This window comes from Manis pentadactyla, chromosome 13, assembly GCF_030020395.1.
Source record: "Manis pentadactyla isolate mManPen7 chromosome 13, mManPen7.hap1, whole genome shotgun sequence".
NCBI classification, from domain to species: Eukaryota; Metazoa; Chordata; class Mammalia; order Pholidota; family Manidae; genus Manis; species Manis pentadactyla.
Genome location: NC_080031.1, coordinates 69,170,908 through 69,297,702, shown reverse-complemented (window position 1 = coordinate 69,297,702; position 126,795 = coordinate 69,170,908). Strand labels below are relative to the sequence as shown.

The following is a 126,795-nucleotide window of genomic DNA, read 5'->3' as shown; positions in this document are numbered from 1 at the left end:
AAGTAGGCTCTGCTGAGGTGTCAGGGCTTCATAAATGGCAAGAAAGTAACATGGGAAGTATCAGATGGCGAGTTTATATAAATATCTTTGTGGGTGTATATAAATATTCTGGGGAGGTGATTCCAGCTCTGCTATGTTCACAAGCTCAACTCTATTTTCCTGAGCTCTATGTATGTTTACTTATACACAATTACACACTTTCTTCTGTTTATGTTCACTTGGGTATTCTGGGTCTGTAGAAGGAGACTTGTGTTCTTCACTCATTCTTCCTGCAGTTCATCTCATGCTAGTTAAAAAAAGTTTATATAACAAAAGTAATGCACGATTATTATAGAAGCCTTAGAAAATATAGGTACATGAAAAGTAAAGAAAAACATATAGTAGCTAACCATTGCTATTATTTGAGTGCTAAATCTTCCCATTACATATATATGTATATTAGAAATACAAAAATATTATAAAAATTGGTACATAGATTAGTTTTGTACAGGTTTTCACAATCCAGTTGAACACAATTTCTATTGCTGCACAATTCCCTTGTATTTTTTTTTTTTCAACATAAGCATATCCTCGTTTTCATATTTACCATTCTGAGACATGCTACCTAGCTTGGACCCCTGGGAAAGGAACCTTTAAATGATACTAATGTAGTCGGCCACCAGGTTAATTGAATGTACCCAGGAATTCCTAAAGAGGACCCAATCCCAGATGGCCTGATGTCAGCAGGGGATACTTTCAAAATTATATGTAGAGTTTAGGTCTAGATTTACCAGGCATAATTGCTGATATGTTCAGTCTCAGATGAACTCATGGTGGGAGAGAAAAAAGAAATAATAGCCCTGACAGCTTTTCTGATCTGTAGCACTCTGTATGTAAAGTACTGTTAAATTCTAGCCAGCAGTTTAGAAAGAAGAGCTTAAGTGGATGCACTACCGGGTTGGGTGAGGGGGTCTTTCAAGAGAGCCTTGCTTTCAATTTGCCTGTGGCCCAAAATACCAAATGCTCCCAGCACAGTGCTCTCTCCCTCTCTGGTGATGAAGGATGTCATGTACAACATGCCTATAAATACCAACCAGAAGTTACAGCCATAGAAGCAGTCTTCTCACCAATTCTTAGTGGAGTGTGTGTGTGTGTGTGTGTGTGTGTGTGTGTGTGCATGCACACATATGCATGTATGCACATGTTCATGCACACGTTCCATGCATGCTGAGTGTTTTGATTAGCATAGTTCAACCAAAGCCTAGCCACTGGAACCTGGGTCAGTGTCTGAGGGGTACCCACTGTGACTATAGTGAGGACCTCTCCATTTTGCTCAGCTGTGTTCATTGAAAGCAGAACAAAGGGTCTCAGAAAAGAAAGGGAAGCAGAGACTGAGCTGGTGGTTTAGAGCGCAGTGGGGTTGGAGAAACCATTGGACTAGTTGAGGAGCTCTCCCCTGCCCTAACATTTTGGGGATCTTCTTTCATTCTGAAACAAACTTAGATCTGGCAACTTTGCTTAATGAACTTGGGAAGGAAGCCCTGTAGCCATAAAACCACTTCTGGGTTTAGAAGAGTTGAGTTTGGTGTCAGACTTGTTTTTGTTTTATTTGTTGTTTTGCCATTTGCAAATGTTCCACCCCTATGAAATTTTTGTCTGTTCAATTAAAATAACCCAGAGAGTTGAAATTGGCATTGATTTTTAATTTATACAGAAGTTATTACAAATATATATCAGTGTCACTTAAAACAGTTTCATTGCCTATAACATATAGGAAATCAAATTTCATAATTGCATTTACCATGTGGGCAGTAGCAGTCATTTCAGAGTTTAAAGGTCATTGATGATTAGGTTCTGAGTTTAAATTAAATTGCATTACATGTTTTCCTCTCCCTCCTAGATTGCAAATGTGACAGACAGGAAATGCTTGGCACAAGTTAGCGTTTTTTAGCAAAAGAAATGTTGATGCCTGTTTTCTGTTTGCTTTCTTTCTTACATCCCATCTTCCGTAATTGCAAAGGTAACTCGCAGGTAAATATATCATTGTTTGAACAATCAGAACAAAACTACCGGTTTCAGTAATAAAATACAAGTGAGGTCTTTGGCCTTGACTTACAAAAATGACATGAATGAAAAAGTCAGTTTTTATTTATTATTATATAGTAAATTAAGTGGTGTTCTAAGATATTCATGTGTTCCCACTACAGTTTGTCGCACTCTTCCCTAAGGTCTGTTTCCCTCTGCACTCTCCACTGTCCATCCTCCCTTCATCACTACCCACTTTGTAGTTTCTTGGAATTTTGCTCTTTTTCTAGCATGTTCGAATAAGAAAAACAAATTCAGTTAAATCTCAGACTGTAGTCAATGAGGTGAGTTCTGCTTCTCATGTGTCATCTGGAATATGTCGGTTCTCCAGGCCAGGACTTCTTCAACTGTGAAAGGAGGGGGATGAACTCTTTGACATCTATGGTCACTTTTAATTTAAAAATCCTGTGGTACTTGGCTTCACTGCCCCTACAGAGAAACTCAGAAAGACTTCACTTAGCTTTCTATCTTTTTTTAAAAAGTAAGTACAGGGAGTTTTCGCACCACATCCATTTTTATCAATGGAAGTGGAGATGACGTTTTCATGTTCTTAGGGAACATGATTTATTTTATGGAAAATGCCATTCATCATGATGTGATAACTGCTGGAATAAAGCTGTTGCATGAGGAAGTCAGATGCTTTGAGTGTTCTAGTGGTTTGTTCATCATCACAGTGGTGATGCGGATGATTTAACAAAACTTGTACAGGACTTGTATGTTGAAAATTACATAATGCTGATGAAAGAAATTAAAGAAGGTCTATATAAATGGAGAGAAATCTGTGTTCATTTATTCGAAGACTCAACATAATAAAGATGTCCATTCTCCCAAAATTGATGAACAGGTTTAAGTTAAATCCTATCTAAAACCCAGCAATATTTTTTGTAGATTAGACAAGGTTATTTTAAAATTTTATGGAAAGAAAAAGAACTATAATAGCTAGAAGAAAAATAACAAAGTGGGAGGAATCCATCTTCCCAATTTCAAGAGTAATTATATAGCTACAATAATCACTACTATGAGGTATTGTGGAGGGATAGACATACAGATCATTGGAACAATAGAAAACCCAGAAATACAAACAAACATGCCTTACTGGTTTTTGATAAATGTATGAAAGCAATTTAATAGAGTTAAGGTATAATTTTCCAACAAATGGTGCTGGAATTATTGGACATCCATAGCCTAAGTAAAATAAACCATCAACCTAAGCCTCACACCTTATATAAAAGTTAAAAATGAATCACAGACTTAAATGTAAAACAAAAAACTATAAAACTTTTAGAAGAAAACATAAGAGAAAAATTTCAGGATATAGGACTAGACAGATGTTCTTAGATTTAACACTGAACCACAATCTATAAAGGAAAAATCAGTAAATTGGACTTCATCAAAATTTAAGAATTTGCTTTGTGAAAGCCCCTATTAAGAAGCCATATAATGAGAGAAAACTTACATACCTGACAAAGGACTAGCAACACACGCCAGACAAAGAATACTTCATCAGATATGTAAAGAGATCTCAAAACTCAACAGTAAAAAAGCAAACAATCTAATTAGCACCTGAGCAAAATGCATAGACATTTCACTGAAGATATACAAATGACAAAGTAAGCACATGAAAAGATGTAGACATCAGTAGACAGCAAGGGAATCCAAACTAAAACCACAGTGGTAATGTCATTACCCACTTATTGAAGTAACTAAAAGCAAAAATAGTGACAACACCAAATCCTGGTGAGAATGGAGAGAAACTAGATCATGCTGAATATGAGAATGTAAAATGGTACAGTTACTCTGGAAAAGAGTTTGGCAGTTTCTTTAAAAAACTAAACATGCAACTACAATGTGACACAGCAGTTACACTCTTGGATGTTTAAACCAGGTAAATGAAGAATTATTCTCATATAAAAATCTACGAAGGATTGTTTATGTACATTTTATTCATAATAGCCTGAAACTTGAAATAACAGGTAAATGGCTAAACAAACTGTAGAATATCGATATCGTAGAACACTCCTCTGCAGTAAAAAGGCAAGAGCTAGTATTACACAGCAACCTTGATGAATCTCCAAATAATTATGCTGAGTGAAAGCCAACCCCAATAGGTTACCTAGTGTAAGATTGCATTTATATAACATTCTTGAAATGACAGAATTATAGAAATGAAGAACAGGTCAGTGGTTGCTAGTAGTTGAGACAGGAGAGAAAAAGATGTGTTTATAAAAGTCAGCATGAGAGATCCTTAATGATGATGGAACTGTTCTGTATATGATTGTAGCAATGTCAATATCCTGGTTGTGATATTGCACTATAGTTTTACAAAATGTTTTCATTGAGGAAAACTGGGTAAAGGATTCATGGGATGTTGCTGTATCATGTCTTACAAATGCATGTTAATCCTAAATTATATCAAAACAAAGATCTTAATTAAAAATGCAATACAAAATGCAGGTGGGTCAAATAAAAAGAAACAAATGATGACTGTAGGTCAGATGGTAGATATGGGTACCATGTAGATAGGAGTAGCAAGGATACTTTTTTAGTATATGCCTTTCTCTTTACATACTTTAAAGAAAATACACAAATCACAAATTTGTGTCTTGATAATAAAATGGATGCCCTATGTCACCACTGCTCAGATTAAGAACTAAAATATGAGCAGATTCCAGAAATTCTCTTTTTGCCTCTTGCAGTCACTCTTCCCCATCACCCTTCTAAAAGTAACCACTGAGTTTCAGAGCCACAGATTAGTTTTGCATGTTTCCAAATTTTGTAAAAATGGAATCATACAGAAATTATTCTTTTGTGTCTGGCTATTGTAATTCAATGTTACATTTATGAGCCTCAACAAAGATCGCACATGTAGCAATAATTTTTTTCATTTTTATTGTTATATAGCATCCTATTATATAAACTGTAACTTATCCACTCTACTCTTTATGGACATTTGATTTTGTTCCTAAATTTTAATGACTGTGAGTAATGTTGCCATGAAAATAATTTTTTCTGTGACTTTTAGTGCACATAGGTACAAATTTGTCCATTGTGAGTAAATAAAAATGAAATTGCATCTCTCCTAAGGCAAGTCTAGTGATGACAAACTCCCTTAGCTTTATTTCTCCATTTTAAAGTACAGTTTTGCTGGATATAGTATGTTGGCTGGCATTTTTTTTCTTGGGCATTGAGTCAGAGTTTTGGATGCATGCTCCCCTCTCCTCTTTTCCTGAGGGAGAGGCATGGGGCAGCATAGCCTCTGCCTACTGTACTACAAGTCTTCTGGAACAGCAAGCCACCTAGCTCACTTTGGTTGTTCAGGATCTCTGGGATATCTAAACTGTATCGTGTCCCATCGGTGCTCTGAGGCAGGAGACAGATATCAGTCCCTCAGGCAACTCCAGAAAAGATAGAAGGTTGGACCTGCATTCCAACTCTTTCCCTCCCCAGGGAGAAGTCAGGAATTGCGGGTTTTCTTCTGTTGGCAAGTGACTGCTCCAAACTGATGACGGAACTGTTCTGTATATGATTGTAGCAATGTCAATATCCTGGTTGTGATATTGTGCTATAGTTTTACAAAATGTTTTCTTTGAGGAAAACTGGGTAAAGGATTCGTGGGATATTGCTGTATTGTCATTGGTCCCCATTCCAGTGCTCTTTCCTGTCAGTGCTTAGATTAAAGTAAGACAGAAAACAGTCCCTTAGTCAGCCCCCCAAAAAGTCTGAATGTTAGAAACATGTTTCAGTCTTTTCTTTCCCTCCCCAGGGAGGAAGCTAGGAGCTGGGAGTTTCCTCCCAGTTGTGCCACTCTAAGTAGGGGGAGGAATTGTGATAAGTGAGTACCATGAATTTCCTGCCGGCTTTGAAGTGGCTGGTTTTGTGCTCTCCTGGGGCATAGGAGTCTCTTACTGGGTTTCTAGGTTTCTCACAAAGGGAATGACTCCATTATTGTTGGTTAGTCATTGTCTGTGTGGGGAAAGAGGGTCCAAGCTTCCTAATTCTGCCACCTTGCTCTGGACTCCCTATTGTTACATTAGTTTCTTTGTCTATTTTTGTACTAATACAGTACTTTCTTAATTAAAGTAGCTTTATATCCAGTAGTGGAAATTTCCCAGTTTTTTCCCCAAGAGGTTGTGGCTATTACTGATCTTTCTTACTTCCATATAACATTTAAGTTAGCTAGTTTCCACATATATACCTGCCGAGATTTTGTTTGGAATGCCATTGCATCTATAGGACAGCCATGGAAATTGACTTCTTTAGAGTATTAACTCACAATGCAGGAACATACTACATCTCACTATGTACTTATGTCTTTTTAAATTTCTCTTAGTAACATTTTGTACTTTTTGCATAATTTTAATTAGATTTATTCCAAGCTGTTAGGTTTTTAAAAAATCTTGTTATAAATGTTCTTTAAATTAAAACATTTTTAATTTAAATTCTGTTTATGTGTTGGTAGTATTTAGGCATAAAAGAAGTTTTGAATGTTGTGTGATTGTTCTGAATTCATGTACTGATTCTAATAGTTTATATGTAGAGACTGGATTTTTTTACATACTTGTGTCATCTGGAAAAAGTAATGGTTTTAGTTTTTTCTTCCAATCTTTTTCTTCTTCTTCTGTTTTTTTTTTTTGTCTTGCCTTATTGCAATAGTTAGGACAGTGGTATTTAGAAGCTGTGACAACAAACATCCATATTTTATCTTCATCATCAGAGGTAAAGCTATCAATATTCTACTATTCGGTATAATTTGTGCAATAGGACTCAAAGATACCTTTTTATAGCTGTTCCTGTCTATTTCTAGTATAGCAGCAGTTTTTATCATGAATACATACTTAATTTAATAAAATCATTTTCCTGCATCTTCTGAGATGATCATGTGATTTTTCTGATTTAATCTTTTGATGTAGTGAACTACATTGATTTTCAAATGTTAAATCAGCAGCCTTGTATTACTAGAATAAATCAGATTTGATCTTGATACATTGTTCTTTTCATGTGTCTTTGTACTTTGCTTATATTTTACATAGGATTTTTATCTTAAGGTCTGCTTCTGGGAAAACCTACTATAAGACAGAGTATATTAATTTAGGATGATTTCAGTTTCGAGTCACAAAAAACACCATGCTTAAACAAATAGTGGTTTACTTTTCTCATATAAAAATTATAGTGCTTAAAGTTAATAGAATTGATTCATTTGCTTAGTGATGCCATCAGCAACCTAGTTTCTTTCTTCTCTCCCATCTTTATTGCTTTTTTATCTTCATGGTTTTTACCTCAGGCTGTAATTTAGAGCTTCATAATCTCAAATTTTTCAAAGAAAAGAAGAGGCAGGGTAAGGTTTTTTCAAGTGAGGCTATTTATATGTGAGGAAGGGAAGCTCCTGAGGATGTGCCCTGTTATGTCTCTTTGGCCAGAAATGGTTCACACACAGACACCCAGATAAATAAAGGGTAGAGGAGAGTGGAATTCCTGTGACTGGATCAAGTCAATCATGATTCATCTAGAGTCAGAGAGGGACCAGTTTCCTTTGAAATCAAGGGATCTATGTCTGCTATGAAGTATATGTTCTGTTGGTCAGGAAAAAATAAGAGAGTCATATCTGCTACAGATAAAGTTCAGGAAAGAATAATTTTGTGTGGCTCTCCCTCATGAATATAGAGGGAAAATTTCTTACCCAAAAGTTAGTAAGTTGAATCCAGCAAGTAAAGAAAAAAGAATTAATTAGTTGAGTTTATTTCAGAAAAATGTAAGTAAATCTTGAAACAGATGATTACTGCAAAGCCATGGAAATGAGATACTATGTACAGAAATATAAATAGATGAACAGAATTGATTGCACAAAACCAAGTCCATGTTTACATAGGAACTTGATATATGTAGAAATGAACTTAATAGAAAAGCATGGTTTCTTTATTAGGTGATAGTGGGAAAACAGGACACTTTATATATAAAAAAAAGTCAGTTCTCAAAAATACAATTTAGATGAATTATAGGCTTAAGAATAAAAGGTAAAGCTATAAGGTGAATAAAAATACATCAGAAAGTAACTGTGATTCTGAGTTGTGGAAGACTCATTAAATGAAAGCCCAAAAGTATAAGCCATAAAGGTAAAATACGGTGAATTTGAGTACATAAAAAAGTATAAATTTCTATTCAATGAAAGGCACCATTAAGAAAGCCAGTTGACAAGGAATTGCCTGGGAGAAGTTATCTGAGATGTCAAAAACTGATAAGGGATAATATCTAGAATATTTCAGAAACCCTAATGAGAAAGAAGCAGCCAACAGAACAATGGATAAAATAGAGAGTGTAGACTCAAAGAGCTAACCTGGAGAAAAATCTGGTGACATTTAGTTTAATTTAGGTTCCATGACCAATCCATTCCACTGCTGTGGAATTTGCGTTCCAGTCCCTAAGGGGGCGTGTGTAGGAGTATTTGACGCAGCATTTCCTTTAGAGCAGGGCACTGTAGACAGCCCAGGTGTCTGTCTCTGGGGGAGTAGCTGGGTGAAATACTGTGGACATTCACAGAGGTAACAAACAAGAGATAGAGGTATGTGGAGAAATCTTTCAAACAGTGTTGAAAGGAAAAAGTAAGATAAAAGAACTATAATGTGATTTACTTAGGCAAATTCAAAACATAAGCATACAACAAAAACTCATGTTTTTTTAGTATACTTGTGTTCAAGAAAAATGCTAAACACATTACAGTAATTTCCTACAGATGGAGACATGGATTGAGGATAAAGAAGAAAAATAAAAAAAACATAGGGGCCTTGTTTGGATGGTTGATGACTGTGTCATGAACGTGGGAGTACAAATAACTCAGTTCTCTGCAATTTAGGTTATATGTTTACTAGCTAAGTCCTCTTAAGATTCTAGCTTGCATACTAGCTCCTAGTTAAGCATGGTGACTATTTTAAATATCTGTTGCCGACAAAGTTTAAGTGGAGCTATTTAATTTTTAGAAGCTACTATTTACTAATATGAGTCCTAAAGTCACTGTAAACAAATAAGTATCTTCTGAAATCATGTGTTTAAATTATTGATGGGAATATGTTGTCTTTTCTATTTTTTCCTCAAAGGCTTTGGTTTCTGGAAAACCACAGTCAACTTCATCTGTAATTTTCTGCAATGTAAGTTACATTTTGCTCTTTGCCTTCTTAACCCCTCCTTAACAGCAACAACAAATGTTAAAATTTAAAAATTCTTCTGGGATATTGATCAAGTTTTCAATATTTTTCCATTTTTTATGAGACTGAAGTTCACAAAGAAGTTTGAAGAGCTGCCTTAGTCTGAAGACACTTTATAACTGAAGATTTGGCTGGTGAATTTAAACCATGGCTCAAAGCTGACTGTACTGCATTCGCTTGATAGAAAGCTGTGAAATTCATTCTGAAGCATAAGAAAGATTTCTCATGTAAACTCTCCTCTTGAATTTCTAGGTAAATTTCCTTGTCCTGTATATAAACAAAATTTATTCTCCTCTTGATTAAATTCATATTTAGTAACTTTTTTATCGATTGCTTATTGTATAGCAAGACATATATGTTATTTTATTAACAATAGATAAATTTGCCTGACCTGAGAAGTTCACTAAGATCCTAATGATGGTGAGACCAATTAGTTGATGCTAATTAGGACATTGCCACCCAAAATTTGGTGTGAGCCGGTAGAGTCACCTGGGAGATTTTTCAGTGTAGCAGCTCAGGCTCAATCATAAACACAGTAAATCTAAACTTGTAGTATAAGATCTCTAGGTCATTCTTAAGTACGTTAAAATTTGAGAAGCACTGGGAATCATTCTTTAGGTCTGGACAGCAATATCAGATTAAAGAAAAACTTTTTACATTATCTACTTTTACATGGTTATACTTACTTTTCTGATTAATTCTATTATTCATTCATTCAATTAGCATTTAGTGAGTAATTATCATATATCAGACTCTATTGGGAGTACACAAAAGCAAACAAGGTATGCTAAGGAATTCCTGTTTTTTTGAGTGCACAAATAAATGCAGAAAGAAGCACAGAAGAGGGAGTGGAGTAAATATGTGTTTGATTCCCTGGTAGGAGTCCCCAGCATTCTGACAGTGGCAGCACAATTTATGGGCCAACCATCCAGACCTATTCAGTGGCATTTACTGTGCCCTGGAAGCTCTTGGCAAAGCAGTCAGGCCCAAATCAGACATTGCTTGGCTGGAGGCGCTTGGATTGGGAGCTTCCAGTTGGGCCTGGGCCAAGTCCAGGCCTCTGACTCAGAGCTGACGGCTGGTACCCAGACCTGCCCCTCAGCTTCAGGGAGGGATTGACGGACAGAGAACGAGAGAATGGGATCTGGATGAGTGGGTGGGGCAGGACGGGCCCAGCACGGGGTGTCTTCTGTCAGCTGTATGGTCTGATTCAGGTGCTGTGAGCAGAGGTTTTCAAAACTGTGAAGATTGAAGAGTGGAGAAATGAGTGAGTGGATTCCAATGGAGAACATCAAAAAACAATGTCTAGTCCCAGTTGATAGCAGGAAAAGGAAATGCTGCAGGCAAGTTCTTTTCTGTTAAGTTTTATGGCACACCAAAATACATTGCTTTTGTAATTCTTGCTTCAGGACTGAGAGTTGAAGAATGTCTGATAGCCAGTCCTTTCTATGGGAATTAGCCACATAGTGCATTAGTCTAGGAAGGAACCATGTGAAATGTGCGATTTATAGCAAATACTGTCTCGCCCTGGTCCAAGCATCTTCCTTCCTTACCCCCTCCCTACCCCCTCCCTCCCTCCCTCCCATGTCTGTGTCTATGAGTTTAGAAATATTAAGAAAAAGACAAGGAAAGCATACTCTGCTTATGGGAGGAGAACCCCAGCTTTGGTGAGATAAATTTTCTTCTTCCCTTCTTACCCAGAGTGCAAACAGCAGTCCCTAGGCTCTATCTGTGTGATAACAGATGCCCAGATGGTTGAAGAAGGAAGAAAATATTTGAATAACTGATTATTCATTGGTGATAATTTGTAGAATAGTACTTGGCTATTAGATATGGCTATACCACATCTTTCTTTATATGGCTATATGGCTATATCACATCTTTCTCTCTCTATATATTTTATATATATCATATCATTCATGTATAATATTTATTTGTATATATTATATCTTTATTATATATATATATATATATATATATATATATATAATTTTGTTCATCCTTGGATAAGTTATTTAGTATTTGTGAGATTCAGCTTCCTTACCTGTAAAATGAAGGTAAGTGGACTACACCAAGATTCAATAAAGAATGTTACTTCATTTAATTAGGGCAGCGACAGGCACATGGCAAACACTCAATGCAGTCTAAGTATTACAGTAGGGTCAACATTTGCACTGATGTTTTTTTTTTTAATTAATTCTTACTTTGTCCTTGAGTCTCCCAGTCTACCTTGTCCAGACAACTTATTTTTACCTATTCAGGTATTTTTAGTCCCATCAGTGGCTTTTCAGCTAAATTCAAATATTATCATAATCACTATCCAGTTTCTACCATAGCTACATTTATGTACATTTTCAGTTTTTTGGGTTGTCTTTATGCCTCCTTTTTGTCCTTCTCTACCACTCAGGGGTGACCTGTTTTCACAGGAGAGCTTTTGTATGATTCTGGCATCAGAGAAGTAATATATGGTCCTGTTGGCCTCCACTTGAGGTTTCTCATCTCACCAGGGCTGTGGGCCTTGGTGTCGGTCCTGTGGTACCTGCAGCGATGTCTCTTGGTATGCCTGCCCCCTGAACTTCCTGACCTGGCACCCACTGGCGGGCAGGCCCGACTGGCCTGGGGTAGCATGTTCCCAATTGCCTTTGCTCCTCCTGCAGAAGCTCTTACCTTTGCAGCTTCCTCCTCTTGACAGACATTGTCGCTCACCTACCACCCTCCACCCCCATATCACTTCTCTGTCCCTTGCTGGGTGGGGACGGGCAAGAGCTCTTGACTGCTCCTTTGCGTCACCATAGGGTAGAACCCACATAGTTGTCCTTAACGCCCGCTGCCTCACCGATGCTGCTCTAGCTCTCTCATGCTGAATGTGGGACTCTTTTCTAAGAGGCTTGATGTCTTTGTAGGTTAGGAAAGGAGGGTGTCAGTCCTGATGTTCACGGAGACAGGCCGGAACTGTCTGGGTATTTCTCCTTTTCTTCACAGGTTTTGTTTGTTTTGTTTTACCTTCTAAGTAGTGAGTTAGAAACCTTGAGTCCAGACACCTTCTGTCTTGCCTGCTGCTCAATCCTCTTCTCCTGGTCTCAGGAAAGATTTCTTGGGTCCTGTGTAGCAGGAACTTCTTTACTTCATACTCCCATCCTCCCCATTCTATAGTTCATTATAAAAATTCTATGCTACAGCTGTTCATGCTTAGATCTTGATGTATAAAGCTTTGAGTTTCTTGGAAAAATCTTTTATCCCCCTTAACTTGCCTGACTGGCAAATCAAAGGAAGAATACAAGGAAAAAGTTGTGAAGAAGGGAAGTGTTTTAGTAGCTAGTTTAAGCAGAAAGTACTTAGGTGCTCACAGAATAGCTGGAGGGTCAGGAACAAGCTCCAGCAATACATCAAACACCACCAGGTCCAGGTAGCTGGTCACACCACTCTGGAGAATCTGCCATGCCGCTGTTTGTTTCAGGACTGTTCAGACACCAAATTGTGCAAATGGATGCTCTGGCAACAGTGTTAAGGACTGGATAGCAGGTCCTTTATTTTTTTTTAATTTTATTTAATTTTTAAATTTTTTATTAAGGTATGATTGATATACACTCTTATGAAGGTTTCACATGTAAAGACAATGTGGTTACTACATTTACCCATGTTATCAAGTCCCCACCCACACCCCAATGGAGTCACTGTCCATCAGTGCAGCAAGTAATAGCAGGTCCTTTATTACCCCTGCTACGGAAACTCAAAATCTTCCATGGCTGTGCTTGTCAACACAAGGAAGCAGCACGAACACAGACTCCGCCTCCATCTCTCTTCCAAACCCCATGCAGTGCATCTGCTTGGTGGAGAAGCAGGCTGCCCTGGGTCTGCTAATCCTTAGCTTTCCGGCCCCTGGGAGACCAGGAGGGTTGGGTTGGAGTTGTTTGTGAGGGCAGATGCACACTACTTGCCACAGGAAGGAAAGTGAAAAGTAACAACACGATTGGATAGAAGTTTTGTTGGAGGCTGTGGGTGTGGGAAAGGGTAAGTTCTCGAGAGTACCTGCCATCTGCTCTCTTTTATTTTTTTTTTGCCCCTGAATGGACACACTTATATTCATGAATGCAGCTGCTTTGGACTGCAGCAGGAGTATATCTCCTTCAAAGTCAAACTGTAGATGTGGTCTGGACCCTTTTGAAAGTATTTGCCTCAAACAGATGTGGATTAAGCAAAGTTCATTTCCATGAATATTTATGGAAGACGTTCTATATTTAAGGTACTTTGGTTAGTAATGAGGGGATTTATATTTCTTCAGTTATTCTTATCAAGACCTTAGATTTTACAGCCAGATGAGAAACTTAGAGGAAAGAAGCTGTTTACTTCTCAAAATTACAGGGTGGATAAAAAAATACCCTAAGCAAATAAGATTCATCTAAGATAAGAGCTAACATGAAGGATTTGGCGGATTAGAGAGCAGCCAGTACTCAATTCCAAGTCTCCATTGTTCTTGTTGTGTTGAGTGAACCGCATGGTGATGACTCGTGCTATCACCTCCACAATGACCCGCAGCAGAAAAGAAAATCTTTCCATTCTCTAACACTGACTTCATGAAATTGGAATTTTATTACCTTATTTGTGGCTCTCCTCCTCTGTCAGGGAGGAGTCAGTCAGGTTCTTTTGGCTCACATTTGTCTAAATCACTTGGTTTTCTAGCACTTAGGAAAAAGCATTCGTTTTCTTCCTGAACCCCTCACCCCATAATGCATTTACCCCACAGCATAGTGTCTCTTGGAGGAGGAAAAGACTCCATTTGATTCACTGAATGAAAAATGGCTTGGCTGCCCTGGGCATCTTGACAGGCAGAGGCACATACTCTAATCATGAAGGATTCAGCTTCCTGAAATGCAGCCATTGTTTTTGCTTGGACCTATTTGATCCTGCTTGTGTCAGCTCCTATGGCTTTGTTACACTTAATTTATTCACCATTGCAATGAGCGAAGGGGAAGTGGTAACCCTGATAGTCACTAGGAGAAGAACTAAAGACTATGCACAACAGGTTTTCTCCAAAGATACGGGCGTACCATTTTAGAGATACAATATGTATTTTCCAGTGGCATCCCTCTACCCCGTGGTGGAGGCCACTGTCTTTGTGAATGGATACCCTTCAGAGAGTCTGCTTTCCTACAACAAAGAGGTGTTCTATCTACTCCAAGGGTTAGTGTTAAAATTGATAAATATGGCACTTATAAGGAACATAGTGCTGTACTAAAGAGAGGAGAATAACAAATGACATTTATCAAAGAGCAGATTTACCAGTCCTAAGAACCTGTACATCTTAATAACACAGATGACACCCAATGGTTTCTTGCTTGTTACAGGATTTGTAACCAGATTCTATCCTGTTGATTGTCATGTGGGACATTTTGGTGTGTGAAAATTCCCTAGAGAACCACGTTTACTGCCTACTGATGATATGTTCTAGAAATCCAGGGAATGGATAACAAGTTTGGGGGTTTCTTTTTGCCTTTTTTTGACTCTTTTCTGCTTATTGCTTGTGATGCTGTCTTTCTGATGCCTGAATTTCTTGTTGGATGTCTCCCATTAATGCTGTGTAATTTAAGACCAAGTCTGGCAAAGTAATAATAACTGAAGAATTGGAGTTATGTCAGGAAGAAGAAAATTTGCTTCAGTCTTTTAAAGTAAAGACTTGGTTTCAAGGATACATGATTATTTCTGGCTAATTGTGTGTATTGCTTTTTGTCCCTTTTGCTTAAATCTCCATTCTAGGGCTTGATGTGCATTCAGTCTGGCTTTCTGGCATTGTACACACATCTAAGCCACTCTTAATGGTAAAATGTGCCAAGGCACAGAGTGAAATTAAACATTGGGAGTTAGAATAGCAGACGGAGTAATATGTAATCAGAATTCAGAGTATCTATTAATCTCCAAGTTGAAACAGTTTTACCTGGCATATGCATGAATTCAGTTTTCAGTACCTTCATGGAGTTAGTGTCACCTGGGTAAGAAATTTTGCTTGGAACCTTGGTTTTTCCACTCAAATACTGATACTCTGGACTATTTGATAATATTCTGAGGATTAGTCTTTAAGTGACATTTTACCTACCTAACATTCACATGCTGGTATTATATCTGAGAGCCAGATATAACCAAGAATTGGATAAATAACCAAAGTAATAGTACCTTGCATTTTTTTATGTAGGAGCAGCTTCTAGATTCACTTATGAGGCTGACACATAAGATGGCTTCTGGTTTTTTTTTTTTTTAAGATGGCTTCTGTTTTTAAGCTATGGTCACTTAGGAAGGTGCAGATTTCTGGCTGGTAAAAGAGTTCCTGCAATCAGACACAATGGCCACAGGGAGCTTCCTTACAAGATAAGCCTGCAGTGTTAGTGCTGTAGGGAAGGAAAGGGAAAAGTTCAGGACAGAAAGTAAATGTGAGCTCAGGAATTATCTGGGCTAAGTACAGAAATTGGTAGTTATCATGATTGTCCTGAATTTATCAAGATGGCCAATTATGTTTGATACCTTTTGATTAAAAACATGAAACCTTTTGATACACAAGGGTTACACTCTCCATTATCTGTAAAACTTCCTGAGCAACTCTTTCCTCTTAAAGAGGAGACTGGAAGTTGTAGTGCATTGGCCATATTTGATCAGTAGATGTGTGGAATGGAAACTTTCAGTATGTCACTCATTCCAGCTCCAGCCCAGACCTATGCCAAAAGGACAACAGCCTATTTTAGGATCACACCTGAAAATAAGAATAGGAATTTTCTAATATATTTACAAGCAAATGGTTAAATAAAAATCAAATTTTCCTATCCTTGCTTGATTAGCAGGATTTCATTTTTCTGTAAAAGCTAAGAAAAACTATTAGGTTTTACTTTGTTTTATTTAAGACATTTACTCCAAACTAAAATAGCTATGTATTCAAAAGTATAAAGTGAATGGAAAATAGGAAAAACAATTGAAAGCATTGTAGATTTGAAATAATACGAAGATCATTTTTTTTAAGGGATTGCTTTTCATAACTAGGAGGGATTAGAATTAAAAAGAAAATCCAGGTCCTCGATTCAACTGGTGTGAAGGAGATGTAATACTCAAAGTTCTTGACCAAAAAAGTTTCTTCTTTAGGGTCCTGTTCTCTTTGACCAGGGGTGCAGTGTGGGAAGAAGGTGAATGGCAAGAATGGGAGAGGGGCTGGTCCAGCCAGCTGCCTAGAACCTGCCATGCCAATCAAAGGGGTGGAAGGTATTGTGGTGTGTTCTGTTATGTGTTTGGAATAAGAAAGTGGGCAGATTTTTATTTAAAAACTAAATTTGTATGAACTGGAGGATATTCTGGTTTCATTAAGTGTATACTGAGTCCATAGCTTCATGTCCTAAGAAGGGATATTCTCTATCCAAGGGTCTGTGACCCCTGGCCTCCCTTTGCCTTCCACACCAATCTGCTTCCCACTGAGTTAGCTGATGCCTTCAGCACTCTCACCCCTTTCGGAAGTTAAACCTGCTGTCAGAAAGGGAATGGGAAGTCATTTTTGCTAAAGGCTAAAACCCAAGAAATGAATAGAAATTCAAGCACCAGACAGGAAGCAGAGGAAGGACCTGGGGCTTTCTAACCACCTCACCCTCATTCTATGTGATAGAGACTCAGATAGACCAGTTGTTTCCAAAGTGAGGGAGGGGAGCAGGAAATGCCCAAGATAATCTGTATTTATGCAGTCCACACACATATGTGCACACACACCCAAAGTCACATTTTAAATTTAGATTCCTGAGTGTGGTTTTATAATATACATAATATGCAAGCACTTAGTACATGTATATAATATATAAATAAACACATACAGAGGGTGGTGATGGTTACTTGTATGTGTCAACTTGACCGAGCTAAGAGATGCCCGGGTACCTGGTAAAACATTATTTCTGGATGTGTCTGTGAGGGTGTTTCTGGAGGAGTTAATACTTGAATTGATAGATTGAGTAAAGAAGATCCCTCTCACCAGTATAGATGGGCATCATCAATTCTCTAAGGGCTTGACTAGAACAAACTGGCAGAGGAAGGATGACTGTTCTCTGCTTGAGCTGGCAGATTGATCTTCTCCTCCTCTTGGACATCTGTGCTTCTGGTTCTTGGGCCTTCAAACTTGGACCAAGACTTAAACCACTGGCCTCCAGTTCTCAGGCCTTTGGGTTTAGACTAGAACCACACTGCCAGCTTTCCTGGGCTTCCAGTTTGCAGAGGGCAGATCATGGGACTTCTCAGCCTCCGTAGTTCTATGAACCAATCCCTTATAATAAATCTCTTTCTCTTTATATCTCTATATACATATTTTATTGGTTCCATTTGCCTGGAGAACTCTGAAAAATATAGGGGTCATTATCAACAATTGTTTTTTCCAGATCAAACTGTAATGCCAAATATTTTGGAGATTACTTATCTACATGATCATCTGTGCATTTGTCCATAAGGCTGTCCTTGATTTTCAAATATTAGGATAATACCTAACAAAATTTGTGATTCTTTGTTGGGCTTTGGCTTCTAGAGATGTCCCTTACTTATTTCATATCTCAACTATGTCTTTAAGAGGATGTTAGTTACATTTAGTCCAGTATGTTAAGGTGGTTTTAAAAAACATCATATATAATGTAATTCTAGAAATGGAGCATATTACATTCAGTCACGGTAAGTGCTTGTCAGCCTTCTGTTTTGTTTTACTATGTAACTGAGTAAATTCCTCTTTATGACTTTTTTCTTCTTAATTCTTTATTATTTTCTGTTCATCATCTAGGAAAATTTAGTACTAATTTTGTCAGGTTCAAAAATAATTACCATTGAGAATCTCATTATGTGTGGATTAGTACTATGATTGCTACATACTTTCAGATGTCCCCCAGCTATTTCCTCCCACCCCAGCTCATCTGTCTCTCATAAATAGAAATTTCAAAACATCGATTCTTCCATGTCTGACATATACATATGTATAAGATGGGGTTATTATGAGCATTTTCAAATTTTCAGAAAAGTTGAAAAAATTTGAGTTGAACAGTCATATACCTATTCCCTGTCTCTAACATTCTATACTTGCTTAATCACATCTGTCAATCCATATCTTTTGATGCATTTTAAGGTAAATTGCAGCTATCTGTATACTTCCTTATAAAAACTTTGGCGTACATATCATTAACTACAGTTCAATATTTGTTTACAGCTTTTATTAGTTAAAATTTAGATATTAAATACACAAACCCTATGTGTACATTTACTGAGTTTTGAAAAATGCATGCTTGAACCTCTATCAGGATACCAAATGTTACCACTCCTACCCAGATTTTGGACATTACCGTCACTCTAAATTTTGCCTATACTAGAGGGCACTGTTTTGTACACTATGTGACTGGTTTGCAGAATCATAGTGTACAAATGACTCTGTAAGTAATGGTTTTGTCTGCAAGTAACAGAAAACCTGACCTACAGTGAATATCAAGTAGAATTAAATTTTGTCACATGATAAGAATGGAGGGAGGCAGCTGTTGGAATTATTAGTGACACAGTGATGTCAAGGCTTACATCTCTGGAATTCATCTGATACTCAAGTTTCAAGTAGCTGCTGGAACTCCTGGCAGCATTCAATAATGTTTATTCAATAAATATTTATGTATATTGCAGGCATTTTCCAATGTTCGGGAGAGCTGCAAACAAAAAGTTCTCCAAGTAGACATAAAAAGGAAAGAAACAACTTAGGTCTGACTGTCCTTTTATCATGAAGGCATATACTTTCTAGGAATACCCTTTATCCTCTGGCAGAGTTCTTCTTGTTTCTCACTGGATGCTGGGAAAAAAAGAATATATATCTTTTCCTAACCTTTCTTCTGTGAGGGGATTTGGAGTAACTGTGGAGTCAGCCAGAGGAACAGTGGGAACTAAGTTATGGTCTACTCAGTATCCTTGCAACTGTGAATTGTATCAGTACTTACTCTAGCATTTCAGAGGACGGTGTGATAGGTCTTCACCACACTGGAGGGATTTGGCTCATTTTTGTTTTCTAGAGAGATGGGTTCTATGCTCCCTTCTCCCTAATGCTGACAGTAAGGAAGTTATTGAAGACCCTCAATCACTGGCATGTGTTCTTGTGTAGGGAAAGAGCCTTGAATTTGGAGTTGAGAGATTTGCTTTCTAAGTCTGTTTTGGGATCACTTCATGTGAAAATATAGGTGAATTATATCACCTCTTTGGGCTTCTGTTTCTTAATCTGTGAAATGAATGGCTTTTGTGATACAACTTTGGAGTCACATGGGGCAATTTTTGAAATAAAGTCAATAGGTTTAGCAACTCTTTGTAGAAATGCAGACACTCCTAAGGGTATTTCATTTGCAGAGTGGACCTCAGCCACACACTCATAGGGTAGAGGGATTGACTGTTAAGAAATAATGTACTTTAGTTGTAGAATGACCACGTGCCTGCCATTCCTTCCTTGAGAACAAATGGACTTGGGAAAATATTCTGCATGTTCCTTGGTTTTTGTCTAACCATTACCATCTCCCTTTCTGCAGTAGGCAGAAGAATGGCTGTCCTACAAGGTCCACGTCCTACTCCCTGGAATTTGTGAATAAGTTTTTTATGTGGCAAGGGGGGATTAAGGTTGCATGTGGAATGAAGGTTTCTCACCAGTTGACTTGGAGATGGGCAGGTTGTCTTGGTTTATGCTGATGGCCTGATGTAGTTACGGGGGTCCTTAGGAGTGGAAGGTGGAGGCAGGAGGGTCACTGTCAGAGTGATAGGAGGTGACATGGCCAGTCACTGACGACTGTGAAGATGGAGGAGCCAAATAAAGCAGGTAGCCTCTAGAAGCCGGAAGAGATAAGAGGTAAGGAGCAGTTCTTCCCGAGAGCCTTCAGAAGGAATTCAGCCCTGCTGGCACCTTCCTCTCAGCTGAGGAGACCGATTCAGACTTCTGGCACTCAGAACGATAAGGTAATAAGTCTATGTTGCTTTAAGCCACCGAATCTGTGGTGATTTGTCACACTAGCAGGAGGACACTAATACACTTTCTCATATTATTATGTCGGTTAAACTAAGCTGAACAAAGTTGAACGGAAGTTAGCACAAGTGGGACCACGTAAGCCGTGGCAAACCATGCTGCATGCATTTCAGGGTAGATAATGTCATATTAGAATGTATGTTTTTATACATCCAGATGGAAAGGCAAGTTAAGCCATCACCTCTGGAGAATCAAATAGGATTTTTCCTCCTCAAAGAGAGACTATGTTTTGGAGTAAATTCATTGTAAGACCAGGGTTTCAGGAGGAAAAATAGTACTTTTCCTAAGTGCTAGAGAACAAGTGATTTAGACATACAAGAATAGCTCAAAAGAACTTGGCTGACTCTTCCTTCACGGAAGAGGAGAGTCACAAATAAGGTAATAAGATTCCAAATTCATGAAGTCAGAATGGAAATGTGTCCCCTTTTCATTCTGGGTCATTGTGGGATGGCTTCAAACTGAGTTTACACATCACTGAAAGGGCAACAGATGCAGACTTAGAGTCATAATATTTTCATTTTCTAGTCTTTCAACCTCATTATGTATGCTGTTATATCCCTGCTCTTTGCTTTGGAACCCCCTCCACCCCACCGCAGCCTGCTTTGCTTGCCTCCATGCAATCTTGAGAAATAAATTATTCCTGACAACAAGTTTTCTTTTAGGTTGTTGAATATTTGTTTTGATAAGAATAATTGAAGACATGAGAAACCCTTCATTACATTGCAGAGTGCCTTAAATAGAGTGCACACTCCATAAATATTTGCTGAATTGAGATATGTTTAACAACATCTGTTTAAGGCAAATGAATGGAAAATTTTTCATTGGTGTCCAAGCCACTTCTTTTGTTTGTCTTTGAATGAAAGAAACTCCTGTTGCCGTCCAAGGAAGAAATTGTGTTCAAGAATAATATTAGCTTGTACATCTTAACCTTATGGGAAAGAAAATTTCTGAAAAGAGATAATTATTTAAATAAATTCAACATTTCCAAACATTAAAACAAATGCTTAATTATCACATGTATTTGGATTATAAAGGCATCCTTTACTTTGTGTTGAGTTTGAAGCTGTGAACTATAGGGTTCAGGCTGCATGATTCCAGAAGTGTGCTGCAGCCAGCTCACACCGGCTGGTGAGAGTCAAATGTGCACCTCTCTTCCAAAATCTGTGTCCAGTGATGTCACACTGGTAGCTTGAAATTGGTCATGGTGGGAGGACATGCACAATAGAAATAAGCTCATGCTATAAATCAGAGTTTTTTTTTCTCTCCTAGAGCTGGTAAAATATTTAGCTGCATTGGCTGGAGATGGACCATACCAAAACAGACCATGGGCTAAAACATGAACCCCCCAAAATTATTTATTTATTTTTGGAAGAGAGATGAGTGTAGCAAGTCATTTTGATCTTATAAATGTTTGTTAGGTACTCAAGCTTTTCTTTTTAATTCTGAAATGTAAACCTTAGACCTTGGGTACAGCTCTCTGACTGCACAGGAACTCCAGCCCTTCTCACTTGGCTAGGGCCTTGAACTCCAGACCCTGTCTCCCCAGCACCACAAAGCTGCTCACTTCTGTGCTTAGCTTTCTAGCCTCCCAGTTGCTGTTTTGTGCTGTGTGTGTGTGTGTGTCTGTGTGTTTGTGTGTGTACTATACTTCCATGCACATACAGCCTAGCTGTCAGATGATTGCAAAAGAGGAATTTCTTGGCAAATTTTCAGGTTTTCTTCTCTGTAGCTCCCTACTCTGAAACTTTGTCATTACATTTTAGCTTCTTTAGCTGCCAAAACTTGGACCTCTGCCTTGTCAGCCCAGCAAGTGCACTATTTTTGCTTTGCCTCCATTCATTTCTCAGTTCTGTAAACTGGGAAATGTCCTTAGGGGAAAAAAAAAAGCCAGAATGTCTGTGGAGTTCATTTACTTTTGTTTCCCTTTTCTCAAGGAAAACAAAGTCCCTTAAATACTGCCTGCAGTGGCTGTCTATAATTGCCTTCAAACAATTTTTCAATATGTTGTCCAGCTTTCATAGCTATATTCAGTAGGAGGGTTAGTCTGATAGCATCTACATTGTCACACAGAAGATAGAAATTTAAAGGAAAGTTTATGTCTAGAAACATTATCAAGGCTTCAGCAAAACTGTTTTCAAAAGCCATTCAGTGTTGGATAATCATCGTTGAGGGTGGTTCTTCTCATTCAGAAACATTTCAGACTTGGCCTGGAGCTCAGAAAGATAGCGATACAACAGTATCTTTGCTAAGCTGTAGAACTGCTCTGTGGCATGACAAGTAACAATATTCAGCTTCCATTCTGACAAAATGCACAGAACCAGCAGTGGTTTCATATAATTTTCATGTATCATGAAGTATTCTTTGGATTTTTTAAACCACTTTGAAATTTAAAAGCCATTCTTAGCTCTTGGGCCATGCAAAAAAAGGGCCATGGGCTGAGGTTTACCCAGTTCTGGTATGTACTATGAATTTTAAACATCCCTATTGAAACTCAGAGCCAAGAATTGCATCTTTTCTCTGATGTGATCCTCAGTTGAACTCAGATACCAGACTTCTTATGTTTCATTCCCTATCCCTCAGTTACAAGCTGTGTGATTTTGGGCAAATTACCGGTCTTCCCTGTGCTTTAATTCCTTTACTGGTAAATTGAAGATAATAATAGCACTTACAGCTTAAGGTTATTATGATAATTAAATATTTAATGAGGATAAAGTAATGAATTCAGAATGACCAGCTTACCTTGAGGAATGGCTGGTGGTGAGACAGGGACTGTAGGTTTAGGCAGAGTAGGGTGAGTAGGGTGAGGGCCTCCGGAAAAAAGCAAAGCAAGATAATTACAGTCAGAACAATGTAACAATGTACAAAGAAGCCCCTACCAAAACTCCGTGTTAAGCATTACTCAAAGTCAGAGTCAGTCTAATTCTCTAGGGTAAAGATACCATACTAGGAATATAGGCATTCTTCAGTGAAATCAGTTAAAACTCAAAAGACCAGGAGCAACTTGGCCTGGAATGTTTGAGTGTTCCCCAGATAAAGAAAAGTATCTCAGCATAACCCATGCTTTCACTGTGTCAATTAGATCATGACATTGTAAAATTTACCTTAGCCTGCTAAAAGGCTCAGCTTATTTTTAACTATACCTATATGCTGTTTTTCCTTCTCTAATCCTAATGAAGTAATCTGCAACCTGGGCAAAAAATTAATTTGGTAAGCAAGCCCAACTATCAACAGCCCAAGAAGTTAAGAAGGAAGATTCTTAACACTTAGCAAACGGACAACAACCCAGCCCACCTTATGGGCAGGGCAGGCGGTCTTAATTGATATTGTTCCAGAGGGAAGTTATTATCCTGAGGAAGAATCAGAGCAGTAAATTTCTTCTGTTACTCATCAAAAATGAGCATTCTGGGACCACTCAACATGTCTGCACCCCTAGCCCTTTACCTCCATTCCTGAAAATCCTTAACCGCACATAAAACCCCTAGAGAAAGGCACAACTATGGGCTCTCTTATCCCCTCTGTCCTCTCACTTTATCTTTAAATAAAAGCCTCTCCCTTACTCTCCTACCTTGAGTGTTTGAGAAGTTCATTCTTCGACTCTGTGAACAAGAATCCTGGTATCAGTGGAAATCCAAGGAGAAAGTAAAAACTAGGAAGAGCCCAAGAATTAATATTTTGTAAATATTAATGTAGTTACTCCTTTTCAAAGTAAACATTTATGGTTATTTATTTATATCTAAGCACTGTTTTAGCTGCATCCTATAAATTCTGGTGTGTCATGTTTTTGTTTTCATCCATCTCAGAATATTTTGCAATATCCCTTGTGATTTCTTCTTTAATCCATTGGTTATTTATATTATTTATTTCAATGTATTTGTGAAGTCCCCAATTTTCTTCTGTTAAGGGTTCTATTCCATTTTGATCAGAAAATATTCTTGTCTAATTTCACTCCTTTTAAGATTGCTTTATGACCTAGCATTGTGCTCTATCCTAGAGAATGTTCCCCATGCACTTGAGAATATGCATTCTGCTGTTTTGAGTGGAATTTTCTAGAGAGGTCTGTCAGGTCTAGTTGGCTTATAATGTTTTCAAGTATTCAATAGCCTTGTGGATCTCTGCTCACTTGTTCTTTATATTATTGGAAATGGGGTGTGAAGTCTCCAGCAGTTAATCTTGACCTGTTTGTCCCTTCAATTCTGACAGTTTTGCTTCATGTATGTTGGGCTTCTCTTGTAAGGTGCATATGTGTTTATTATTATGTCTTACTGATGGATTGACCATTTTATCAGTGTAAAATATTTGTCTTTATCTCTACTAACAATTTTTGTCTTCAAGTATATTTTGTCTGATGTTAGTATAGCCACTCTTGTTCCCTTTTGGTTCCTGTTTGCATGGTATTGTTTCCCATGCACTTATTTTGGGTCTTTAAGTCTGAAGTGTGTTTCATTTACTTGGATCATATTTTTAAAAAATTCATCCTACCCAACTCTGCCTTTGTCATTTCTTTTACTATATATTTTTGAGTTATTTTATTAAGGTTTGTCCTGGGACTAAAATTAACATCCTAACTGGAAACGATCTATTTTGCATTAGTACCATCTTATCTGCAAGTTTACTTTAGTATGATTCCCTTCTCCATTCTCTTTTTACCCCTTTGTGACATTAATTATATATTTGCATATTATAAGCCAATCAAACACAGTTTTGTAAGTATTACTTTATGAAGTTGTCTTATAAATTAGATGGGAGAAGAAAAGTGTTACAAAAAATTTATTTATATTTCTTATATTTACCTATGTGTAACTCCGGGGAAAGGAAATCCCAGGGCAAAATACCTCTAAAACCAAAATCAGTCAGAAGGAGAAATAAAGTTTAAAACCCGTTTATTGCTTACAAACCGCGGTCTGGGGCTGTTTCTCCTGCTCAGGCAGAAGCAAACAAGACATTCCCCCAATGTCTCAAATTCAGATAAGCCCTCCAACACCAATTATTGGGTAATTAATGGGTAATTACCCATTGATATGGAGATGAACCACTTCTCTCCACCCCCTAGGAATACCTGTTGATATGTAGATGAATTAAAGTCAGGTGAGATATTCTGGAAATACTACAGTTTTACCAACACTATGTAATTGCCTTTACCATTGCTCTTTATTTCTGTGGATTCAAGCTATTCCCCCATGTCCTTTCATTTAAACTGAAGGAATCCCTTTAATTGTTCTTGTAAGAAATTTTTGATGATATTGATGAATTCTTTCAGTTTTTATTTACTTGGAAATGGCTAAATTTCTCCTTAATTTTTGAAGGGTAGTCTTTCTGGATAAGAATTCTTTTAGATACAAACAATATTTTACTTTCACCACATTGATTACAACAACCTACTGTCTTGAGGCCCCCATGGTTTCTGGTGAGAAATCAACTGTTAATCTTATTGAAGAGCCCTTGTATATCTTACTGTTTTTCTTCTGCTGCTTTCAGAATTTTTCTCTTTCGGCAATTTAATTATGATATGTCTAGGTGTGGATATTCTTGAGTTTATTCTAGTTGTGGAGTTCTTGGATTATAGATTGATTTTTACTCATTTTGGGGGCTATCAGCCATTATTTCCTCATATGTTATTTCTGCCCCATTCTCTCTTTCCTGTCCATCTGAGATTCCCTTTAGGCACATGTTAATATGCTTGATAGCTTCCTATTTCTGGAGCTCCATTCATTTTCTTCATTCTTTTTATTTTCTGTTCTTCAGACTAGATAACCTCAACTGGTATGTCCACTATTACAGTATCATGTATGGTTTTGCTGGTCTGAAAACCCTGTGCTCCACCTGTTTAATCCTTTCTCCCTCCATACCCCTGGCCAAACCTGATCCTTTTACTGTTTTGACAGTTTTGCCTTTTCCAGAGTGTCATTGGTTGGAATTATACAATATGCAGTCTTTTCATATTGCGTTCTTTCACTTAGTAATATGTGTTTAAGTTTCATTCATGTTTTTTAATGGCCTGATAGCTCATTTCTTTTCAATTTGGATAATATTCCATTGTCTGGGTGTACCACAGTTTATCTACACATTCACCTACTTAAAGACATCTTGGTTGCTTCCAAATGTTGGCAATTATGACTAAACATATACTATAAACATCTGTGTGCAGGAGTTTGTGTGGACATAAGTTTTCAGCTCCTTTGGGTAAATGCCAAGGAATATAACTGGGATTGTATGGTCAAAGTATGCTTAATTTTATATGAAACCCCAAAATTTTTCCAGGGTGCTATGTTAAATACTTCTTTTTAAAAACATTTTGCATTCCCACTGGCAATGAATGAGAGTTCCTGTTGTTCCATGTTCTTACCAGTGTTTGGTGTTTCTGCATTTTGAATTTCTACCATTCTATTAGGTGTGTAGTGGTATTTTGTTTCGATTTGCAATTTCCTAATGACATAACATGTTGAGCATCTTTTCATTTGCATATTTGCCATCTGTATATCTTCTTTGATAAGGTATCCATTTAGATCTTTTGCCCACTTTTCAACTGGCTTGTTCATTTTCTTATTGTTGAGTTTTAAATGTTTCTTGTATATTTTGGATAGCAGACCTTTATCAGATCTTTTGCAAATATTTTCTCCCAGTCTATGATTTGACTTTTCATTCTCTTGATCCTCTAATTCTTATATGTGGTTTTATTTATTTCTTTGAAGATATTAATAAAAACTGAAGTTTTATTGAATAAGTCTAACATTTGGGCCCCTTTAAATCAGTTTCTGATGACTGCTATTTTTCTTGTGTATGGGCTATAATTTTCTGTTTCTTTGTGTGGGGAAAAAGGAGGGGACTAGGTCAAGTTAAAATTCTAGAAAGCTCTCTGTTCTTATGGAGATTTTGCAATATTTCTTGAATAAACATTCTTGAGATTATCACAAGCATTTTGTTAAAATTTAGATTTTTTAAAAATTAATTTTGACAATTTTTGTTAGGGTTTTCATTGCTTTTATAGAAGACCAGATTTATAGTAGTCGTTACTTCATCATTTCCTTACCTTTTTCTGAGTTTTGTCTTCACTTAGTAGGAGGTGGTTCTGTGATTGAACTTTTTAACATTTGATTATGATTATGATAATAAGATAAAAACAATCTATTATCTATTTAAGAAATAGAACATTTAATAATTTTAAATATATTGTGTATTCATTTATCCCAGAAGTGGACAGTGTACTGAACTCTGTTGTGTTTTTTTTCTTATCTACTTACTATTTATTAAAGATTTACTTATTTACTGTCTATCTTTTCTCATCTACTTGTCTAATTTTCTTATTATCTACTTTTAAACTTATGTGTTTATTTTACTTATCTATTTATATAAACATATTATTTAATTTTGATTGTTTGTATGAAAATAATATTATAATGAAGGTATTCTTTTAAGAAGTGCCTTCCCCTACTGGTTACCTTGTTTCTAAGATTCTCTGATATGACAAGTATAGTCATAGATCTTTTTTTTCATTGTTCTAATATATTCCATTGTAAGAGTGTATAGCATTCCATTGTATAAAAGTCAGTCACAACAGCTTGGTTTATAATGTTCAAGTTGTTCTATTCTTACTATCTTTCTGTCTAATTCTATCAGTTACTGAAAGTGGAGTATTAAAACCTCCAATTATAGTTGATGGTATGGAGAATAAAGGAGATGATACAACTGAAGGAAAATAAGAATGCTTGACACATAAATAAGAAAAAAACAGGGCATATCATGATCAGAGATGGAAAAAAAGAATTTTTTCATAAACTTGAAAAAAGTTCTTAATTTCAAATTAAACTGCTTACTACGTTCTTCACCAAATCAAACCAAAGTAGAAACACATCTAGATTTATTCTGGCAGAATTTTGAATTTGTGTGATGTAGAAAACCTTTTGCAAGCTTCCTGGTGGGGAAGAAAAAACTGGTACTCTAGTTCAACGTGCTCAAATAAGGTAAGCCTCAATATTCCCTGCAATGCAGAGTGCTGGAGGATAATAGAGCATCTATCAAAGAGACTTGCGAGAATAGACTGTGTTTCAAGTATTCTGTGCCTAGTGAAGATGTTATTTGTGTATATAGACAACAGAATGACAATCTCAAGTATGCAAAGACACAGAAAATGCACTACTTATACATCATTGAAAAGTTTGCTTGAGCTTCTTGCTGATCAAAGGTGATGCAGCCTCATCGCCTGGGAGCTTGTTAGTGATGCAGACTCTCAAGTCCCTCCCCACACTGAGCAAAATTAAGAGTCTGCATTTTAACAAGATCCCTATGTGATTCATATGCACATTAAAGTTTGGAAAGCACAGCTCCTAATGATCAAAAGTCAAAAGTAAGAATTAAAAAATGAGGAAGCCTGACTATAAAAAGATTGTATTATCCATTGGTACAAGTTGAACATATAGAACTGTCTAGATAATCCTTAAGCATTAAAAATTGTCCTTGAAAGATATGATATAGAGCATAAAAATGTAATAAAAATGTAATTTGTGTTTAAACCATTAGGTTATATTGGCCAAGAGTAGTATAATATGGGAAATAAGATTGTGACAAATTCCTTGTGTTTATAAGGGTGGGATCATTTCACAAAGGTGGTGGTGTGAAGTGCCTAAGACAAGATGACACGTGAACTTATTAGCTATGGAAATTAAAGGGAATGACTTAAACATTGTTTTTTAAAAAAAACTTTAAGATGGGAATAAAAACCACCTCTGGAGGAAGAAGGTGGGGAAGCAATGATTTAATATTACTTTGTGTTCCTATTCTATGGTCTTCCAAAGTTGGTGATTTCTGTTCTCTCAGGACAAGAACATCCTGTGATTCCTGTTTTGTTTTTTAAAATTGCAACAAGGTGGGGATTAAAAAGATACTGAAAGACAGATAATGGTCAGTGAATTTTGTCAGTTTAATCCCTATTGATTGCTAGGCCAAGTACTGGTAGATCATCTCCTGTCTTCTTTCAGAGCCTTCCTGAAGGTGGGCTCCTCCACAAGTCTAGGCATTGGGCTAATGGGGCAACAGCACAGGGTTTCTGTGTGTAATTGGGCAGCCAGCAGCCACTCACCACAGGGACAACCAGTTGGATGTGGTACTCGAGTATGGGGGCAGGGGAAACAGAAAGTGTTTGGAAAAGCATGGCCTGATTCTTTTAAATTAAATTTCTTTCTTCAGCACGGGTGGTATGAGCTCTTAGTCTAATATTCATTGTGCCTTATTTTAGGTACAAAGGAACAAATTACATCTTATTTTATTTTATTTTCCCTTTAATTTAAAAATCTATTATTATGAAATGTTTCACATTTATAGATGTAGAGGCTACAGTGGTGAGCATCTACATATCTACCTGTCAGATGTATTAAATCTGAATATTTTTACCATCTTCATGAAATATCTTTAAAGAAACAAAATGTTATAGTTAGAGATGAGGATGGTGGCATAGTCACCCCTAACTATGCCCCTGTCCCTACTCCAGAGAGAACCCCCATCGTGAACTCCCATCCTGCACAAATCTAAATCTCCATAAATGTTTAGCATATTTTTGTAGATTTTGAAACCGTATGTGATTATACCATAAGTCTCTTCCGGTAACTCACTTTTTCTTTGAACATTATGCTCCTGAGGGCTCTTCATGTTCATTATATGCAATACTAGTTTATCCATTTTAACAGCTGCAGTTTTCCATTGTTGAAGATGCCACAGTTGATCCAGTTTGCCGATTATGGGGCATTTTATTTGTTTCCCAGCTTTTGCTCTTACACACAGTGGTATGAAGAACATTCTTGTGCAGGTGTCCTTGTGCACACGTGCAAGTTAAGTTTCCTAGGTATTCCGAATTGGTCTATAATGTATCTGTACCAATCTCCTCTCGCCTCAGCTGTGAATGAGAAGTCCTGTTGTTCCACATCTTCATCGATACTAAGTATTGTCTGACTTCTAAATGTTTGCCAATTTAATGGGTGCAAAATTGTATCTCATTGCTGTTTTAATTTGCATTATACATATTGTATATTGTTTGTGTGTGTATATTATATATATAGTATATATTGTAACTTTGGGGGCTGAACACTTTTTCATAAGTTTATTGGCTATTCAAATTTTCTCTCCTATGAATGGCTGCCCATATTCTTTGCCCATTAAAAAAAAATTAGGCTTTTAATCTTCGTTTCCCATCAATTTGTCGGAATGCTCTATGAATTCTGGATACAAATTCTTTCCTGATTGTGTGCCATCTCTCAATCTGAGGCTTGATTTTTGTTGCTGCTATTGTTTGCAGAAACTTTTCATTATAATGTAATGAAATAGAACAATATGGGTTTTGCCTTGAGTCCTGCTTAAGAAATTCTTTCCTACAGATATTCTTTTACATTTTATCATAAAAATTTGTTTTTGATTTTTGTGTCTATAATGAGGTAGGGATCTCATTTTACTTTATTCCAAATGGATAAACAATAGTCGCAACACATTTATTGACTGGTTCATCCTTTCTTCTTGTAATGCCACTTCTGTCCTCAACCCAGTATTATTTTGCTTAAGTATAAGTTCTGTGATGGCAGAGACCTTGGTTGTTTTATTCACTCAGGTATCCCCAGTGTCTGGGACAGTGCCTGACACAGTAGCCATTTAAATTTACTGATGAATGAATGATAATGTGAATGGTGTTTCATAAGCAAGCATGATATTGATATTTAAACACAGAGCCTATCATCAGGGGATTTATGGGTTTTCATTGTTCTCCTCTCCTCTTTCTGAGAAGCAGCCCATGTCTCGGAAGGGTCACAGATACCTTATAATGCCTCATGTGAGAATAGTAACTACACATATCCCATTTTTTTAAAAAAGGAAAAGTTGCTACATTTCAGTAGTAGATATCACAGAACACATTATATAGGCCTTTAAAAATCAATCTTATATAATAATATTCAGGTGTAACTGGGAGAGGGTAAAGGATGAAATTTGGTTTGTTATCTCAAGATACTTTAAAAAAAAATCGAAGTATCATTGATACACAATCTTACATTGGTTTCAAGTGTACAACACAGTGGTTCAACAGTTACCTACATTATTCAGTCACTCAGTGCAGTTGCTATCTGTCAACATAGGAAGATGTTACAGAATCATTGACTATATTCTCCATGCTGTACTACTATCCCCGTGACCAACTTGTATTACGATTGAGAACTTTTGTTCTCCTTTGGGTGGGGAAGGAGGAGGGAGATGTCAAGTGACTTTTACCCCCATCTCCTGTTTCTTTTCTAGGGGATATAATCAAGCATATTATTACAGCAGTTGTCTTGAAAGGAAGAGAAGAATAGGGTAATGAGTGTGTTCCATGACAGCAGTCACAATCCTATAGGAAATTGCTGTATCTTTCATGACATATCTGCCAATCCTTAATGACTTCATTCAGGTCTGAAATTGAAGGTTTTTTAAAGTTTAAACTCTATTTCCTGTGACTTGATAAAGGCTTCCTTTTTGATGTAAAATTGTAGGAAGAAAAAAAAGCAGTGATGGGTTCATATAATGCAATTCATGAGGGAAATCAGAAAGAGAGGTTTGGCATAAATACATTAAACGAAAACTTTAGAAAGAGTTGCTTTATTTGAACATTTCTACCATGTTCTACAATGATGTCTGAGAAATCAGCATCTCACAAGGAGCTGGGGTCTAACCTCTTCAGCATCACATTTTAAATGGCATTTTGGTGTTGGCCAATGCAATCCCTCTATTTCCCCTGGGTCCACATTGATGTACAGCCCTTCATGCACATTGTACCATGAAAGAAGGCACCTGGCTGTGCTGTGGCAAACCTGATGGTGCCTTATTTGAGGGGCCACCTGTGGAAAGAGGACGGATAGGGAGTGAAGAGCCCTGGGCTCCCACCCTGTTCCCAGGCAATCTGACCCTGTCACATGTTCACAGGTTTTAAGTCAATAATGAGCAGTTTGCCCATCGTTTGCAGCAAATGACATACTTTGATCCCCTTATCAATTTTCTGAGGCAGGAATCTTCACTTACAGGATGATGTAAGACTTGTGCTTAAGCCCTGCTTAAATCTTAGCCTTTCCAGTGTCCTCTGCAGGAAGGGTCAGGTTTTCCTCCTCTCTCCTAACTGCTCAGATGGTGCTATCTTAATACTCTTATTATGAGTCTTATAAATGTTTGTGCTTTATCTCCTCTGTTAGCTAACTGAGGAGTTTTTGAGAGTAAGTTGGTGTTACTCATTTTTTTATCCATGGGTTTCAGACAGTGTCTGAAGTCTAAAAGGAGCAAAGTGTATAAAGTGAAATGAGGTAAAACCTTGCCTCAGTCTTCCAAATCTTTCATCTGGGCAACACTAAGGTTTCTTGTGATCCAAACTGGTGTTTTATGATGAATCAGCTTCCTTTCAATTTGTATGTGTAGTTTTTCATTTTTGTTTCTATCTGCTTCAAAATTTTAAATGTTTATAGAAATGTGTAGAGTCTGTATGTATTTAAGTTTTATAGAGTAACAATTTATTTAAGGCTCCTTTTAACTCTAGCCTGGTCTGACTCATTGGCTAAGAATGTCAGGGCAATTTATAGCACAAAAAACAAGTGTTAAATTCCAAGTGATAATATCAAATGACACGGTGAAAATTGTAAATTTAGCAATATATCAGAACTTATAACCAGAGCTAAAATCCATCTGAACAACGTGTATTTTTATGACCATCTCTTGCACGTGTCTTAGATCAGTTTTCCAAACACAAATTGTCCAGGGGTGAATTCTACTGTGAAGCTGGTTATCAGAATTGGTAGAGTTTGAGATCCCGACTCAGCAACACTTTACTGAGTCATTCATTGTGACGGGCAAGAATAGTCCCGTGGAGTAATGGTTTTTTTTTTTTAGAGGGGCAGCTGGATTAGACGTATATCAGTATATAGGACAGTGAAAGGGAAACAGTAAGTAGGATGACATTTAATTTTTCTCTCTCTTTTTTTTTTCTGATATAATATTTTTGTTGATGGATTATATTTCTGGGGAGAAAGGAGGTTTCTAGATAAGTAGTACTATTCTTTCAAATTGAAAAATATGAAATGTGTAAAGAGTTCCTGGGGACTTGACTGAATAATCAGTTCTAGGAGCTTTGTCTGTCTATAAGACCCACATTTGCTTCCCTGCAAGCATGTATTGGTCCTTGGGGCCTACAGGAAGCAAATGTTGACAGCAGCACTTAAATCAGTGTGCCATTCTTTACTGCGGGCATTTTCGCCTTGTAGAGACATCACAGTCATGCTATCGTGCACTTTTTTCCCTCCTTGTAGATTACATTTTCCAGGTGAATAGAACTTGAAGCCCTCAGATGATATAGCATCCCTGTGAGAAATTATCTAGCTAGTACAGAGACCTATTCCCAAACAATTACCAAATAAAGCAGCCTTCAGAGCCTGCCATCATACCACTGTTACACTCCGTCAGGCTCGGCCATTCCCTGCCATTTCCTAGGCAGGAAGTGCATCATTTTCAGTAGCATGCCATGGCCCCTTGTGTCAGACAGACTCTGGGTGTCAGGCCTGGAAAGGTCTTATTTCTATGTCGACAGTGACTCATCTTTCCGATGCCAAACTGCTTTTAATGAGGGGGTGTGAGTGGTTAATACGTGCTGTCTCCCCTTTCTTTCAGAATTTATGAAGCCAAGAACCCTGTAATAGTTTGCTTTGTGGGCACTCACTGAAATACATATTTTGGTAAGTGCTGACACATTTTTTTTTTAGAGGAATCAGCTGTCTCTTTTTTGCTTACCTAGCCATACTTTCATTTTTAATACTCCGATCACTCTTTCAAATGCCTCAGGGAAGTAAGTTGGTTCAATGGAAACAGGGAGAGGAACGGATTTATAGAAATGTTTTCTGGGTTGTATTATTTATGAATTTATTGGTGGTATTATTATCTTCCCAATATATGGAGAGTGTCAATATTTTAACTGTCATTTTGGTATTTTGTTCTAAGCAGCAAACTAAAATCAGTTTTGTAAGGAAGGAATGCTTGAAAAAATATCTTAAAAAATAGAACATTAGGGAGTCTAGCACTAATTCACTGATATGTATATTACCACATCAATCATAAAGAAAAACCATAAAAACTTAGCTCATTTGATCAAAATCATATTTTGCTTACTAGCCATTTCTTTTCTCTCAATCTTCCCTGACAATTTACCAAATTAGTTACTTACTTAGATGCGATGAATGTTAATTTGGTCTCAAAGACTGGAGTCCTCACTCAGTGAATGACCTTGTACACCTCTTTGGTAATTCAGAGACACAGCTCAAGTTAGTAAACTGAGATGTTGCTTAATACTTGTGAAACTTTCTCAGCATGGCAGACACTAGTGGGGCCCTTACTGTGAAGAAACTCTGCCATGTTCAGGAAAGACACAGTCAAACAAAAGGGAAACAGTGAGAAGAAGTAGTCCTTCCAAGCAGCCTCATGTAAAATGTCCTCAAATGTTGTGAGGTAGTATTATTACCATTGTACAGATGAGGAAATTGAGACTCAACGTATGCAAATAATTGGCTGAAGAATAGGAAGACGAAAAGCATGATTTCTGATACAGAGCCAACATCTGTACTCATTCTTTGCCACATCATGCTTCCAGAGCGAATTCCGTACATGGAGGGGTAGAACTGCCCTGCAAGAAGCATGGTATTTTACATTCAGAATTTGTTTCTGGTGATATTCTAGATGTCATTCCTTACTCCTCAAGATTTATGTTGAGGTTTCTGTGGGGAAGGAAAGGAGGAAGAAACTTTTCAAAATGTTTTCTGGGATGTATTATTTATGAACCTATTTGTTGAATTTATTATCTTCTCAATGAGTGGAAAGCTTCAATATCTCAACTGTGTTTTGCATTTTCTTGAGAAAAAGACACTTGACACAATCTTCAATCTTAAACTAGGACTCTAGCCTTTGTTTAATATTCTCCTATAAAACAGTATTCAACCAAAACATGGCTGTGTTAGGCTTTTATTTGATGATATTAGTATGAGTTTCTCCAGTTTGTGAACTAATCTGGCACTTACTTTTGGTATGATTCCTCTGTATTTCGTTGTTAATAACACTTGAAAGTCAAAAATCTTGAAAGTCCTTGATCTGTGGACTGCAGAATGGGTGTTATGTTAGAGGTATGAAAACAGCATGAATCTCATTGTCCATTCCGAACCCCTGGGTGACCAGGTGCGTTGTCAGTATTTTGAAAGGAATTCTTATCTGAGGACTAGGTTTCAACAGTGGACTTAAAATGACCAGTAAACCATGTTGTCAACAGATAATGTAGTCATTCAGGCATTGTTCCATTTGTAGAGCACAGGCACAGTCGATTTAGCATAATTCTTAAAGTCTCCAGGATTTTTGGAATGGGAAATGAGCACTGGCTTCTACTTAAATTACCAGCTCTCTAACAGGAGAGTCAGCTTATCCTTTGAAGCTTTGAAGCCAGGCATTGACTTCTCCTCTCTAGCTATGAAAGTCCTAGGTGGCATCTTCTTCCTGTAGAATGCTGTTTCATTTACACTGAAAATTTGTTATTTAGTGTGGCCACCTTCATGAATTATCTTAGCTAGATGTTCTGGATGACTTGATTTCTTTCCTTAAACCTCAAAACCAGCTTCTGCTACCTTCTGTCTTTTCTTCTGCAGCTTCCTTATCCTTCTCTGCCTTCATAGGATTGAAGAGAGTTAGGACCTTGCTATGGATTAAGCTTTGGCTTAAGGGAATGTCGTGGCTGGTCTGGTCTTGCGTCCAGACCACTAAAACTTTCTCCATATTTGCACTAAGGCTGTTTAGCTTCCTTACCATTCATGTGTTCCTTGGGAAGCAATTTCCTTCAGGAGCTTTTCCTTTGCATGCACAAGTTGGCTATTTGGCACAAGTGGGCTAGCTGTTGGCCTGTCTCAGCTTTTTATGTGTATTCCTCACTAAGCATAGTTATTTCTAGCTTTTGATTTGAAGTGTGACTCTTCCTTCCACTTGAACACTTAGAGGCCTTTGTAGGCTTATTAATTGGCCTAATTTAAATATTATTGTGCTGCAAGAAATAGGGAGGCCCAAGGAGAGGGAGGAGTAGTCAGAGCACATATGACATTTATTGATTTAACTTTGCTGTTTTATATGGGTGCTGTTCATGGTGCCCCCAGACAATTCCAATAGTACCCACTGATCACATCTCACCGTAACAAATATAATAATAATGAAAACATTTGAAATATTGCAAGAATTACCAAAATGTGACACAGAGACACCAAGCAAATGCTGTTAGAAAAATCATACTGATAGACTTGCTCCATGCAAGTGGGCCACAAAACCAATTTGTAAAAAAAATGCAGTATCTGTGAAGTGCAGTAAAGCAAAGCACAACAAAATGAGGTATGTCTGTACTATATAAGATACAATATATCTATCCACATATCTGTCTTATATACATTATTGTACAATTTGCTTTTTCGACTTGTTAGTATGCATTAGAGATCTTCTCATGTTAGCGTGTGTGTGTGTGTTTCTTATCATTCTTTTGAAAAATTTACAAACATGGGTGTATCATAATTTAAACTTTCATTAATGTTTCCATTTTTTTCGATCACAAACAGCATTGCATTGAAAATCCTTGGAATAAACTCATTCCTTTATTCACTTCATATTTATTGAGTGATTACTAGGTGTGGCAAAAACTAACAAAAAACAAAACAAACAATAACAGAAATATATTGTTCCTGCCAGAATTGGGACCAGGATGAGATGAGTGAGGCACCTTGTTAGGCACAAAATTTCAGGAGGCACCAAAAAAATCGTAGTTATCCAGATAAATATTTTAATGCAGTATTGGAAAAAATTAAAAATTCCATAATAAAATATGAAAGATTTAAACAAAGGAGAATCTGTATTTAGCTTGCAGTCTAGTTAAGATATTAAATTATTGCAAAATTACTATTATTACTATTCACAAGTGATAATGAAGGAAAGCAACAGGGTATTATAAGAGAGGTTCTTTTGCTAATTTAGACTTAGATGTTAGAGACTTGACTGCCACACTTTGGGTTTCCCAAGGAACAGAATCTGAGATTAGCATGTAGGGGATTTGCTAGGGCTTGTGCTTGGGGTCAGCATTGGGGAGGGAAGGAAAAGGAGCAGGATGTAGCGGAGTGAGAGGTCGAGCTGCAATGCTGCCTCAATGCAAGCCCAGGTGATCCTCTGGGGAGTCTGGGTGTGTGCGATGACTCCTCATCTACTAAATTAGGACAGGAGATCTGGGCTTTTAAGTCCTCACATCAATAAGTCACTTGGTATGGATTGCCCTTGGACTGGGGTGTTCCTTTGAACCGGGTGGCTCTCTTCAGTTAAGATGATTTCAGTTAAGGCTGTTCTACAGTGGACCGTCAGCTGTTGTCTGCACTCCCGACAGCTGGGGTAATACAGCCCTCCTTCTCAAAGGGAAGCCCGAGTGACACAGTGGAGAGATGACAGCATCCACTACAGAGATTATTTCCCACAGGAAGTGAGGCCTGCAGAAGAAATAATAATATGAGATTCACTGGACAAATATTTACAAAACTCCTGTTATATGGTAGGCACTGTTTTAAGTTCTGGGAAATGTAGCAGAGAGTGAAGAGAAGTTTTTTTTTTTTAATTGAAGACTTATGAGGTGTCACATCTTGTGTTAAGCCCTGCGTATGAATTCGTGGATTCTTTCATCCCAGTGAACTTGTAAACTAGGTCCTTTAATCCCATTTTACAGGTGAGAAAACTAAGGTCAGAGATTTTGCAGGTTTTCCGGGGTCCCACAGCTAACAAGAGTTGGAAGTAGGACCTGAAGCTAAGTTTTCATACTACAGAGTCCTCAATTTAATATTGCTCTGTGATTGTGTGCATGTTAGACTAGTTCAGTATTACAGATTCCTAGAAGTACAATTGCTGGATTAAAGTGCATATGCATTTTCAAATGTTGGTAATACTACCAAACTGATCTTCAAACAGCATCGATTTAGATGTTCACGCAGGATCTGTGGAAATGCCCATTTGCTCATACACCTGCCAAGTGTGGATATTAGTAATTCTTTTAAAACTAATGGGTGAAAATAGAATGTAACTGTTACTTTAATTTGATTCCTCAGCTAATCCATAAGGTTAAGCTTTTTTCATGTTTATTGGCAACTTTAGTTGTTTTTTCCTGTGAATTGCCTATTTTTAAGTTTTGCACACTTTTAGTGAGTTATCCTATTCTCAGTAGTTTATAGAAGTTCTTTACTTATATAAATGTTACAAGTAGATAAATGTTACTCAGTGTCTTTCTTGTCTTTTAAATTCATCTATCCACCTTTCATTAGCTAAGCTTTCATAAAAAATTAAGTAGTTAAAGCTGTCTGTCTTTCCTATAAGTTTTCTATTTTTTATGTCTTGCTTAGGGAAGCATTTTCTGCCACAAGAATTTTAAAATTATTTTATATTTTCATATATATAAATTCATGTTATATTTGAATTCATAATATAACTTATTATAAATATTTATAACATATTTTGTAAATATATATTTATATAAAACATTTCATATTACATATTAATATATATGTAATTCATAGTTAAATGATCTATTTGGAATTTATTTTCATGAATGATGTAAGGTAGAAATTAAGCTTAATTCTTTTTCAAATGGATAGCTAAAACTGTTCTTACTGATTTTAAATGCCATTATATATTATGTATACCATTATTTATTTTATTTCATTCATATTCCCGTTAATACTAGCTCTGTCTAAACTCTATTTAGTTTCATTATTGTCCTATTCTAGAGCCAATTTCATACTGTTTTAATCACTGTAATATTGCCATTATTATAGTATCTGGTAGGGCAAGTCTTCCTATTGCTCTTCTTGATAAACTTTAGGGTTGATGTATCAAGCCCTGTAAAATGTCCTATTAGGATTTTGATCGGGTTGCACTGAACTGTAGATTAATTTGGATGAAAGTCAGCACCTTTTTAAGGTTGAGACTTGAGATCTAAAACATGGTTACCAATTTATCTCATTTTTATTTCATGTCCTTCCATAAAATGTTACAGATTTCCTGATACATTTTATAGTTTTCTTCACATTCAATGTTCTACCATGTGTACCATTCAGAGTTAAATTGTGGTACAATATTTGACGGTCTTGTGAGTTAGTACCTTTATGCTAACATCTTTCGAGTTATTGATTGCTTAGGCATAAAAAAACAGCAAATGCTTAAATAGACTTTACTATATTCTAGGCTTAGTATATTATGTATATCAAAATTGTTTAATCTTCAAACCAACTCAAGGAGGTGGATGCCATTATTAACTGCCTATTATAGGTAGAAACTGAGGCACAGATTCATGACTAGAAGACCATGACTGTAGCAGATCTAGGAGGAAGGGGAACCTTTGTAAAACACGCTAAAACTTCCTCCACAGTCTTCAACCACTGTGCTGCTGCTAATCTGCACCTCCTTCATGTATCTATCTATCCACTCAATCCTTTCATTACTTTTTTCAAAATTGTTTATCTTAGATTAAGTAGGCAGAGATTACATCATCTGCTAATCATAGGAGGTTTTTAAATTCTGTCCAAATATTTCTTCTGCTTATGTCATTTGTTTTTGGTGTTGCTTCAGGGCATGGCACTTGCTGACCTGCATCATCCGGGACACTTATGGCCCTCCCCCACCCCCTGCCCTTCTCTGAGTCTCTCCTCATCCTTTTTAGCTCACCTCACACTTCACTTCCTCAGAAAGGCTTTGGTCGGTTATCATGAGGGACGCAGCCCTGCGCTTCATCATCCCCACTCTCACCCTGTTAATCTCCTAACTTTGTTTCCCTCGGGCTACTTATTACTTAGCATAATGATTCTGTATTTCATACATGCTATTATTATTCCCATGATGAATCCCACTTCTTATTTTTTTTTATATTGTTAGATTCAACTGATTACGCTTTTTTAAATATTTGTTTCTATGTTCAAGAGGGGAGGTACTGTAGAGCTTTCCTTTCTTTTAATATTTTTGTTTGGTTTTAATAATAGAGTATTGCTGGACTCATAGAATGAGTTGGAAAGTGTTACCTCTTATGTTTTCTGAAAGAGTTTGCAAAAACTTGATGTCATTTCTTCTTTAGAAGTTTGGTAAAATGCATCAATGAAGCCATCTAGCCATGGAACTTCCTTTGTGAGAGGTTCTAAACTACAAATTAACTTTTAAAAGAATTAGATATAGGGCTGTTTGAGTTATCTATTCTTTTTGAGTGAGCTTTCATAATTTTTGTTTTTCAATGAATTTGTTCATTTCATCTAGGTTTTCAAACTTAGTGACATGAAGTTCTTCATAATATTTCTTTATTACCTTTTCAATGTCTGTGCTTATGTCCTCTCTTTATCTGCTATTGGCAATTTTTTGCTTTCTCTTTTTTTCCTGATCAGTTTGGCTAAAGGTTTAATTTTGATCTCAGAGAAATGGCTCTTTGTTTCATACACTTTTCTCTATTATTTTTTTCTGTTTTATATTTCACTGATTTTTGCTTTTATTTTTGCAATTTCCCTTTTCCTACTTTGTGTTTGATTTATTCTTTTTTATTTTCTTAAGGTAGACACTCAGGTTACATTCTTTATTTTTAATAAAGGTATTTACATGTATAAACTACTTTTTCAGCACTGCTTCAGTTTTGGCATACAAATTTTGATATGTTATATTTTATTTTCATTCAGTTAAAGATAATTTCCAATTTCTTTTGTGATTTCTTCTTTGACTCATGCTTTATTTAGCAATGTGTAATTATTATATTTCCCACTATTTGGGGATTTCTTATCAATTTCTAATATAATTCCATATTGTCAGAAAACACACTTTGTATAACTTGAATCCTTTTAAATTTGAGATGTGTATTGTGGCCTAGAATATGGTAGGTGTCTTAATAAATATTCTGTTTGTAACCCAATAAAATGTGTATTCTGCTGTTAATAGGTATACTATTCCTTAGATATGTTAGCTTTAGTTTATTGATGGTAGCATTTAAGTCTCCTATGTACTTATTGATTTTCTGTCTTTTATTAATTATTGAAAAAAGTATTGAAGTATCTGACTATAGTTGTGGATTTGTCTATTTCTCTTTTCAATTCTATGGGTGTTTATTTCATGTATTTTGAATCTCTGTTATCAGGGACATAAAATTTAAGATTGTTCTTCCTCTTGATTTTTGTCTGTCATTTTGAAATGGTCTTATTTATCTCTGTTAATATCCTTTGCTCTGAAACTTATTTTGTTTAATATTAATATACTACTCCAGTTTTGTTTTTTAACAGTATAAGTTTGATATATTTATTTCCATTTTTTCATTTTTAATCTCTTTGAAATTTTATTTAAAGTCATTTCCTGTAGACAGTATATAATTGACTCTGGCCTTTGTGCTTCAGTTTGAATAATTAATAATGTGATGCTTTCAAGTTCACTGATCTTTTCTCTTATAGAGTCTAAACTGCTGGTAATCCTATCTACTGGATTTTTCATTTCTGATATACCTTTTCCTATGTAAGTTTCATGTAGTCATTTTATAGATTCCATTTTTGTTCTCAAACTTTCTTATATGCTAAATCTTTGAACATGTGTATTCCAGCTGTTTTAAAATTCTTGTCTGATAATTCTATAATGTCTGCTACTTTTGCTTCAATTTCTATTGAATGCCTTTTTTCCTGGTTATTTGTCAGATTTTTCTGCTTCTTGTGTACAGTAATTGTTTTATTGGATGTTGGACATTTTGTTGAGGATCTTAGTTTCTTGTTTTCCGTTAAAAAGTATGGAATTTGTCTGCCTCTTGATCTTTTCCAGGCTTACTAAGTTTTGATACAATGGGCCTCATAGCTATTTCAAGTATAACCCTTTTGGGATCTTTTCTCCATCTGATGGGCTCTCAATGAGGTCTCTTCACTATGACATACCAGAAGTGGACATCTCTCAGCTCCTTGTGAATCTGGGGATTGTTAGATTAGAACTCTCCTATATTTCTTTGTTGCCTGGTTTTGTAGAGATTCACATTACTCATTAAGTGTGATTTGCTTGGATGTCCACTCTGAATTATGGTCCAGAAAGTGCCTGAAGGCAGCAAGACCAAGTGACCATAGTTGTTACCTCAGTTTTTTCCCTGTCTTTGGGGATCATAATTATATGCTGTCTGGTACCCAATATCTGGAAAAGGTTATTTCTTGTAATGTGTACAGTTTTCTATTTATTTATGGTGGGGAGAGCAGGTCTAGTACCAGTTAGTCCTTCATTGCAGAAATAGAAATTTTCTTCCTAATTTTCAATTCTGTTAATACGCCCAATTTCATTGCTAATAATTACATTGATATTTGAAATCTTACTTTTTGTGATATGTTAATATGTTTAATACATTTTTGCATAACTTTGCTAATACTTTTCAAAATTTATGCCCTAACATTTTTTTTGAGTTATAGTCAATAAACTACACAAAACTACAGCACAGTGAATTTTGACATGTATATATACACTCACTTAATTAAGTATATATACACTTCTTTTTCTTCTTCATCTATTTCATCCACCTCCTCCCGCTATGGCAACTACTAGTCTGTTCTTTGAATTTTACTAATATTTTAATTAGGATTTTTGTATTTGCATGCACAAGGACGTTGGTTTAGAGTATTTTTTAATCTTATTTTTCTTTGACTTTAATATCAATTCTGGTAATTTGTAAATTTATTTATGACATTTAAAATTTTTGTACATGCTCTGGAATAGTTTTAACAGCATAGAACTTGTGCATTGTGTCTTGAGTTTCCCATGAAAATATCCACATCAGATGCCTTTTTTTAGGATGTAGAGGGAGGGGTTTGATATTTTAGACTGCCTTTCAAATATCTCACATTATTACTTATATATTTAGGTTTTCTATCTCTTCCTTTTAAATTTTTATTTTGCTAAATTTGTTTTTATTTAATCTATGTCTTAAAATTTCATTATATATATTTATGTCCCTAATTTCCTTTTTATTTAGAAAATTTTCACTACTTCTTGCATATGATTCTTTCTCATTTCTAACATTTAAAACATTTAACTCTTTTTTCTTTCTTGCACTTGCCAAACGTCTGCCTGTTTGTCTCTTCAAATAATACATTTGATATTTTCACAAGAAGTGTTTTCAGTGAAATTTAGGAAAATGAGAAGGCTAAAGAGAGAAGAAACATAATGTGGAGAGAAGGGCAACACATGAAATACACACAAGAATGGGAGGTTATGTGGGATAGTGAGATTGGAGAAAGGAGTGGGGGGTGAAGCATTTTGAGAAAGGGTAGGCAAGAGATTCTGGGTTGAAACAGTAGGTAACGAGAAATAATGCAATGTTTATAAGCTTCAGAGGCAAGTAGTGGAACCGAACTTTGGAGAAAATTATTTAAGCAGCTTTCAGGGTATATTGGCCTACACAGATATTGAAGACAAAGATGTCTTCTTGAAGTAATGTTGCAGGAGGTCAAGTGAGAACACATGCTGATGTAGATAAACTGTTTTGAAAATAGAAAAACAAACTCAAAATACATTACTGAGGAACATCTGTATATACTGACTCTGAATATATGTGTGTGGTTTTAGTGGTGGGGAAAGGGAAATTTATAAAAGGAGCACACTGCAAAGTGGTAAGATTTTGAGAACTGAAAAACAGTGTAATTAATATTGATGAAAGATTTGGGTAGAGGAGCCTAATGGTGGGTGTGAGGGGCTCACATGAGAAGGTTCAAGATGCATAGTCGATATGAGATATGAAAGTGCAGAAGTTCTACAGATATTCTAGATACATGAATAAAACACTAGGCCATGACCAAGGTCACCAAGGACCTCAAGGCTCTGAAGTCTAAGCTTCAGAAAGCACTTTTGGGGGATAGTTTCTTTTTTCCTTCGCTTCTTTTAACCCTGAAGTTAGAGTGAGCCCTCATGTTTGCAGCTGACTTATACCATGTGAGCAGGAGAAAGGTCAGGTATATTAATCTTTTTTAAGAATACAGAGGATTACAGAAGCCTTCACTGGAAATATTTGGGAATAAAAGAGATTTTTATAGGGGAAACAAGGGGCAAGAGAATACATGATGTCGTTCTTGAATTCCTTTTTGGCTTTTGATGATTAATGGGAGTGCTCAGTTTTAAACGGTGGTCATCATGCTATGCTGGTCCTTTCTTGTATTGGCTGCACTTGCTCTTGCAAGGAAGGCCAGAGACTATCACTGAAGCAGCTGTAAACATAAGCACTAAGGACCAGACCAAAATTGTGCCATAGTAATATTGTGACCTTTCTGTTTTAGATCTACTAATAGCTGTTGTTTTAAAACACAGCATTTAACAGCAGCTGTTTTCCAAATAATGTAGCATGTTTTCCCCTACCCTAATGGCTTATGCAAAGAGCTATTTTCCCAAGTTACCCATGGATGTTGGAAATAATTTCTACATTTCCCCTGACTTGTATTCTGGTTGTCAAAAAGTCAAAACACAAACACTAGCTGAACAGACTCACTTACAGCTCAACATGGTAATTGCTATATCACTCAGTAGGAGGAAAACCAAAAAAAATATACATATATAGTCACACAAGGAGTTATTATTATGCATATGCATTTTTAATGTCTGATTCTCTGTATAACCTTAAATTACAATTCAGGTTAAATTTCCCTTGCTGATTTATAAGCATAATGCAAACTCTAGACACAGTTAATGACATTGCAATATAAAACTGTTCTGTTGCAAACTAAAGACCTTGCTTAGCACTGCAAAAACTCCGGGTTCATTTCAATGTGATCATTGAGGCACTATGCAGAGATTATGCATTTATTGTATTTTTTTCATGAATACATGAATGAATAATAAGTTCAACAAACAAGAGTTTCCTACTGGGAATGTCAAACAAATCATTCTGCGAAGTGCTCTGAATTTCAATCAATCACTCTCCACAGCACTTGTCCCGCTGAGGTCTGCAGCTTCAGCAGAGTCAGCACTTGGAAAACCCAGAAACAGTCTTGGTAGGAGACACAAGAGTCCACGAGTGCAGAAGACGGGGCACCATTAGGCGGTCCTGTGCTGTTTGCCCTTGCAGGGCTTCCTTGCCAAGTTCCCTCCTGGTTGTTTCTGCATTGGTGGAGACATAGGGCATTGGTGAATCATCTTCCTGTAGTCTTGCTTCAGCGACACCCCTGCTGTTACCCATACAGTGGAATCTAGAAGCTTCGGAGGATGGCTCAGTGAGGAAACGTGTCCACAAGGTGAATGGACAGGACAGAGCAACACCAGGGAACGGACTGCCCAGTCCTGACACCGTGAAGACCTGGATGAATGGTGAGATTGGGTTGCTGAGTGTGAAGACACTTATGTGAGGTTGGTTCAGAGAACATGGAGTCTTTATTTTAGGAAGTATCATCACTTCAGGTTCTGAAGTTGGATTTTGGTGCCTTTGTCTTGGAGAACCCTAATTTTCATTTTAGGTCATTGCTGCTGTTATGGGGCCTTTATTTGCCAGTGTACCAAGGAAGCTTGCTATCCATCACCTACCAAGTAATGAATACTAGCTACCCCCTTAGCTACTCCCCCGACCCAGCCAATTAAATGTTACTTAACCATAAAATTGCTTATGTTTTAATTATAACCTCTGAAATAATCTTATTCTTACTAATTCTTATGAGACCCTTCTGGCCATAGAACCCATCCCGTATCTGTTATAGATAAGATGCTGCTTGTAGGTTTTCACAGTGCATTGAGTGCCAAGCACAGTGATTTCTTAATAAAAAAGTTGATTCCCTTCCTCTCTTTGTGTTCTTTTGTATTCACTCCAAAAGCAAATACCAGCAGTTGCAAATTTATCAAAGTTCTGTTGCTAAGATGCATTTCCCACAAAGAATCTGCTATGAATAAATAATGTGAGTCATAGCATTTTCTGTAGAGGAAAATGACTGGATAAATTGTGACAAGCATTTCAACCTCCAGGGCAGGCCCTGGAGTATTTGTATGGGATTGGGGAGTATTTCCAATAGAAATAGGCTCTACAATGGGCAGATTGTCCTGATTGGCTGTGTGATGTAAAATAAATGACATCACCATTGTGAGCCTCAGTGTTCTCATCTGTAAAATGCATAAGGTGAACAGATTTGCTCCAAGGCCCCTTATGATGATATAGTGCAGTTGTACAGCCCAGACTTTGGAGCCTAACTGTTCGAGGTTCAAATTGTTGGAAATGTCACTTAACCTCTCTGTGCCCCAGAGTCCTCACCGTGGAGAGGCTGTAAGGACCAAATGAGTTGGTCTGTATAAAGTCTCTGCCCCTCCCAGAGGAAGTTCTATAAGTGAAAGCTCTTATTATTCTGATCCTGACTTCCTTGGCTTTAATAATAATAACACAATAGTATCTATTGTATATTGAGTCATTTAAATGCTGCTACTATAAATGGGCTAAATATTATGTACCTTATCTTGTGAAAATATCATAAACCTCCCGTGAGTATACCCTAAGTATTTCCATTTTACAAATGAGGAAAATGAGGCTGGGTGCTAAGCTGGACACCAAAGGTCCCAGCATTAGTTAGGAAGAGAACAGAACAGGACCCCCAAGTCCAGCTCTGCACGCCCACTCCTTCCAACACTGATTGTGGCTCTCCCCTCTCTCTTGCACTCTTTGGAGCCAGATCAGTCCCCCAAGTTTGCTGGAAGACAAAGGCAGGAGTGAGGAGGAAGTCTTCTTTGCTGCCTCTGTTTAGCTTGAGGTCAGCCTCTGAAAAATCCTCTCTGTTGAACTGATTTCCACCAGGTTCATTGCTGACTTTGGCACTTTGTTTCACATTTCATCAGTGTTTATATAAACAAGCGTAAAGCTACTTTCTCCTTCCACGCTAATCTGTAACGACTCTTGCTTCTGAATTAATTGCAGGTTCAGTGTGCTGGTATTACTGCAAGACTGCCTCTCCCCTAGTTGTCTTCATGGTACTGTTAGGTTTTCAATCTGCTGTTCTTCTCTATGCCCTCCTCCTCACTGTCTCTGTTCCTTCGCAGGAATGGAAAGCAGAAGCTGCTAATTCTGGCTGACAGTGCACCCTCAATTTCTCTGGTTCCAATTCCTCTCCTCTCTCCCTCTTTTTCATTGTGTGTGTATGTGAGAGAGAGAGGCTGCAGTATCATTTTTTTATATCACCCACCAGAAATACATCCAATGCTTGTGACAAAATATCCATTTCTTACCTAGGAGTTTAAGCAGGGCCAGAATGCTGATATGAGAAAGCTGAGACATATTTCTCTAAGTCCACTTAAACCATTTATTTCCACCAAGTCTTTGAAGTCAGAATTTGATGTCCCCGGTGAGTTGCCTTACATTCTCTGAGAACAGAGTCCAGCACTGCTTCAACCGGAGGAAAGCTTATTTAGGGAGTTGATTTACAAAGGCAGACACACTCAATTACTGATTATAGTGCTAATTTTAAGTAAAATTCTGCATTTAATGCTTAGTCATTTGATCCTCTGATCCTCTGCCATACTTGTAATTATTGACCATAAGCTTGTGAATAGGGAAGCGGTTAGCAGCTGTAAAGAATTTCAGATGATCTAAACTGGGTTAACCTGTGAATCTCTCAATCAAACAGGCAAAGGATTCTAATATTCTACTCTCCTGTCCTCGCTACACAGGGAGAAATCCATTTCTGCACCAGAGCTTGGAACAGATTATCTCACTTTGCAGTTCTCTCTCCCATTTTTTCTTTAGTAATTGATATTCAGTGAGGTCCGTATATGTTTAATATTGATATTAAGATCAAATATTTGGGGTGCTAACAGACAGGGCATTTTCTTGGGAAGTGGGGGTTTGGGGCATTTTGAATGGGTTCTATCATCTATAAAGAGAGGAAAACATCTTAACACTTTGTGACCCCACACAATTGTAAAGGTGAGACATACTGTGATTATTATCCCTTAAGTCTAGAAATTACAAAACAGGGCATTATCGAACAGAATATAGGTACAAGAAAAACTTTCTGTAGCCCTCTTTATGGCATGTGCTTTTGTTCTGTTGCACTTTGTTGAGAAGTTACTTGTCTTAAAGGTCCAAAATAATCCCCACTAATTTCACTTCTTAATGTGCTTTCTGAAGTGCCTGTGCACATATACTATCAGAAGTCTTTCCTTCTATATCGATAGCCTTCAAAATGTCAGCACATTCCATCCTGATACTCAGGCTTTACTAGCTTGTCCTTAGTCTGTCATCTTGTCTGAGGAAGAGATCCTCATTCCTTCCTGTCTATTGGTGTCACCACTTAAGTATCCTTGGGCTTCTCGAACCCAGCGTCCTCAAAATAAAATTCATTATTTCTTTCCTTTCCTTGCTTTAAGACCCACTCTTCCTACCATGTCCTCTCGCTCACTTAACAGCCTTATCATTTTATTCAGTTGCTACTAGAAATTTCTCCTAGAAACTTTGGAGCTATATATACAACTATCTTTGCTTCTCCTCAGTACCACCCCATTCCCCACTTCCCTGAGTTTTGGAGTCCTACCAGTTGTATCTGCGCCATTTCTACCACTTCAGGTTTTTAGCATCTTTTTACCAGAGAATTCCTAACTGGATACCTGGTATTCAGCCTCTTCTTTCTTAAATACATCCTTCCAATCAATGCCAGACAAATAGTTCTAGAATTCAGTTCTTATGTCCTTCCCATTCCCAAACACTTGTGATGACTCCCCTTTGCCTGAGACCAAACTTTTAGGCAAAGCATACAACTCCTCCCATGCCCGGGTATCTTTCCAGCATACCCACCATATACCCTATACTGCATAGACCAAACTGCTTATTGTTCTGTAAAATTACCATGAAATTTTATGTATCTGTGCTAATTTTGTCTAAAATGCTCTTTCACTCATGCATAGGAAACTGAAGCAAAGAGACCCTGTCTGTTTTGTCCAGTGTGAAATCCCAAGAACCTAGCACAATGTCGGGCACAGAATGAACACAGAAGAGGTAAGCTGACTTACCCAAGAACACACAGATCCTGGCAAGAAAGACCTTGTGTTTGGATCTGTTGACTCTCACTCAGCGTTGTATTTTCTGTTCCAAATATTTGAAGATTTAGGGATTTGAGAAAACATGTTTCCCAACTGGTGTCAAGAAGATCTATTGGCTTTTACTTGTTTAGCCCTGAGGCCTTATACAATATATATCAAATGCAAGTTGACATTTTCCATGGGTACAGGAAAAAAATACAGGTAATACATTGGGTTTGATTCTTCTCTTTGGTTCTAACATCATAAACGTAACTACATCAGTGCTTCTCAAAATTTAATGTCCATATAAATCAGTGGGGATCTTGTTAAAAAATGGGTTCTGCTTCAAGAGGTTCAGTGGCATCCAAAAGTCTGCACTTCCAACATGTTTCCAGATGATGGCCACAGTGCTGATCCCTGGACACATTTCAGGTAGCAAGGAACTGGATAATTACATACAGACCCCTCAGGTTAACTAGTATTCTTCTCTCTCATCAAGAAATTTGGTAAATTTAAAATATTCTTTTCTCTAGGTCGCATGATAATCTACAGAAATAAAAAGTGTGTCTTCAGTGCCTGAATCCAAGTATTAACACCAACATAATTGATGTCATCTATCGCTACTCAGCCTCCTGTATTCGAAGTGGCTAAATCTTGACTTATAATCTCACTGCTGCCTTGTGGATTTTGATTTTTAAAGAATCCAGAGTGTGACTAACCACATGCCATGTTAAAAACAGACATAACAGATATCACTGGTCAGTGAAAACTCTGGCCTAGATGGCAGTGCTTAGATGATATAATCTGATCAGTGTCTCATTACTGATGAGTAATATTAAATTTGGTCTGTGTAACTATTACATTGTATTAGTGGATAAGGTGGGTACATACTTTAGTCAAATAATGCTATACTCGCAGGTTTATAGATTTTTTTTGGAAACTGACAAAGACAACATGGGTAGTATGTACATAGCTTGGTTCATATAGATATTTCTATGTACAATATTTAATCTATTAAAAATATCTTACTGAAAGAATAACAGAGGGTAATTTCCATTGTAATTGGATCAATGAAAGAGTGGGGGTTTACTGAGCAAGGGAAGGAATTAGGGTGATTAATCTGGGAGCAGAGTCCTTTTATATGTCTCGTTAATGATAATGCTCAGAACTTTATGAACAATGTTGGATAATGAATTGTTAAATTTGATGTTTGGGGGATGATTTTAAAACTTAATAACAAGTCCTCTTAAGCTTTCTAAGAAATGCCCAATTTTTTCAATCTGCAGAAGATAAAGTAGTCTTGTGATTGACATAAAAATGGTCTGTTTGGATAATATTTTAAAAATTCACTTTCTCCCTCCCCAAATCCAAATTGGAGGCTTTCTGCTATGATTGTTCAAGTGTATTCAGTTGCAACACACTGAATTCCTGCTGTAATCCTGGTTTTGAGGGAATAGTCTAAGCTGGAGCGGTGTGTGCCTTGAAATGAAAAATGATAATTTTCAGGAGGAAATAGTTATTGCACTGTCTTAATTTACTAAGAATCTGTCTGGATGTTTGACATTTTGGTGTTAAGAAAGTTCCCAAGGTTCTGTTGGGAAAAAAATGTGCATGTTGAGTGATTGGCCAGATTTACTTAAAGTTGATATTTTGATTCTGGTTCTATGTCTGGCAGTTCACTTCAGTGATTTGGTTTTACACTTTTCAGGGGTGCTGGAAAGCCCTTCCCTCTTATGCTAGGAGGAGATGGGCTACAGAAAGAGGAGGGGTGGAAAGTTATGCAGTGGTGAAGTGTGTAGTTGAGATACACATATTCTGCTCTAATTTTCAGGCTTCTTCTCTTTGCTCTCCAGTTATGGTTGATGGCTGAGGGAAAGAAGCTTTGGCACAGGCTCACTGTGTTTCTTAACTCTCTCTGGAGGAAGAACAAAACATCCTCTTCACGGCATTCTCTGTAGATCCCATTTCAGGATTAAACACTTTTAGGCTCTATATGACTTTCATGGAGCCATGTCTGGTTTTCTATTGAGGTCAAATTCCTGTGGTCCCCAGTGAAGCCAAGGGAAGTGTGAGTCATCACCAATGAAATCACACTGGGGATGGGCCAGTGTTACCACACAGTCAGAGCCCAGATTTGGGTGTGTCCACAGACAACGTGCTGGATAACAGATGAGCTTATGAAGATTTAAAAATATGTATGTGTTTGAAGTAAATATGAGCTAAGTAGGGTAGATTTAATTTGGGGCCTGGCCTGATAACCAGAAGACCTGGAACTCTGCCGTTAATGGACTTTGTAATCATGGGTGAGCGACTTAATATTTTGAGGTTTCGGGTTTTCCATTTAAAAATAAAACTACCCAATCTCTAAGGTCCCTTTTGGCAGGATGGCTCTGTGATTTTCCTTTAATTTACCACAGAGTACTGGGCCAGGAAATTCTCTGAAAACTTGTTTTGAACATAAGATCAATCTGATAAACATCACCAATGTAAAAAATAAGTCATTAACAGGTGCATATGGTATTTGTAGTGTTACTTGTTTCTTAAATGCTAATCTTCAGTAAATTTCTTGATCATTTGGTATGCAACATCCTGTAAATGTATTACATGCTGTATTTATATTTTATATTTGGAAGTGCCATTGAACATTGCATATGGTTGTTCTGAATTTGTCAATAATATTCCCTGTGCATTCCATATGGGAACAGTCATATGATCCTTATATACAATATCCCTTTGCTTTCATGTAAAGTGTAATTAATGTTTTGTAAAATCAATGCACATGTACTTCATAATCTTGCATGTTTCCAAATTATACTTTTAAGATGGAAATGGTGATCAAAGCAGTTTTGTATAATAAAAGGGCCAACTTTATTTATTTACTTATAACTAGTAGACACTAAGGAATACTATTTTCTAGAAGAAAGCCTGTCATAATATTGTTAATTTTCAGGAATGTTTTGGGCTAGGAAAATCATATGTATTTAACCTATATATTATTATATCTTAAATATGTTAAATATGACTCTTCAGATCTTATTTCAACTCCTCCATTCTCATATTTTGCTAAGGACAAATTTTTATGATTATGAATATAGGTCTTTACATATGTCATTGTCATTGTGAAGGCTTAAAAATCATTAAAGGTCATATGATAATTATTCATGTCATTTTGATTTAAACTTCTGTGCCTCAGTTTAGTGGAGTGTACTAGGAAGTGCTCTGTTTTGTGTGAGAAAGCATTAATTTTTACTGTTATGAATTAGCAATGAAGTGGCTTCATTTTCAAAGAGATATGCAGGACATATGCTTACACATTCTGTTCACAGCTAGGGATCCAAATGGAGAAAATTTCCATGAGAAAAGCAAGTTGTATCATGCAAAGGACCCTAATAATCCAAAGGAGGCTATTAAAAACATTCCAGATCATCCACACTGATGATGTGCATTTTGAAATGTTTTCAGTGAGAAGTTTTCTTGGTTGCCCATCACTGTAGTTAGCTAATGACCGAACAAGTTTATCCAGGTTATTTTCTGTTCTTACAAGCATTTTTATTTAAGACAAAGAGGTTCTTCACCATTGCTGTTGGTGAGAGCATGTACCGTGTGTGCCCTGCTGTTCCATTCATTTTTCTGGACTCATCTTCAGGTTGAAAAAATTGCATATTTGTTTGGCTGTTTGAAAAAAAAAAACCTTCCAGTATTTTTTTTCTCATGTCTGAAATGGTTCATATTAAAGCTTTCATAATACCCTTCAGTTTCTGTGTTAAATTGATGTTTAAATTGGAAAGAAAGTGGGGACTTTGGCAGTTCAGATAATTCACTTCATCTGGTGGCCAGCTATGTTAACAATCTCATCGTATGCCAGCACTTAGAAAGGAGCCCTTGGGGCACTGAAGCTACATTTTTTTTGGAGCAGAGGGAAAATACAGTTAGAGTTCTTTGTTTCATCATTTTATTCTGTAAAATGGTAAATTATTTTGACCGGAATTTTTAAAGTGTTAAAAGAACAATTTAAAGGTTATGTGGTGGTTTAGCTGTGAAAGCTGAATGCAGACTCTCGGATCAGTATGCTGGATGGTACGTCTTGAGCCCCATGTCAGCAAATGATGTCTTTTATTCTCTGTGTATTGAGTGCTGTGAGGAAATGGAGATACTGTTAGCATATGAATAACATCAAAGCCCTACACTGGAAGATAAACTTCCATCTTCTGAAATCCAGTGCACAGCCTCCCCTCATGTATTAAAGTGCCTCTCTCTTTCTAACCATGTGCTCTGTCCAAGCCCAGAGCGGTTTCTTGCAGAATCGGCAAGTTGATATTCAGCTCCAAGTCGCTGGTGCATGACTGCACATTCCATCACTTAGGAGAAAACATTTTTACATCAGATTGCCTTTCTACATGAAGGATAAGGAGGCTATTACTTGTGGGTTTTTTGTTGTTGTTTTTTTAAGTTTGTTGGGAGGAAGGACATGGCATTTTCTTTAGAGGTCTCACAAGATGCTCACGATTTTTATTATTTTTTGTCCTAAAAATGAGAGCCTGACCTAACCAGTTGACAAGAAATAGAGTGGATAACTGCCTCTTCATCTCTGAATGCAGACACAACTCTTTTCTCTGCTGCTGGATTCTTCAATCAGTACTGACATGCTGGCCAGACACAATTTAAAAATAACGCATTGGTCTTGTTCTTCTCTCTTCTGTGCATATTACTGGAGCGTGATAAGTAGTTCTCTTCAAGCCCCTTCTCTTTCCACCTGTCCTGATGAACAACAAATGGTGCTGCTACTCCAAATGGAATTTTAGTTCAGCAACAGAATTACTGGGGCTTTTAAGAGCACCAGCCACATCAAATAGGTCCTGGGATGATAAATGGTATGACAGCCCATAACAGAGCAAGTAATTCCAGATGCCTTGGATGTTTAGTCTGTTAGCTCATGGGGACATGTAAGGAATAGTCAGTTTCCATTAATGCTCAATTTATTATTGGCCAAGATGCTTAGAATATGATGCTGCTAGTCATTTGCTATAACCACTTTATTTATAGAGGAAGTCTTTTCTGAAAGGTACATGGCTGGAACTTCATTTCTGAGCTCATATGTTATGGAGACCAAAAACGTCTGTCAAAACTTAATGTCATGGGCTATATTTTCATTTTCATTACTTTTGGAGGGCATCCCCCCTTTTTTTAAATCCATGTTGCCAGCTGTTATATTAACATTTGGTAAAGTTTAGGTTAGCTGAAATTCCAACCTATGGTTTACAGATAAGCAAAGCATAATGTTGACATGATTGATTTCCAGTTCCTCTGTGTGGTTCCTCTTGCATGTTTAAAGATGTATCTGTGTACAAAAGCAAAGGCAATGTGTTTGTTTTATAAAGAGCTGCGAGTACTCTTGACGGAGAGCTGTTTTACAGTCATTGTAACAGAATGCCTTTTCTTACTTTTTGTCTTTCCTCCAGGACACCAGGTTACTGTTCTCACATGCTCACTGAGTGATACACGTTGAGAAAGTGAATCTTGGTGAATCGAGCTTGTCTGACTACTAGGTTCTGGACTGCTTCCAAATGGGATGCTGGAATTGAAAGAACTAACACAAAGGCTTCCGGGACATGTTGGGAATACCAAGTACTATCTCCAGATTTTCTAATTAGTTTTCAAGACAAATGCTTAGGAAATTACAACAATGTACCTGATTCAGCTCAAATTTTGAACATAGTGGATTTTAATAAGAATGAGTATTCCTACTTTTAGGGGATTCCACTTTAGGCTTCAGCTTAATTTAGTTCTTATATTTTTAAGTCTCAGATCCTTTCTTTATTTTTATTTTTTTTAAGGCTACATATTGATCAGCAAAGGTTATTGTTCTGAACTGGATTTTCCTCTCTGAAGAAGAGGCAGCTTCCCATCAGGCTCTTCAAGGAAGGTGAAGAGACACGATCCTTAATTCAGTAATGGCTGGGTTCATCTACATGGCAGAACATCAGAGCCTGACATTACTCTTCTAATTATTTTTTCATAATATCCCTTGGTAATAATTTACACATATTAAAGAATACTTTATGCAGAACTTGGGAGGGCAGAGTTTGCAAGGAACCAAGAGATTTCACTAGTACAAAGAATAGTCTTAATGATGCCAGAGTTGGATGAACTGATGTTTTCATATGTCAGAGATTTCAAGGCATCTAAATTATTCTAAAGTTATTGCCAACTATCCTGACTGTTTGGGTTAGTTATTAAATATCACATACAATCATTAATCCTTAAAATGGCATCAAATATGATTAGAATGCCCTGTAAAAATAAGAAATACCATTCTAACTTGTTAAAAAAAAATCACTGGCCCAGTGTTGTTTTGACACTAAATAGAGTTTGGAAAAACTTTCCACCACTGCATGTTAAGGCATCTGAACCCTTTTTCTGTGAATAATGATTGAATAAGGTTATATTTCTGTCCTGGAATCAGGACTGTGATAATTTTCCAGCAAGCCTAGTGACTAAAAATTTTGGAGCCTGATTAAGCTTTGAGAGTCCCTCTGTATGTTTCATCCTATGAATATTACTAAAGATCTCAAACCCACCATTCTCATTAGCAATGCAAGAATTCTTTAAGGTCATAGAGATATTTCAAATTTCAAATTATGAACCTCAAAAAGTTAGAGAAAGAGAGGGAAAGAGACTGTATGTATGATATGTGGTGTGTGTACCAGCAGTGATGGTAGGATATAGTTGATAAATAATTTCTAAGCTACCTACAAAGTGTATTTTTATTAAAAAATCTGCTGAGTTACTTCAAGTTCTCTTATAAAGTATTTCCTTTCTATTCCTAGGAAGCATTACTATTTAGCAAGGACTTAAGGATAATTTTATAACAAAACAAGATAGCAGCCTATGAGGTAGCATACTGTAATTCTTCAGGACCAGCTCTTCTATTTATCTTAAGATTTAAAAAATTAGATGGGTATATCTTTCCCTTTATTCAAATTATATATTTACTGGTCAAATGAATTATTTTGGAGACTTAATGATCAAGAAAAGAGTACAGAAATATCTATGTACTTAAGTGAAATTTTAATGCCGTGTATATGGCTCAAAAATATACTAACATAATTTAAAATATGTATATCATCAATTAAGTAGAAATCTCTTATGTACCAGGGAAACAAAGTTTCATGTACTACAGAAATGCTTTATAATGAAAATTATTTTTCTTTATTGAATAAACTAGGAGTGTCATGAGCATGGAGAATCTCAAATAGATTTAGTGAATCAAAATCAGCAGTCATTCATTTATTTTAAAATAAACATTTATCAAGGGTGGCAGGTATAGGGCTGAAGACAAGGCATGAAATAACAAACAGCCATTGATTAAGGTAAGAAATGACAAAGGTTGGAATATAAGGGCAGAGGAGATAAGAAGCAGAGGGCTTTCAGAACTTCCTAGAAGGAAGAGTAGAATGCAACTCAAACTACACAAGTGCCAATCCTGATCAACATGGATGTTCGGAACATTATCTGAGATGCATCCCCTAGTTGTTACTGAGGATGTCACTCCGTCTGTTAAGCACAGAGGCTCTTTGGGTCTGTGCATGGCCTTACTCATGTGATCACATTGCCTCCCTGTAAGCGGTATCCTTGAGAATCACCCAAGTGTCCACTGCTACCACCATCTTTCTGGTATGGAAGAAGTGGCACCGTATGGGCACCGATATTTCCCCAATTCCCAGTAGTACAATAGTCATAATTAAATGTTAATGCACATCTTGAAGCACAAGAAAAATTCCACCTGTAGAGCCCCCATCCCTGCCCCCCTCAGCAGTTGTGCTTCCAGAATCAGCCACTGAGGCTCAGGAAAACATGTAAGATTTGAAAGAGTAGTTTAATGCACAAGGAGGTTATATTTTGAAATTTATTCATATTCTCTCCTTTTTTGCCATTCTGTGTACATGACCTTTACTCTGATTAACTTGAGGCTGTGATAGGAGCTATCAGAGAAAAAGAATATATCCCTCTGCTTCCAGAACTTCTATTGAATTTTTAATTTTGATATTAGTATTTTTAAGTTTGAAGAATATTTTCTTGTTTTTCAATAGTTCCTGTCATAGCAGCTTCTGCTTTGCTGTTATTTGTTTCTCTGCTGTATTTTATTTGAAATGGTTATAATATTCTTTCAAATCCCTGATGATGCCAGTGGGTGTTTTTAAATCATTCTCCTTTGCACTGTGGGTTATTTTAGGTTCTCCTGAGGTCACTTGTATGTTCATCCTGGCCCTTCTCTCTTTTGATGTATATAGACACACAGAAGACATTAACAACCTAGCCTAGATTTGGCTTCTGAAGCTCCACTTGGGCCCTTTTATTAACTCCTCAGCAAAGGTTAAAGAGTCTTTCGTCCAACTCAACCATGGTCATGTTCTTACAGTTAGATGTGAAGAAGTTAAACATGGGAAAGAAGGGACTCAATGGTCATACTCCTGTTTGCACTGATTTTATATATTCTCATGATTTCCAAAATTATATTTCAGTATAAATATCTCTCCTGAGATTCTTACGCACATGTCCAGTTGCCCACTGTACATTTTCACTTGGGTGGAGAAACCTTGAACTTAACACACCCAGGCTTAATTAATCATTAGCCCATCTCTCTCAGCCCCTTCTTCCTCCTTCCATATTTGTTATCTCAGTGAATGGCCTGACCACCTGCTTGGTTACCCTGGCCAGAAACCTGTGTGATTCTCATATCTTTTCATTCCGTTAGCCACCCAGTTGTGTCATTTCCTCTTCCAGCATATCTCTTGAGTCTGTCCACTTCTTTTCTCTCCATTTCCCATGGGATGTGTGACCCTCCCGATCATAATTACCTATTTGACTTATTGCAACATCTTGTTCCTTGGGCTTCCTGCTTCTGGTCTTTGCACACTGAGTACTTTCTTCCAGAGTGATCTGGAGAAATGAAATAAAAACTCTTATTTTATCATTCCAAACTTATCATTGCCCATTTCAGTGGCTGCCCACTGATGAGGGTGAAACCTGAGCTTCTTATTAGGTTTGTGATCTAACCCTTGGTAACCGTTCCAGCTGACCTTCCAGTATGCCCCATCTCACCTCCTATAACCTAGTCATGCTTAGTCTCTTGTAGGACTCAGAAAGCACTTTGTTGTCCTTGACCCTGATACCATTAGAGCTACACAGAGGAAGAAGGGCCCACGAAGTTGAAAACAAGAAGCCAAAATTATAAAAGAAAGTTGGATTGAGTTGCAAAATAGGATAGAGAGCTCATGAGTGTCAAATACACCAAGAAAGCAAGAAGAATAAGGATGAAAAAGTGCCCACATTTACAAAAAGAAACCCAATATGTAAGTAAGAAATTGTCTTGTTAAATTGGGACCATTGATCAGTAACATTTTTTCAAAATTAATTTTCAGAGCCTCTGTCTTTATGTGAAATTAAACAATAAATAAATGGTATTCACTGACTATAGAATTTAAAAGGTGACAATTTTGTGAACTTACTGAAGTCAGTTTCAGGGAGACAATGATAATGAGAGCTGATTGCTCTGGATCGAGAAGAAGTGAGGTGAAGAAGTGGAGGTAGCTTTTGTAGACAACACTTCTAAAATAGAGGACTCCGATGAGAAGGAGCAAAAAGCACGGTGATCGAAGTCCTGATAGAGTGCAGTGTGTGTGTGTGTTTAAGGCAGTAGACGTGTGAGCGTATTTATTGCTTACAAGAAGCCAAAGGCACGCTGCTACCGCAGACAGTCGTTTGTTTCATGCCTGCATTCCCAGTTTTCCAAAATACCCCCAGACATTTCTTAACACCAGAGGAAGGCATAGTTTAGGTTCTTGTTGGGACCTTCTTCTCCCCAAACTTAACTTCCGTGCCTGTTGCCTAAATGGAACTGTGCTCTGGATGGCAGATGCAGCCCATCCCTCCCCTGCTGGCACACTGCGGGAATCAGCTTCCTGTCATCCCCCGGGATGGGGTGGGCGATTCTCTCCCACTTCTTCTGCAGTTGCTTTACTCCGTTGCCTTCTCCACTCTCCCCTGGATCCATCACTTCAGCTCCTTGGGCCTCAGCTCGCTTTGCCAGTGTCCCAACTTAAAATAGGCTGTTGCTAAGGTTTAGGGTATGGTAGAGTCCGTATCACCTGGATAGGAAACATCTTCCCATTGTAACATTGTTCATGTTACAGTTCCTGCACGATCATGCCCTTCCACGTAAGCTGGCTCTCTGCCACCTTGTGGGGTTCCCTCCTTCTTGACACTTCAACAGTGTCCTCTTTCAGGGTCCCAATTCCTTTCTCAAAGTACTGGTGGACAACTCCAAATTCTCTATTACTTTGTGACACAGAATAATTTAAATCTTCCTTTTCTAAACTTCCTCCACCTGTATAGTGAGACCATATTTCAGATGCTAACAGTCTAAGGTAGTTTCCTAGCAAAAAACATCATCTCTCCTACAGGAATACTGTAGTCTTTCTCACCAATTGATTCAAATGGTAGCTATAGTTTATAATACATTTATCCATCTATCTGTCTTAAAAATATTAGGTAAGGATACCAAAGAAGAAAACCATCCTTGCCATAGACTCGCTATTAAAATTTACATTATTAGTCCAGATGATCTGTGACATTATAATTAGCAATTTTAAAAGCAGATGCATATCATATCAAGATTTAATTTTAGAATTATTACATAATTACCTGAATTCCTCAAATTAGAAAAATTCCAAATATGGCTCCTTATTATTTTCTCCTATATATTTTCCAAATGAAAAGGTAAACTAGCTTTTCTCCCTGTAGTTCCACATTAAAGTTGAAGAAATAAGAGACTTAATATGGTCAAAGTCTGAAATTTCACTTCAGGAGAAAAGCTTGTTGGAAGTTCACTGAGTTAGAAAATCCTCAGTTGTCAGTAAGTATCCAACCACAATCTATAGGATTATTTTAGGAAAGTCGAATATAGAAATTGGTTGTAGAAAACAGGAATGGTAAGGTGGAAAAGGTTGTGATAACTTAAGTCATGTCACAGTGAATATTTTTATGTGGCAAACATGATATGGGCCCTCTTGCAAATGTTTCCAATAATAGAAAATGTGGAATCAGAGGGTTAGAATTCCAGCTTTTCTTCCCTGTAGTGTTCTCATGACCTTGTAAGCATCTCTTTTGCCTGACAAAGCAGATGGGAAAATGAGCTCAAGTGTATTTGATCAAATAACTGGTGTGGGTAAAATTGAAACATTTCCAGAATCTCTCACCTGGCCTTAGTGCATCTCCATATCAATAGGTAATTACAAGGGTTAGCCAGGGCGTATCTGGACCTGAGAGGTTGGGTGGGGTCCCATTTTCTGCAGCCAGGTCATGAGAGACACGGGCGAGCAGAAGTGGATGACTGCTTGTTAGCAATAAACAGCTTTCTCCCACTTTATTTCTCTCTTTGGCTGATTTCCCTTCAAAGGGACTTTGCCGCGGGCTGGGAAAATATCCCCGCCCCCCAGCCCAGAGTTACAACTGGGCTATCTTTTTTTTTTTTGGAAAGGGGAACCATGGAAAAATTGTGGACGTCAAGGAAAACATTGAAGAGCCTATAAATTTAATAACTTACAGGATGTCTGAAAACTATTTTAAAATAACTTATTGAAAGCACAGAATAAATGTATGCCAAAGTTCAAAAATATCACATGCTTGGAAAACAAAGTCCTGCATGGCTGGACTGTTTCTGAGAGACTGCCAGTGTTTTATTTATTTATTTGTTTATTTTTATTTTGGTATCATTAATATACAATCACATAAGCAACATTGTGGTTACTAGATTCCCCCCATTATCAATCCCCACCACATACCCCATTACATTCACTGTCCATCAGCATAGTAAGATGCTATAGAGTCACTAATTGTCTTCTCTGTCCTATATTGCCTTCCCTGTGTCCCCCCTATGTTATGTGTGCTAATTGCAATGCCCCTTATTCCCCTTATCCCTCGCTTCCCACCCATCCTCCCCAGTCCCTTTCCCCTTGGTAACCGTTAGTCCATTCTTGGGTTCTGTGATTCTGCTGCTATTTTGTTCCTTCAGTTTTTTCTTTGTTCTTATGCTCTACAGATGAGTGAAATCATTTGGTACTTGTCTTTCTCCACCTGGCTTATTTCACTGAGCATAATACCCTCTAGCTCCATCCATGTTGTTGCAAATGGTAGGATTTGTTTTCTTCTTATCGCTGAATAATATTCCATTGTGTCTATGTTCCACATCTTCTTTATCTATTCATCTACTGATGGACACTTAGGTTGCTACCATTTCTTGGCTATTGTAAATAGTGCTGCGATAAACATAGGGTGTATATATCTTTTTGAATCTGGGATCCTGCATTCTTAGGGTAAATTCCTAAGAGTGTAATTCCTGGGCCAAATGGTATTTCTATTTTTAGTTTTTTGAGGAACCTCCATATTGCTTTCCAGAAAGGTTGAACTAATTTACATTCCCACCAGCAGTGTAGGAGGGCTCCCCTTTTTCTGCATCCTCACCAGCATTTGTTATTTGTCTTTTCAATGTTGGCCATCTTAACTGGTGTGAGGTGATACCTCATTGCAGTTTTAATTTGCATTTCCCTGATGATTAGTGATGTGGAGCATCTTTTCATATGCCTGTTGGCATTCTGAATTTCTTCTTTGGAGAAGTGTCTGTTCAGATCCTCTGCCCATTTTTTAATTGGATTATTTGCTTTTTGTTTGATGAGGCACATGAGCTCTTTATATATTTTGGATGTCAACCCCTTATCAGATATGTCATTTATGAATATATTCTCCCACACTGTAGTTTGCCTTTTTGTACTACTAATGTTGTCCTTTGCTGTACAGAAGCTTTTTAGTTTGATGTAGTCCCACTTGTTCATTTTTGCTTTTGTTTTCCTTGCCCGGGGAGATATGTTCATGAAAAGTGGCTTATGTTTATATTCAAGAGAGTTTTGCCTATGTTTTCTTCTAAGAGTTTTATGGTTTCATGACTTACATTCACGTCTTTGATCCATTTAGAGTTTACTTTTGTGTATGGAGTTAGGCAGTAATCCAGTTTCATTCTCTTACATGTAGCTGTCCAGTTTTGCCAACACCAGCTACTAAAGAGGCTGTCATTTTCCCACTGTATATCCATGGCTCCTTTATCATATATTAATTGACCATATATGCTTGGGTTAACATCTGGACACTATTCTGTTCTACTGGTCTATGGGTCTGTTCTTGTGCCAGTACCAAATTGTCTTGATTACTGTGGGTTTGTAGTAGAGCTTGAAGTTGGAAAGCGAGATCCCCCCTGCTTTATTCTTCCTTTTCAGGATTGCTTGTTATTCGGGGTCTTTTGTGGTTCCATATGAATTTTAGAATTTCTAGTTTGTTGAAGAATGCTCTCAGTATTTTGATAGGGATTGCATTGAATCTGTAGATTGCTTTAGGCAGGATGGACATTTTAACAACATTAATTCTTCCTACCCAAGAGCATGGTATGAATTTCCATTTATTAGTGTCCTCTTTAAATTCTCTCAAGAGTGTCTTGTAGTTTTCAGGGTATAGGTCTTTCACTTCCTTTGTTAGGTTTATTTCTAGGTGTTTTATTCTTTTAGATGCAATTGTGAATGGAATTGTTTTCCTGATTTCTCTTTCTGCTAATTTATCATTAGTGTGTAGGAAGGCAATAGATTTCTGTGTATTAATTTTGTATCCTGAAGCTTTGCTGAATTCAGATATTAGTTCTAGTAGTTTTGGAGTGGATTCTTTAGGGTTTTATATTTTCAATATCATGTCATCTGCAAACAGTGATAGTTTGACTTCTTCCTTACCAATCTGGATGCCTTTTATTTCTTTGTGTTGTCTGATTGCTGTGGCTAGGACCTCCAGTACTATGTTGAATAAAAACGGGAGAGTTGGCATCCTTGTCTTGTTCCTGATCTTAGAGGAAAAGCTTTTAGCTTTGCACTGTTAAGTATGATGTTGGCTGTGGGTTTGTCATATATGGCCTTTATTATGTTGAGGTACTTGCCCTCTTTACCCATTTTACAACTGACTATATTTATGGGAGTAAATTTCAGTTTGATTATGCTCCTGGTTGAATGATGTTTTTAAACAAACTCAAAACAGTCTTATAAACAATGAAAATAACACTGTGTGTAAATTAACCATATTTATGTTTTACAGATCTGGTCAAGGAGAAACATACAGTTTCTGCAGCTTCTCTTATTCAAAATCTGAGGCTTCCCTTTCAATCCAATTGCTTGGTATTAGGAATTGAATGAACCATGAGACATTTCGGTGAAGCAGAACAATTTTGACTTAATAATGTAAATGATTTGGTTCAAAGAGTATCAAAGTAAATGCTGGCATTGGTCCCATCATTTTTAAGCAACTTACTAGCAATACTTATTTTTAAAGGGGCATGTCTTTGGTAATTTTCTTCGGTTATAATAAAATTGTTCACATGGGTGGAAGTTACATAGAAATATTGTTTAAACTGAGTGTCTTCTAAGGTTCCCTCAACTGTTTATTGCCTAAATTTTTAATTTTTTGATCATGTGTTGTCATTTTATTCTCAGTATGCTTGTAACCCTTTTATTTTCTAGGTTTGACTCATTTTGTTATTCGAGCCTGGGAACTTAGAGAGGAAAGTACAGGAGTTAAAGTTAATGTACTATAAGCCATGTGTGTATTCATACACTGCCTGACTCACCCTGCAACCATGCCTCTCACAAGAGGAATTTATTGCTATTACAGCCAGTACTAAAGATAAGTTGGGATATCAGATGTTTTGGCATCCACATTGTCTAACTAATAGTAATTATTTTGCTTCTGGCTTTCTCTAATGTTATTTGGTGTTGAGAGCTAATGGTATTTCTATTTTAGTCCACAGTAAATATCACTTTCAGTAAATCATCAGGGTTGGGTTCTACAGTTATAAGAGTATTGATTTTTATGTAAACCAGCAGAAAATGCTAACAGATCATAAAAAAATGTTTAATAGTTTACTGGGTATCTTCTGATAGCTACTTTACTTTCAGTCAGGCAACATAAAGATTACAGATATTGGGTTAAGGGTAGGTTGGAGGAAGAAGTCCAGAGGGCAGGGCTTATATAATTAATGCTTTGACATTCACTCACACTAAATAAGAAGTTATGTCATATTCACAGTTCTGAAGAGTGAAAATATTGTGCAGCTTAAACAATTAGTTGCAGGCTGTGTTCCTAGACTATGATTTAGTGCTCTGCATTGGTATTTATTACACACAATGTACTTTGAAAAGTCAACCAGTAAGAAGTAAACATAGAATAACTCACACTGGCAGCGATGGCTTCTATTTCATTATGCCCAGTAACTTAAAAAATCCAGAAGCACAAGTGTTAAAATGAACGAATTAATATATATGGGGAACCCTGAAATAGTCCCACTATTTTGGAAAATTAAGTTCAGAATAGCTACTGTGGGAATTCAATAAAACTTTTGGCCTTCAATATAAGATAGACCATAAATCAATGAAGTTTAAATAGTTCTGCTCTCTTGAACACCTGCTTATCTGTCTTGAGAAAATTCTGTAGTGTTTTAACCATCATTTTATGACATTAAAAAGTAATGCTCACTATTGCAGTACTTGGAAAGGCTATTAAAGTTAAGGATCTGTCAGCCATTCCATTATAAACCCTGATTTCCAGGAGTTTAATATAGCCCAGACATTGCATGTAATAAAACCTAATGCAGGAATCTGAAACTTAGATCATTATTTTCTCTATTTAAAGGCCAATTGCCCTGCAAAGACTGTCTCTAGCCATAGCAAATATCTTTAGAATAAGTTATAATTTTAAAAATTTACCAAATGCTATTTTTTCCTTCCTGTGATATTTTATTTCTAAATTAAGATAAGCCCTCTGAAAGGAAGGCTATGTCTAAATTAGCTTTGGAATGGAGTTAATCTACATATTTGCAGAAGAGAGCCCCCACCGCAACAGAATTGAACCTTTCTCTCCACAGAGAAGAACGTTTGGGTCCATAAATATGGCGTGTTCATTTTCTATTAGTATTAGTTTTGCTGCTGTAATAAATTACCACAAGCTCAGTGGCTTACAACACCATAAATTTTTTCTTTTAAGGTTCTGGAAGTCTAAAGTCTGAAGTCAGTCTCACTGGGCTAAGGTCCAAGGTGGCGGCAGGGCTGATTCCTTTTGGAGGCTCTGGGGGGAGAACAGGTTTCCTCTCCTTTTTAATCTGCCAGTGGCTGCCTCTATTCCGTGGCTTAAGGGCCTTTCTCCACCTTCAAAACACGCCACTCTAATCTCTGCTTCCATTGGAGGAAAATGGAGTAACAAGTGTTCGTTAGGTAGATAGCATGAAAAATATAATTAATGAATGAGGATGTGAACTCTCAGCAGTGCTGAGGGCTGATGCTCCAGTGGAATGAAAGGGAGACTCCAGAAGCCAGCATTTCTATGGTTTTCTAGAGCTTTAGACATATATGCATCAGAAGCTGGACATGGACTTCGTAGTACTGTGACTTAATCACAAGAAAAGCCTTCAGAAGGAATTTATGTGAATTATATATTTTGAATTAAGTGTAGCGTGAGATGCAGGTCAGTGTAAATCTGAGTTTCAAATATCTGACCTGCACATAGAATCACTATGCATAAAAATGACTGAGCAATGCCCATGAACTGGGAAGAGAAGAGTATGTTTTGGAGGCATGAGAGGAGGAAAGATGTGGAGAAGTTCTGTTTCTTGTTCACTAATCATCCTTGCTCTGATGTAGGGGTCAGCAGCCTTGGTGGTTGGCATCGCTGCACTTCTCTAAAAGCAAATTCATTCCTCTGTAATGGGTGCTGGATGGCTAGCAGTCACTAGATTTGTAGGGCAAGGAGGTGTGAGGTAAGAGTTTCTCGACCTGCTGTATTCCTTTCTGTCGTTACAGAATGTATTTTCCAATATACATAAATGAGTCATAAATAAGATTCAAAAAAGAAGCTTAGGGTCCCAGACCAGTTTTCCTACATTGCTTTGTTAATCCCTGGTGCAGCCAAAATATTTCTTTAGGGAACAAAGTGTAAGAAGTGCAAGAACATGAGCAGTTAAGCAACACTAATAGGCAAGTGGGTCATTAAAAAAAATAAGTATGCACTAAGCTAATTTCTACTTCATGATGATTGAAAGGGAGGTGTTTTTCAGCTACCAAAAACTAACCACTGGGTATCATTGTTTCTCTGAGTGAAGTATTTCCTAAAGAATGAATAACCATTAAAGAGCAAACTTTGGGAGGGCCGTACGGTTGAAATAAGGAGATATACTTATTTCCTTCTGTCAGGGGTCTCAGGACCAGCCTCAGGTTTGTGACTCACAAGAAGGACTCACAGGATTCAGAAAGGCTGTTATACTCATAGTTCGGGTATATTACGGATCAAAATCAGCAAAGGGAAAGAGCGCACGGACGAAGTTCAGGAGAAACCAGGCACCGGCTTCCTGATGTCGTTCCCTGTGAAGCTGTACAGGGACACACTTACTGCTTTCGGCAATGATGTATGACAGCATGGTGTGAAGTGCTGCCAACCAGGGAAGCTTGCCTGAGCCTTGGTGTCCATGTGTTTTACTAGGAGTGACTTTAGCTACTCAGTCTCCTGCCCTCAAGAGGTCAAACTGATATCGTATGGTTGAGGCCCCAGGCACACAAAAATGGGCATTTGCCATATGCCACATTTTAGCAAAACTATCTGGTCCTTCTGATACAGTAGGGCCAAGGCCTCAGACATACAGGAACACTCTTATCAGGCAGGATATTCCAGGGCTCAGCAGTGACCTCCCAGGAGGCAGCCATGGGCCAGTCCTGAAGATGAGCCTTGTTTTGGGATGTGCAGGGCTTGGCCATCCTGAGTCTGCTCAGTTAACCTTTTGCTGCACCATCCCTTTGACATACAGTGTAATGGAGGCAGCAAAAGCAATCGCATTTTTAGCAAAGAAACTTCTGCCAAAACCTTCACCTTGAGATGTTAGAATATACAAGGAAGGTTTGTTTTGTTTTTTCAAATGCCAACAATGGATGATCTCTGGTGGTGGAGCTGCCTTGATGTCAGAGCTAAGAGAAAGGGATCCACTGCAGAGTGCTTACAGGTGTTGAATGGAATGTTTCCTACTTCAATATTCATTTCAGATCCTCAAAGAGCATAAATGTGATAAAATGTCCCTCAACAACCCCTAAACAAAAGACACCTTCATTAATTTTTCCAGAGTTTAAGCCATGGTTCTCAACCCTGGCTGCATGTCCAACTCACCTAGAGAAGGAGATTGACTTAGGAAAGCACTGACTCCCATTCTCTCCTCCCAGAGATTCTTATTCAGTTGGTCAGGGGGGGATCCTGCATCTAATATGTAGTCAAGGTTGATGATAACTGCTCTAAGCAACTCACGTTCCTACAGGCTCCCTCAAACCTGTTCCCTTGAACACGGTATCATGCAATCCAGCTATAGAAAACAGGTTGTAATCTCTAAGAATCTCAGGAAAAAGTATGCTGCACACATTAGGTTTGCACATTCTCTGTGTAGGTGACATTTGATCTGAGATATAAAGGATAAGGTGAAGACAGTTATAGGAAGACCTAGGAGAATGTCACACTGTGCAGAAGGCCTGGCAGATGTGAAGTGGGTGAGAGAGGTTGTTGCAATCAACGAATAGACAGGATATGTGGTTCATGTGTGGCCAGGCAGGTAAGAGATGGCAGAAGCTCAAGCTGGAAAGGAAATTAGTAATTAGATCAGTTACTAGGCCATCCGTTAAAGTGCAGGCCACTTTAAGGATTTCAGAATTTATGCTAATGCTAATAATGAGAAGCACTGAAAGATTTTGGTTTGAAGTACCATGATCTGTATTTGTAAATGGTCTTTCTATTTGCAATGTGCATAGCAGAAGATAGGAGAGGGCAGGAGCTAAAGCTGGGAGACAAGTCAGAAAGCCTTCGTAACCATCTGGGCCAGAAGGAGCACGGCTAGGACCAGGATGGGGCAGTGGGTGGGTGGGGGGGAAGGAAGCAGATGGATTCTAGGCATATTCTGGAAATATAAATGAAAGCAATAAAAGAAATGGTGAACACAGAGCCTGTCAAAAGGAAGACTTTAGGATACTTAGGCAGTTTTGGGGATTGTGGTACCATTTTTCGACTGGAGATAACTAGGGGAGAGTAGAGTTTGGGGTAAGGGAATCAAGAACGTCTCTCTTCAACATGTTAAGTAGATATGAAGTGAAAGCGTACAGTTTACCATTTCATATAAATCTAGAGAAGAGAGGTTTTTACTGAAGAAAAGATGTGGCATTATGAGCATATTGGTGATGTTTAATATATTGGACTGAATGAGACCTGCTAAAGAGGAGCTAGCTGGGGAGGGCTGGGTAAGCTAGAGAGAGAGAAGTGTTCACTGAGGTTCGCCACTCAGCATTCTGGCGGCAGGTTCAGGATGGAGTTGCTGGAGGTGTGGATGAGTCAACAGTGGGGAGGGGGAGTAGAGACGGTGAGCTCAGAAAAGCTTAAAAAAAAAAGTTTTGAAGGGAAATAGAGAAATGGGGCATTTGCCACAGGCCCATTGGAGTCAAGGGAGGATTTCTGAAGGGGAGCTACAGCGTATGTGTGGGTTGATGAACATGATCCTGTGCAGGGTGTGAGCGATTAACAGGGAAGGAAAGAGGAGAGGCTGAAGGAGAAAGTTCCTTGAGAAGCTGAAAAGGAGGGAACCCTAAGCACAAATGTGCAGAGACATCTTTGATAGGCAGGAAGTGTAGGAATATGCTTGTCAATACCTTGTTTAAGCCAGATATTTTATATTTTTTCTGCCTTCATATCTGTAAAAAATTCCATACTTTCTGCCTACATTAGAATCATGCTTTGGCTGTAGATCTAAACTATTCTTAAAACACAATTAAGCAGCTTCATGAATTTTTGTCCCAGAATTATTCTGAGAGTTCTCTTTCTTTTTTGCCTTTATAATTTGCCTTATCTGTATTTTTCTTTTGGGAATTTTTCTACATGGAAGGGTATAAACAAACACATATCATAAAACCAAGAATTAACTAGTGACATTCTCACCCTCTTTTTTTAAGAAATAAAACATCACAGATAGAGCTCAGGGGCTCTTAGCCAACACTTGTCTTTTCCAGACTGTCCTAACGCATCCCCACTCATGAATTAGGTCCTTTTCTCATCTATTGCTTTTGCTTTTACATACATGCCTATCATTCTTCAACAGTATATGGGGGGATTTTTGTGGTTTTAAGTTTACCTGAATGATATCATACCTTATGTAGCATGACGTTAGTCATAAGATAAATAGGTGGCTCAGAGATGAGAGCCCAATGAGTGATTTCCATGAGTGATTTTATTTCAAACTCATGCTGTGTTTTTAAAAAATCCAACCTTATTGGTGTATGTAGATCTTATTCTATTCTTTTCACTGCTACCTTGAATTCAATCATATGATTATGCAACACATTTTATTTATATATTTAGTTATTGGTGCATGTTTATATAGTTTCCTGTTTTCCAGTATTGCAAATGACACTGCAAGGTACATCCTTGTACAAGCCTTGCATATGACTAAGAAGTGCTGTCTCCAGACTGCATCGTTCTACATCTCTGGTAACATATGGGAGAGTTTCTCTCAGGTGTATATTAGTAAATGGAATCTCTGAATTATGGAATGTGGGTATTTGCCCTCTCGCTGGATTCTGCCAATGGCAGTCTGGTGTGGATGCACTATTTACATCTCACCCACCAAATATATATGAGAAGACCCCTCTCTCTGCTTCCTCACCAGTACTTGATATTGCCAATACTTTAAAATATTTGCCTATCTGACAAGTGAAAAACAAAATATTGTTTGTTTTGATTTCGTTGTCATGGAGTTGAGCATGTGTTTTAGTCTTGGAACTTTCCGTCTGGAGGTGAGTGTGTGGGGATAGGCATCATTTTCCATTCCTTAGATACCTTTCTGTATCTTAACCTAATCTGAGCATTCAAGACTTTCAAAGGATGTTAATTTATTAAATTATTTTAATTTCTGAACTATTCTAACTCATTCCTGCCATTTTTTCCCCTTTTCCTTAATCGGAAATTCTATTCAGGGTTCATAGTCACATTTGCCTCATCTTTTCTTGGCTGGTTTTAACCTGTTGGCTTTAAAACTTAACCTTCTTTGACTCACAGATTTTCCAGAACTCTCATGTCCTCCTTGACTTTCCCCACCATCACTGTTTTCCAGGACTTCCCTTCCACTTCTTTGGAAATCACTCATTGGGCTCTCACCTCTGAGCCACCTATTTATCTTATGACTAACGAATGTCATCATTTTCCTCTTAATAATTAGATGACTCTGGCACATGTCTAATTGCACTACTTCAGTGGTTACCAAGAGACCTTAATTTCATCACTGGGTAACTTTTTCTTAGCTTTTTAATTTGATTCAAACAAATATTTGTTGATATCTTTCTATGTGCCACACATTGTGTTGGCAATGGATCACATCTTTATCATAACAGCAAATCTTGACTTCCTTTAAACGTAATTATTTTCATCTTTACTTTCTCTCCTTGACTTTTGGACTTTATTATTTGAATACTAGAGTCTGATGTTTCATAGTTTGTCTAGTGTTCTACTTGTTTCAGGTGGGAGGGTCAAAAAGCCATAAAAAGCAAAATTAAAACCATCAAATCAATGAATAGTATTTAATATGTTTATTGTGCATGTAAGAACAGGTCTTAAACTGGGAGCCTTCAAATTAAAAAATGAATATGAAGCTCAGGGGCATGAAGCTACAGGGCAGCTTATAAAGTGGAAATGAGGAAGGGGTTTATCTTTTGCAGTGTTTGGTTATCACAACGGGGGTTTCCAGAGGGCAGGGGATCGGTTGAAAGTGATTATCTGCCATCATTTTTAGGAAGATGACTTCCGTTTGTCTCATGATTGTCAGAGGTATTTACAAGAAATAACCTAAGTTAAGTTTCGTTTATGTTCATGAAATATGATAGATTTTGTTGTGCTTACATGGCTTCAGTGGGTTTTTTCTGCTCATGGGATTCTCAAGTCCAGTCTCCCATTTCCTATTGAATTTTAATAGTGTAATTCTGCTCCCTGTTACTCCATTTTGGCCCGAAGCACAAGCGTCTGATAATGTTTAAAAGCATGGAAATGCTTCCACTTGATCGGTTATCGCATATAATTCAGTAGCTTATTTAGCATTTACCCCAATTTATTCTTTTTCATAATTTACACTCTCTTACCGAGTGTCCTAGTAATTCTATCTGAGAAGATGTTTTGTGAACTTTCCTTTTCATTGGGAAAACAAGCACCCGGGGAGGAGAGACAGAGAAAGTAGAACATTCCGTACGTGTTAAAAAGAAAGTGACTCAGAAGACCATTGAGGGGATACTAACTAACGTCCTTTAACACAGGCTGCGGATAGTCTGGTCTTGGGGAACTGTAGAAGGGCAGGAGGCGGGAAGCCTTCACAGGGCAGCCAATAAAGGACAAGGAAGGACACATGGGCCATCTCTGATTGGCTGGGTCCTGCAGCTGTCTGACTGCGGGTGCGCAGGCACACAGGTCCGGCCCTGGGGCTGGACTGGTGGGCGCTGTCCGCCTTTGGCCCAGCCTGGTGGCTGCAGGGACAGGAAAGTTCTCTGAGTGCGTGTTTGCTGATGCGGCAGCCGGGCAGGAGTGGCTCCATCTTGGGCCTAGAAAGTTACTTAAACGACAAAAAGGATTTGCTCGTTGTCTCCTTCATACCTCCTGCCTCTCCTTTCCCTCTTCTCATCTGGTCCTTTACTGACTCAAAAAGCAAGGATATGAACAGCCAATTGAGCCCTGTCTGCGTGACTAGTGGAAAGACCATCCTCAGCCCTGTCTCAGAACATGGAGAAACAGTATATGAAACTTTAAGAGTATATTTATCAGGCATGTGAATTGCTCTGTCTTGGATTGGTAAGGAAGTAAGTGGATTAAACTTTGTTGCCCCAAAAGTAGGCTCTCAGATCTGCTCTTAACTTGAAGCTGGCTTGCTCGGGTGGGTAATTCAATCCCTCTCTGGCTTATGTGATTATTGCAGGATTGAGTGAGTGTGTTACAGGGTAAGCCTAAGGGGTTAGGCATGTGATTGTGCCATAATGTCATGAGTTCAGAGTTGCTTGAAGTTCACTGCTTATTTTATGAGAAAAATACCTGAGCTTTTTGCGGGGAAGGCCAGCATTTCTCAAGTTTCATTTGTTATTGTAATGGTGGCATTTTCTCCCTTGTAAATAAAAGCAGCAGAGATTTCGTTGGTATTCACCACATTTTCCATCCAGTGCGCCCTAAATTCAGCGCAGATGTCTGGGTCTTATCAGTTGTTGCGGGAATGTACCCAGGGAGACTGCGTGAGCCTTTAATACCTTGACCAGAAAGGGAACTTTAGTCCCACACCCTAAGCGTCTCACAGCTACTGCATTTGGCCCTCTTTCAGTCCTGTGGGCGGTTTCCTCCTCGTCGCCAGGGAATTTGGCACTGAAATCGTTTCCATTCCATGCAAGACAGGAAAATACATCATTTTGGCTCAAAATAACCTGTTTTCAAGGATTTTTTAAAAATCACAAACATCTGTCAGCAACATGAAACCTGCAGGATATAAAAAAGGCATTTCCTTAAGAAGTGTTGTATGTGATGACTTCTTATTGCTCTGACAGAATTGAACCTCAGGGTCTTTCTGTGTTTATTTACTTTTAAGTTTCAATATATTGTTTATAGGCTATTTGTGGAGCCACTGTGAGGAAACTACCCATATGTAATGCATTTCTTAGGAAGACCATGTGTTCTCAGTGATGAATCAAAGGCTTGCCCGTGATGCTAATGGGGGAGAATCTGTCTCTTTTCCTCTCTGTCTCCACTCCTTGTATCCTGAGCCAGGGAGGCAGCTGTTTTCTCCTACACACGGAGAAGAGACTGAATGCTAAACTGGTATCTGTCTGCCTGTCAGAATAATAGTAAACTGCACACCTCTCGGCGCTTGGCAAGCAGGAATGGTAAAATGACTAACTTTTTTCCAGCTTTCTTTTCTTGACAAGCACACCACTGGCTACATTTCTCTCTCTTTCAGTTCACAAAGGCTTCGATTTCTCCCTTGAGGCACGGAGGGAATTAAGCGGTTTTACTACTGCTTCTAATAAACAGCTTCCTTTAGGGAAGGTGGGTTTTCTTGTAGGACATGGTTTATTGCCGCCTCCTTTCCCACACTGATTCCCTCACCCTCCCCTGAACACGGATACACGGTTCCTGTCTTTGCATCTTTGCATCTGTAAGCATTTCTTTTCTGTAGCCACTCTAGCTTCCTAGAGGCAATCTGAAAGCCCCTTTAGCTAATGACTCATTTAGCGATCAATTTGTCAAATAATGTTCACAGATGTTTTTCTGATAGGGCAGCATGCGGTGCGGGTAATGACCAAGTGAATGATCACTTATAATAGGTGATATAGGTATTTGTTGCTGGGTGGGCAGCTGAGACGTTGGGGGTTACTGGTCAACCCAAGAGAGGATATGCTTTTTATTTTTAAAACATGAAAACAGCTGTGTGATTCCATTACAGTTGAGTCAAGGGCTTGCAGCTTAAGTAGTTCCTTATATCCACGCTGGAAGGTATGACACTGAGGGAATGTAAAATTTGTGTCTAACTCTGTACTTCTGGGTTTTGAGCTTTGACTATCTATAATGCTGAGACAGGGTACATAAACATATTACACATGTAATAATATCATAGTGGCTTGAAAGTGACTCCATAGTATTAACACCGTGCAACTCAGAATCAGTCAAAAGGAACACTGATTTTACAAGAAATGTGGAAAACTTTGTAGCCATTCATCTGGAATGTTCTGTCAAAGAGCTAGAAAGACTGGAATCCAACTGAACTTTTAATGACCAAAGCCAGGACAGGACTGCTAAGCTGAGAGTCTGAGATGCCCACAGCTGCACTAGATAGCTTTCTTTCATGGTCCTGAATTGTTTCCATTACCCTGAAAAGGGTTATAAAACTTCCAATCAATCTAGTTTCTGGGGCATTGTGTTTTGAATACCGTTTAATAGGGTGTGACAAAAACACATAATTTCTCGGCATGTTCTTACATTGCAAGCAGATCTTAGGTGGTGCCTGGCAGTGCACCAAATAATGTGAATAGGACCGGAAGCTTTGGAATTGCAAATAAAGAGAGAGCAGCAGCTAGAATGTTCAGGGTATGAGGAGAGTTTTAAATTTACTAGTTGACCACAAAGCGGTAACCAAAAATCTTTATCCACCGCCTTCAGTTCAGCCTGGCATTAGCTGGAGATAAACAAATTTAATTATTTTGTACATGAAAAGTAGCATCATGGTTCAGAATGGACAAGATGAGCTTGAACACAGAGGGACAGAACACATTTAATCAGAACTTGAATAAAGAGATGCGTTTGATCTCATCTGCGGCTGTGGTTGTTACAAGATAAGGATTTCTGCTCCTTTTGATGAGCGGGAATTGAACTGCTCTTCCAACTCCATGTCCCAAACCGTTTCATTTTTTCTCAAATGAGCAGCCTCATTTATTTTAATGAGAGTTTTTGACTGAGGAGAGAGACCAGGGCAACTGCTCCTAACCCGTTTAGGCACAGTCCGAGTCTGTCTTAGGGTTATCTTGACTCCTAGCCCTGCATCAGGTTACTAAGGATGAGGACCTGCTGGTGCTGGTTCAAACTGCCAAATTTGCAAACTCTGGAAATTGTGTTATTTGGCACACTTGTGATGTGGTTATTTTAGGTGACTTAACAGCATGCAGGAACCCAGATGGCTCAGCTGTTAGAAAACATGGCAACAGGTGAGCCACATCATTGTCAACGTGCTGCTTGGTGACACCGACCCCACACTGCTCTCTTTCAGAGCAGGCATGATTTACCTTCTTTTTGTGTATCCTGGTCTACATGTGGACCAATAAATCGCTGATCTCCTTTCTTTGACTTTAGTGTGCAGGATTCCCAGATATTGGAAGTTTCCAGACTTATCTGTTCTTATTTGGTAATGAGACTAGAATGTATGGAAAATGTTTCCAGGTAAAATGATTGAGAATTTACTGAACACATTCCTTGAACCCTGTGTTTGCACTTTATAGATAGTATCTAATTTATGCCTCAGAATGTCTGTGTTAGGTGTTGTTATGTCTAATTTATAAGTGAAGAATCAGAGGGCTAGAGAAGTTAAAAAAAAACTTGGCAACATACACTATGATATGAACAGAAATCTTACCCCCAAATCCATGCCTGTATAACTTTACTTAAAAATCTGTTGCAAAAATTTCAAACAACCTACAACTTAAAAAAATATATAATCACCTGTATTCATTCTAATATAACTGTGGTGAATATATTTTTGAACATCTCACTATGCACTATATCCCTTTACCATATGTCTGAAATTTTATGTAAATGAGATCATAATAAACTTCCTTTGTAACTTATTTTGTAAAGCAATAATATATTACGGATACATTTTTCGATAAATATCCTATCATTTAAAAAAGCTATCATATTGCAATGCATACATCAAACAAATCTACTTAATCCCATATTGATGAACATGTAAGTTGTTTTCAAGTTGCCCTAATATACATAATATGTTAATCAACACATCTTTGTGCATATCTCTTCCCTTTTTCAGTTATGCTTTAATCTCTTTTTAAGAATTGTTATTGGATTAAAGACTACATTCATTTAAGTGTTGAGGTAGGTAGGGTATAAGCATATAATTAATGAAGATCGCAGCCTCTGCAATCAGTCTGTCCGGGTTTGAATTTCAGTCCTTTTGCTTAATCTGTGTTAATTTAGTACATGTTTCTTAACTGTTGTCTGATTTTTATCATTTTAAAAATAGAGATGATAAAACTGATACTGTCAGTTTGTTGTGAGGCCAGAATGAGATGATAGATGCAGGGCACTTAATTCAGTGCCCAGTGTCTGATGCATAATAAGTGATCTTGATAGCTATATTAATATTATCATTGTTATTACTGGATGTATTTTGAAAAACCATTTCCTGGAAAAGGAATTTATATTCCCATCAACAGTCCAATACCTCTTCACACATCTTGTCTGGTATGTGAATCAGCTGGACTTGGTAGCTTTTTCAAACTTTTATTTTGATTATCTCACCTTCCCCCATAAATGACAAATCGCTTTATTATTATTTATTCCATTATTGGTAAGGTTGGTTATTTTTTAAAGTGTTGGTCATTTAAAAAATACCACATTCTTGGTCATTTTACAAGATAAAATATTTTTACTCTGTTTTGTTTTTTGATTTGAAGAATTCCTTACTGATTGCAAAACCATTGCAAATGTTTCCCTGTGTTCATGTGTGTTGCTCAACTTTTGTCCATGATTTTGTCTATCTGTGCTATTCAAGACTTTGACATGTTTATGTAATTGAATTGATGGATTATTTGGTAGGAGTTCTGCTTTTCATTTAATCCTTAGAAAGGCCTTTTCACACATTTTTTATTCACCCACATCTGATTTCAATATTTTTAATGATTTTACTCTTAAAACGATTTTAAATCTGTAATTGTTGTAGTACAAATGCTTGAATTTTAAAATATAGCTGAGGAATTTTTTTGTATTTTTATTCACTGATAACATGGAGGAAAGCATTTAGTTTTTCCCCAATAAATGTGGCGTTAGTATGCATTTTTTGCAGGTTCTTTATACCAGGTTGAGGATTCTTTCCTTCACTTCCTGTTTACAGGTTCTTTATACCAGGTTGAGGATTCTTTCCTTCACTTCCTGTTTACTGAGAATTTTTATCATGAGTGATGTTGGATTTTGTCAAATGCTCTTTCTGTATCTACTAAGAATCTAATATAGTTTTTCTCTCTTGCTCTCTTAGGTGATTGGACTGCACTGGTATTTTAAAAGTTAAGCCAAAGTTGTATTCCTGACATAAATCTCACTAACTAATGGTATATTATCTTTCTGTGTATTGCTGAACCAAATTTGCTAACATTAAGGATTTTTACATCTATGTTCATGAGCTAGTGTGGTCTGTAATTTCTTTTTCCTTGAGATGTCTTGGTCTGATTTTGATATCAAGCTAATGTGCGTATCATAAATATTAGTAGGTATATTCTTGCCTTTTTCTAAAAGACTGTGTAAGATTGGTTTTTATTTCTTCATTAAATGTTTGATAGAAATCACTAGTGAAGCCATCTTAGGGGGTTTTCTTTGTAGGAAGGTTTTGATTTAGTAGATAATGGAGCTCATATTTCAATTCTGTGTCAGTTGTTTTTATAAGGAATTAGTTCAATTCATAAATTGGCATTAATTTATGATTTTTTTCCTTTTGATATATGCTGGATCTGGAGTGGTGGGTCTTTTTCACTCTGAATGTTGGTGTTTTGTGTTTTCTTTTTTCTTCACTGGTCTTTCTAGAAGACTATCATTTTTATTAATATTTCAAAGTACGAGTATTGTTTTCTATTTCATTAATTTCTGCTCTTTATTTTTTTCTTCTACTTACATTAGATTTTTATTTAATTGAAGTGTAGTTAATTTATAATTCTATATTAGCTTCAAGTGTACAACACAGTGGTTCAGTAGTTAACCACATCATTAAATCTTTACCCCAACTACTGTAAAGATTTGTCAGCATTGACAAATGTTACAGAATCACTGGCTATATTCTCCATGCTGTACTACTATCTCTGTGACCAACTTATATTATAACTGAGAATTTTTGTGCCCCATTAACCCCTCATAGTCCCTACCCACTCATCCCAATGCCTCCCCCATGGTAACTACCAGTCACTTCTCTGTGTCTATGAGTCTACTGCTCTTTTGTTCTTGTTTTGTTTTGTTTTTAGATTCCACAAATCAATGAAATCAAATGGCGTTTATCTTTCTCCACCTGGCTTATTTCACTTAGTATAATACTCTCTGTCTAGGTCCATCCATGTCATTGGAAATGGCAGAATATTTCTTTTTTATGGCTGAATAATATTCCATTGTGTATATGTACCATTTCTTCTTTATCCATTCATCCATTGATGGACACTTTGGTTGTTTCCATATTTTGGCTATTGTAAATAATGTGGCAGTCAACATAGGGGTTCATATGTCTTTTCCCATCAGGAATTTTGTTCGTGTAAATTCCTAGAAATGGAATGGCTGGGTCATATTTTTGAGGAACCTCTATGCTGCTTTCCATAAGGGCTATGCCAATTTACATTTCCACCAACAGTGTACAAGGGTTCCCTTTTCTTCACATCCTCACCAACATTTCTTATTTCTTGTCTTTTGGATAGTGGCCATTCTGACTGGTGTGAGATGATATCTCGTAGTTTTGATTTACATTTCCTCAATAACTAATGATGTGCTGTTAGAATGCATTCAAACAACCTTAAGTGACCATCAGCTAAGGGGACTTCTATAGTGTGGATGTTAGGATGTCTGATTTTGCCCCAGAGCTCTGTTACCCTGTCCTTATTTCTTTCAACTCTTTCTTTCTTCTTTTCTGCTTCAGTGCTTTCCATTACTCTGTCTTCCAAGTCACTGATCCATTCTTCTGCCTCCTCTAGTCTGCTGTTCTTTCCTTCCAAAATACTTTTTTATTTCCATTCTTGAATTTTTTCATCTTTGATTGGTTCTTTTTCAGACTTTCTCTTTGTTGAGGTCCACCTTGAGCTCTGCTGTTTCCTCAGGTCTGGTAAGTATCTTTATAATTATTTCTTTAAACTTTTTATCAAATAGGTTGGTTAACTGATCAAAAAAACTTGTTTCAAAAAAACTTTTTTTTCCCTTGTTCTAGCATTTGGAGCATATTCGTCTGTCTCCTCATTGGATATGACTTTCTGTGCTTGGTTCTTTGAAGATTTTGAAAGGTCTCCCTCTCCCAATCTTGAAGGATTGGCCTTGTGTAGGACAGTGCCTGGTGTAGTATGTGTCTTGTGGTTTGGCAAACTGGAGTCCCAGTGAGTGTGAGACTGGCTTTTACTGGTGCTGAGGCTCCCAGAGCATAGTCCTGGGAGTACAGCCTTGGGCTCCTATTGGAGGAGCTCCAGGGTGCATGCCTTTGGGTTCTGTGCTAGCAGGGGGATGGTGGTGGGCCAGCAGCAGGTCAGGGGTGCACTCCAGGTAATTCCTGGATTGGCAACAGCTGAGTACCCTGTTTCTCCGTTAGTGCTTTCTGGGCTGCTTGGGACCGGTCCAGAGAATTCTCATATCAGGCACCCACTGGGTCCTGCTTTTGGCATGGAGTCAGGCTCAGTGAAGGTTCCCTGGGTCCCCTGTGCATTCTGGGCTGCTCCAGCAAATTCCCGTGTCAGCCTGCCCAGTCCCACTGGTGACCAGGGGTCAGTGCACATTCTCCCATGGTTCTCTGGAGAGTTGCCTTGATGGCACCAGCTCTGTTTCTAGCACCCTTCCTGTGAGCCAGAGAACTTCCTGGTTTTGCTGATGGGGGTGGGCTGGTGGATGACAGCAGGCAACAAGGCAGAACTGCTGGATTTCCTGCACATACACCTGGGTGAAGGCAGGGTGCTGGGGGCTGCCTGTACTGAATCTGAGGTTGCTGTGTGCACCCAGATCCTGCTCTCAGCCACACTAAGATGTGCAGAAGGAGCACAAACAGTGGCACTGGTTCCTCCAATCCCAGGCTGCCTCCAACCATTTCCTTGCCAAACAGTGGATGTTTAATGCCAAAGCTTAGGTTGTTCACTTACGGTCTAGTTGCACTATAAACCGCTAGGCCTGTTTCCTGCACCTCCGGGCTGGGAGTCTGAGCCAGGCTCTCTCAGCAGTCGCTCCCCCGCTTCCCTCATTGTGCTAGGGGTTGGGTTCCTGCAGTTACTTTGCCTCTGTCTTTCCTGCCATTTTGGGTTTTTAAAAATGTGATCTTTCCCTTGTTGTATAGAAGGCATTCACTTCAGAATATGTTCTTCAGCAGGGTGAAATGCTCTGTATGTAAGTGTAAATTTGGTTTGTAGGTAGGGGAAGGTGGATTCAGACTCTCTACTGTGCCATTTCCCAGAATCTACCTGTGTCTTTATATTTAAACAATGTCTCTCATAGAGAGGATATAGGTGGGTCTTGTTTGTTTTTTATCCATTTGGACAATCTTTGTCTTTAATTGGAATGTTTAGTTGGTTATAATTAATGTAATTATTGATAGACCCCCCCCCCCCACCCTGAAGGGTCAGATGGTTGCCCTGCCCTCCAGGAGCCTGTGTGTCCTTGATTTTAAATCTGTCACCTTGTTTGATTCCTACTTGTTACATCTTTGTTCTTTATTCCTCTGCCTCTCTTTTTCTGTCTTACTGGTTAATTGACAACATTTCATTTGCTCTCTTAGCTTTTCTTGCTCTTTGGTGTTAAGTTTTTATTGGTTGTTCTCAGGACTGACACAATTATTACAATCTACTTAGAATTAATATTATACTAGAATTTATATTAAGTATAAAAATCTTACAATAGTAGAATTGTGTTTATATCTATCCATTGTACAGTTGATGACATATATTTTAATTGTGCATCTGTCATGACTTCTCATAATATATTGTTATTTTTGATTCAAACAGTTGCCTTTAATATAATTAAAAGAGGGGAAAAATAATTTTATATATATTTCTATATATTTAACATTTCCAGTGCTCTTCATTCTTGCTTATGGATCTGAATTTCAACCTGGCATCACTTCCCTTCAGCCTAAACAGCTTCCTTCAGCTTTTCTTGTAGGTTAGGTCTACTGATGACAAATTCCCTCTGTTTTTATTTTAAAGTGTTTTGTCTTTATTATTTTTGAAGATCATTTTTGCCACCTAAACATTTCTGAGCTCACAGATTTCTTTTTTTTTTCCCAGCAATTCAAGGTCATCATTATACTCTTTTCAGTTCCCATCATTTTGATGACAAATAGCATTCATTTGTGTATTTAAACTGTTGCAAGTAATGTGTCTTTAATCTTTTTTTTTCAGATTTTATTATATTATCTTAAAAGGCAAAATGTGTACCTATGTCTTATTTTTATTCTGTTTGGGACTTGATTAGATTCTTGACTCTGAAGTTTGATATATTTCATTAGATTTTGTATATTCTCAGTTATAATATTTTTCAATTTTTTCCTCATTATTTCATGTTTGTCTTTCTGGGACTCCAGTTAAACATATACCAAACTGCTTGTTATTGTCCCACAGGCCACAGAGTCTTTGTTACTGCTGTCCATCTTTTTTCACTTTTCTTCATATTGGATAATTTTTTAGCAATCAAATTTTAGTATTCAATTTTATTGACTCTTTAATACTAGTTTCTAATCTTTTTAAAACCACTTAGTTAATTTTCACATCCTTTATATCTTTTTTATAGTTTCCATTTCTCTGACAATATTTCACATCTATTCACGTGTGTGTTGTTTACTTTAACTGTTTGACAGTCATAGCTATTAAGCCCTTCTCTACTAATTCCAACCTCTGGGTCATCTTGGAGTCTTTTTTATTGACATTTTTCCTCTCTTTAATACAGACTTAATTTTTTTAGAGCTCTTTTATGATCTCAGAAAGTACAGAGTGTTTCCATAGGACCCATGTCCCCCCACATTCACAGCTTCCCCCACTATGAACATCTTGCATGAAAGTAGTATGTTTGCCAAAGTCAGTGAACTTGTGTGGACACATCACTATCAAAGTTCACAGTTTACATTGGGTTTTTTTCCTGGTGTTCTACATTATTTGAGTTTGGACAAATGTATAATAACATCTACCCATTAACAGTATCACAAAGGGCAGTTTCAGTGCCATAAAAATCTCCTCTCCTCCACCTGTTCATCCTTTCCCCAGCCCGCAACCCCTGGCAGCCACTGAACATTGGACTGTCTCCATAGTTCAGCCTTTCAAGAATGTCATATAGCTAGAATTATACAATCTGTAGCCTTTTCAGATTGGCTTCTTTCATGTAGTAATCATGTAAGGTTCCTCTGTGTTTTCATGGCTGGATAGCTCATTTCTCTCTAGAGCTGAATGATATCCCATTGTTTGGATGTACCATAGTTTATCCATTTCCTGACTAAAGAGCATCTTGGTCATTTCTACTTTTTGAAAATTATGAATAAGTCATTTCCACTTTTTTGAAAATTATAAATAAACCTTTTATAAAACATTCATGGGCAGGCTTTGGGGTGGACATGTTTTCATCTCATTTGTGTAAATACCAAGGGGCATGATTGCTGTATTGTATGGTATGAGAAATGGTCAGTTTTGTAAGAAGCTGCCAGAGTGTCTTCCAAAGTGTCTGTACCATTTTGCAGTCCCTCCTGCAATAAATGAAAGTTCCCTTTGCTCCAAATCCTTGCCAGCAGTTGCTTGTGTTACTATTCTGGATTTTGGTCATTCTAATAGATATGCAATGTTTTAATGTCCATTTTCCTGATGACTTATGATGTGGAGAATCTTTTCATATGCTTATTTTCTATCTTCATATGTTCTTTGATGAGGCATCTTTAATGAGGTTTTGGATTTTTGTTTCCTTATTGTTTAGTTTTAAGAATGCTTTATATATTTTGGATAACAGTCCTTTACAAATATTTTCTTCTAGTATGTGGCTTCACTTCTCATTCTCTTGATGTTGTCTTTTGCAGAGTGGAAGTTTTTAGTTTTAATGGTATCAGGTTTATTAATTATTTCTTTTCTGGATCATAACTTTGGTGTTATATATATATAAAAAGTATTGCCATAGCCAAGATCATATAGATTTTCTCCTATTTTATCTCCTAGGAGTTTTATAGTTTTACATTTTACATTTAGTCTGTGATCCATATTGAGTTCATTTTTGTGAAATGTGTAAAGTCTGTGTCTAGACTGATTTTTTTTTTTTTTTGCGTGTAGATGTCCAGTTGACCCGGCATCATTTGTTAAAGTATCTTTGCTCCATTGTACTGCCTTTGCTCCATTGTCAAAGAACAGTTTACACTTCCAGAATATTGGTATATAAAAACATCCTTAGTATCACATTGAATGATATTTCAAAATTGAGCATCATGATGCCTTAAAACATTAATACCTTTCCTTTTAATTTTTTAAGTTAAATTTTGAAAAGTTTCTAATATTTAATACATCTTTAGCCTTCATAAATATTGTGTCATAGTTTTTCTTTATTGAATTACTAACTTGGTGATTAATATAATTAGACTTCCTAATATTTAATCTCCCTTGCATTTTTAGAACATCACTTGATTATGATGGCTTTTAAAAATATTTTGCTGCCTCTGTTTGCTAAGAATGTATTCCTAAGTAAATTTTTGGCCAACAATATATGTTTAATTTGTTTTACTTTTGTTTGCTGAAACATTTTCAATTAGATCAATGTTACGCCGATTTATTTTCTGAAACAGTTAAAATGGCTGGGCAGCTTTTCTGTTTTTGATCTATTAACAGAAATCAACTCTAAAATAATTAAAGCCTAATGTTTGGTGGTGGTGGTGGTGGTGGCACGGAGTGAAGCATAGACAACTCAAAGTTTCTTCCTTTTTTATTATTGTTTCAGCTTCCTAACCCTTCTTGAGTCAGCTTTGGTAATTTATAGTTTCCTAAAAATCATCTGGTTTCATCCAGGGTTTGAATAAATTAGTATCTTACTGTTCAGTGTATTATCTTATGGCATTATGTTTAATACCTTTAAAAAAAAGTAGTAAATGAAGTTCATTGTAGGAAAAGAATCAGAAAATACAGAGTATATGGAGTCAGGTAGATACTGATTCTTACTTTCATGACCCATAAATAACCTCTGTTAACTATTTTAGGAACATTTCCAAATGTCATTCTAAAAACCTGTACTTTTTACCTCTGTAAGTTTGTGCTGCAAGGAGTTGATGAGTTGGTTGAATAGACACCATTAGGTTTCCTCTCTGTTGGTGTCCTGAGGGCTGGAGATGGATGTGGGAGTGTACCACAGTGGTAGGAGCACAGGAAAATTTGAAACAATGCTTAGCTCATGAGTTAGAGAAATAGATGGACAGTGGGGAGTTTTATTTCCAATGCAGTGAGTTTAGAGATAAGATTTTGTTCATAATAAAGGCTCTTTAGTGCAGGATAGGAAAAAATAAGACAAATTAATTCAAGAGGCTGAAGTGCTATATTGCAGAGTGACAGGTACTTTTGAATGATACATAAATCATGATACAGAAAGAGGTAGGAGTGTTCTGAGTTGATTCAGATGGGAAGGTCTACTTCTTAGGCTTTATAGGCTTTATCATAGTGGCATTAGGGTTTTGTATGTGCAGATGCTCCTCTAAGCACGAACACAAACGGCTTTTGTTCGGGTATTCCAAGTAAACACGTTTAAGTGGACTTGGAGCTTAAGCCAGATCTGGGACTTGGAGTTAGTTGCCCATTTTTAGCTTTGTGATTTATAGTGTCTTAATATCTCCACGTGTAGGGTCAAGTGCCTTCATATAATGGCATTTGTTGGTTTAATGACTTCAGGTGGATTTCTACTTGCTGAGTTGATGTATTGTCTTTAACATACCGAGAGTGAGATGAAGTACTGGGGGAAGATAAGCAAATGTGTGGTCCTTACCAACCAGTCACTGTGGAGCCACAGCCCAGAGGAAGTCGGCTTGGCAGAGATGCCCTTCAGAGGGTGGGGCAGTAGAAGGAGGTAGAGAGTCGGCTGTGCTGACACAGATGTACTACTGGCTTTGGAGTAAACAGAGCTTCCAGGCAGAAAGCAGATTGGTGCTTCATGTGTCCTGTTAGGAACTAGCTGTGTGATCTTTGATAAGCCCTCTTTAAGCCTCGGTTCTTGCTCATTAAGTGAGGATTGTAGTCGATCCTTTGACAAAGGATTTGAGTTTCAGTTTAGATGAAGACTATGAACTGAATTTGTATACTGTAGCAATGATTTATTGAGTACCTTCTGTGCTTGGGCCATACCTGTGCTAGTAGTTGGTGCTGGAGCAATGAATGAGACATAAATCGCTGTGTTATGGGGAAGTTAGAGTCCACTGGGGGAGCTTACAATTCATAACTTAGTAATACTTCAGGACAGGAAAACACAGCCTTCCATTTCAGCAAATATCCAAATAAATAATGTATGCTGTTTAAAAGAGAGGGAGCTAAAGAAAAATATAAAGAAGGAAGGGGAAGGAAACCTCTCAAGCCCAACCACTCTGAAATAACCATATCTATCATGAAGTAATCATCCCTCCAGAAATCTCTATAAATATGTAAAACAGAAAGTTGGAGAGATGCATATAAGGCAGACAGATAAATAGGCCCAACTAGTTATGTGAAAATGGTGTCTTCTGTATATTTAAAAATAAAATTGTTGAACTTAATTTTATTTGAATCTAAATGAAAAATTTTAAACTAAAATGATAACAAGGGAATTGATAATACTTCAAAATAAATGTTTCCATTGCAAATGATGTAGAATTCTAAAAGATATCTCTCCTGTTAGGATGCAAGGTTATATAAATTCAGAAATTCAAGTCTTATCTTTAACCTTTGTTTCAAATTTTTGTCAGTAATAATTGACATTTTTATTATGAAAGTTGAAAAAAATCAGCATCTTTTTTAGTTCGTTATACCTTCCCCTCCTAACTTCCAACTCTTGTTTTATTTTATAATTATACCGCTAAAGTCACCCTCTTTCCTGGAATCATAATTTCCATAATAGTTTAGTCTTAGTTCTGTGCTGAATGCTCACTGAGTTCTCTATTGATGCTTACCTACATTGAATGCTGTACTGATGCTCACTATCAGTCCTTTCAGAATTTCTGATTTCTTGGTTTTGATTTATCTCTTGGCTGAATGGATAAAACACCCACAGAAAGTCCACTTGAAGGCATCAGAGAGCTCCCTGGCAGCCAAGACTTGTGGGGCCAAAAGCCTGGGGAGAGGGAGGCGCAGAAAAAGGAGACCTGTCTTCTGTAATTTTCATACTCAGATATTGCTAGGTTCTCAGGCTGCAAAGGGTGAGAGGCTAAGATGACAATTTTGAGCATGCTCACTGTGCCAAGATGAAAAAAACAGCGGAGATCATTACCTGATGAGGAAGAGGGACCCTTGTAAACCCTTCAGATCCTCGTTGAGATCCCCAAAGAGCCCAGTGCTAGACATGAAGGCAAACCAGAGGCCAAAGTAAGCAGCCCAGCTTACATCAGTCCCCGATGGCATCGAAATAAAATGCTCCATTTCACCTGCTCACTAGAAGTTAGGGTTTAGGGTAAGCTCCATTTGGAGGAAGATATTCTTTTCCAGTGTTTCTATTATTTTTCATTTGTATTTCATGTATCTTTATTATATAAGGCAAATCTTTTCATAAAAATACTGCCACATGTACCAAAAAAACTGAGCTTAGAAAACAAGTATAAGCTCATAGGCTCATAGATGTCTCAGATACTGCAACGTTAAGCACAGACATTATCATGAGTATGATTAATATGTTTAGATAAATATGTGACAAGATGGAGAATTTCACCAGAGGAAGGAATCTATTTAAAAAAAAAAGAATCAAATGGCAATTCAAATGCTGAAAATGTCTTAAAGAAGGGAACAATCTCTAATCACCCTTAGAATTTGAGATCTGAATCAGTCTTCTCTTGTCTTTAATGGATATCCCTTTTATTCCTTTTTCAGAGTGGTCACTATTGTCATTCTTTATAAAAAATATAAATATTCTTCAGTGTATTTCAAGACAGTCACAGCTCAGTAGTAGGGATATTAGGTTTGTGAAATTTCATTCTGTTATGGAAGAAAATTTAAAATTTCACATGATATGATTGAACATATGGTTGAGAGAGATTTTCTTTAAAAATCATCTTTAACATTCTTGAAGAAAATGATAACATTTGGAAGTCTTTGCTTCTCAAAAAAGGGACATCTTTCATTTGTGAAATTATACATTTTATTTTTAAGCCTAATTTTGAATATAAATATTGCTAAGGTGACACAGTGCCATATTGAGGAAACCTGGCAAAGAACTAGGAATTATACATACTAAATTTATTGAAAATCATACAGTTGACTTTTGAGCAACACAGGTTTGAACTGTGTGGGTCTACTTATATGCAGATTTTTTTCAGTAAATAATATTGGAAAACTTTTTACAGATTTGTGTCAACCTGGAAAAACATTTTCTTTTTGCTGCCTTAATTGTAAGAATACAGTATATAATAAATATACAGAATATGTGTCACTCAACTGTTATCAGTAAGGGTTATTCAGTCAACAGGAGGGTATTGGTAGTTAAGGCAAAAGTTATACATGGATTTTTCCAGTGCATGGTAGTCAGTTCTCCTAATCCCTGTGTTGTTAAAGGGTCAACTGTATACTTCCTTCTGTGTCTGATATATATTTCTGTGTGAAGACTAAAAAAAATGGCAGAAGATAACAGCATTTATTGGTAATGTTGATATCTGGAGTCATCACCCAAAGAATCTTTGACCACATATTTGTAGTTCATTCATTCAGCCAACATTTACTGGGCATCTACTGTGATACTGTCTTTGTGTTTGAGAAATTTGAAATGTGGTAGGAGAGGCAGACACTTTTAATTTCCAAAAGGAGACCCAAGGTGGTACATGCGAGATTGAGTGGGAATGCTGCATCTTACTGATGTTGAGCGTGGATGCGGGGAAGGAATCTTGAGGGAAGTCTTCACTGTGGAGGGATGGCCCAGGGAGTCTGGAAGGCTAATGGCAGTCCAGCAAGCAGAAAAAGAGAGAAAGAGTGTGTGCAGGAAATGGAGTGGTGCTGGTTCTGTTTGTTGTAGTTGTTGTAAAGAATGTAAGACACAGTTATTTCTGTGCTGTAGAAATTGACCACCTGAAGCTCCCCCAGAGTCCCTGAGCACCCCCGCCCCCCCAGTGTGTCCCAGAGTCCCTGAGAGCCCCCCGTCAGCGTGACCTGCACTTGTTTCATGAAGATGAGGCTCAGGTCCCTATCCGTGTACCAGCTTTGCACTGTCCTCTCCAGCGCCACAGTCCATCACCTGGTCCCAGAGTCTGTGCACAGATCTCGTTATTTCCAGAGGCTGCTTCCCGTGTAGCTCAGCTCAGGGATGAAGATGCCTCAGGGCCACATGCTTTCCTTCCAACTCCTGGGGCATCAGCCCTGAATCGCGCATTCCTAGTGCTTAGGAAGACACACTGAAAAACTGCCAAAGGGAGAAAAGAGTCAGCTGGTGTGAACTGGAGAACGGACATTCTCAGACTTCAGGTACATCCCAAACACCTGAAGGGCTTATTAATCCGCAGATTTCCAGGCTCCGGAGTTTCCAATATCGTAGGTCTGGACCAAGGCTGAGAATCTGGCCAAGTGATGTTGATGGTCAAGGGTGCACATCTGGAGAATCACTGCCTTGGAGGAAGCACATTTTCCTTATCTATAAAAAGAAGGGCTGAATTAAAACACAGCATCAACAACCATACTCTGATGTTTCATCTAGGCTGATATTCAAAGAACTGGTAATTCCTAAAAAGTATGTGATACCACTATGGCTTAGTTTGGTAAAGGTGTCCGAGTATGGTAAGCCTTCAGCTGTGTCAGTCGATGAGCTACAAGATGGCTCAAAATTTAGAAAATTTCCAATTAAAAACCATCTTTAAATAAGAGGGAAGGATAATATAGATGACTTTATGAAGGAAAAATAACCCAAATAGATTTTAACATTTAATGTTTCCCAGTTTAGTTTTCCTTATTTGATCAATACTTCTTACCAAACAGAACTTTAGAAATAGAAACTCTAGTAATGCGGTAGAGATCATTTTTGGATGTCTAGCCTCACTCAAGTTCATTTTAAACAAATAATCATGCATTTCTGTATTGAGCCGTGGCTCGCAGCTCTGGGTGAACACTGGAAGTACATGAAGGAAGCTGGATTTAATGACTCTTTGGCTTGGGCATGGGCATTCTTTTTAAAACTCCCCAGATAATTCAAATACATGTCTCGGGGTTGAGGATCACTGGTGTAGGCATTGAGCTAGGGGTAAACCTGTATTTCATGAGTTGAGATTTTACTGTTTTCCTTAGAAGCCCCTATCAACTAATGTGTGAGGGATTTTCACTTTTCTATGTCTTAGTGAACCAAAATCCCCCAACTTTGGTAAACAACACTTTGGAATAATGCTGTGCTCCATTTATTGCCAGTTGGTACAGAAATCATATTTTTCTTTCTAACGAGTATCATTAGCTATGCAGATTGGGAACAAATTTAAAACATGACAAATCATGGCAATGGGAAAACCAGGCAGAGAGCGTTCCAGCAACGTGACAGAAATGATGGAAGTTTTCAGAATCTTGCTGGCAGCAAATTCACTGCCAAAGAGCCACAGATCATGTTAACGCCTTGTTGGCTGTCATCCTGTTAGTTAAATGGAAGGGCACTTTTGATTAAGGGTATAGGCCAACCTAGATCAAAGTGAAAATGACTCTTGACACTTGGATTCTTTTTAAGAAAGAGCAGTTTGATTAGCCACTCATAAACTTGGCTGACCATATAGAGGGCTGTAAATTACTCAGTGAAACAGCTTCCCGTTTAGAATCATAGGGATTACAACAGAAATCTCACCAATTAATGGCTTGTGCCAGTTGCTAAATTTAGTATTTATTTATCCCAGTTCCCCAGATTTAGCAAATACAAGTGCAGGATGTCCGATCAAATGTGAACTTCACATGAACAGTGCATGATGTAATAAAATCTTAAATATTGCAATGCATATTCTAAAAAATTACTCATTTTTAAATCTGGAATCCACATCAGCTGGGCATTCTGTATTTTCTCTTGTAAGGTTGAAATCTCACTCCATCCTCCAAGGGGCTTTGGCAGGACTGACTTATAGGGGAAGGACTGTCTTGAAAGTACTACTATCTTAAAACATTTGATCTCTCACTCACCCCTTCTTCCCCTTGTAACTTATCATGGCAGCCAAACACATTCCCCTGCTTTAGACTAGGAAAATAAAAGTATAGGAGAGCTAGGTACACCCACGATAGTCAGAGAACAGAGCTCTGTCATCCACATTTATTAAGGCCTCCCCAAAACTTGACCTCCTCCTAGTCTCTGAGTTTATAATCCTTCATGATTTCACCTGCTGTCTTTTCTTTCTTGGCCTACATTTCATCATTCCTCTTTAAAACTGCATTCTCACCAATGGTCTCAAGTAGTTAATTCTTATGTTCCATCTACTCTGGGACCCTCGTTGGGGAACAAAGGAGTTAAAATTTTAGAATAACCTGGGGAACTTCTTCTAACGAGCTATGCCTGCTCTCCCTTCTGCCAGCCAACAGAGAAGCTCTGGTCTTGTGCCAGTGGGTGTGAGAAAGTCAGGCTGCTCCTCTCAAGTATTCATAGGAAAAAAACCTCTTCTGTGTCTGGTTTGCCCTTTTGGAAGTTGTTTGTGGGCGGAGGCATAGACAGTCCTACCAGCAACTCCCTAGTCCTCTAGCCCCCCTCCGGTAGCCCTCATTACCTGTTATAAGAGAGTCACACTGTACGCTGGCAGCTAATAGAATGTTAGACGTCCATTTACGAAAGAGGGGACTAGGTTTGCCTTTGTTGCCGCAGAAGCCACCCTGGCCTGCGTTCAGAGCACTTGCCATCTCCGTGTGCTGTTCCCGGTCACCCTGAGGCTGGCTGAGTGCACTGCAGGAGGGTGGGACTGCCATGTGCCTGGGCGTGGTGGCACCAGGCCAAGCAGTGATGGACCTATAGCACCTGCGAACTGCCTCATAATCCTGGCCACGAAATAAAAATGGGAGATGCTCTAACTTCACAGCCCCACTCTAGAACAAACCTAAGTTACCACGGGTTCAGCTTTGGGCACATATTTACAGTGAAAGCTGTACTGTTTTCTAATGTCAGGATTTCTGTTTTTTATCTTTTCAACAGTGGAATATTTTACAAAATTGTAAAGGTGAAACAGTAAAACAAGTTAATCTTTAGAACCACGTATTTCACTAAGTACTCGTATTTATTGCAGGTAACTGTTTTATCTTCGGGACATGCGAAGACCCATTTACTCTTAGTTGCATTAAAAGCAGTTGAAGTGCCAAAGAATGACATTTGGCTGTGCTTGTCAAACAAGCTAGTGTCTTATGTAAAAACACTTCGTTTGAATGCAGAGTTTTCTCCTGGGAGGAGCAAAAGCAATGATTGAAATTGCTGTCTTGTTCCCGTCTTGGGGGTGGTCATTTGGACGCAGGTAACATGATCAGGAATTCCTGAGCGGTACTTGGCAGAGGCCCCGCCGGGACTGGGAGGTTCAGCAGGCCGGCATGGGCTCGTTCCTGGAAACGGGAAAGGGTAGCAGAACCATTCAGTGAGGGCCCCAGCATGTTGGACTTTCCCTCTTTGGAGAGGGAGCTTATATCTTGTGGTGCCGCTGACACCATGCCGAAAACACCTCATTACTGTGGTATGATTGGGGCCGTGCCCTCGAGCCACCTAATTCCAGTTCCCCGCTTTCACTGAGAAGTGCAAACACCCTCTGTGAGTCTTCCTGAGGAGGAAGAACCTGTTTCAGCTCTCCGTCCCACAGATCCGTGAGTGGCCGGCCAGCACGCCCAGGTAATTGCCTGTCTGTAGCCGCTTGCAGCAGCCAGGTGGTAATCACGCTGCCTCCCGGAGGTCAGAGCTTCCCCGCCAGGTGCGTTACAGAAGCCCCGATAGAAGCCGCAGCTCAGTCTGCAAGGCACTGGTCCTCGCAGGGGGACCTGGCCCAGGGGCCGCCAAGCGTTACCACGCTGTGCGCTGTGCATGCAGTTGAGCGGTGCGCTTGCTGGAAGAGGCGTGGAGGAAGTTACCTGGGATAGAGGCTCGGCGGTTCCCAGCGCAGGCCTGCAAAGCTGCTGGAATGAAAGTGCTGCTCGAGCCCAGCGGGCTTTCTGCCAAACAGGATCCAGACGAGCACTCCTAAGCGGCCCAAGAACATGTGTCCTTGGCCCTGGGGGTCATGATGGTGGCCGAGGGGGCACATGGGCTGCCAGGACCACAAGCAAAGGTCAAGTCAGAAAACCGCACACGTGTATGTGTGTGTTTCAAAAATGAGTCTTATACCAAGAATGGATCTTTGAAAACTGATCTTGAGCTTTGAAAAAAATTCTAATACAGGAATACACTTGAGTCTAATTTGCTGTAGTTGTTTGGGGTTCATAAGGGCAATAATTCTATAGGGAAAGTTAATGAAATTTCACTTAAATACCTGTTTACCTAGAGTGTGGCTCCAAAGATCTCAAATTTAGTGATAGTGATTTGGGGTACAAATTTAGTGATATGAGTACCAAGTGGGACTACAGAATTCTTTATCTCCTGGGAAAGAATTCTCTCTCTAATTTCTCATGTATATATGCTGTTACACACACACAAAAAACATATGGTGAATATACAACTTAACATTATTCACATAAACAACACTGGAAACTAAAATCTGTGTTGCTAATGCCAAGTAAGTCTTACAAGAAAATGACGTGATCGAAGTTGAGAGTGTCGGTTTACCACAGGAAGTCAAGGAGGCCGTACCATGTAACTTCACAGTTTTGTACATCATTCTTGAACATGTATTGTGTGATCTTTTGTCTTTCAGTGAAGTTTTACAATGCACAGTCATAAATTATTGTCTTAGATAATTGCATGCACACCCACAGGCAGTGTTTACAGAGTGGGCTTGTGGCTGATGTTTGGATCAAGTTCTAAAGTCAACAAGTAAAGCAGAAATGATGAGTTATAAACTTACCCCTAGAAAGTGTGGAAGTCACTCATAAAAAGTGTGTATAATTTTAGTTTTATAGTAACTGAAGATGTAACTATATGCATGCTGATGTTTGAGTGTGCACAGAATGAGCTAGGCTAAAGAAAAGACAGATGTTCACACTGATGTTTGGGTATTCAAACCATTGCACTTGACATAGACAGGAGGCATCAAAAACAGCTTTCAAGTCTCTACTGAGATGATGGATGGATTTTAAGGGATTTCTGCTTTCTGGCAGGGTTGACTCCATTTTGTCTTAATAGGAGGCTTCTCTACTCCTAAAAAACATTTTTTTTCTTTTGTAATGAGGATTAAGAGAGAGAATGGTAGCTCAACTCATGGGCTTTGGGTTCTAAAGTCTGTGCAAAAAGTAAAGGAGTGTAGGATGTAATTCCACGTCAGTGTGAGGAAATAAACTTTAAGTTGAGTTAGTTTCACTGTGGATGTTCTTTTCTTTACACTGTGTGCACCTGTATGTGGAAAGAAGATGGGTTTTATCTCCTTAAGTCAATTACAATTAGCTGATCATTTTACTTTATTTACCATAAAACTGATTTGGGAGATAGTGGCAGCCGTATCAGTCTCTCTTCTCACAACTCCTTTTGCGTATGTGGTGTGTGCATGTGTCTGAACGCATCAGGGCACCTCGTACAACCCTCTCTCATCGCTTGAGTGTGAGGGAGGTAGAGACGTGTCTGGGGTCCAGCAGAAAAGGAGCTGTGTGGGTTAGAGGAAGACAAAGAAACTTTGTACGAAAGTGCCACCTGAGGGAGGAAGGCACCTGGCACAGGGACTGCGGCCCAGGATAGAGACCTAGTTGTGTTGGTAGGGGGGACGGAGGTACGGACGGCAGGCTCTTTTTCACTCCCGTCTGCCTCCCAGCCCAGCACTTCATGGGTTCTTTGTAACTTGTCCTCTGGAGAGGAGGGCGGGCTGTTTTACTGGAAACTCTATAAGGGGCTGTGGTCCAAAGAGTGCTGTCTTGGTAACCCTCTGATAGGGGGCAACTCAAGAGAAAGAATGGACAGAAGCTGTGGCTGTTTGGCTCCATGACGCCCGACACACCAGCCGAAATACTGCAGGATTGGAATTATTCATGAGCACATTGGAGGCCCTGTCTGGGGACCGCCAGACACTAGTGCATGCATGAGGCAGAGAAATTTGAATTATTATCGTTAATGTGCCCACATCTGTACTCACAGGCTGGTGAAGCTGAGAGAAATTCTGTTTTCACCTCTGTTATTACACATTTCACGGAATGGTAATTATTTGTTAACACATCTGCTCCCCTCCTAGGCACTAAGGCCCCCCAGGCCAAGGGCTGCATTTGCTTCATCTTTGTTTTTCCAGAATCTAGCTTTGATTCTGGTACATAGTAGGTGCTCACTAAGTGGTGGTGGTGTTTTATTGTTTTTGTTTTTAGCATGAGTGGTTTCTGTGTTTGTGTTCAATGGAAACAACTGTCTGAAATATAAAATTATTTGGAGAGGAGGAGAAGCCCAGGACTTTAACTTGTTGCCACGTCTACAGCATCTTCCTTCACAGGCTGTTGCCATGAGCACAAAAAAGTCAACAACAGAGCTTCCTGCCCGGGAGGTGAATGCGCAATTAGAATCTGGGGAAGGAACCTCAAAATATCCCATTAGATTAGAGCAGTATTGTTTTTATACAGAGGTTGGGTAAAGGAGGAAAGAGAGCATTTCAGCTAGAGGCTTTTAAAGACTGACAATGAGTATACACAATACGAGCCTCAGTTTATTGTGCCGGAATGAATGCATTGGTATTTCTAGGCTGTAACCTATATATCTGCTTTACTTGGGGAGGGGATGGGCCAGGGAGCCAGAGAGGAGGGATTAGTGTTGTAAAAATAGAAGCAGTGTGAGAGAGACTGAAGAAAAGGATGTTAGCAGTGACCTGGCTCAGCCACTTAGGCAGCTCTGCCACATTCCTCAGAACAAACAGCTATTAAAATCTGAAAGCGCACAAAGCCCGTGGCAGGCTTGGTAATGACAAGCACTGTTAGCACGCTGTAATTAACACGGGGGGTATAATTTATAAGGAATGCGCTATACAGTTTAATGCCAACACAGAGCGGGAGTATCTGTTGTTAGCCTGGGGAATCAAAAGTGGCCTTACCCCTTGATGCAAGCATCTTTCCTGCCAAATGGGCTTTAATTTATTTTTCAACTCACAAAATCCTTTGTCGCACTGAGTTCTGTGCAAGGCACGAATGATCCTTGGAGGTGACCCTTAACCTCCCCTCTCCCTCCCATATTAATCAGGAAGGAAAGTCTCAGCAGACTGTCTTTACTGTACATAATTAAGCAGTTCTGAATGCTCAGTGCAACTCAATTGGGATGGCCCAGAGCCTGGGACTATGACAGTTAATGGGTTGCGACTGGCAGTTCTTCTGCCTCTATAATAAGCGAAGGAATTTTTTGCTTTCCAACTGAGGACGGGACGAGGAAGAAGCCCCAAAGATGACAACAGTGACAACATGGGTGCATAGGTTGTCAGGCACCTCTCCTCCTGTGATGGTCTTCGGAAAGGAAAGTGCCTCCTAACTGGAGGAGATTAGTTATTAATTTTCCTTTTTAGTGGCAGTAACAAGCCAAGGCCTTTACTCAGCGTAGCAGAGGACTAGTGTGAGAGGCAGTCCCAGAAAAGAGCTCTAATGGGAATGGGAAGGTTTATACCTCTTTGCTCTCTGCCTCCTGCGAGCCTTCAAGCTGCCCGAAATAATGCCTCAATCCTCCTCCTGTGGTGATGAGGATGTATAAGAAAATGCTGTTATTTTGCTTTTAGAGGATGGTCAACAGAAGTCCCTGTCATAAAGGATCATTTGCTGGGCCTGTGGCCTTCCTCTGCTGACCTACACACACAAAAACAGCCTCTCTTTCTTTCCCTTAAAGAAAGAAACAGGGTAAAATTACCTTTGAAGCAAGACAAATATGGTGACAGAAATCAATGGTAATTTCAGCCATATAATCTCAGCATCTCAAGTAAAGAATGCTCGTTGGCTTTGTCCATTGAACAACCTAGTTAAAAAACAGAAAACCTTTTTGTGCTGTATGAGCTGTGGGAATAGCTGGCATAATGCCGTCCTTAAAGGATCCTGCAAAAGGGAAAACATAGCAAACACTGATCTGCAAGGCCCCGTGTGCACCAGGAATCTATACTACATGAGGAGACCCCCCTGAGATGCTGAAAATAAAGGCATAGAAGGCAGCACAGGAACTCAGGAACCAGCCTGAGTGACTCCAGACCCCCTTAGCATGTGACCGTCTGCCCTGAGAGGAGACCCCCTGTTGTTCAGGTTTCCCGGGAGGAAGCGGGACAGTCAGGACAGGTTAGGCTGCGTGGAGAACTGAGGTGAGGAGCTGGGTTTGTATTTTGGGCTCTGCTGCTCACCTGTGCAGCCTTTAGAAAGGGCCTTGATTTCCTGAAGAATTAAAGGAGCAGAACCTCTGAGTGATTTAAGGCTTTCAAATGCCAGGGAGCCATCAGAAGCCTGCCTGATTGATCAGCATCCCAAATCCTCCTCGTCTGGGGACTGTGTTCTAAGATTAGAGAGAGTGGTTTGGCTCCCGTGCGTGTATTCTCCAGGCTTCGTGGGGAACGCAGGTGTTTTGCTTGAGCAACTGGGGCTGGAAACAGTGAGAAACACTCTGTTTTTGAAAGGTAACAATTTGGAGAACTGAAAACCTTCACTTCCTTTCCATACGGATGAACAGAAGTCCTTTTCATTCACATCCATCATATTTTATTTCAAATTCAGAAACCTTTTAATTTCAGCAGAAAGCTCAGCATATGTTATCTCGCTCCAAAACAGCAAACGTGGCTTAAAATATATTCATGCATTTCAAATGCTTGCTCTCCAAACAATGTATGTATTTCTACTTGTATGGCACATATTTCAGCAATTTCAGAGGGTTTTTTTCTTCTTGCCCCTAGTTGCTCTAAATTCTGCAAGCACGAAGCAAATGTAAAGAGAATTCAAGAGCATTTTGCAATTCTTGAAAGGTTAATTGCACTATTTATAGACCAAACTGTAAAGCAAAACCCTCCGCGTGACCCCTCAGGGTCACCATAGTAATAGCAACCTCAGTGGAGCCCTGACCAGCCATGAATTACTGTCTGTGATACCGAGAATGCTGACAGTTCAATCACAGCACTGTTTCAATAGAGAACTCCATATATTTAAAGCGCTGATACTGTTTTCCCTCGAAATGACAGCCTTGACAGATGGGCCAAAAGCACCCCAGACGTTTGAACAAGGAAATAGAGAGGGAGCCTGCTGGAAGCTGGGCTCCATGCAGCCAGCCGAGAATGATGAATAGAGTGTGATTGTGTCTGACAGGTAGTAATATAACTATTCATTCACCGCAGAACACCTGGAGCCCACTATATTAAATGGTACAAGATGGAGAGATTCTGTGACAAGAATAGGAAGTGTGAATCCCAGGCTGAGTTTAGGTACAGCAATATAAAAGGTCAGGGGTCAAGCCACATAAACTGCCTCGGAGAAGGCTGTAATTAAATTATTTGCTTACTAAAGTGTTTCTAATGTTTTGCTAACATGTTGCTAGGATCATTACTTCAGCATGTCTGAACACTTGAAAAAAGCAGCCTCTCCCCCCCTCTGACAGCTCCAGCTATTGCTTTTCTCATCTGAAGTCTCTCTCTCTCTCTCTCTCTTTCTGCTGATGTTGCCAATGCTCCAACTAACGGTCTGAGAAAAGTCAAGGGAAAGGTCGTTAGCCGGAGGGTTGTCCAGGTGAAAGCTCCCACTGCGGGCCCCCCGGGGTGGCTGGGCTGGAGACCAGGGCCTGGAGGCAGGGCCTCATCAGCCACGGTGGGCAGACGCTCCCCCAGGTGCGAGGCAGGAGCTGCGGGCCCGACACGAGGGAGCAGGCTGGGTCTGCAGACGTTTGCCTCCCAAGTCAGGACAAACACAGAGATGCTGCTGACCCAGAGACTTGTTCTCAAATCAGAGGGTGAGGATGGGGTGGGGTTTGCAAGAGAGAAGGACTGTTTTCTGAACATGTGATCTTTCCTACAACCCCGCACTGCTCACATGGCTAAACAGGTCCTCACCGGCTTTAGTATTAATTTGTAATTACCACATTTTTTTATTTGTTATTCCCAGCCAAGTATTGTATCATAAAACAAGACTGAGCAGACTCTCAAATTTGGCAAATGTGAGTGCATGTCTGTGAGGGTGTACACACTTATTCTGGGTTCAGAGCCTCCTAAGAAACACGAAGACTCTGTTGGACCCCAGCTTGTTTCTAAGATCCTTGGGAAAGGAAGCACTTGGTGGCGGCTTTTACACGGGCCAGTGTTCATCAGCTGCCGCCTCAAATTAGTTTTGCTTGTCACTTCCTTTATTCACAGGCTCCGGTGACGGCTGGGAAGGTTACAGCGCTGCCATGGCTGAGCTGTTTGGAGAGTCCCTCTGGGAGCTGAGACGTCGGTCACTTTTGTCTACTCACATTCCATTTTCTCATCCTGCCTTTGTGGCTGATTTGGCTGGTACGAAGATGACTCCCAGACAGCAGGGTCACTGCCTGTGTAGAGAGCGCCGGGCATCTGACTTCACCATTTCAGAGTTTCCTTTCTCTGGAAAATCACACTTCTACTAGGTGCAGTTCTCTGTAGCGGGAAACCATGGGTTTAACACTTTGAGAAGGATTTTGCATGTGACCTTGGACAAGCTGTGGCAAACAAACTCCAGTTCAAAGTCCCCCACTCTCCACTGAGAAGCCCTGCTCCTTACCTCTTTTCCAAGTGGTATTGCTCAGCTCTTGAAATACTGTTGGTTATTGACTCTGGGATACATCAGTTTCTACATCTTTATTGGTAGCTGCAGATCTATATATACATTATCAGACTCATCTCATGAAAGATTGTTTAACAGCAGTTAGCTCTATTCTAGCCTCAAAAGAGTGAGTTTTGGAGCACTGGACAAATGTGCAAAATCCTATTTTGGCAAATCTCTGAAGAGATCTCCACATGAAAACTTATAATAAAATCCTCTGACTTTTTCCACTTCTCAGTAAGACTCCTCCTCCCCATTAGTCTTTGTTGTGACCATCTAGTGCATATACTTTTTAGAGCATAAAACCAAATGTTCCCCCAAATGTTGCCTCTCCGCCTGATTTTAAATGAATCGTGCTGTATGAACGGAACTGAGCACAGTCGTTGTGTAGCCTTGTATGGAATGCGTATCCTTTTTCACTCTAGTCGAGAGCCTGCACAATGCTGAGTGCTGCCAATGAGGGGAAAGGGACTGTTTTGCAAAATAAGCAAATTGGATTATCCAGTGTGTAAATAGGCACTCAGTCTTTTTTTTGTTTTTCTTTCCATGTAAATCAGGAAAAGCAATTTGCTCCTGCAGAAAAAAACCCCACACCACTGCTCTCACCTCCCCCATCTTGGCTGGCATTGAGAGTTCATTACAGGTGAGGAAAAGGAATTTGTTAGCACCCTTATGGCTGGAGATAGTAATTAACTAATTTGCTTCAATTTTTCTATAGTTTAAACATAGGTACCATGAAAAATACTCTTTTGAATAACTCGCACTGTTTTTTGTACTGTATCCATATTAAGTCAATAAAATGAAAAACTGGGTCTCTAGATTCTTTGAGCTCCATTAAAGAAAAAATACTGTATGCAAATTTGCCTAATAATTTGTAATTTGTAATTAGTGAGAGTCAGCCCTGTACCTCACAGGGATGAATTAGGCCCAGTTTCTTTTAAGAAAGAGTAGGTCAAGGTTGCTATGGTGTAAATTGGGCATTGTTTGAAATAAGAGGCCACATCATTTCATTTTTATGTATTGAAGAAAATTGCTGATTTTTAAGAACTGTTTTCATTTTATTAGAGTAAACCTGAAATGTCAAAGTTATTATTAGCAATTTAATAGTCTTAGATGCATGCTGGCTAGGACTCCCTTAACCATTGCTATGAAGGTGGATTTACAGAACAGCAGAGCTGAAAGGAGCTTCGCCATCATCGTGTCCTGTTCTTGTTCTAAACATGAGGCGACAAAGCCCAAAGTCAGAGCACTAGGAGTTGGCTGGACAAGCAAGCACCCAGGTCTCCCACATCCCCATGGAGGGCCTGTCCTCCCACTGCAGCAAGAACGAGATGAGGCAAAAAATACCAGCCATAGATTGTGTGGTACAAGTTTATAGTGTCTGCTTAGGAGTCTGTTGAAAATTTATAACAAGCATATGTAGATTATGACTCCTACTTACCCTCACCTGTTCTCTCTTGTGGCTGTGTCAAAGGTGGGCATTTGTTTTCTTCTCCTTTTCATCTTCCATTCTGTTAGTCTAGTTGTCTGTCCCAGGTAGCTAAGCACAGAAGAATGAAAGGAAAATGATAACAACTCTTAGGAGAAAAGAAAGTGAATCTGGTGGGGGTGGGTGGGGGGCAGATGTATAAAATATGAAGCTTTGTGTTCTTGTTTACAGTATATGGCTAATTCGATGTATTCTTGATGGCAATGCAATTATGAGTGCTTCTTGGCCACTGCTGTTACTGTGCTGAGCCTCATGACTGATGCATCAAGCAATATTTGTAAGCCTAGGTTATAATTGGCACACACGCTGTTAAGGGAGTAGGGTTTGGAGCACTGCTAGTACCTTAGTGAGCAGCCTCTGAGGCAAACTACAGGGTCCCCAGGCAGAATGCAGTCAGGACTAGAAAACAGATTAGCAGTCAATAAAAGGCCAAACCTCATCTTCCTGTAGGTTTAATTTATAGGGGCGAATTATAGGGGATTAACTAAAGAAAAATAAAATGGACTTAATGAGGCACTTTGCTTAATGTATTTTAAAGTGCAGTTAGCATGCTTGTAACTGGGTTGGGGGGTGGTACAAGAGCATTTGTAGAAATGCTGCTAAAGCCTGCAGGTAAATATCAGGCTTGAAGAAAAACAAAGCTGCATTTTGGAAAAAGTGTTATTGATTGGAATTTTCTGTGCAAGTATCATTTTAGGACACATCTATAGGACGTATTCCATACAATAGAGGCTTGCAGTCCCCGTGTTAGGATCCGCCTCGCTTGAGCATCAGCCTTCAATTAGATAATGACCATGGCAGACAGTGAATAGCAGGAAAGTCATTCATCTTCCTCTGTACATGACACAGTGTAACGGGTGATTCTGACGATCCGTGCACTTTGAATTAGGTCATAGCTGAGTCTGTTGGCCTTTGAGAGAGTCTGTGCATTTACATGTGATGATTTCACCACCCCTTCCTCATTCCTCTACCTCCTCTCAAACCGCATCTATTGTTCCAGAGCCCATACTGTAGTGGCATCTGAATTTATGTCCACGGATTATGAGCAAGGGACACCACCATGGTCCATAATCAGCTCATTAGCATTCTGCTCACGTGAGCCAGTGTGAGTACAATTTTCAAGGGCCTAATGTGACAGGTAATCATAAATTAGTATTTGCTTTAAAACAACAGCAGAGACACAGCCTGCATGCTTAAGGAGAATGACTCAGTAAGTGTGCAGCTCTGTAATGAAGTGGGAGCTCATTAAACAGATGCTATCTCCTTCAGTGAGCTGCACGAGCGGCAAAGAAACCGAATGGAAGAGTTCCAGCAGAACACTGCAGTCACCCAGGACAGGTTCAGGTTCATTAGCTGTGGCACCGTCTACAGGAATTAGTCACAGTAATAATTAAATAGTTGCTTGCTAATTTATCATTTTACATTTGTTACTACATTTGCATAATGTGTTGTGTTTTCTCCCCCCACCTCTGCAGTTACGTTAAAATGCCCTCATCTGTGTGTACAAATGGAAAACTGTGTGACTTCAACAGAAGACGTCAGAGGTGGCCTGTGTGTGGCAATCGGTTGGTGATAACCTTGTTGTTTGCCTCAAATATTTAAGCTGTGTCTCTATGAAAATGTTGGCATTGTGTCATTTTAACAGGCTGCACTTAGAATGCCCTTCTGGGAGGGCTAAAGGCCCAGACTTGGCTTTATGCAACTAGGTAGTGAGCTGGGTGACATAGAAACTCAGCAGCCAATATTGCTACATTAACCTGCTGTTAGAAAGAGCTTAGCGTGCAACCCCTTCATTTCAGTGTCCAAAAATAACAAAGCCATCGAGTGAGACTTCTTGCCATACAGAGGTCAGGAAGAGCTTCTCTGTGGGTTCCCTGGGGCTCTGTTGGGATGATCTGTCCTTTTTTGAGGGAGAGTCACATGGTCTCTTTTATGTGACACACAGCCATTTAAAGCTGATGGAAAGTCCCAACTTTTGCTAGTTAGAGAGGGGCGGAAGTTCTGTAAGGGGAACTAATGAAAACTCAGGTGCTCAGCAATGAAATGCCCGTGAAGCCCCAGGATTCCGTGGCGGGGAGTGGGAAGATTGTAATGGGGGTGGTAGGGGGGCAGGCAGAGCCAAATTAAAACTAGTAGGGGGGGCCCTGCTCCTGCTGCACTGGGCCATGTTTGGGTTGGTGATGTGGTGGTGATAAATTATTCAGAAACAACACAGAACAAGGACAGTTTTTCAGGGTTTTTGATTAATTAGCCCTTACTGTTATTGATATGAGGTCCCTTTATAATATAAAAGAAATCCCTGAAAGCTTTCTTTGTGTTCTCATTCTTTTCTTCCTGAGGGAACCGTGGTTTCAGCGGCAGCCTAGAAAGTGTACTTTGGGAAGCCGGGCATCCTGGGGACGAGAGTGCAAGGAGCCCGAGAGAGAGACCAGGGCTGAGGCAGACACCAAAGGCAGATTTTACTTACTTGTGTTTGGTCAAGGTGGGTGTGCCGCCAGAGAATATTCTCCTTTCTCCCCTCTTCATCTGGGTTGTGTCCATTTGGAAACCTAAACTGTTTTTAGCAGGACAAACTAGTTAGGTATTCTGAGATTTGAAAATCTTTATGTGAGAGTATGTGGGTAAAACCTACCTTCTTGGTGTGCTGTAAGAGAAAGCAAAGGCATTTGGAAAACATTAATGGCCAATTAAAAATGAAGATGTGTAAACTGAGGAGAGATGAGAAGCACATTATGTTTATGACAGAACACAGAGGCAGTGCAAACTGCCACTCAGTGTGTTGGCAAGGGCCATTAGAGCTTTCTCAGGAAATCACAGCATACGCCTCCTTGGAAAGAGTCTCGGAATATGCATATTGCCTCTGTTCTTGTCAGTAAATTGAAGGGAGAAGAACGTAATTTTTTAAATGTTAAAAAAAAATTGACTGTAGCAGTCATTCAAACATTTGATCTGCTCATCAGCATCTTTTCCTTCCAGAAAGTGTTCCCCTTTGGTCTAGGGAAGCTAAAAGCACATGGCCCTATGTCCTAAGGCCTCAGAACGGACTTGCTACCCGGCCCGGCCCCCCGGAGAGCACTTCCTTGTCCTGGGCACCGGGACTGGCTTAGATAGAGCCGTGTGAGCCAACAGGCCTGTTAGAACCTTTCCTGGGCTTTTGGAAAGGACATTGCATTTCCTTGGGGGCTGCTAGCTATGCAACTTTAAGCTGCTATGGATTATCCTTGACATCATGTGGAGAGATTGTCTAAGAGTACATCCAGTGTGGAGAGAAACCAAAAAGAGAGAAATAAGAGTGAGCCCATGTTTACCCTTCTTGCTTATGCCATTTTGTGACAGTTTTCTAGGACCTGTAACTGGAAGAGTCCTGGATAACAACTTTACCCACACCTCCATTTGAGGTGGAAACTGAGGCATAGGTGGTGGAAATCACAGGCTGTTCACTGGTAGCTCAGTTCCTTTTCCTTTGGCACCCAAATCAACATATTTTAGATTAGTTCTATTATCTGGATGAATCCTCGTAAGTAATTTGTTGATCATGTATATTAAATAATACTACTTAGTATTCTAGTAATCAGTACAAATATCTATAATAATACTGAACAAGTTGTGGTATTTGAAGACACACAGTCTTGAGTTCATTTTCAGAAAATCAGTCTTCCTTGTCCGTAGCTCAGTGTCGTCTTCAAGGCTTCCAGACTGGCTTCTGCCCTTGTCACGCCATCTTCCTCTCCTTAACATTCAGTCTCATGAGCTCAGCTCACAGCTGACATCCCCACAGGAGGACTTCCCCAGCTCCACAGCCTTGGGGGAGCGAGTGCCCCTACTGTGTGATTCATCATTTCCTTCAGAGCTCGTATCCTGCTGTCGCTTTACATTTTTTCCCATGTTTATTTAATGTCAGTTCCTTCTACCACTACATTTAAGCTATTTGAGGACAATAATTGCTTTTGTTTTTTTCTACCACTGTATCCTCAGACCTAATAGTGCCTAGAACAATCAGGAGACATGTAAACTTATGGAGTGAATGGCTGTGGTATAATAAATAAAAATATATTTGGTCTTTGTCTCTTGTTCTTGGCACAGAGATCGTAAAACCTTTGACATTTTCTGGTAGAAGTGTCTTGCTCTTCTTTAGGAGCCTCTTTGGCTCATACCTGAGCTTATGTTAATGAGATGACTTGACTTGGGCTGGAATCCCTAGGTAGTCAGGTCTGGTCACTAGAAAGTCCAAGTGATTAGAGGGTAGAACTTTCAGCTCCATCCACCCACCCACCCACCTCCAGGAATGGGACGAGGAACCTGGAGATTAAGTTCTATAAAGACTTTTGCACAGTGAGACTTTATGAGTTTCTGAATTGACAAACACATCCATGAGTCAGGAGGATGGCATGCCCCAACTCCACTGAGACAGAAGCTTCCATGCTTGGGACCTATCCAGACCTTGTCCTGTGTACGTCTTCATCTGGTTCAACATTTGCATCCTTTATAATAAACCAGTAAACATAAGTAAAGTGTCTTCCTGAATTCTGTGAGCTGTTCTAGCAAATTACTGAATCTGAGAAGGGGGTCCTGGGAGCCCCATGTTGTAGCCAGTAGGTCAGAAGGTGGACTGGGACTTGTGACTGGCCTCTGAAGTGGGAGTGGCCTTGTGGGGTCTGCGCCAAATCCAGATAGTGTCCCAGTTGAGCTGAATTGTTGGGTACCCAGTTGTTTTCAGGAAAAACACTCCCAGTAGCCTGAGCATGTAGAATTTTGAGATAAAATTCAAGAAGCTGCTATTGATGTTTTATTCAACAAGTTTTACTTATCTCAATATGATTCAAATTTCATTAATAACCTGCACTCTGATCATGTATCTTATGAATGTCTAAGGTTTGAATTAAAATCTATCTTGGGAGATACTGATTGGCAATGTTGATGATATTTACCTAATAGTAGTTGCTGTGAGATGGACCAAGTGTCATCTCAGAAGCAAGGAAGCTTACAGAGTGCTGCTAACTCAGCCTGGGGCTGGGTGAATATTCTAGGAAATAGAATTGGCATTGATCTGAGTGTTTTCCAGTGAATTCTTAAAAAGGCCAGTTGCAATAACTCACCTTTGCTTCCTAAGAAAATAAGTAAAGTTAATTGAACTAGAGTGAGAGAATGACTTATTCTGACTGGTTGAAGGAACAGGCAAGGGGTTCATAAGGCCTGAGATATGTTTGCAGCTTAGGCTTAATTCTGGCAATGCTGTAATTCTGAGTTTCCCATTCATAAAATTTCGATTAATACTGACTTCCTGTCACTAACTGTTAACTTCATGGATGTTCGAAAAATAAGTTGGCCTTCAGCAAAAGTGTGAACTTCTGAATACAGAGGACCTGTGACTAGTGTTCCATTCTCCTTATATCTACCTGCGCCACCACAGAGAATGAGGCCCTTTGAGAACAGAAGTAATGATTCCATCTAGATTCTTAAAGTGTAACTGGGGGCATCAAATTGCTCCTCTGCCTTACCTGGAAGTGTCGCCTCTGAGGACACTGGAAGGACTGTCATATTGTTTCAGCACTTTGGTTAAGTCCCCTGTATGTCCCTAGTTCAACACTCTTCAGTCATAAAATGGAATGGGGTTACATCAAGGGGAATTTTAGTTCAGTATGTGCCATGACAGGAGGAGTGAGTTGGCATCTGGAAAATGAAGAATTCAGTTTAAGGACCAGAGAAGCACGGGAGCACTTTTACTGGAAAGAATCAAGTAGTATTTTATCTAAAGGCCAGGGGCTCCCAGTCTCGTTTGAGAGCCTACAAGCAATGGTCACAATTAATATCCCGAATAATTGTGTATGACTGTAAGGATGCAAATATCATTCTTGGTCTGGTTGAAGGTTTTCACTTTTAATCATTTCCAAATGCTTTTTTTTTATAGAAACTATTATTTATTAGTCTCATGAAAGATATATAAGGTGATAATCATCACTTTTGACAGATCTAAACTTTCAAAATAGCTGATGTTTAACCGGTAGGCTGTGAATTCAGTCATCACTGCCAAATACAAATCAGGAAGTGGAAGGCAGGTGGAGCATCTTTATCAGGTCACATAGTAGCACTCAACAGGGACACCATTTAATCTTCATTTATTGGGGGAAAAATGACTTCCTTGAAGAATTGGCCTGAGTACTTTATGTATTTTTTTTAGATCAGGAATTTTGGAAGAAGACAATTAGACTTCACGTCATTAAATATTTTCAGTAACTCGCCAAGTATTTTACAGCTCTGAAGTTACTTCCTACTTAGAAACCTGGTTCTACTTTAATGACAGATGTTCATGAAAGATTCTGCACATACTCTATGTCGGTTCATGTCTACTATTGCATTTCAGAGCATGAACAAACCTTTGGACATGATAAGCCGTCACAGACTACAACTTCTTGTCTGCAATCTGTGATATTTTCCTGATGCTCCAGCAGAGTGATAACCTTTGCCTACAGTTTGGCTAATACCTAGCATATTTTTATATAAGTGCAACATTTGCTTGGTAACCCCGTGATAGAGATTTTTCCATATGTTGAACTTGTTTAGTACTTTGGAAAGTTTGCAGTGATGATTACTGTAAATGATCACAGTGGATGTGATCAATCTTATATTTATCAGATATGATGCATATAGCAGCTGTTTGATTTCCTGAGTCTTATAATTACATTCATCATAGATTATGGATTTGCCTCATTTGATAATTTTACTTTGAGACTGTATTGAAAAATAACGAAGAGGACCAATTCTGTTTAACACCTGCCCTACAGTGAATTATGGGTAGAATGATAATCGACAATAACTGAAAATTTCTAAGATGATCCTGTTTATTTAGTCATATGTTTGTTCTCACTTTAAAAAAAACTATCTCACTTGTGCAGGATGGACGTTTTACTCCTTTTTGAAATATGTTTGTATATATTATGTATATAATATACAACTGGCTACTGAATTACTAAGCTAGCCAGCAATATAGAACTTTGTTTTGATAACATACTACTGCTCTTTCTGCTTTTGGTGGTTGACTTACATACAAATACATTCCAGAGGAAAATCAGTGTCTTCCTTTCTTTGGCCAATATTTGTAATGTTAATACTTGTTCCTAAAAAAAGGCCAGGAATTACCTGATGTCCTAAGAAAGCAGATGGAGCTTTTGGTCTTGAGATGTCACCTAAAAGACCCTAGCCAATCAATTTTGTGCTACCCAATTTATCTGTCTTCAAAGGGTGAAGGACTGAGTTGAAGCTTTTGAGATTGGAATCTCTGGTTCCTGGGAAACTTGAGTATTTTGACCCTGAGGTCTCTCCTGCTAAGCCAGTCCTCCAGCATATGACAGTTCATATTTGCTGAATCCCATAACCTTGATTCTGGTCCTGTTCCCCTGTGAAATGTGTCATCATTTTTGTCTGCTCCTGAGATGCACAGCACATGAAGCAGAATATAACTGCCTCTCAGTAGCAGTCAAGCTGCAGGAATTCTGAAACTTGTGTGGCTGAAATGGTGTCTGTGAGAAGCTGAATGAGGCTGCATTAATAGTTTTCACAACAGCAGGGCTGTCTGGCCTCACAGTATCAGCCACTAGAGCTGTGGCGGTTGTTGGTGATTTCCACATGCACTGCCATGTAGGTGACCTCTCCAAATACTTTGGTCTCTCAGTCCCTTAACCTCCTTTTTTCCAGTTATCTTGACTCCTACCCTGGTTAACTCCAGGAGGGCCAGAGAACTTGTCATTATCCATGTGGACCACTAATGCATACTCACAATCTAGTCTCTCCCTCCCCACCCTCAACCTACTATCTATCTTTCAATCTCACTCCTTCTAGTACCTGGTGTAAGTCCGGGGAAAGGAAATCCCGGGGCAAAATACCTCTAAAAATCGAAATCAGTCAAAGGGAGAAATAAAGTTTAAAACCCGTTTTTGCTTACAAACTGCAGTCCAGCACCATCTCTCTCCCCTGCTCCAGAAGGAAGCAAGCCAGCAAGCCAGCCCCTCCCCTTATCCTTTCAGGTTCAGACACCCCCTCGGTTGCCCAGGTAATTTACCCACTGACATGGAGATGAGCTTCTCTCCACCCCTGAGGATATGCAAATGCACTAAAGCCAGGCGAGGTACTCTGGAAATGTTATAATTTTATGCACACCCGGACTCCAAGAAATATTTTCCAGCTTCCCCAGGACAGATTATCCACTGTTCCTACCACCTTTTCACTACCCCTCCCTTCCCCTTTTTTGTTCTAATTTGCATCCTTACTCAGTTTAGGTTTTGGGGTCCACCCTTGTAATCACCCCTTTACATACACGCTGAACTCCATTCTGTTGTCACTTTGCATGATCGCCTAGCACAGCCCGACCCCTGGTTAAATCGCCTCTGACTAATCTACACCAGCACCTGTTCAGTTAAGCATGAATAGGAAAACAAAGGTAACTGTGTGCACTGTTGTCGCTTTATACGCGTGCCATCTCCCTCCAGCTGGCTCTGGGAGCCGCCTGGCAGTCCTGCTTCTCCTTCCCACCTCCTAAATGGCTGTTTTATACCTTCTCTTTTTTCTCAAAGCTCCAACACCCTCTTCCCCCTTATCACCTGCAGCTGTCAACTGCTTTCCACTTCTCTGAGAAAACTGAAGCAGAGAATTTCTGTGAGTCCCCACTACTGCTCTGTCACCCCACCTGCCAGCATCTGTGCCCATAACCCTCCCTCTATGCTGTTATCATGGATGACTAACACGGTCCGTAGCCCGCCCAGTCTGGCCATTGTGGACTGAATATCATTCTTTGTCACTCATCATTTTAGGTTTCTCCCACTCCTCTTGTGTCACCATTCTTTCACCTCTCCGCTGGATCATTTATAAATTTTCCCATCTTAAAAAAACTCAATCTTACTTCCCCTTGAACTTATGCTCCCCCCCTTTTTTTTTTGCCCCTTTTTGGGCAAAGTTCCTAAAAAGCTATGTTTGTACTATTTCCAATCCCCATCATCTCATTTCTCTCAAAACCATAGGATCAGGGCTTTGCTCCCTAATATTCCCTAAAACGTCACTCATCAAAGACCCTGGTAACCTTCACTGTGCTCAGTGCCCTGGAAAGCTCAACTCCTCATCATGCCTGACCCATCTGCAGGGTCTGCTATGGAAAATCACTCCCTCCTCCCTGAAACGCTTCCTTTTCTTGGCTTCTAGGACACCACATTCTCTTCATTCCTCTTCAGTCCACTGGCCTCCCTTACAGAGTCATCTTTCTAGTTCCGTCTGTATCTCCAGTCTTGAGTGTCCTGTCCCAGGACATCATTTACACTTTTCTTCCCTATCAATGGTCACTTCATTGGTGCTTTTGTCTTATTTTTTACATTTGCTAAACTTCACTTTTTGTTGAGTACAGTTTTAGATTTACAGAGTAATTGAGCAGATAGTATATAAAATTCCATACATGCAACCCCAGAGCCCCCACCCCAAAGCAGCTTCCCCATTATTATCTTGCTTTAGCATAATGCAGTTAATGAACCAATACATTATTAACTATAGTCCACTGGTTACATTAAGGCTCACTCTTTGTGTTGTATAGTTCTATGATTTTTGACAAATGGGTGATGACATAGATTCACCGTTATAGTTTCATATGGAATAGTTTCAATGCCTTAAAAGTCTCCTGTGCACCATCTATTTATCCCTTCCTTCCCACAGATCCCTGAAAACCACTGATGGTTTTACAGCCACCATAGTTTTGCATTTTCCAGAATGTCATATAATTGGAATCAAAGAGCCTTTTCAGGTTGGCTTCTCTCACTTAGTATTAAGCATTTAAGCCATGTCTTCCCAAAACTTGATAGCCCATTTCTTTTTAATACTGAATACCCTTCCATTGTGTTGATATATCACAGTTTGTTTATCCATTTATCTATGGAAGGATTGAAGGACCTGTTGGTTGTCACTGATTTTTGGTGAGTATGAATAAAGCTTGTGCAAACATTTGTGTACAGGTCTTTGTGTAGACATAAATTTTCAACTCAGTTGGACAGATGCCTAGGAGCATGATTGCTGGATCCTATGGTAAGACACTTTCTGCTTTGTAAGAAACTACCGGATTGTATTTCCAAGGTTATACCATTTTGCATTCCCACAAGCAATAAATGAGTGTTTGCTATTTTTCTGCATCCTTGCTGCCATTCTGTATTACCAGTTTCAAGGATTTTAGCCATTCTAATAAGTGTGTAGTGACATCTCCTTGTTGCTTTAATTTGCAGTTAACTAATGGCATAAGATGTTGACTATCTTTTCATATGCTTTTTTACTTTAGTAAGTGCATTTAAAGTTCAGCTCTTTCACCTATTTTATTATTATGTTTTCTTACTGTTGAGTTTTAAGAGTTCACTGCTTATTTTGTATACTAGCCCGTTACCAGAACAGTGGTTTACAAGTATTTTCTCCCAGTCTGTGCCTTGTCTTTTCATTCTCCTTAAAGCTCTCTTTAACACAGCAGAAGCTTTTAATGTTAAGGAAGTCCAATTTAGTAATTTTTTCTTCCATGGATAGTGCTTTTGGCATTTAAACCTAGAAGCTTACCACCAAACCCACAGCCACCTAGATTTTTCTCCTGTGTTTTCCTCTAGTATTTTAACAGTTTTATATTTTACACTTAGGTCTACAGTCCTTTTTGAGTTAAATTTTGTGAAAGGTATAACTACTCTTTCTAGATTCTTTTTGTGTGTGTGTGGGCATATGGATGTCTGATTATTCTAGCATCATTTGTTGAAAAGACTATCATTTTTCCTTGTTGAAAAAACTATCCTTCTTCCAGTGGATTCCATTTGCTCTTTTGTCAAAGATCAGTTGACTGTATTTGTGCGTGTTTATTTCTGGGCTATTTTGTTCAGTTGATCAGCATATCAGTTATTTCACCAATGTCATGCTGTCTTGATTACTGTAGTTTTACATTAAGTCTTGAAGTTGGGTAGTGTCAGTCCTCTGACTTTTGTTCTTCAGTATTGGGTTGGCTATCCTGGGCCTTTATGCTTTTCATATAAACTTTGCAACCAGTTTGTTGATATCAGTTTGTGATGTAGTTGTGGATTCTTTGAGATTTTTTACACAATCATGTCATCTCTGAACAAACACAGTTTTATTTCTTCCTTCCTAATCTGTATATCTTTTATTTCCTTTTCTTGTTTTTCTGCATTAGACAGGACTCTAGTATGATGAATAGGAGTAGTGAGAAGGGGCGTCCTTGCTTTATTCCCAAACTTAAGGGAGAAGCACCTAGTTTCTCACCATTAAGAATGATGTTAAATGTGGGACTTTTTTTTTTAGATGTTCTTTATCAAGTTGAGGAAGTTCCTCTCTATTCCTAGTTTACTGAGAGTTTTTATTATGAGGGTTTTTATCATGAATGTTGGATTCTGTCAGATGCTTTTTCTGCTTCTATTTATATGATCATATGATTTTTCTTCTAGGCTTCTCATGTGATGGATTACATTAAATGACTAAATATTCACCATGATAAGTGTAGTTACCATTTGTCACTATATAGAGATACTACAATATTATAAGTTATATTTCTTATACTCTATTTCCATCCCTGTGACTACATTATTTTATGGATTTGAAGTTTTTACCTTTTTATTCCCTCAACTGTTCACTTACCCCCTGTCCCCCTGGTAACCAGCCATCCATTCTCTGTGTTTGAATCTATTTCTGTTTTGTTTGTTTGTTTTGTTTAGATTCCATATGTAAGTGATACTGTATGGTATACATTTTTCTCTGAATGACTTATTTCATTTAGCATTATACCCCCTAGGTTCATCCACATTGTTGTAAATGGCAAGATTTCTTTCTTTTTTATGGCTTAATAATATTCCATTGTATGTATGTGCCACATCTTTACCCATTCATCTTTTGATGGACATTTTGATTGCTTCTATGTCTTGTAAATAATTGTAAATTATTAACAAATAATTATAAATTATTTATAAATAATTGTAAATAATAAACATAAAGGTGCATGGGTAGACTGTCAAAAGTAGAAATGCTGGGTTGTATGGTATTTTTAGTTTTAGCTTCTTGAGAAACATCCGTACTGCTTTCCATAGCGGCTGTACCAATTTACAATCCTACCAGCAGTGTCCGAGGGTTTCCTTTTCTCTACATCCTCACCAATGCTTGTTACTTCTTGTCTTGTTGATATTAGCCATTCTGACTGCTGTGAGGTGATATCTCATTGTGGTTTTGATTTGCATTAGCCTGATGATTAGTGATGTGAAGCATCTTTTCATGTGTCTGTTGACCATCTGTATGTCTTCTTTGGAAAAGTGTTGATTTGGGTCCTCTGCCATTTTTTAATTGGATTTTTTGTTTGGTGTTGGATTGTATGAGTCCTTTATAAATTTTGGATATTAGCCCTATCAGATATATCATTTGCAAATACATTTTCCCATACATTAGGTTGCTTTTTCATTTTGTTGATGCTGTCCTTTGCTATGCAGAAGCCTTTTAGTTTGATGTAGTCCCACTTGTTTATTTTTGCTTTTGTTTCCTTTGCCTGGGGAATCATATCCAGAAAACAATTTCCAGTGTTGATGTTCAAGAGTTTACTGCCTATGTTTTCTTGTAGTAGTTTTATGGTTTCAGGTCTCATATTTAGGTCTCTAATCTATTTGAGTTTATTTTTGTGTATAGTGTAAGAGAACAATCCAGTTTCATTTTTTTTGCATGTTAGCTGTCCAGTTTCCCCACCCTATTTATTGAAGAGACTGTTTAACCAGAGATCTGGGATTCTGCTTTACTGTTTGAACCAGTGTGACCCCAGCAGGAATTTTTGCATGAGATCAGAATGAAGGTCATCCATGGAAAGAAAATTATAATTAAGAAGACAGTTTATCTCTTAGGACAGTCCTAAGTTACACTTAGTATAGATCAGTTATTTCTTTATTTTCAGTGCCTTATTGAATTTTTAATAGTGTCCTGATTTAGATGATGAATTATCTGGTTACTTACATATAACCCAGGGTGTATTAGAACATTGAATAGCTTCTGGAGCTAGAAACGTTCCATGGAAGATTTGTAGGAAGCATCCAAATGATCTTCCCACTCACAGGTCTCTGGGCTGGTAGCTTGGTGGAGGTAGTGGAACCAGGTTGTAGTGTGAACTTCTGGGTACTGAAACCTCATGGTTATTTCTGGATAAGATTGTAAAGATGCTACTACGGAAAGAAAGAAAATGATATGTGGGCATTAACTAGGGACATGTACATAATGGGAATGTTGCTGAATCTGAGAATTCAAACATATTTTAGAGAGCTGAGTCTGGGGTAGGGCAGCTAGAAGGAGCCCCAGGAATGGAAGGGACTAGTCTCCAGCTTAAGAATCTGATGAGAAATGAGAGGGGAGAGACAATGAGCAAGAATTGCTATTGCTGATGGGCCAACTAATGCATGCATCTCTAGTGGCATCTGTGTAAGCTCCACAAACTACACACATACACAGCAGCTTAAAAGGCACAAGGACCCTAGGAATCTGAGAGAGAGAAACCATGGCCTTTGGTAATTAAGTCAAGTTCTGAGTGTGGGACCATATACCCTATTTTCAAACTTGAGTTTTAAGTCCTGGTGTGTTTTTAGGAGTATGTATATTACATACAGTATGTATACAATATATATACAGTATACATACAATATAACAAATACAATATAGAATACAAAATACAAAAATACAAATACAGTATACATATATTATGCAAATTTGTGTGTACTGTATGTATATTGATGGGGTGTCTTTTTAAATGTGTCTGATAAAACCTCTGAAATATCTTTACCTGTGTTAATAGATTCCACATGTAGCAAGACAGCACTGAAAGGCTACATTAGGGGTACAAAATATTAGAATGAATTATTGATTGAAATCAAGAAGCAGAGCTATACTGAGAAACTTGGAGAATTAAAAAAGGGCAGTAGCTTAGGAAAAACCTTGTCTTTGTCCCTCCCTGAACTCCCACTCACTAAGGAGGGCCAAGAAGGGGGAGTGATGGAGAGGAAGGGTTGGCAACACCTGGAGAATGGGACTCAGTGGCCTTTCAGCTTCTCACGGAGGTGACTGCCTCTCCACCCACTACTCAGGGTGATCAGCACCCTCCCGCAAAGCCCTTCCTCTAGAGGCTTTGAGGTTGGTGCCTGTGGGATCTAGGACACGCATTCAGGAGTCCCTAATGGTATCATAAAAATAGAGGAGAGTCGGCTTAAGCAGTGGATGATCTCAGAACTCAACCAGCTGAAGTATCCTTGTGGAGGGTAAGAACTGATTGAATGATTATCTAAGAGAAGATGCAGGTGGAGACAGGCAGGATGTAGTCTGGATATGAAGACAGCTAAACAGGCCTCTGCTAAGCGGGATGGGTGAGCAAAAGCTCCATGTTCTGCTCTGTTTTACCCTGCCTGCTGAGTGGGGCTGATCCCAGGAGCAGAGGCTGGAGTTGGCTCTGCCTGGTGGGAGCGGCCTGTTTGTCTCCTCTCAGCTCCATATTCAGTGAGAGCCTAGAGTTAGCTTGAAATCAGTCATGATAGAAGTATTTAGTATTTATACCACAGAAATATGTAAATGGTATAAATCATAGCTTGCTTTTAAAAAATTCTTGTAGAGAACCGGATGTTAAGTATTTTCTTGTGCACCACTGGGGCCTATTCTCCCTGCTAATATAAGTCAGAAATTCACATGTTGAATTGCACCTTGTTTTAGAGTGAGCTCTCACATACTGTCAGCTTGCTTTGTTGACAGAAGACTGCTCTGGCCTTACTCCACAGTGACTGAAGGAGGTCTGTCTTATTAGACTACCACCGCCCAGTGTTTGATTCTCAGTCTGAATCAGACATTTCTGCCCTGGGGTGGGGATGCGCTCAAACTCCAGAATAACCCGGTCATGAATTTAGGGTCCTGGGTATTTTGCTGCTTCAGAACTGCCAGATTGTTTATCTGGGGGTGAGAAGGTTGGAGAAAAACAATAGTGTTGCCCTTACTGAATTTCATTCCATGCCAGAAAGTCTGTGGTTGGTAATCAGCCTTACTATACAAGTCTTTCAGGAGATTATTTCTGAGTTTCAGAAGTATTTAAAGAAACTCAGATCCCTGAAAATTCCATATGAGTTTGATCAGTGCAGTTTGACTCTGATCAAACTTTGCCAGGACCTCAAATGCAAACATGTACTGATTCTGTACACTGATGTTAACATGCTTTTGATACGGTTGTTTAAATACTGAAAGATCACTGCTACCTGTAAATGAAAGACTCACATGGACAGTGAAATATTTACCTTAGAGTGAGGCTGTAGGACCCAGAATAATTCTCATATTTTCACATAATGGGAAACTTTATGTGTGTGGTATAAGCATAAAATAGTGTTCTCTGTTTATAAGAGGTGAAATCAATTGTTGAAAAACGTGTATCTGAGTTGACCCTTGCAGGAGGCAGTTGGCCTGTGTGTGGTATATGGTATGGCAGCCTTTATGCATGGGGGCTTGTGAAGTGTGTTATATTTTGGAAGAAGAAAGAAAGTGGCTAGTTAACGTATGGACCCCAAATAATTTAAAAGCTAGCAGATTGTTAAGGAATAATCTGATGTAATTTACTTTTAAATTCAGTCATCAGAATACACACTCATGGTTCTCAGAGGCTCCTGGGGCTCTGGGATTTGTCCTTGTAGTGTCCTTGGGGTGGCATGAGAGTAATCGAGGCTCCCGAGATTTCTTATTTCAAGAGGTCTCCGGTGCTGGAGTGGAGGTGTATCAAATAGGCAACCCCATTATTCCTGCCTTCTGTTAAGTGTATGCAGGTCTTCCAAACTCAGAGAGGCGTGAGAGAATAGGTGGGAGAAGCAGATGAAAGCTAAGCACTGATTTAAGTACCTGCATGTATTTACATATTCAGTCATTTGTCTTCCTGACCTTCCCTAACATAATGTTTTAAGAAAGTTAAAAAAAAAAGAAGATACATTTAACATAGAGAAGATTAAATGAAGCACTGGGAGCGCCAAGGGCAGAGCGTATTGGTGAGGCTCACAGTTTATGTGCATGTTCTGCACGTTCACCAGGAATGGAGCACACGTTAACACCGGCTCCCCCGGGACCAGTGCCGAAGGTAAAACGTGATGGACTCCATGAAACTAAAACTTAGAATGCCTATACAGCCAAAACAAACCAGTTACTTGGAGGAAAACAAAACTCTTCCTGCCACCAAGACAGATTCCTCCTCTGGGCCCCCTTAAAGAGAGGACCCTCTGTAAAATGCTGAGCAGAATCCTCAGCAACCTCCTCAGAGTAAAGCTGCTGTGAGGTTTTGTAGAGCTCTCACTTAACAATGTTTCTCGGTGTGAGCTGATGGCATTGTATTGAGATGTAGTTTAGGAAACCAAACTCATGGGCAAGCAGGCACAACGCTTGCTGCTTAGTGCAGGAGCTGATGTTAGAGTTCGTAGTGAATGGACAGACAATGGCTTGACTGAATATCCCTCAGATATATTCTCTCTAAGTTCTTCATAAATAATACATCACTCAGGTGACATTTTGATAAGTATAGTGGGATAGTAAGTTCAACATTAGCCTCCCTGACAACCAGACTATAGAGATTTTAAGAACAGCAATGCATTTAATCTTATCTTACTAATAGCCTATTAATAGAACTAATATAGTTACACTTTATTATTGTCGTTTTACAGAAGAGTAAATTGAGATGCACATTGGATAATTTGCTCAAGTTCACTCAGCTAATAAGAGCAAATGACATAGAGTTTTGGTCCTTGGGTCTGTCTACTCCAGTGTCCATTTCATGACACATGAACCTTCAGCTCCTGCTTTCCTGGTACTGGGTGACTGAGGGAAATGACCCAAAGGCAGCACGAGAGGCTGCTCACTCTTGTCTTCTCCACTCCCAGTGCTGGGCCACCGTGGCTCTAACAGGGCGCATCTGGTACAGTCTGGGGTTTCTGACTCCACCCAGTGGTATAGTATGTCTTACACGTTTTTGTTAGGTAACCATTACTAGAAGACCATACACCCAGATGTGTGAAAACTGAGTATCTTGAAGCCTGTTCAGGATGACCTATGGGGAAGACAGAGGGTAGGGAAACTGGTAAGTAAAAGATAATAGTTGGCAAACCTCAACTCAGAGCAGCTTTTGTCAAGGTGATGTTACTAGGCATGATCATCACAGACCAACAAAGGAAAGGCGATTTCTTTTCTGCAGCACATCTCAGAGCATGCAGAAGGCCCATGTGCTTTGTGAGATGTCATGAGCGCTGCACTGTGAGGTGCTCCTTGAACATACTAGACCTAAGACCTTTCTATGCAGTGGATCCTAGAGCAGTACGCATGGCTCATTTAGGAAGTGTTACTCTACAAGAGTGGTTCTCATTTGGAATCATCTGGGGAGCCTTTAAAAAACCTACTGATCCCAGAGACCCAAATCAGAACAATTAAGCTGGAATATTGATGGTGGGAAGAGCTGGTATTTTTTAGAAACTCTCCAGGCGATTCTAATGCCTAGCCAGTGTTGAGAACAAACCTTCTAGGGGACCTAGTAGATTGCAGGCCAATGTAGCCCTGGCTCTTAATGAATTCCTGCCTCTCTAACAAGAGTGACCAGCCAGGAAGCTGTCAATGACTTTATCAACACAATCCCATCAAACCCTACTTTATTTTCTTTTGAGCTCCCACTGTCTCATGCTTCACCTTCCAACCCAAGTCCCCAAAGCTTAGTCTGTCCAGCCTGTCTTGTACAGTTCCCATTCACTCCTAGGTCAGAGGAACTCTGGCTTCTGTATCTTTCCTAAAATTCAGTCTTGATTAGATAGGCAACTAATGCCTGCCTTGTCTGGCCAAGTCCAAATAGTTATAACCCTCAGATGTTATAACTTTGGAATTTACAACTGCAACATTTTAACACTCATTGGTACTATATACATCAGTTTCTCCCTTCCTTATATCTTCCTTTGTCTCTTATCCCTGATTTGGACATTAATAAAATTTTACAGTTTTTTAGGCATTGGGAGATTACATCATATACATCCATTATTGATTCAGGTGCTATTATAGTTCTAATTAAACATATCTGAAATTTCCTTTTTATTACCATATGTTTACCCACTTCTGAGCTGTAGCTTTTCAGAAGAACCCCCCTCTCCTGCCCCCACCCCCCACCCCAATGAAGTTGATTGAGCAGCAAAATACATTTTTAGGAGAAGTTTTCTGTTTTCAAATGCTACTAATGGTCATTTTTAATCCAAGTCTGGAATGTAAAGGCAGGACACAGTGGAAAACATGCATTTTTAGTAATATCCTTGTGTGCCAGGAACACACAGATTGGTCTGGAAGAACAGTCTCAACACAGAACCTAATCTGAAACTGAACACCAAGGATTAAGAGAAGAATGTTAGTTCTGTGAATCCCTTCTGCACATATTAGGTACATTCTGCATTTCAGGCTCGGAGGCATTCACTTCAACAGTAGCTTATGACGGCTGAAACACAAAAATGCATGCGGCAGGGAGTACTTGGAGGTGGTGAAACCCCCGCAAGGAAACATCGTCAAGCATTCTGAGATCTTGGACTTAACCCATGAATCGAAAAGCACAGGAAATTGAAAGCTAAGACTTCCCTAAATATGTGTATGAGAAGACGGACAATAGAAATAATCGTGGCGTTTGTTAGGTTGAGTTTGTTCCAACAGCCTTGGAAGAAATAGTGTCTCCGGGTGTGTAGTCATGTCAACCACAGAGGTGGAGCAATCTCGGTCTGAGATGTCCCACGGAACCCTAGTGGCAGAACAACAGAGGGAACAATAAGAAAGCAGAAGGAACATGGCAGCAAAGGGACAGCGAATAGCCTGTGCCGAGAATAGAAACCCAGTGTGAGGGAGCTGTGAAGGGTAAATGTGAATCATGATAGAAAACTCTTATCATAAGCTTTGAAAAGGAACTTAAACCCTAAAGGCCGGTTAAGAGGTGGAAGTTCTTGAATTGTCAGTTGAAAGCAAATGCCTGACTTAAGTGAAATACGTCCAAATTGCATAAAGTTATCCTTGAAAAGCATCAGTAAACAGGCTAACCTGGAGAAATGGATGGCATGAAGTGACACACTAAGGCTAAGTTAAAGTGATACGAACCATTTTCTGCTGGTCACTGGTTGGCTGGTAAGTAGAGAGAGATGCCTGCAGGGAGCGGGCACCGGTGTGGGAGACAGACATACAGGAATCAAGCCACAGGACTCCGGGAGTTTCTCGAGTGTTATATGTGGAATAGGGAGGGACTGGCCTTCCGCTCTTTGTCAAAGGAATTGAGTCGCATTGGGAGTTTCTGTTCTGAGGCTCTGCTGTGGGATGAATTGTGTCCTCCAAAATGCTTGTTGGAGTCCTAACCTCCTCCAGTCTATCAAAATGTGACCTTATTTGGAAATAAGATCATTATAGGTGTAATTAGTTAAGATGAGGTTATACTGGAGTAATTGTCAACCCAATTTTCCCAACCAATGAGTGGTATCCTTGGTAACAAGGGGAAATTTGGACAGATGGACACACACACACACACACACACACACGAACGCCACCGGAACATTGGAGCTGTGCTGCCTCAAGCTCCTACCAGAAGCTGGGAGAAAGGCCTGGAACAGACTTTCCCTAGAACCTTCAGGGGGAGCCCAGCCGACCTCGTGCTCTGGGACTTCTGGCCTCCAGAACAGGGAGACAATACATTTTTGTTGTTTAAGCTATTCAGTTCGTGGCATTTGTTACGGCAGCCTTAGGAAATGATTACAGCCTCCCATGAGTCTCTTCTTTGAGCATAATTCCTGCTTTTCTACCTCTTGCAGTGTGTCCAGAAGACAGCAAAATTCTTTGAGGAGGGAATGTCGGTCAGGAAGGTTGGAGGTAGCATGGGGAGAATGTGATGGTTGGTAGGATGCTATTTTGGGGCAAAGACTTGAGAAGGCTGTGTGGGATGGGCAGCAGTCACGTGGTAGGTCAGAGGCTCTTCCGGGGCAGTGGGGGATTTGCTCTCGGTAGGAAAGCCTGGCACTAGAACAAGGAGTGGCATTTAGAGGGAGGCAACCCCACCGGCCTGGACCGCCTCAGAGATGCTGGATGGGCAAGGCTATGAGCACCCTTCCCAGGAGATGTGGGAGCTACGGTCCCTTAAAAGGATTTTGAAGTTTCTGAGTCATCTTACTTATTATTATTGTTTTTTACTATTTATGTGTTTTAATGAAAATAAACAATATGATAAAGAAGTTTAACAATTACACACCAAAACCAAGCTAGGGGATGATGTGGACTGGAGGTGGGGGTGGGGAGAATACTCCCATGTCCTCCCGACCTTGCCACCCAGGCTGTGTACTGCAAATCTGATAGTTTTTGGAACATGACACCAAATTTTTCCCCCTCTTTTCCTCCACCTTCTATTTATGATGAAACTGAGATCATGCGGTTTGCTTATGGTCAGGGAAACTCTGTTACTTTTTGCTAGGGAATCTGGTTAAGTGCCAGGATTTTATGCCTCTTGGGATTTCCTTTGGGATTTTATCTTTGCATCTGAAATGTGCTCTTTTATTACCATCTCATGGATACTAGTGGCACACGCAGCAAGATGCCAGAGAAATTGTGTAAAGAAAACCTACATGATCACAAAATAGTCTGAAAATGTTATTTCTTTAAGCTGAATAATTGACATACAAAATTGCATTAGTGTCAGATGTACAACATAGTGATTCACGATTTATATATGTTGTGAAATGGTCACCACAATAAGTCTAGTTACTATCTGTCAGCAGAAAAAGTTGTTACAATACTATTGACTATATTCTCTCTGCTGTGCATACATCCCTGCGACTGACTTATTTTATAACTGGAAGATTGTATCCTTTCATCCCTATTTTTATCCATTCCCCCCACTACTCTCCCCTTTGGCAACCTGCAGTTTGTTCTCTGTATCTATGGGTCCTTTTGTTTTGTTGGTTCATGTGTTTTCTTTTTTTGAGTCCACATGTAAGTGAAGTCATGTGGTATTTATATTTTTTCACTTAGCATAACACCCTCTAGGTCCAACCGTGTTGTTATGAATGGCAAAATTTTACTCCTTTTTATGGCTGAGTAATATTCCATTATGTGTGTGTGTATAGACCACATCTTTATCCATTTATCTATTGATGGTTACTTAGGTTTAGGTTGCTTCCATATTGTATGTTGAGTACTGTAAATAATGCTATTAATACAGGGGTGCATATGCCTTTTCAAATTTGTGTTTACATTTATTCAGAGAAATACCTGGAAGTGGCGTTGTTGCATCGTATGGTGGTTCTGTTTTTACTTTTCTGAAGAATCTTCATACCATACTGTTTTCCCTAGTGGCTGCACCAGTTTACATTCCCACCAATAAGGTATGATGGTTCCCTTTTTTCCATAACATGGCCAATGCTTGTTATTTCTTGTCTTTTTGATACTAGCTGTTCTGACTGGTATGAAGTAGTTTTGATTTGCATTTCCCTAGTGAATAGTGATGTTGAGCATCTTTCGTGTGTCTGTGGCCATCTGCATGTCTTTGGGAAAAAATGTCTATTTGGGTCCTCTGCCCATGTTTTAATTGGATTATTTGCTTTTTGGTATTGAGTTGTATAAGTTCTTTATATGTTTTATATATTAATCCCTTATCTGATACCTGATGGGCAAATATTTTCTCCCACTCAGTGGACTGTCTTTTCATTTGCTGATGGTTGCCTTTGCTGTGCAGAAGCTTTTGAGTTTGATGTAGTTTCCACTTGTTTATTTTTGCTTTTGTTGCCTTTGTTTTGGTGTCAGATCCAAAAAATCTTTAACAAGAGTGATTTCAAGATGCTTAGTGCTTATGCTTTCTTCATTTATGGTTTCCGTTTTGAGTTAATTCTTGTGTATGGTATAAGATAATGGTACAGTTTTATTCTTTTGCATGTCACTCTCCAGTTTTCCTAGTACATTTATTTGAAGAGACTGTCCTTTCCCATTGTATATTCTTGTGGAATGTATTCTTAAGTAAGCAACTGACTTCTCAGAAATGCAGAATTAATTATAACTCTTTAATAAATGAATTTTAAAAAGTTGAAGGTAATAGTGGTCTGGGAGTAGATTCATAGCCTATCCCATATGAACAGAAAATGTTCAGAAAAATTTATATGAATTAAAAATGACCAGGCAGAGATGGTTAAATATGTGGCAATTACTTTTTACTTAAGGTTAGTTTTCATTACTGTTTTAGTCAGTTAAGGCTGACATAACAAAATACCATACTAGGTGGCTTAACCAGTGGACATTTATTTTCTCATATTTCTGAAGGGCAGAAATCTAAGATCAAGGTGCCAGCATGGTTAGATTCTGGTGAGAGCTTTCTTCCTGACTTTCTTCCTTTGCCTAGATAGCTGCCTTCTTGGTCACTTTGGGCTGTGTCCTTGCGTGGCAGGGACAAAGAGATGGCAAGGGAAAAGGAGAGGGAGACAGTGAGCTCTCCCTGGTGTCTCCTCTCATAAGGGCACTAATCCCATCATGAAGGCCTCATGTTCATGACCTAATCTAAACCCAGGGCTGTCCCCCAAATCCCCATTTCCAAATGCCATCACACTAAGGGTTAAGGCATCAACATACAATTCTTGTTGTGTGTGTGGGACACAATTCAGTCCATAGCAATTACCAAGAATTTTGCATTTCTCTGTAAGCACAGAACAAAGTGTAGTAGGCAGAGGAATGTTCATCCTAATGAAGTAACATCCTAATTCCTAGGTACTGTGATGGTTACCCTTCATAGCAAAGGGCCTCTGTAGATATAATTGAGTTATAGATCTTAATATGGGGAGATTATCTGAGTGGTCTCAGTGTAATCACAAGGGCCTTAAAAAGGGTAGAGGGAGGCAGAAAAGAGTCAGCGCCAATGTACATAAATAGTAATGACCTAAATGTTTAGTCATATTTTAACTTATATGTTACATTTAAAATCAGAGATCAGGTGTCACTTAATATTTTCTTATACTTTTACTATCAAATTATAACATTTTATTCACAAGTATATCTGACGGTTCTTCTCTAAAGTGTGGTAAATCCTCCCTTCTTTGGTTTTTGAGTTCAGTACTTATCTTGTGTCTCAGGCAGATCTGTATCTTGTCCTTGGACCTGCAGAGATTCAGGCCAACTGCAAAGTCAGAGGGACTGCAGTGGTCAGTACGCATCGGCGCCCGAGCACGGCAGCAAGAACACATACCTTGAGGCAAAACCATAAAAGGTGATGTAGGACCCACCTGGTTCCTGACATGCTCATGCTTGTAAAACAGGTATCATGACAGGAGCAAGCCAAGCAACCATAGAGAAAGGCCCCCTGTTTGAGTCCCAGGCAAGGTCCAGCTAACAATGACCAGACATGCTGACTGACTGAGTCTCCAGGTGATTCCAGTCTCCAGCCTTTGATGTGTCCCTGCTTGGCACCCACTGGAGCTAACACAACCTGTCCAAAAAGTCCTGACCAAATTGCAGATGCATGAGCCAAAAAAAAAATGTCACTGTTTCTAAGCAATTCAATCATGTTTCGGTGTGGCTTGTCACACATGCACAGCAATAGTAAACTGCAGTAAATGACACATTTCTACCAGACCAAACATATTCCTGACCCCTCAGTACTCACTGACACGGGGCTTGAACCTGTCTTCCTAGTCTGGTCAGTGCTGACCCATCCCTCTGGCACTGCTTCGTTCAATTTGAGCAATGGTTCTTTACGAACTTCTTGCTACCGAACCTCGTTATGTTCTTTTGTTCATCTAGGCTCAATGAAATATGCCTATTTTTCAAGGTCCGTAATTTATGCCCTGCATTGCACATCTGTTGTCTTGTTTTTGCCATATCCAAGACCCCTGGTCTGGTGCCACTGCCTGATATTCTTTTGGGGAAACCATCTCCTCTTAGCACCCTATCCAGAGTCTTCATGTGGGAAGCCTTAGCTTCCAGGCTAAGGTGGGCGAGGGGCCCACCCAGACTTAGTTGGCATGTTCCATCTTCCTAGCTGGGATGACTAGTTCAAGAGCGAGCACACGCCCTGAGTTGGTCCAATGAGATGGACTCCTGGACTTGTCCCAGAACAATCTTTCGGTGCTGCCTGCTGGATCTGAGGCTGTCGGCCCAGGGCTGTCGGCGGCCAGCACGCAGTGGGGGCCTGAGGAGGAAGCCTGCCTGGAGGAAAGCAAAGCCACGTGTCCAAGTTTTCATCACATCTTTAGAGCATCTGGATTCAGCTGTGCCTGAAAGTCAATCCTCCCTCCACTCACACCTTCTTAGTTTTGTGAGCCAAGCAATTCCCTTTTCAGCTGAAAGCCAGTTCGAGTTAGACTTCCATCACTTGGTAACTGTAGAGTCCTGGATAGCTTAGACCACATCTTTCTAATCAATATGGCAATTCTTGAGCGCCTATTTCACGTGTGATTCTGTACGTGGAGTTGGCAGGAACAGTGGGCAAGGTAGGGTCCACAAGGCTATGTTTGTCCTCTATTCTTTTCTTCCTCTCAGCCCTTCAGTGCCATTCCTCATGATGCCATTGGATTATAGTCCTTTCCACAGCCACTTTGCAGTGAGATTCGCTATAGGCATGCCATCGTAAGCTTTGTGAAGACAGGAACCATTCATATTATCTGATTACACAAGAGTCTACGTATGAAAGTGTGGGTATATAATATGTACCCAGGAGATACTGTTTCTTCTTTCTTTGACAGGGCACCTAGCGTGAGTCTTGTTTATAGTTGTTGAGTGATAGGTATACTAATCTTTGTCTTTAAGTAATTCTAGTTAACATTTATGGAATGGTTATTCTATGCCAGGCATAATACCATTTCAGTTAATTCTTACAGTGACATGGAGAGAGATGTTCCATGCCTCTTCCTTTTGTGCAGGTGGAAAAATCCCCAACAAATTAAAGATTGGAGAGTTAAAAAATATTGTCCCTAGTCTCACAGGCAGTGAGTAGCAAAGTGAGGATTCTAGTTTACGTCTTTTTCACACCAAGCGCTTCACTCCTGGCCCTCACACCATGCAAAATGCATGGGATTTCCTGCTTGAAATCATTCTAAATACCCATTCAGAATGAGAGCAATTTGGGTGGGTTAAACAGAAACCTTGAAAGTGTGGGAAATCAGCCCTCATGTTAGTGCAGTGGTGCCGCCCAGGCTGTAGGAGCAGATCAGCAGTGTTTTGGGAGGTGGATAGGGTGAGCAGAAATTTGGAGTGCTTTGCCACAAGCCAGATAGCAGGAGCAAATTGCCTGAGCTTTGTTCTTCCCACAGCAGCCACAGATGTGAAGAAAATGACGTGTAAAAATTGCAAGAGCCTTTTCTAAAAAGTGTTGCAAATCCGATGGCTGCCAGCCAGGAAAATGTAGCATCCCTGGTCTCACAAGTGCATATCTGAGCAAAGAATCTCAGGCTGCAGAGAAAGATGATGGGGATGGAGACAAAGAGCTTATGAGGAAGCAAAATATAAAAATCTAATCAAGGGTAAATGGGCATAAGAAGTCCTTGATGGTTGCACGGAAGACCTGTACAGAGTTTGAATGAGTACCTGTGGGGAAATAACTATTTTAGGAGCCTCCAGGTAAGTTATCCTATCTACCCATTGAAGGAATAGAACAGGCTCACTATTAAAATTCTGGTGGCTGTTTGGGAGAAGGAAATGCATTTGTAGGCAAATTGAAAAAGATAACCATAGAGTGTTTTTTTTCCTGTAGTGCCATGAAAAATTAAATATTTATAGATTTAAGAACACTCATACAAAAGGCATATTTTTTCATCTTACTGTCTGGGTGGGTACTATGTAGAACCCCTCAGGAGAACCTACTCCCCTGAATCAGGGTCGCTGCCCTGGTCAGTCCTGTGGCTGGGGTGGGGGTTGGTACCTTAAGGGGAAGCGAGGCCCGTGGGTGCAGCAGGGTGGGAAGGGAGAACTTCCTTGACATTTGCATCTTGCACCATAGGTTTTGACATTTGAAAAAGAGGTCATGAAAAAACTTTCTCATTTGATCATCTGCAGGATTAGATGGATAATGCATCTGAAGTCTCTGCTCTTCTGTCTCACTCACTTGTGTACTTTCCCAGTAGTTTGAGAGCCCCTGGAGGCAGGACAGAAACCAGGTCCCTCTTGTTGACTGCTGTGCCTGGCACTGAGTCTGTGCTCAACGAACACACATGGATTGAATTGATGCCTGCTGGTTGTGTATCTAGGAAGATGCAAAAACAATTTTCTCTCTAGTAGGTTTATTCTAAAGAAATTTGTGTCAAGAAAATGCTTTTCATAGAATACTAAATTTGCCTATGAGTCACCTCAAAGATCCTGATGTTGGGTTGAAATGCCAGTTGC

At 38.9% G+C, this 126,795-nt stretch overlaps 1 long non-coding RNA gene across 3 annotated transcripts; it reads left to right on the top strand.

Annotated features, from left to right (window-relative positions):
- Window positions 1-31,815: 31,815 nt before the first annotated feature.
- Window positions 31,816-83,465, top strand: LOC118921373 (uncharacterized). 3 transcript variants are annotated; one of them, XR_005028316.2, is made up of 6 exons: window positions 31,816-34,007; window positions 45,525-45,648; window positions 49,213-49,303; window positions 54,786-54,951; window positions 55,161-55,249; window positions 57,618-58,958. It is a non-coding gene; the product is annotated as an uncharacterized LOC118921373 (long non-coding RNA). The 3 variants fall into 3 exon arrangements; XR_008993288.1 differs by lacking the exons at window positions 31,816-34,007; window positions 45,525-45,648; window positions 49,213-49,303; window positions 57,618-58,958 and adding exons at window positions 50,212-51,629; window positions 79,019-79,069; window positions 83,238-83,465; XR_008993287.1 differs by lacking the exons at window positions 31,816-34,007; window positions 45,525-45,648; window positions 49,213-49,303 and adding an exon at window positions 50,212-51,629.
- Window positions 83,466-126,795: the final 43,330 nt, after the last annotated feature.